The 141,025-nt window shown below is 50.9% G+C and overlaps 2 protein-coding genes across 5 annotated transcripts in view; one reads left to right on the forward strand and one right to left on the reverse strand.

Moving 5' to 3' along the window:
- The first annotated feature begins 22,153 nt into the window (after positions 1-22,153).
- On the forward strand, positions 22,154-110,115 carry PALD1 (phosphatase domain containing paladin 1). 3 transcript variants are annotated; one of them, XM_037804799.1, is made up of 20 exons: positions 22,154-22,171; positions 67,136-67,349; positions 70,034-70,136; positions 71,218-71,397; positions 73,122-73,286; positions 74,136-74,296; positions 74,506-74,581; positions 75,340-75,491; positions 75,820-75,919; positions 76,141-76,245; positions 79,723-79,818; positions 80,251-80,379; positions 80,851-80,967; positions 81,052-81,207; positions 81,493-81,675; positions 82,888-83,028; positions 83,185-83,256; positions 86,683-86,823; positions 105,586-105,741; positions 108,345-110,115. In XM_037804799.1, the coding sequence occupies exons 2-20, from the start codon at positions 67,165-67,167 to the stop codon at positions 108,492-108,494; spliced, it is 2,568 nt and encodes an 855-aa protein (XP_037660727.1). In that variant the 5' UTR covers positions 22,154-22,171; positions 67,136-67,164; the 3' UTR covers positions 108,495-110,115. The 3 variants fall into 3 exon arrangements, with proteins under 3 accessions (XP_037660727.1, XP_037660726.1, XP_037660725.1); XM_037804798.1 differs by lacking the exon at positions 22,154-22,171 and adding an exon at positions 22,303-22,532 and having other exon boundaries at positions 80,274-80,379; positions 80,876-80,967; XM_037804797.1 differs by lacking the exon at positions 22,154-22,171 and adding an exon at positions 22,304-22,532.
- A 26,712-nt stretch (positions 110,116-136,827) lies between these two features.
- Positions 136,828-141,025, reverse strand: part of PRF1 (perforin 1) — a 4,677-nt gene continuing 479 nt past the window's right edge. Inside the window, exons 2-4 of one of the 2 annotated variants that reach the window (XM_037804537.1) lie at positions 140,054-140,106; positions 139,380-139,922; positions 136,828-138,485 (exon numbers count right to left, since the gene is read on the reverse strand). In XM_037804537.1, the coding sequence (XP_037660465.1) occupies positions 137,357-138,485; positions 139,380-139,918 (1,668 nt within the window). In that variant the 5' untranslated portion in view covers positions 139,919-139,922; positions 140,054-140,106 and the 3' untranslated portion in view covers positions 136,828-137,356. The remainder of the gene's footprint in view (positions 138,486-139,379; positions 139,923-140,053; positions 140,107-141,025) is intronic. The other variant, XM_037804536.1, reaches the window with a different exon arrangement.

Consider the following 141,025-nt stretch of genomic DNA (forward strand, 5'->3'; position numbering starts at 1 on the left):
GGGGTAGCTCTGTATGTGTTTGCCCACTCGTCACACACATCTCTGGAGAATGGCGACTGGACAACCCAAGGCTGAGATAATGTTCCTGTGGTTCAAGTTGTTATAAAGCTAGAAGGTCCACCCCTCCCCCACCTCATCCCCTGGCTCCCATGTTTATCCCCTCACTCATTCTCCCACCACCAGCACCAAATACTCGCCCAAAAAAGGATGCTGTTTCAGAGCCAGGGAGGATAGGAGTTATGAGGTCTGAGGAGATGCCTCATCCTCTCAGCTCCTGGCTTCCCTCTCTGGGGAGTTCCCAGTCCAGCTGCCTTCCTAGCCTTCCTTCCACTTGCAAGACCCTTGCCCTCCCACTCCGTCCCTCTGCTCCCCCTTTCTGTCCTCCCTGCAGACTGGGCTCCTTAGAACCTTGCTTCCGCATTTAAAAGACTTAAGATCACAAGACTCTTTCTCTGCCCATACTTGCTCCAGCTCCTAAACTGCCCCCGCAGGGCTGGAGGAGCTGGAAACAGGGCTTTGGAAAGACCTGCCCTGGTGGAAAAATCCTTCTGGTTGGGGAAGTCCAGCCAAGGAATCTCCTTGAGAGCTGAGAGGTGTTTGTTTAAATTAGTACCTGTTACGCCCACGATAAGGGATGGGGGAGGAGAGGAGAAGGGCCGGGACACTAAGGTCCTCCTCCCGGCTGGACCCTGACCAGCTTATGCCCTTGACCAACCACATGGCCTCATTGAGCCTCAGCTTCCACATCTGGGATAATTGCCAGCCCTGTCCTGGCACTTTGTTATCCTGAACTTGGAGGAGATCTGAGGCCAGTGGGTGGAAGTGTTTCCTACCTATGAGGCCCTATGCATATTGCCTCTGACAGCTTCTTTCCCCTCTGTTCATCCTACCCGTTGATGACATAAATCAAAAAAGAAAACAATTTCTTTTTTCTTAGATATTGTGTACTGTGCTTTTCTGAGTACCAAATTAATGCATTTCACTCCTGTAGAAAACTTGGAGATTACATAAAGTGCATAGAAGAAAAGAAAAATCTCCTATAATCCCAAAATCCAGGTGTAACATTTTGGGGAACCCTGTTCTCGTTCCTCCTCCTTTAGGAATTTACATGCACATGCATCTTTTACTCAGAAGAATCACACTGTGTGAACTGTTCTGTAAACTGCTCCTTTCATGTAATGTGAATATCTTTCCAGGCCAATAAGCATCCTTCTTCACCACCATTTGAAAATACATGTCCTTTATTCTTAAGGCCTCCCCCTCCAGGAAGCCAGCCTTGATTTTCCCTGCCCCCTGGGAGCTCTCCCTCCTGGCATCCTCATATTGCTATCAGCCGGTTTCTTGCCCTTACACGGTGTCCCCTATTACCGACTTTTTCTTAGACTCCGAGCTTTCAGAGAGCAGAAGCATCCTCCGGACCTTGGCACTCGAAACCCTCTGCACACAGTAGGTGCACAGCTTAGTAAATCAGTCTGAAAAGAGTATTTTTCTTATCATAGAGCTTGTTTTCCTATGGAAGCTTGATTGTTATCCTGCGGTGGCCAAGGCAAAGGAAAGGAGCGCTGGACTTGGGGCCACAGTTGTCCCACCTGGCAGTGCCTGTCTGCCCCTGGCTTTGCTCTCCTCTTGGTGAAGACAGGTTTTAACGGTGTGTGTCGGGGGCAGTGCGCAGTCCCCCTGCCGCGCCTTGCCCAGCCCCTGGCATAGCCGAGGGGCTCCTCGGAGGTTTGCGGAATGGCAGGACTTAGCCCAGGGAGGTGCGCGCGCCGGGCCGCCCTGCGGGGCCGAGGGCGGAGACCCGGGCGCCAGCCCCGTGGGAAAGCGCGCAGAGGGCGCCCAGGTCGAGTCTGCCCGCGAGCAGAGCGGAGCCGAGGACGACGGGCGGGAGGCGGCGGTGAGTGTCCCCCGGACGGGCGAGGCGCGTGGATTCTGGTCCCCAGTGCGGCGGGGGCGCCCCGACGCCGCCTGGGAGCGCCCTCCCCCTACCCCAGGCCCCGGCCTGAGCCCGCGGCCGTCGCGTCGGTCACAGCTCCCGGACCCTGCGGGCAGCTCTTGGACCCTGCAGGTCCCGCCGTCGGGCCCCACGAAACAGGGTACTGTGGGGTGAGCCACCTACTGGAGCCGGAGGTCGGGGCGGGTGTGTGTGTGTGGGGGGTTTCCGAGGGTTCTGCAATCAGCTAAATAGGTCCCCTCCCATCTGCTCCATCGGGCATCCCCCTCCCCGGGGCTGGGTGGCTCCATGGTTCCAAAGGCGTAATTCTGGTGGCTTGTCTGGGAGGGAGGATGTGCCGGCTTGGTAAAATGTCCCCCACATTTTAGTTCAGGGCCATCTGCAGAGCCCCCACTTGATGCCAGGCAGGGCTGTGGGGTGGGGGTGGGTCACACCTCTCCTGCCAGTCTAAGGCTTCTAAAGAGAAGGCCGGCTGCTGCCCCTGAGCTCTCGGAGAGCCAGAGGCTTTTCTCCCTCCACCCCCATGGGCAGGGGGCAAACCCAGGTTACAGTAGCTGCTGCAGTTGTTTTTCCAGAGTTCATGATACACATTTGCACAGCTATCTCCTTTAGCGCTCAAACAAGCCCTTGGGTGGTCTCCTTAATGCCCTCGCTTTAGAAATGAGGAATCTGGTTCAGAGAAGTGATGTCACTTGCTCCAGGACACGGGCAGCCAGAGGCAGAGTTACTGTGAGGCTAATGAAGCTTAAGTTTCAGACTCTTCCAAGGCCTCTGTACCTACTTCTATATTCGTAATTTTGTATTCTTTCCTCTTAAAAAGCTTCCTCCCCCTATAGTATAAGGCTCAAGCCCCATAGGAAGTGGGTCTCCCTTGGTGGTACCCGGTCTGTCTGCTGTACCCTGCTGTAGTGCCCAGGGTTGGGGGTGGGGGGTGGCTGGGCTGGGCTGGGCAGGAGGGAGGGTGTCCTGACCCCGGCAGAGGCCCCACGTGGTGCCCTGGGCCTGCGTCTTGGCTTCCCACGACACCAAGCAGCCTGGCACACACACTCCTGCCCTTTGCCTGCTGTGGAAGGAGCCAGTGGGCAGAGCTCCGGTGTGACCTCCAGTCCCTCTCTGTGGCTCGGTTTCCCTCATCCGAGGAAGAGGTGGTCACTACAGGGGAGACTGCAGAAACTGGGGTGAAAGGGGAGGGTGCAAAAGAAGGAGGCTCTGGAAAGCTGCTGAGTCCTGTGGCCCTGCCCAAGTCCTCCCACTCTCCTGGCCCCTCACCAAACCATACTCATCGGTGGATCCCTCTGTGCCCTGGTGCCCCCATCCTTACTCTCACCCACCCCAATTCCCTTCCAGCTGCGACGTCTCATCGCAGCCAAGTTGTCGACGGCGTCTCTCCAGGTGACCCGTCTCTCAGTCATCCTTCACCGCATTCGATTCTATGTACCTCCTGCCCACACCTATCCAGGGAAGGTGCTCTGGTTTGGGTTGCAGGTAACTCCATGTTGCCAACATGGTTCTAGCCCTACTTGACCTCACAGCAGCCTTTGACACAGATAAAATGTGCTCCCCACCCCGATCATCACCATTTGGCTTTTGTGCCAACAAGCTTTCCTCCCACATCCCGGGCACTCCTACTCAGTCCTCTTTGTCTTCTTAGCCTCCTTGCTCTGCCCACCCCCATGCCCCATATATCTCCCCCTCCGCAGTCTCCTTTGGACTGCTCTCCTCCTCCCCTGCTGCACAGTCTTCCTGGAGGATGTCACCTCCCCTGAGGCTTTAAACTCCATCTGGATGCCAGCGAGGCCCTGCTTGTGTCCACCCAGACCCCTCCTCTGCCAGCTGGACTCTTGACACCCACCTGCCCAACTGCACATCTCCCTTGGGCTCCCTTGTTGGCATCTCAAGCTCTACTCTTCCAAGACCAGACAGCTCCTTCCCCCAGGTTCTCTACTGTAGTCCAGTACCTACCTCTGCCCAGTTCCCCAAGCCCCACAACATCCACCATCCAATCCAATACCAGCCCTGTGGAGTCTACTTCCAAAATAGTAGTGTAGAATCCACCCACCCCTCCCCATCGCCTCTGTCACCCCCTGGTCCAAGCCACCATCGCCTCTTGTTTGGACAACTGCAATGGCCTCTCCGCTGGCCTCCCTGCCTCCACTCTGACCCCATAGTCTAGTCTCACAGGGGCTGCTGTGGTAGCTCAGACTGCATCCCTTCCCTCATTAAAACCCTTTGATGCTAACTTGAGGATAAAATAAAATTGGACATTGGCCTGCATGCCGTGCTCCTTCTGACCCGTTGCGCTCCAGCCACGGTGGCCTTCTTTCAGGTCCTGGAATGTCACACGTTTGTTCCCACCTCGGAGCCTTTGTCCTTGCTGTCCCATCTCTCCCACTCTGCCTGGTAAATGTCTCTTCGGCTTTCAGGTCTTAGCTTGAAGAAGGCTTCCCCTACCACTCTCACAGGAAACCCCATATTTTTCCTTCAGAGCCCTTATTGTCAGCTGTAACAATGTCTTGATTTGTGTGGCAATTGGCTGGTGTCTGCCTCCCCCAACAGTCTGTAAGCTCCACGGCGTTCTGTCTGCTTTACTGTCTGGGTTGCTTCTGCAGGAGTCACGCACACGGTGGGCTCCTCTCCTGGGCCGGAACCGGTCTGCCAGGCTGTCCTGCCATCATCTGTCCAGCAGGGGGCCTCCCAGGGCTGCAGCCTCCCCCGGAGGCGGGTGCCCACGCAGTCCTCGGATTGCAGCCCAACTTCCAGGGCTCCCATCGGAGATCCAGACTGCCCTCTCCTGCCTCCTTGTCCCAGGCAGCCCTCTGCACACCTCCAGCTTCTTCAAGACTTAATACTCGGCATCGTGATGATTTACAGGCCTTTGTTGAAGGCGGCTTGTGACAACCTGAAGCCAAGGACCCCAGCTAACCCATTTCTTTTCCTCAGCGCCTGTGCAGAGCTCAGACAACTGCCCAACTGAGTGGACGACGGGGCCCTGTGGAGATGCCGTGTGCCTGGCAATTAGCATTAGGGCTGTGGGGCCCGGGCCTGCGTTCTAATCCTGACTGTTGCTTACTGGTTGTGAGATTTCTTAACCTCTCTGTGCCTTTGTTTCCTCATCTGTAAAGTAGGAATAATGCCCGCCTCATAGGGCTGATGTGAGAATAGAATGAAGAAATACATGAAAAGTATTTAGAATGGTGCCTGCCATGTAGTAAATGCTCAGTGACTGAGAGCTTTTAACAGCGAACAATCCTTTACGCTCCACTGGGGGAGGGACGGCTCACTGGTGCCCTGGGCACAAAGGTACATGCTTGTGCAGGACATACCCATGCATATGTGTGCATGCATGCGAGGAAACAGTGCAGGAACAGCCCTCCTCTCTCCCAGCTCAGCTCGGGCAGGCCGTGGTGCCTCCTTTACACAGGGGAGCCAGCAGATGCACCTCCAGCACTCAGCCATTGGCTTGGAAAGGCAGGTTGCAGCAGCAGCGGGTGGCTGGGCCTACAGGTGGGGCAGTGGCTGGCCTTGGCTGAGCTCTCTGGCTTTTCAGAGGGGGTGACTTCCTGCCAAGGCACAGGCCCCCCTACTGCCCAGATGTTCATCTGGCTTGGGCAGCCACGGCCATACCCAAGGCCCTCTGTGGGCTCTGGCCTTGGACCCTGGGAGGCTGAGCCAGCCACTCACTCAGGGCCTGGACACATGCCCCTATTGCCCATTCTTTACACTCCACTAGGGAGGTGCAGACGGGCCCTCCTGCTCCCCCACAGTGAGCTTCTCCAGAGGCCAGATTGCACCTGGCACAGAGTAGGCCGCTCATGAGTGTTCCTGGGGTGAATGAGAAGTGCCAGATGATTCCCTCTCACCACCTCAAAGAGAACGGAGCCACGAGATGTAATCTGCCCTGCTCTCGAGGTGGCCTGTTCACCCCACAAATATTTATTGAGTACCTACTATGTGCCAGACATTATTCTGTTGGAGCCAAGATTTCAACACAGAGAGTCAAGTTCCTGCTTTCAAGGAACTCCCGTCCTAGTGGAGGGAGACAGATGACAAACAAACAAGCAAACAAACAAAACAAGGACTGTATCAGAGAACAACCAGCACTGGACTGACTGAGAATTATAATAGGGTGAAGCAATAGCGAGGCACCAAGTGGCTGCTGTGTCAGCAAAGGGGAGGGGCAGTCACAGAAGACCTCTCTGAGGAGGCGGCGTTTGAGCACAGACCTCACTGGTGAGCAAGGAAGATCTGGAGGAAGAGCATTCTAGGAAGGAGGACCAGCAAGTGCAAAGGCCCCAAGGAGGGAGCAAGCTCGGCCAGTTTGAGGAAGTGAAAGAAGCGAGGCTAGGACTTAGTGGGTGTAGGGAATAATGAAAATAACGCAGGCAGCAAAGGGCACTAATCCCAAGGTCTAAGCTCCGAGAACACTTGTGTATGCATATATCCCCCATCCCGTGTCCCCCACCCAGGTCAAGATATAGAATACTCCCAGCAACCCAGGGGTTCCCTAGAAGAACCCTCACCTACTCTTCTGACCTCCATCATCATAGACTAGTTTTCCCTGTCCTAGGACTTCATATACATGATGGAAACTCATGATATGTTCTTGTTAAGTATCCAACTCTTTCACTCATTATTCTTGGTGATATTCATCCATGATATTGCATATTTCAATAGTTCATTCATTTTAATTGCTAGGAAGTATTCCATTATGAGACTATCCTACATTTTGTTTATCCATTCTTCTCTTGATGCATTTGAGTTGTTTACAATTTTTGGGGGTGTTGTGTATAAAGCTGCTATGAACATTCTCATATGTAGCATGTTCTACAAAGTATGTGTAAATATGTATGTATACCAGTGAAGGGTCAGCTAGTTCTATTCTTTCACTACACGGGTGGGGAAACTGAGGCCCCGAAAAAGGAATGGACTTATCTCAGGTTCCTCAGGCAGTTGGTGGCTGAGGGGGACACTCCTGACTCTTTGTACAGCCACTTGTGCTAGACAGAAGGCCCTGGGCCCCAGAGAAGGAAAATGAGAAAACAGATATTTATTGAGCATCTACTATGTATCAGGCCTTCCACAGGTGTTATGTCATTTTCTGTAATCCTCAAAATAACACTGCCAATTAGGTGTTATTATCCCCATTTCACAGATGAGGGGCCTGAGGCTAGGATGCATGTTTACAAGAGTGGAGTGGGGACTAGGCAGGACATCTGCCCCGGGAACCTGACCTCCCCTCCACGACATCACATTTTTACCCAAGGAGGGGGCAAAGGCCAGGTGCAGAGCCTGTGAGGCAGTGAGAAACTTGAGGGGGCTCCTCAAGTCAGGTGCCCCTCAGGGGAGATGGGGGACAGCAAGGAGAAGAGGCCCAGCTCCTCCTCTTTGAGCCCCTCCTAGACCCCCACAGTTCTGCATTTCCCCCGGGGGCATCTTAGGGTTGGGCCAGCTCTGGGCTAGGCCCCAGCTTCCTGGTTAACGTGCTGGGTGACCATGAACCAGAAACTCCCTCCTGGCGCCTCTGGTCCCTTCTAGCTCTGAGTTGGGGTTGGGGCTGGGGTCTTCTTGGCCTTCATTGGCCCGAGAGGAGGAAGCCCCTTGCTCCAGGGCTGCTGAGGCGAGGCAGGATGGAACAGTGGCTTTGGGGCATCCAGGATCACCTTATAGGGCTGTGCGGGGTCTCTGCCTCCCCTGCACTGGTCTTCCTGACCCAGAGCAAAGCTCAGCCCACATGGGGCCTCGTGGGGGTGCTTTTTAATAGTGGTTTTTGGAGGGAAGCTGGGAGGCAGCCCTCCATGGGTAACTCGGGGGAAGCTGTGAGAAGAAGTGAGAGAATGTCCAGCTATCTGGAGAGAAAGGGCAGGAGTTTGAGGAGAGACACCCAGGCCCTGGGGGTGGGAGAGTGTGTGTGTGTGGGGGGATTAGTATGCTCAGTTCCTAGACCCTGCTCTGGGGCTTTCCTGATCCCCTGCACTGGGCTCTTTACTTCTGTCCCACCCTCACTGCCCCCTCTGCTGCTGCCCCATCCTGCCTCTGCCCCCTCCCCTACAGGACAGGGCATTTTAACCCTTGCACTGCCTCCCCAGAGCAGTGACTCAGGGCTGCACCCCCTTCAGAGGCTTGACGTGGGGGGTGACAGGCCAGGAGGTGGGGTGGGGGCCCCAGAAGGGGGCTTTCTATAGGTTTCTAAATAGAAAATGTCAGCTAGGTGTGAAGTCGGAGCTGGGAGACCAGCTTCCTGGGGGCATGGGAGAAAGCTGAGTGGTGAGAGAAGAAGGCCTTCATTCTCTTTTTGGGCCCTTGGGAAAAAGCTTCCCTGCACTGCAGGGGGTTCTGGGGATAAAATAACAGTTAAGGTGTCCTCCAGGCTCCCACTGGCCTTTGAAAGCCCTCGGAATGTTTAGCTGGAGAATTCTGGGGTGGGGGGATGGGATGGCATTTCTCAAATATTTGACCTGCAGCCCCCTGGGAGGAGGTGTGTGCACTCTGGTGGTCCTGGGGGCAGGGATCAGGGCCAGCCGGGGACTGAGGGCAGTGACCGGGAGGTGGACGTCAGGTTAAGGTGAGGAGAAGGACACCGTGACACCTGGTGCTATTCCGCGGGGCAGTAGCTGCCTCCTGGGGGCCTAAGCTCCCTGTCACTGAGGATTGAAGTCAGGTAGCCATTTAGGGGCAGAACACAAGGGCTCTGGGGTCAGGGAGGGCTGTGGAACATTGGGCAAGTTCTGCAATCTCTCTGTGCCTCAGTTTCTTCCTTTGTCGAATGAGGATAGTAATGGAATATGCTGCAGGGGTTTTGAGAGGAATGAGATGATGAAAATGAGATTTATGCATAGCGCCCAGCCCTTGGGGATCACCCAGCGAAGCATAGGAGTACTGCAGGGGAATGCCTGGGTTAGGTGGGGAGTTGGGTTAACTCACTGTCGAGAGCCCATCAGCCCCGACTTTCTGTGAAAAGAGAACTGTGGGACTTATTCTGATAGTGCCCCAGAGTTGTTTGAAGTTTGTCGCCCGCCACCAAATGGGCAATTTGTCTGACTGCCTGCTGCACATGAGGTCTGAGAAGGGTGTCTTGTATTTATGTGCAAGGCAGTGATTATTTGTCCTGTTTTACAGATAAGGAGACTGAGGTCTGGAGAGGTTTCTTGCCCAGTCAGTGTAATCACGGTCAGGAAGGAACTGGATTAGGACTTGGTTCTCTGGAAGCCTGGTCTTTCCAACCGAGCTGTCTGGTCGTGACCCTTACCATGCCTGGCCCCTCAGTTTCACTCTTCATTAGGAGCTTTGCCTGGTTTTCTTACTGGGAAGAAGGCAGAGTGAGGGGCACAAGGCTAGGTATTTAAGGAAGCGTCCTTTCCCCAGAGCCCAAGCGTGGAGCCCCCTCCCCTGCCTCTGCAGGGCTGCCTGTGGATGTCGTGTAGTGGACAGAGCACAGCAGGTTTGGGCACCAGGGAGCCATCCCTGGATGAGTGACATCACCACTCTGAGCCTCAGTGGCACCTACTTCTCAGGTTGACCAGGGAGACCTAGTATGATAATTTTGAGAAAGCCCCTTGAACCCCAAAAAGCACTTCACAGACCTTGCTCAATGCTTGGATGCAGTAAGTACTTGCTTCCTGAAATTCTTTCTTGTTTCATCTGCTGGGAACACCACTTACAGAGGAAGCAGCTGTCCTGCAGGGGTCAGATGGCCTGACCAGATATACAAGCATTTATTAAGCTCCTGGCATATGCTATGCCTTGCCCTGCAGGAGGTCTTCACCCAGCGGGAGAGGGTGCAGACAAGCAAGTGGGTCATGTCGGGTGTGGCAGCCATGGAGGGGTGCTGCTCCTAGCTTCCTTCGAGACAACTTGCTGCAGACATACAGTTAGCTGACTGCCTCTGGCTGCTGCACCTTCAGGATCCCTGCTGCGTTCATGCAGAGGCCACACCCTCCTGGGGCTGCTCCTGGCTAATGACTGAGCATAGTGGGGGGTAGCAGAGCCAGACCATTCCCACCGGATGCAGGACTCCTTTAACTGGGCTCTTTGCTCCAGGACTCCCCTTCGGCCTCAGAGTGCACTGAGTCTGGGGCTCTTCCTACCCACTCCCCCCCTTCCCCCTATCCTTTCACAGGTGTCAGACCTGCAACATGATCCAAGACTCTCCCCATTTCTGTCACAGGCATTTTCCCCAGGAAATGTCTTGCACTGCTAACTCTGCCCCAGTGTCTGCTTTCCACAGATTGGAAGTGACGCCTAGTGTAGTGTAACGCGCTGACCAAGAGCGCCCAAGTTATTTTGGGCAGAGCCAGTCATGCTTTGGGGGCAGGCCAGACGGACATGGGCTGCCTTGCTCAGTTCCTGGAGCATGGGGGTAGTCAAGTGTTGTGAGTAAAGAAAGGTGGACTTTGAAGTCAGGCTGCCTGGTTTGAACCCCAGCCCTGCCCCTTGCAGCCATATGCCCCCATCTCCTTGAGCCTCAGTTTCCTCATCTACAGAAGGAGAAATATCATGGTCCTCCCTCATGGAGTTGGGGTGAGGCTTCAGTGAGTTAATGTGTGTAAACAGTGGCACAGAATAAACGCTCCATGTCTCTCCTTCCTTCTTTCTTGAAGGAGGGGGTAACATGCAGGGAAGGGGGCAAAGGGCCATCTCTAAGTCCATTGCCTCTAGCCCCAGGCAGCACCTTGGGTTTGGGGGGCTGAGTGTGCTCCTTCTGGGCCTCGCCAGCACGCCCTTGAATTAAGAGGAGTGGGTATTGCCTGGGCCCTTGCCAGCTGGAGGTGGGAGCATTGCACTCTGGGCTGGTGGAGAGGAGGTGGGGAGGAGGAGAGCCGGCCAGAATCTTGGCAAAAGGGTGTGTGGCTTAACCCACTGCAGCCAGAAGAGGGCCTTGGAACCCCTTAGTCCAGAGGTTTCCAAACACCAGACACTCGGCTGCTGCCTCAGAACCACCCAGGGAGCTTTCCCAGGCCCCAGCCCTGGAGGTTCTGGCTCCAGAGGTGCCGGGTGGAGTCTGGGAATCTGTAGTAGATCCCCTCCCCCAGGACTGGGGAACAACTTTCCAATGCTGGCCAGAAATTAACCCCTCACTGCCAGAACAGTGACTGCCTGTCTCCGATGGCCTGGTGGGGGAGGGGGTCCTGGAGGGGCCTTCCAACCCACCGGGCTAGCCGTACCCTCCAGTCTTGGTGAATTGGCGCTGTGTGCACTTATGCTTCTGAGTTTGTTGTGACGTGGACTCGCCTCTGATGAGCTGGGCTGTTTCTCGGTGGCTTTGAGCTGTCCCTGCCCTCTGCTGGTGTCCGCAAGATGGCAAAGAGGGGGTCGAGTGGGTAGGTGGTGCCTGTCCCTTCTGAGAAGCCTAGCTCTAGGCCCGAGGACAAAGCAGGGGACTGATGACGTCCTGGTCACTGCAAACAGGCAGAGGTGGGTGACCGCCTCTCCTTGAGGATGTAGCACCGGGGATTCCTCCGGGTCTGGCAGGGAGCATGGCTGGCCTGTCGGAGCCTTTTTTCTCTAAAGTGCTTTTATTATTTTGATGTAGGTAGGGATGAAGTGGGGCCATGTCTGGGGTTTGCTTTAAAATACTCCAGCAAGAAAACCAAAAGGAGAAAATGAAAAGGAATAAAGTAGATGAAGCAAGTGTGGCAAAATTTTGATAATTGTTGTATCCGGATAATTGGTATATAGAGTTGATTATAGTAAGCTATACTTTTGCGTACATATAAAAATGTTCAAAATAAAAATTACCGATGATTTAATTATTAGAATACTCCATAGATGCACAGGGTAAGACACTCTAACTGTACAAAAGGATGGTGCACGGAAGACTGTCTCTCCTCCACCAGGCCCCAGCTCCCCTCCCGAGGAGTCAACCTTTTCTCAGCGTCTTGTGCAGCCTTCCAGAGATTAACCCTATGTATAAAACTGATTTTTAAAAATTTCCATTATTTAAAAATAGATAACAAATCCACATGGGATAACATTTGAAAGCACAAGATGTACACAGTGAGAAGTTTCCTTCCTGCCTGAGGCCCCAGCCATTCTCCTCCGAAAGGCACCAGTTTCTTATGTCCTTCCAGAGACAATGTAGACACAGGAGTGTGTGTGCGCATATGTGTGAGTGGGTTTGAGTATATAATTGTCATATATCCTTTTCACATCCCTTTCAGTGCTAGAAAATGAGAAACTCTTCTGCAATTTCCTCCTCTCACTCTTGCTCTCTGCCCCTCTTCCTTCCCTTCTTCTTACTGCAGGTGCAGAGTTGAGTAAATGATTTTCCTTAATCTGTAGCATATTATATCATCATTAATATATGTGAGGACTTCCTGGTGTGTTTGTTTTATTTTCCCTTCATTGCATTCCTTTTTCTCATAGACACCCATGGTCGTGCGTTTGATAAACGTTTTCGTATAATACACATATTTGTATTTAAAAATCCTTTGGTATTGTTCTGTGGATGTGTTGTTAATTTGCAAAAATATTATTATATGGCTAGTCAGTTCTATGTATGACCCTTATCCCTGGGTACTGTCTTCTCAAGCTCTCTCCATGCTTCTGCGTGTGCAGCTGGGTTGTTGGGTTTGAGTATCGGACAGGATTCCGTGTTTAGAATCCACATGACTTATCTGATCCCCTAGAGATGGGTATCAAGGTTGCCTGTAGCTAGCATCCCACTATCATGGACAGCGCCACCCTGACCGGCCTTGTCCATGTCCACTTCTGGACCTTGCTCCCTGCCCTAGAGTTCATTTCCTATCAGCACATATATACCAGCCTCCTGTTTTGCAATAGCTGCATGGCATTTCTCTTTTTTTGGAGATTCCATAGTTTATCTAATCAATCTTCTCTCTATTGACAGATCTTTAGGTTATTTCCAATCTTTCACCATGGCACACTACAAATGACTTTGTACATTTGCCAATTTGCACATGTGCAAGCACATTTCTAGGCTGAATTCCTAGAAAGGGAATTGCTGAGGCAAAGGGTCTGTGCGCTGGTCATTGGATAGACACTGCTAAAAAGTGTGAGCAGGCCTCTTTTCCGTCCATCATCAGAGCTATTTTCTGACACTGAGGTTCTTTGAGGCTCAGAGAGGGTGGGCAACCTGACCAGAATAACACAGAAGTTATTGTTGGTGCTGAGATTAGAAGCCAGGAGGCAGAGTCCAAGCCAGTGAATTTTTCCAGGCCCAGCATCAGCTCCTGTATGTCCAAAGCTTCATAGAATCTGGGATCTTCTTCCACCTCTCCTTGAATGCTTCTGGGGGAGCAAACACTCAGCCCTGCCCACTGGTCCCCTGAGGGCTCAGACCAGGAGCCCTTTCTGGGGATCCAAACCCCACCAAGCAAAGGCTCCTGGGCAGCCTGGAGGAGGTGTCAGGCCTCCTAGCTCCTTTTCCGCCCCCACCTTCCCTGCAACATTTTCATAAATGGTTCCCTCTGAGTGAGGCATCCTTGAGAGCCCTGAGTGGTGTTGCTTGGAGACAACTGGGCAACAGATCTGGGTTATTTAAAGGAGAGAAATGGGAAGGGGGGGAAGGAGTGACAGGCTGTTTATTTAGGGATGGATGGTCGCCCTGCTGCAGGGTTTGGCAGTCTCCCCCAGCCTCCATTATCCCCAATGTGCAGGGCCTGGGGTGCTACAGTGAGACCCGTCAGCTTGGAACACTATAGCATTGGGGGTGGGGGATTCTCTGTGAGTTCCTGGGGGGGGGGGGCAAAAAAGTGCTGACCAAGGGAGGGGGCAGATGAGAACAGGACAGTGCTGCAGCCTGGGTCTTCTGAAGTGATGAAGTAACTACAGCCCCTGCTGTGCACTGAGCTTCCTTCTGGACAGCTAGTGAAGGGCTTTGCATTTTTTAGTTCATTTAATCTCAAAACCCTTTCAAGGCAGGTATGACTATCCCCATTTTATTGATGTGGAAACAGAGGCTCAGAGGGGATAAGTGACTTGCCGAGACAGAATGGGTCACTGCACCTTATTCCAGTGGTCAGGGCCCTGGGAGGGCTTCCACTTTCACCCCCACTGACCTGGAGGAGCACGTGTCCAAGCTCCCCCAGAGCCCTGATTCTGACTCCCCCCTGCACAAAGCACACTGCTCTGAAATGATCCATTTACTCGCCTGCCCCTCCCAGGGTCTGTGAGCACCGTGAAGGCACGGCGGGTCTCGGTCATCTCCGTGCCCTGAGACCTTGGTTGGGCATATAGCAGGTGCTTAAAGAACAGTGTTGCATGGAGGTGGGATGCTTGAGCAGCAAATCCTGAGACAAGGTCAGCTGCCTGGCTGTGGGTCCTCACTCTCTCCCTGACAGTCCTGTGGGCACTGGAAGATAGCAGCCTGCCCCTTGAGGCTTCTCTGCTCCAGGTGGACAACCCAGACCCTTCAGCCATTCCCTGGGAGTGGGGTTCAACTCTGTCACCCTCTTGCTGTCTTGCTGGAGGCTCAGCATCCGTGTTCCTGGGACACAGGCTCCCAGGCATAGGCTGACAACTGGGAATCCACTGAGGACCCGGGTGGGTTGGGTGGGGAAGGTCTGGGGGTATGGGGTAGCTGTCCCTACGTGGTCTGGGACACCCCACTAGAAAGAGGTTAACTCTTCAGTGCCTGTTTTAGTTTCTCAGCTGCTCAAACAAATGCCATTCAATGGGTGGGCTTAACAACAGAAATTTACTGACCCACAGTTTCAGAGGCTAGAAGGCCTGCTTCTTCCTGGGGTCAGTATCTTCTGGCTGGCGGCAATCTTTGGGGTTCCTTGGCTTTTGTCACATGGCAGTGCAAACGGAGGTATCTTCTCCTTTCTCTTCCGGGCTCTGTTGACTTCCAGCTTCTGGCTGCTCCCCGTGGTTTCCCTTTCTATGTGAAATTTCCTTTGTTTGTAAGGACTTCAGCCATGTTGGATTAAGGCCACCAGGCACCCCTTAACTAATAACATCTTCATAGGTTCTGTTTACCAATGGGTTCACACCCACAGGTCCAGGAATTGGGACCTGAGCATTCCTTTTGTGGGGGACATGATTCAATCCCCAACATTGCTCCAGCCTTTGGAAAGAGGACAGCTGGAGCAGGCTGGGCTGGGTCACGGGGAGGGCAAGTCAGCGCACGTGTGGGCCCCGGGCAAGAGCCATGGGCTGTGGTCAGCACCGTCCTCTCACCTTGAACTACCAGTGCAGTCTTATGCCCTATGGAACTTATCACAGCCTGCTTTCAATCATACTTATGATTATGATGACAAGAGCCCCTCTGTTCCAGGCACTGTGCTGCAGACTTAGAATTCAGTTCCCCGACTTAAGCCCCTCAACTGCCTGGAAGTGTAAGTGGCATCATTGCCATTTGACAGATGAGCACCTGAGGTGCAGAGACCCCCATTATTTCTAAAACATCCCTTCCAAAATACTTTCCTATACCATTCTGGTGTATTATTTTCTTCATGGCATGAATCGCTAGGAAATGATCTTGCTTCTGTTTTTGTTTACTTGTTTATAGCCCACTCCCATCCCCCTCCCCAGGCCCAAATGTCAACACCATCAGGATGGGACCTTGTCTGCCCGATTCACTGCTCAAGGCTTAGGCTATAGAAGGGGCTCCAGAAAAAGTTTGTTGAATGACTGGCTACCAAATGAATGATATACTTATTGAATGAATGGACCAGATTCTGTCCCCCTTTTCTTTCCCCCTCCTCTGACAGTGAGTTCTCCCCATAGGTTCTTCTCTTTTGTCAGACAGTTTTATTCACATCATACAGTCCATCCTCAGTGTACAGTCAATGGCTTTTGGTATAATCACATAGCTATGTATTCACCACTACACTCAATATAAGAACATTCTCATTTCTTCTGAAGGAAAAAAATACCATACCCCTTATATCCCCTTATGTTTGACATTTAGCTTTGGTATACTGCTTTTGTTACCATTAATGAAAGAGTATTACAATGTTACTGTTAACTATAGACCTTAGTTTACATTAATTAAATTTTTCCCATATAACACCCTATCATTAACATCTTGTGATAGTGGACGTGTGTTTGTTCTAGTTCATTCAAGAACTCTCATGTTTATACAGTTAACCACCATCATTGTCCACTCTGGATTTTGCTAAGTTATACAGTCTCAGTTTTTATCCTCTAGCTTTCCTTCTGGTGACATACATGACTCTAGCTTTCCACTTTCAACCATACTCACACTCTGCTTTGTTAATTACACTTACAGTACTGTGCCATTATCAGGAGTGTGCTATTGATTTCCAAACCTTTACAGTGAGCCTTATCGAACACTCTGTTCTCCTTGGATCATTGATTGTCCAATCTCTGCCCACTGTCTATCTCCTGATAACCCATGTGCTCTAATTTAATTCTCAGAGTTTTCTCTTTATAGTTAGCTTATATTAGCAAGACCTTACAATATTTGTCCCTTTGTTTCTGGCTTATTTCACTCAACATAATGTCCTCAAGGTTCATTCACCTTGTTGCATGCGTCACGACTTCATTTCTTTCTTGCAGCCGCACAACATTCCATTGTATGTATACACCACAGGTTGCCCTGCTGCTCATCAGTCGATGGACTCTTGGGTCATCTCCATACATTGGCAATTGTGAATAATGCTGCCATAAACATCAGTGTGCAAATATCTATTCATGATCTTGCTTTCAATACTTCTGAGTATATACCTAGTAACGACGGGGTTGCAGGATCTTATGGCAACCCTATACTTAGCCTCCTGTGGAACCACTGCACTGCCCTACAGAGGGGCTGCACCATTCTACTTCCCTACCAATGCTGAATAGAGTATACGTCTCTCTCCACATCTTCTCCAGCACTTGTACGTTTCTGTTTATTTTTTAAACAGTTTTATTCACACACCATACAACCCATCCTAACTGGGCTCCTGGTATAATGACATAGTTATGCATTCACCACCACAATCTATATGAGAACATTTCCATTTCTTCCACAAAGAAAGAAAAAAAGAGGAAATTAAAAAAAAAAAAATCCCATACCCTTCCCTTATATTCCCCTTTTACAGACATTTAGCTTTGAGATATTGCCTTTGTTACAATTAATGGAAGAATATTACAATGTTACTGTTAACCACAGACCCTAATTTTCATTAATTGTATTTTTTTCCAAATGCCACCCTATTTTTAACACCTTGTAATGGTGACATACATTTGTTCTCGCTCATGTAAAAACTTTCTTATAATTGTACAATTAGTTACCATCATTATCCGCTCTAGGTTTCGCTAAGTTATACAGTCTCAGTTTTTGTCCTCTGTCTTTCCTTCTGGTGCCATACATGCCCCTAGCCTTCCTCTTTCAACCACACTCACACTCAGCTTTGTTCATTACACTTACAATGCTGTGCTACCATCATGAATGTTCTGGAGGTGGAACTGCCTTCCTCCCCTATGTCCTGAGCACTCTGCAGTCAGGCCCTGAGCGGGGCTGGGGTTAGGGAGGGTAGGGGGATCCGGTCCCTGCTCTCAGGGAACAACTCCTCTCTGCAGCATTTTCAAACTTCAGGTCACGGGGAAAACCGGTTTAGTGCACGGCAATCAGCAATCACAAAAAGAAATTGGATAGGATAGAATAGAAAGTATCAGAAAGTATCACACGCAGGAAGGCCAAGTATTTTTTGTGAAACACACACTCACATATTTGTGTATCTGGTCCCAACATAAATTTATTTTCTTACTTTGGATTTTGGTCAAAATGTTTGGACCGAAACTTTGAAAAGTTTGAACCTAGTGTGTGAATCAGGGAGGTGGGAGTTGAACCTAGATCCAAAGCAGGGTATAACTGATAACATTAACAATCCTGCTGATAATTTTGATGCCAGCTATTGAACATGTGTTCTGTATATTCTGTGCCAGGCAGGGGTGCTTGGATCTCAGGGCCCTGCCTGGTGGTACAGACAGAAGGAGTCCAGAGCAGAGAAGCCAGGGAATGAGGTGCAGTGTTTCAGTTTGCTAAAATGCTGCCGTTATGTAAAACAACGGAAATGGAATGGCTTTTATAAAGGGGGTTTATTTGGTTACAAAGTTAACAGTATTAAGGCCATAAAGTGTCCAAGGTAAGGCATCAACAATAGGGTGCCCTCACTGGAGAAAGGCCATTGGCATCTGGAAAACCTCTGTTAGCTGGGAAGGCACATGGCTGGCGTCTGCTTGCTCCCAGGTTGCATTTCAAAATGGCGTTCTCCAAAATGTGTGTCTCAGCTTTCAATGACCATCTTCAAAATGTGTCTCTCAGCTGCAGCTTCTCTGAAGTCCTGTTTCTGAGCTTTGATAGGGCTCCAGTGATTAAATCAAGACCTAAGCTGAATGGGTGGGGCCACACCTCCATGGAAACAATCCCATCAATAGGCCAACCCTAATCAAAGGTGTTACTAGTCACATCTCCATGGAAACAATCAGTAGGTTCCAATCTAATCAACACTGATACGTCTGCCCCCACAAGATTGCATTAAAGAACATGGCATTTTGGAGGACATAATACATCCAAACCAGCACATGCAGATTAGGGGAGGCTGTCTGGAGGAGGCGGAACTTGGACTCAAAGGATCCCTCTGCCCTGGCATGGCTCAGGGCTAGGTCCGAGTGTGAGTTTGGGTGGCAATAATAGTAACAACAGCAAGAGCTGTCATCGGTGAGCAACTCACTGAGAACCAGGCACCCATTTAATCCTCTAGACATTTCTGGGAGGCAGGAACTGCTCTTTGCACCATTTTACAGATGAGCAAAATGAGAAACATGGTGACCTGTATGATAGGTCACAATAAGGCTGTGGAGCAAGATTCAGGCCCGTGTCTGCCCTGCTCAAAGCCCCTGGACTGCACACAGAGGGGTGGAGGCAGGGGTGGGGGCAGTGCTGAATAAACAAGGAAACAAGGGATGCTGGGTCCTGAGATGGGTCTGTGGGCCTGGGAGGGCAGACAGGGAATCCATCTGTGTTGGGACTGAGGCATCAGGGAAGTTACCTGTAGCTCAGAGACCACCTGGCTCAGGAGGAGACTTCTGGCCCCAGGATACCCAGCCAGGAGGGCCCTTGTTCTTGACAATAACGTGGCCACAAGAGCAAGGCCAGGTCAGCTCCCTGCCCTGACACTGTCCTTTCCTTGGGCCCAGCTGGACCCAGCCTGTGGCCGTCTCAGCGTTAGCAGGAAGCAGAGAGGCGCAGTAAGGCCTGTATCCCATCTTTTGTCAAGTCTCATCTTTGCTGGTCTGAACCCAGCTCCTCTGTCTTCCGGAGAGTGTTTGAGCCTGTCAGGAAATAATTCTTGGCTTGAGTGTTGCCATGGAGGAATTTGGGGTTCCCACAGCTCATGTGTCTGCACAAGGTATTCACACTTGGAAGCCTTCTCCCAAGAACACCAGCTTGCTTGGGCCGAGGGGGCTGCAGACAGCCACAGGCTCGTCTCCAGGAAGTGTGAGTGAGTATTGGGGCTGCTCATTATTCTTTGCAGCAGCAGCTCCTCTGGTTTTGGTGGTGGGTTAGTTTGTGTGTGTGAGCTACACATCCCATACATACACACATGCTCACTAGCATAGCCACACTCACTCCCACTTGCCTGCTAGACACTTGCACAACCATGTATACCCTTATTCACATCCCTGCAAATGTGAGTTCACACACAAGCACATATGTGTGCACACATGTGTCCACAACACATGCACACATTTATACAGTGATACCCATGTGGCCCTGGCATTCTTTAGATGATAAGCTTACGTCTTGGGTGCTCGCATGTGTGGGGTGTGGGATGTTTGTGGCACTGGTGGGGAATGTGGGGATGAATTGGGGGTAGGTCCTGAGTCCTCTAGTTTCTGAGTTCCAGTTATGGGACCATGGATCCTTTCTTAGAGGACTTATAGGCTTCTGCACTGAGGTTCTAGACTTGGGGAGGCTCTGCTGCAGTTTGGGCTGAGAGAGTGGCCCAAATGATTCTTTCCCTCTACTCTCGTCCGGGACTGGAAAGAGCGGGCAGAGTGCCTTCTCTTGGGTATGCCTAGAGCTGCTCTGTGCCACTTCCTTCTTCTCTTCCTCAACTCTCAGACCCCTTCCTCCCCTGGGGCTCAGGGTGGGGCAGATCTGGTCCTGAACCCCTTGTGGTTAGGGGATACCCAGCCCGATAGCCAGTGGGCAGTCAGGGATGCAAGAGTTGCTGCTCTGAGCAGGGACTGGCAAAACCTCTGGGGGCTTAGGGGTGGGCTGGTGAGGCTGGGGACAGTGGTTTGGATGCAGTCTATGGCCTACTTCTGAGACACCTCCAAGCCCTCAGCCCCCCACTTCTGAGGCCTATCAGCTGAGCCCTGAGGATGTCTGCTGGAGCCCAAGGGCCCTGACTGCTGTCTCTCCTGAGGGTATCTCTGCCCTGGGCTTTTCTACTAGGTTCAACAGCCACACTCCCGAGTGCATGGGGAATACAGAAGCCAGTTAGACACGGCTCTGGTCCTCCAGGAACTCTGTCTAGAGAGGCAGGCAGCTGAGGACCCAAGCATCTGTTGGGTGGTGGGAGAAGGGTGAGAGGATGGGGAAGCAGAGTATGAGTGTGTTAGTGTGTGTGTGCAAACACTTGTGCATGTACATCCTAACCTAGTCCTGGTCATGAGGTGGACATGATGCTGGAACACAGCTTCCTCAGGATGGTGGGACCTCAGCTGGGGAATCTGATGGGAAGGGGGTAGGAATATGGGGTCATGGCTAGAAGAGGAAGGAAGGAAACTGCAACCAAGCGTGGAGCCCTACACTCTGCCTGGGCATCACATGCCCTAGCTCACTGGCTCCTTAAGCACCTCTTTGAAGGAGGGTAGGGCCATCTTATGGATGAGGAACTTGGGGATCAGAGAAATTATACCACTTGACCCTGACCACACACCAGTAAACAGTGAGCCAATGTGAGCCTATCTATCTGGGCCACTCTCTCAGCCCAAACTGCAGCAGAGGATCCCCAAGAAGTCTGGAGTCTGGAAGACTCTAGGGTTGGGTCTGCTTCTCAAGGCCACTCCTGGACTTTCTCTGTCCCTCTCTGCTCATGCACCTTGGGTGGAGCAGGAGGAGGCCTGGAGCTTAGGGCAAGTCTTCCCTGGGCCTCAGTTTCCTTGTCCATAAAATAGGGATGATAAAAGTACTTCCCTTCCTAAAATAATCAAGGTGAAGCACTTAAAACTGTCAGAGCACCATAAATGAGAGCTAGTCCTGTTCTCCAAACTGGGAACCACTGGGGTTGGTTGCCCCACTCCCAGCCCAGCGCCCTCGGCGGGACTTCCGACAGAGATGGGGCCTGAGCTGCCTTCATCCTGGAGCATCCCAGGCTTCACCCCCTCACCCCCTCACAACCGCTCCAGCCTTGATTTCCGGGACTTAGGAGGGAGCGGGGCAGGTAGTGGGCAGGTGAGGAAGGAGGATTTCCGGAGTGCGGAGCGGAGAGGGAGGAAGTGACTCATCAAGCACGACAAAGCCGGCCTTCCCGGGAGGAAGCAGCAGCGAGAGAGTGGACGCACGTGGGTGCCCGCGGGGGCGTGTGAGCCCAGGGTGGGACCTCCGCGGCGGGAGGCCGGGGCAGTTCCCCCGAGGGGCCCCGGCCCGCAAGACCCCTGGGGTGGGGGCGGAGTCCCCTCCTCCCCTTCCGGAGCTTCTACTTTGCTGTTCACCTCCTGGGGCCGAGGGGGAGCGTCTCGCTGAGCGGCCAGGAAAAATCCCGATTCCAGGGTTTGGGAAAGTCCACAGTTGATCGGGCCATCTGCTCTTTAGGAACCTGCCCTCTAACAGCTGGGAAAGCTCAGGCCCAGAGAGGGCAACCGCCTGGTTCAGGTTGCACAGCACAGAGAGCGAGGCTGGGTCGGAGCTCCGTCCCGTCGAGGCTCGGCCTGGCTTTTTTTGGAGCAGAGAGCCGCGAGGGAAGCCCAGGCCCGCAGACCTCCGCCCGACGGCGAGCTGGAGCCCGGGAAAAGGTGTGACGCCTAGAGCGCTGTGCTGCTTTCTCCAGCGAGGGAGGCTGGATGCAGGGTTCGGGCATCTTCCGGAACGAGCCGAGCCAATGCCAAGGAAAGAGGAACTGGCTTCCCAGACAGTCTACCCCCGCCCCAAACTTTTCCTCCTCGCGGAGGTTGGGAGGGTGGGGGGATGAGGGGTGGGGGTGGCGCGGAGGGGGAAGCGGCGCCGGGGCAGGTGGGGCCGGCAGTGCTCTCCTAGCGCCTGTGCCCCGGCCCTAGGATGCAAATCGGGACCCGGCTGGGGTGAGTGTGTCTTTAAATCCGAGCCCCCCGCCCTCTCCGCGACTGGGGCCGGGGCTCCTGCGGGCCTGGCGCCGGTGATTGGCGGCCGGGCCGGGTCCGCCCCTTGGCGCGGGGGGCGCGGGGCACGCAGCTGCCACCGCCGCCGAGCGCGGGCTCTCGCTCTTGTGGCCCTCTCCTCGCCCCGCCCGGCCTGCCCGCCTCCGGAGCCGCCTTTGCCCTCGGATGGGCTGGGGAAGTTGGGAGGAGCGAGTCGGAGCCCGCGCCGGGCGAGCCCCTCCGCTCCCTGCCTCGGCGCCCGCACTCCGGGCACAGCGCGCCGGCTGCAGGAGGGCGGATGCCCTTACAAGCTGCGGGCAGACAGGTACCGACGCGTCCGGGCCCCGGGGTGGCAGGGGGAGGGTGGATCTGGGAGTCCTTCGGGCACCCACAGCCCGGGGCTGCTCCGACCACCCACTCCTCCACACCCACCCCCCGAGAACCCACACTTCCATGGGCTCCTCGTAGAGCGGAGATCCCGGAGCTCCCCTTTCCTCTTACCCATCCCAAACCCACACAGTAGTGGTTCCTGGGAGGGAAGCGAGATCTCAGATACTGAAGAGCAAGCAGTTACTGGGGGGTTTTGTATCCCGGGCTTTGGGCTGCTCCCATCTTTGGAGATTTCCTTGACTGGGATAAGCATGGGCTGGCCAGATCCTGGCTCTTCATTTCTAGCATGGGGACAGGGCCTCAAGCCCGGGTCCTGAGAAGTTTGGGGGAGGGAGGCGGTGCTACAATCCAGATCTGGGTTCCCTGGGCTGTTCTTTAGGGGGCTCGAGGCCCGGGGAGGGCCAAGAGTCTGAGGTCCCAGTGGGCTCCAGTTTGGCTTGTTGGCCTGTCAGGCCCTCCACCTCCGGCGGCCAGAACTTCAGAGACTGCTCCTGAGGGGGCAGTGACTTGTCAGAAAGCCGAGCGTGGTGAGAGGGAGACCGGCTGCACCCCACTCTTTCAAAAGGCCAGGATGGTTGGAACAGGTTTGGCTCTTGGAGAGTCAGCAATGGAGAAAAAGCTTCCTGGCCTTCCTAAGGAGGCTTCTGGGCTCATCTGTCCCCCCAACCAGAGGTCCAGACACCAAGCTCTTGGCTTCCTTACAGAGCCCCTCTTAATGCCAGGCACTGGGCTATGCCCAGGGAGGGTGTGGGTGCTGGGAGGCGTTGGAGGGTTCTGTCCTCATGTGGCTCAGCCCCATGGGAAAGAAAATATAAACACACAGAAAGGTAGCTGGTATGAGGTTTCCATACCTGTCCTGGGTGGCTGGTAGTGGAAATGCCAAGGGCTGCACTTGAAATGCTAAATGGGGGAGCTGGGGGAGCTGGGGTCCAGTCCTTAGGCCACCATGCAGATGTGTTTAAAATGTTCTAGCTCAAAACACACCCCTGCCTATTACCTGTGAGTAGTTAGGACCTCTCACCACCTCCAGGGTTGGGGAGCAGCCGGTGGGCTGAGGAGAATCTTCTCTGTTAATGTGCCCTTCCCTTTCCCAGGGTGTTTTTTTTTTTTTTTCCTGTTGGTGGGTTATTTGAGAAACCCATTTGGTTTCTCTCAGGTTGGCTGAGCACGGGACTCTCCTAGCTGCCCTGGGCTTCTGAGGTTTGGGGTCTAGGACCAGCCTTACGGGAGGTTGAGAGGCAAGCAGGAGGAAGTCCTCACTTCCTTCCTGAAGGGCCTCCCTTGCTGGGGTGGGTGGGGGTGAGGTTGAGAGGCTGGAGGCACTGGGCCAGACACTGTTTCCTCTGAGGGCAGCCCTCCCTGGGGGGCTCTTGGAGTGGGGTGGTCACCTCGGTGAGGTTCTGTGTTTGGGGCTCTGCCCGGTCCCCTGGCAGTGTGTGCTTCCCCCCGATTGTCTCTGGCAGGTTTCTGCTTTTCTGGAACACTTTGTGGAGGTGGCAATGTGCTCATGCCCACGGCCTTGGTGCTTGTCAGGGAGTGGGAGCTGCTAAGCTCTCCCCGCCGCCCTTGGCCAGCTCTGGGAGGACTTGGAGGAACACACCCACCTACCTCCAAAGATGGTACACACAGAGTCGGTTCACACAGGCATAGGTGGGGATGTGCGTGTGGGCAGAGGCGGGTGTGCACGCTCAGGTTTACAGATGCGTGGGCACAAACTGAGAGGCACAAACTCTTTCTGCTTCCACCCTACTCACAGACGTGCACTGGGACAGACACAGGAAGACTGGAGCTGGTCAAGTCACCTGGTGACACAGAAGTTTACATGGCCAGGTGTGCCCAGACAATGACGGCACACAGGGGCACTGACATGTGCAGGGTCAGACAAAGATGAGCACATAGACACAGATCACACAGGGACACAGATACGTAGCTAGACAGACACACAACACATGTCACATGGATTCACACCTACCCACGGGAGAAGCCGGGGAGTGAGCGGGCAGACATTTGGGCCAATACACTGAAGCAAACATGGATGTGTGCTGGGGACATGGGGACATACAGATGTGACTTATGTACTTGGGCAGATATGGAGTTGGCTGTGGGTCATATATATCTACAGACCTGCCAGCAGAGGCCAAGGACACAGAGAGAGGTGCATGCTGATGCTCAGCCATCCCGGTTACTCCATGGAGCCATCCTACCTGGAAGTTGTCCTGTTTGGGATGGTGCTACCAGTGTTCTGTGGTGTGGCCTTGTGTCTCGAGTCCCACTTTGGGATTTGAAGATGGGGGCTCAGTATCCTCCGTTATACTTGAGGGTCATTTGGCCTCCCCACCCCCTAAGTTTCATGCCTTAAGCACTGGCAGGGGGCTCCTTGAACCTTTGAGTCTCATCTTCCCTGGGTCACTGGAAGCTTCTTGAAGGGAGGCTGTGTGGCCCAGGTAGGGAGCACCAACTTTTTTTTTTTTTTTTTAGCCTTCCAGGTTAGGGAGGAACCTGGCTGTGGGATTCTCCTTCTGAGCCCAAGCATGAGGGTCTCTGGCATGGATGGGGGGGTCTCTGGGGTAGAACGTATAGAAATGCAGCTGGGTCTTTGATGAGAAGTGTTGCCTTCTGGTGTGGACTCCTCCCCTAAGCCCTGGGCTTGCACAGGGAAGGGTGCCCCCCACCTTCTGGCTCCAGGAATGTTTCCTCTGTTCATCTGGTGATTTATCTCAGATTCTGGGTGCAGCTTGGTCACTAGCTCATCTGCTACCTTGGGCAAGTTCCTTCATTTCTTGGTTTCCTGTCTTTAAAATGGGGCCAGTAACCACCTGCCCCTTGGGGATACTGTGAGGGTTAAATGTGAGATGGGTGGAAAGCACAGCCTGGTTCCTGGCATAGTGAGCACTCGGTCAGTGGGGGCTTGGATTCTGAGCCTTTCCTTGAGGCTGAGACTCTGCAGAGCTTCTTCAGCTGTCAGGTGCGTGGCCCTGGGCCTGGGGCCCGGCAGAGGCTCTTGTCTACCCTGGAGGCTGTCTGGGCTGGCCACTGGGGGACGCTGGGCAGGTTGGGGTGCCTCTTTTTTTTTTTTTTAATTCACTTTTATTGAGATATATTCACATACCATGCAGTCATACAAAGCATGCAATCAATTGTTCACAGTACCATTAATATAGTTGTGCGTTCATCACCAAAATTAATTTTTGAACATTTTCATTACCACGCACACAAAAATAATAAGAATAAAAATTAAAGTGAAAAAGAACAATTAAACTTAAAAAAGAACAGTGGGTGTGTTTTTTTTGTTTTTGTTTTTTTCTTTTGCCCTTAGTTTTCTACTCATCCATCTATACACTGGACAAAGGGGAGTGTGGTCCATACAGCTTTCCCAGTCACATTGTCACATCTCATAAGCTACATTTTTATACAATTGTCTTCAAGATTTATGGGTTCTGGGTTGTAGTTTGATTCAGGTATTTACTGCTAGCTATTCCAACTCATCAGAACCTATAAAGGGTTATCTATATTGTGCGTAAGAGTGTCCACCAGAGCGAACTCTCAGCTCCTTTTGGGATCTCTCTGCCACTGAAGCTTTTTTCATTTCCTTTCACATCCCCCTTTTGGTTAAGAAGATGTTCTCCATCCCACGATGTCAGGTCTAGATTCTTCCCTAGAGACTAGAGTGCCTCTTGCGAGAAAGCGGGAGGGATTTATCCTTGCCCCCTGCCCACCAGCCTCTACTTAGCCCTGTGGGACCTGACATTCAGGGTCAGGAAATGGCAGGCAGGGCATGTGGAAGCCCGGGCCTGCCTCCTGCCAGGCCTCTGGGAGGGGAGCCAGTGGTTTGCTAAGAATAGCCCCAAATCATGGCCCTCGCCTCCCAGCGGGCAGCTGCGCCCCCACCTATCCCCACCTCCCGGTGTCAGGGCCAAGGCTCTTGCAGACGGGCCTTTTCTGTTTCCTGTAACTGACATTCAGCACAGGGACGGGTCTGGGAGCAGCCCGGCTGGCTTCACGGTGGGGCCATGGCTGATCCTTGTGGGAGGAGGCCTGCTACCTTTCCTGGGCCTGGCTGGAACCTGGGGAAAGAGAAGGCCCAGGAACACTGGCCTTAAAATCTCTGATCTTCTCTTCCTCTGAGGGCTTGTCCTGACAGCTGTCCCCCTGACCGTCTTCCAACCCCCCTGGAGGACCTGTAGTGATTAAGAGCAGCGACTCCGGAACCAAGGGTCTGAATTCCGGCCTCCTCCCTCACTAGCTGTGTGCCCCTGGGCCACTCACGGAACCTCTCTATGCCACTGTTCGCAGCAGGGCTAACAATGGTAGCTCCCTTATAAAAGTGTTGGTGAGGCTGTGTGAGGAACCGACCACCAGAGACAAGACGAAGTTCAGGCTGAAGTTTATTTGCAGAGACAGGGAACCGCCTGGGCAGCGCACAAAATGGCATTGGCGCTGGCCATTGCAGGGGGAAGGGACTATATAGGCAGGTTTGCAAGCTGGGAAACATGGAAGGAGGAGGAGGAGTTTGATTTGGCTTCTTGTTATCAGTTTGGGAAGGTCTCAGTTTAGTCATTCGACATCAGTTCATGGGAGTGGTTATCTTTTTGTTTTCTTTGAGGAGGCTGGATTTATCAGGATGAAAGGAGATAAAGCATGGGGGGACCTTCGGGTAAGTGCTCAGTAACCATGAGCCACTTCTGTTATTTCTGTGATTAATATTTTCTCAGCAGATGGAGAAACGGGTGAGGCCGGGATGCTTGCTGGGAGCCACGTGGTGAGAAGGCCCCAGGGTGGCATCGCGATTTGGGTTCCTGGCCTCTCCTGGACCCTGGGTTCAGCAAGAGGTGCAGGGGAGCCAAAGGTGAATTAGATTCAACCCCTGCCAGGGTTGAGGGGGGCACACAGGTGCATTACACCTCACTCCACCAAGGTCTGTACCTTGCTCCATTGGGGTCGTGAGGGTTTGAAGCTGGAGAGAAGGAATGACTTGCCTGGGGGTGAGGGTGGGTGGCCGGGGGTAGCGCTTCTTGTGAGCCTTGAAGGATGGCCAAGAGTTTGCAGGGAGGAGGGAAAGCTTCCCAAGCAAGAAGAGCAGCCCGTGCAGAGGCAGGGGATGACTGGTATGTTTGGGGAACATGGGCAGATCCAAGGGTCTGTGGAGGGAAGCCGCCATCAGCACCCCTGGCCAGTCAGGAAGGCCCTTTCTGTCCCCCTGACTCTGGGCTCTGAGGTAGCTCTGGGTTCTAGGCTAGGATGACACAGAAGCTGGAGCCCCATCGGAGTTCCTGGCCCCTCACTTTCCCTTTCAGGAACCGCATTCGCTGTCCCCGACATTCTCGAGACCTCCCCTGCCCGCTTGCAAATGTCATCCAGCCCTGCCTGGGGACCCTCATTTTCAAGCCTGGGGCTCCAGATTGTTCCTTTCTGGTGTCAACATGCCTATTTTGAAAAAAGCTTTTTGTTGCAGTGACATATACACAACTCAGAATTTCCCGTTTCAACTCATTTGAAATGTACAGTTCAGTACATTCACAAATATTGTGCTACCGTCAACAATATCCATTACCCCGGTTTTTCATCACCTCAAACAGAACCTCTGCACCCACTGAGCAATAACATCCTCCTGACTAGTGTTACCCTTAGCTAAGATGCCCGTGAGTTCATAGATCTTTGGAAAGGCCTTTGAACACAAACAATCCTTTCCGAAGGAATGACTGTCTAATGCTGGAATTCCTGAACCTCAGGAGATGTGTTATATCTTTCCTGTAATTGGCTCATGGCTTGGCTTGGGTGCCAAGGGGTGCTCCCACCTGGACTGGAGCTGGGGCATCCTGATGAAAGACATGGGGTACCTGGGGTCGCTTTCCCCTCTGCCCCCATGGCAGGTGCTAGGGAGTATCTGGCCCCCACCAGGGCCCAGGCTCTGTGTTTTGCTGCCCATCCTGCAGGCTCTTAGGGAGCTAAGACTTTTGAAAATTCCAGGCGGAGGAGGAAGTGGTGCAGAGATGGCTGTAGGTCCATGGCTGGGCTTCTGCCCTTGCCCACGAGAAATAGCCCCCCTGCTAGGAGGAGAAGTGGGTGCCCTCAGACCACCCTGGGCCTTGCCAGCCAGTTTGTCCTGCTGAGTCCCAGGCCCTGCTTCTGCAGGCCGCGCTGGCTTCTCTCTGGCCCCTCCCCAGAGTGGACAACAGAGACGCTGGGGTGTTATTTTATTTTTTTATAATGTATAGTTTTTATTTTTCGTCTAATATTTCATGGCAAAGGCTTCTAAGTTTAAAAATTAAAAATTTTAAAATTCAAATTTTAACTGGTCTTTTGCTATATACTTTTTTTTGTTTTTAAATTCAGTTTTATTGAAATATATTCACATACCATACAATCATCCATGGTATACAATCAACTGTTCACAGTACAATCATATAGTTATGCATTCATCACCACAATCTATTTCTGAACATTTTCCTTACATCAGAAAGAATCAGAATAAGAATAAAAAATAAAAGTAAAAAAGAACACCCAAACCATCCCCCCCCTCCCACCCAATTTGTCATTTAGTTGTTGTCCCTATTTTTCTACTCATCCATATCCACACACTAGATAAAGGGGGTGTGATCCACAAGGTCTTCACAATCACACTGTCACCCCTTGTAATCTACATTATTATACAGTCATCTTCAGGAGTCTAGACTACTGGGTTGGAGTTTGGTAGTTTCAGGTATTTACTTCTAACTATTCCAATGCATTTAAACCTAAGAGGTGTTATCTATATAGTGCATAAGAATGTCCACCAGAGTGACCTTTCGACTCCATTTGAAATCTCTCAGCCACTGAAACTATTTTGTCTCATTTTGCATCCCCCTTTTGGTCAAGAAGATGTTCTCAATCCCATGATGCCGGGTCCAGAGTCATCCCCGGGAGTCATATCCTGCATTGCCAGGGAGATTTATACCCCTGGGAGTCGGGTCCCATGTAGTGGGGAGGGTAGTGAGTTCACCTGCCGAGGTCTCAGTTAGAGAGAGAGAGAGAGAGAGGCCACATCTGGGCAACAATGAGGTACTCGGGGAGACTCTTAGGCACAATTATATGCAAGTTTAGCCTCTCCTTTGCAGTAATGAGCTTCATAAGGGCAAGTCCCATGATAGAGGGCTCGACACATCAAACCACCAGTCTGCTGGGGTGTTTTTAAGATTCTGTTTAGAAAGCACAGAGGGGAACTTCTCTGCTTTTCTTTTTCTTTTTCCTGTAACCAGAGAACCCCATGAAGGAGTTACCCCCCTCCTGCTGGTTGCAGAGTGGCCAGTGGCGTGTCCCCTTTGCTGCCATGTAGTGACCGAGCCCTTCCTTCTGGGGCCAGTGAGATTGGTGCTGACCCCATAACCCCCCAGGGCCGGCCTTCCATCAAGCCCTGCTTGGCAGAGCCTTCATTTGATGGGGGTCCCCTCGCCATCATGTCCTTGTCCAGAGGTGGTTTAGCCTTAGCTGGAACACCTTCTTGATGGCGTGCTCACTCCCTGCCTGCCAGGCTTTTGTAGTCTCCTGCAGGTTCAGCTCTGGCTGGCTGGCTCCTAGGCCTGTTGGAAGCTCTGGTCTCCAAGTGCCCTGGAGAGAAGGGCACTTCCTGGTAAACTGAGCCCCAGATTTGCAGAACCCCTGGGTGGTGGGGGTGGGTGGTAGTTTGGAACTGGGCCTGAGGCATCTGGTGGATAAGCCCTGGGCTGGCAGGTGACTGTCCCCGCTGAGCCCATTTTTCTCATATGCAAAATGGGCATACTATTTTTTTTTCCTGCCTTCCTTAAGAAAGAAAAAAATTGAGGTATAGTTTACATATGTAAAATTCACCCACTTTAAAGCTGACGGTTTTTGGTAAATGTATGTGGTCAGGCAGCCACCACCACAGTCAAGTTTGAGAAGACATCTGTTACTCCAAAAAGGTCCCTTGTGTTTTGTTGCACTCAATCACCACTCCCACCCCTGCTCTAGGTCAACATATCTACTTTCTGTTACTATGGTTTTGCTTAATGGAGTCATATAATATGTAGTCTTTTGTGTCTGGCTTGTTTTACTCAATGCGGAAGTTTTGAAACCTATGCATGTTGTTCCATGTTTCAGTACTTAATTTCTTTTAGTTTTTTTGTTGCTGAGCAGTATTCCGGTTTATGGAATTTGCTTGTTGGTTTACCGGTTGATGGATGCCCAGTCTACTTTTAAAAATGTTTTAAGTTAAAAAATAATATAAAATAGTTATTGCTACAAAAGATTCAAGTAGTAGCTGCCCTGAGAGTGAACTGTAGAAACTTCCCTTTACCCATCCTTACTCCCTGTTCTTACCCCAGACAGAGGAAACACTGTCAGCAGTTTGCCTGGTCTCCTTCCCTCTTTTTTCTGAGCCTCTTTGTGAATTTGAGTAGTTTTTGATGTTTGGATAAAAGTGGGATCACACTTGGCTCTAGGCCTCCTTTTTTTCACTCAGCCATCTGCCTTGGGGAGTGACCCCAGCTCTGCCAACGGAGTCCTGAGTGCATTCCTGGGAATGCCTGGGGCTTGCGAGCCCCCCTGGCTTCCTTACCCACAGGCATCCTTCTTCCCCCTGGCCCTCAGCTGGGGCTCAGCAAGGCTTTGGGGAGACCCAGTGAAGGCTTCCTGGAGGCAGCCTTGTCCCCTGTCCTGGGGACAGACAGGTCTGTAGCTGGGGGTCTGGCTGGATGTGGTTTGCTTCCCCAGGGCCTCCCGCCTGCAGCTGGGCGGCCAACAGCAGGGGCTTCCTCTTCCTGCCTCTATGAAGTGTCGCCAGAGAGAATGGGCCCAGGGGGATGCTGAGAAGATGACCCTCCCTGCCTCCTCGTTCCAGTGCAGCTGTCCCTTGCTGAGCAGGCCCTTTTCCAGGCAGCAAGCTTTGGGTTTCACTGGTCAGAATCCTCTCTGCAGTGGGCAGTTTGCCCGGCATGTTTGGGGATGGAGGGGTCGGGGTGTCTGCAGCCTCCTGAGGAGTGGAGCTGCCTGTTTCCAGATCTTCATGCTCCTGGCTCTACCCCGGCCTGGCCAAGCAGGTGGCAGAGGCTCCACAGCCCTGTCGTCATGCTGCTTTGCTGGACACTGCCGTCCGTGCGGAAGTGAGTCGCGGTCCTCACATACTCCCGAACATTGGATGTTTCCATTGTTTAAAGTTGTTCCTAATTTAATAATTCAAAGTAATGCCCTGAGACCGTTGCATTCAGTGGTCCCTAAAAAGGAATTCTTTCTACCATGACTTTCTACCATGACATTCCGGGGTGACTTAGGGTTTCATCCTAGCCTTGGACTCTCAAACCCTTGGGGACGCTGTCAGGAGGAGGAGAGGAGGGTGGGTTTGGGAGGGAAGCTATGAGTAGGTGGCTTTGTGGATTTCTGCATGATTTCCCCAGGACCCCTCCTTTTTTGACAGCTTTATTGGAAGAATTCACATGCTATACAGTTCACCCATTTCAATCCAGTGGATTTTAGCATATTCTCAGACTCGTCCATCAGTCAGTGCAATCTAATTCCACATTTTCATCCCCTCCAAAAGAAACCCTGTACTTGTTTGCAGTCACTCCCTCTTCCCTACCATGAACCTCCTCCCCGCCCCCAGCACACTAATCTGCTTTCTGTCTCTATAGATTTGCCTTTTCTGGACATTTCATATAAAACGGAATTACACTACGGGAGATCTTTCGCGGGTTCCCTTTTTTTTTTTTTTTTTTTTTTGGGGGCCTTATCAAAGATCAGTCGGCCATAGATCTGAGGGTCTATCTCTGAATTCTCAATTCGATTCCATTGATCTATATGTCTATCTTTGTGCCAGTACCATGCTGTTTTGGCAACTGTGGCTTTATAATAAGCTTCAAAGTCAGGGAGTGTAAGTCCTCCCACTTCGTTTTTCTTTTTTAGAGTGTCTTTAGCAATTCGAGGCATCTTCCCTTTCCAAATAAATTTGATAACTAGCTTTTCCAAGTCTGCAAAGTAGGTTGTTGGAATTTTGATAGGGATTGCATTGAATCTGTAGATGAGTTTGGGTAGAATTGAAATCTTAATGACATTTAGCCTTCCTATCCATGAACATGGAATATTTTTCCATCTTTTAAGGTCCCCTTCTATTTCTTTTAGTAGAGTTATGTAGTTTTCTTTGTATAGGTCTTTTACATCTTTGGTTAAGTTTATTCCTAGGTACTTGATTTTTTTAGTTGCTATTGAAAATGGTATCTTTTTCTTGAGTGTCTCTTCAGTTTGTTCATTTCTAGCATATAGAAACATGACTGACTTACGTGCATTAATCTTGTATCCTGCTACTTTGCTAAATTTGTTTATTAGCTCTAGTAGGTGTATCGTTGATTTCTCAGGGTTTTCTAGATATAAGATCATATCATCTGCAAACAATGACAGTTTTACTTCTTCTTTTCCAATTTGGATGCCTTTTATTTCTTTGTCTTGCCGGATTGCCCTGGCTAGCACTTCCAGCACAATGTTGAATAACAGTGGTGACAGCGGGCATCCTTGTCTTGTTCCTGATCTTAGAGGGAAGGGTTTCAGTCTCTCACCATTGAGTACCATGCTGGCTGTGGGTTTTTCATATATGCTCTTTATCATGTTGAGGAAGTTTCCTTCAATTCCTACCTTTTGAAGTGTTTTTATCAAAAAGGGATGTTGGATTTTGTCAAATGCTTTTTCAGCATCTATTGAGATGATCAATTGATTTTTCCCTTTTGACTTGTTAATGGGTTGTAATACATTGATTGTTTTTCTTATGTTGAACCATCCTTGCATGCCTGGAATGAACCCCACTTGGTCATGGTGTATGATTTTTTTAATATGTCTTTGGATTCGATTTGCAAGTATTTTGTTGAGGATTTTTGCATCTATATTCATTAGGGAGATTGGCCGGTAGTTTTTCCTTTTTTGTAGCATCTTTGCCTGGTTTTGGTATTAGATTGATGTTAGCTTCATAAAATGAGTTAGGTAGTGTTCCATTTTCTTCAATGTTTTGAAACAGTTTGAGTAAGGTTGGTGTCAGTTCTTTCTGGAAAGTTTGGTAGAATTCCCCTGTGAAGCCATCTGGCCCTGGGCATTTATTTGTGGGAAGATTTTTGATGACTGATTGGATCTCTTTGCTTGTGATGGGTTGGTTGAGGTCTTCTATTTCTTCTCTGGTCAGTCTAGGTTGTTCATATGTTTCCAGGAAATTGTCCATTTCTTCTACATTATCCAGTTTGTTGCCGTACAGTTGTTCATAATATCCTCTTATAATTTTTTTAATTTCTTCAGGATCTGCGGTTTTGTCACCTTTTTCATTCATTATTTTGTTTATATGGGTCTTCTCTCTTTTTGATTTTGTCAGTCTAGCTAGGGGCTTGTCAATCTTGTTGATCTTCTCAAAGAACCAACTTTTGGTGATATTTATCCTCTCTATTGTTTTTTTGTTCTCTATGTCATTTATTTCTGGATTAATCCTTGTTGTTTCTTTTCTTCTACTTGGTTTAGGATTGGTTTGCTGTTCATTTTCTAGCTTCTTCAGTTGATCCATTAGTTCTTTGATTTTGGCTCTTTCTTCCTTTTTAATATATGCGTTTAGTGCTATAAATTTCCCCCTTAGCACTGCTTTTGCTGCATCCCATAGGTTTTGGTATGTTGTGTTCTCATTTTCATTCGTCTCTATATATTTAGCAATTTCTCTTGCTATTTCTTCTTTAACCCACTGATTGTTTAGGAGTGTGTTGTTTAACCTCCAGGTATTTGTGAATTTTCTAAGTCTCTGATGGTTATTGACTTCTAATTGTATTCCATTGTGGTCAGAGAATGTGCTTTGAATAATTTCAATCTTTTAAATTTATTGAGGCTTGTTTTATGTCCCAGCATATGATCTATTCTGCAGAAAGTTCCATGAGCACTAGAAAAGTATGTGTATCCTGGTGATTTGGGATGTAATGTCCTGTATATGTCTGTTAAATCTAATTCATTTATCAGATTGTTTAGGTTTTCAATTTCCTTATTGGTCTTCTGTCTGGTTGATCTATCTATAGGAGAGAGTGATGTGTTGAAGTCTCCCACAATTATTGTGGAAACATCAATTGCTTCCTTTAGTTTTGCCAGTGTTTCTCTCATGTATTTTGTGGCACCTTGATTGGGTGCATAGACATTTACGATTGTTATTTCTTCTTGCTGAATTGCCCCTTTTATTAGTATGTAGTGGCCTTCTTTGTCTCTCAAAACATCCCTGCATTTGAAGTCTATTTTATCTGAGATTAATATTGCTACACCTGCTTTCTTTTGGCTGTGGCTTGCATGAAATATTTTTTTCCATCCTTTCACTTTCAGTTTCTTTGTGTCCCTGTGTCTAAGATGAGTCTCTTGTATGCAGCATATTGACGGTTCATTTTTTTTGATCCATTCTGCGAATCTATATCTTTTAATTGGGGAGTTTAATCCATTTACATTCAACGTTAAAACCGTGAAGGCATTTCTTGAATCGGCCATCTTATCCTTTGGTTTATGTTTGCCATATTTTTCCCTCTCTCTATTAATATCCTTTATTGTACCCATACCGAATCTCTTTAGTACTGAACCTTTCTCCAAGTCTCTCTGTCCTGTCTTTGTTTCTCTGTCTGTAGGGCTCCCTTTAGTATCTCCAGTAGGGCAGGTCTCTTGTTAGCAAATTCTCTCAGCATTTCTTTGTCTGTGAAAAATTTAAGCTCTCCCTCAAATTTGAAGGAGAGCTTTGCTGGATAAAGTATTCTTGGCTGGAAATTTTTCTCACTCAGAATTTTAAATATATCGTGCCACTGCCTTCTCACCTCCATGGTGGCTTCTGAGTAGTCACTACTTAGTCTTATGCTGTTTCCTTTGTATGTGGTGAATTGCTTTTCTCTTGCTGCTTTCAGAACTTGCTCCTTCTCTTCTGTGTTTGACAGTGTGATCAGTATATGTCTCGGAGTGGGTTTATTTGGATTTATTCTATTTGGAGTTCGCTGAGCATTTATGATTTGTGTATTTATGTTGTTTAGAAGATTTGGGAAGTTTTCCCCAACAATTTCTTTGAATACTCTTCCTAGACCTTTACCCTTTTCTTCCCCTTCTGGGACACCAATGAGTCTTATATTTGGACGTTTCATATTATCTATCATATCCCTGAGGTCCATTTCAATTTTTTCAATTTTTTTCCCCATTCTTTCTTTTATGCTTTCATTTTCCATTCTGTCATCTTCGAGGTCACTGATTCTTTGTTCAACTTCCTCTAGTCTTGTACTATGAGTGTCCAGAATGTTTTTAATTTGGTCAACAGTTTCTTTAATTTCCCTAAGATCATCCATTTTTTTATTTAGTCTTGCAATGTCTTCTTTATGCTCTTCTAGAGTCTTCTTGATTTCCTTCATATCCCGTACTATGGTCTCATTGTTCATCTTTAGTTCTTTGAGTAGCTGCTCTAGGTGCTGTGTCTCTTCTGAGCTTTTGATTTGGGTGCTTGGGCTTGGGTTATCCATATCGTCTGGTTTTTTCATATGCTTTATAATTTTCTGTTGTTTTTGGCCTCGTGGCATTTGCTGAACTTGATAGGGTTCTTTTAGGGTTTGTAGACCAATTGAAGTTCTTATCTCTAATTTATCAGATCTACAGCTTTGTGGAGTACACTTTCTCTAACTAACCAGCAGGTGGCGTCCACGAGCCACCTGTTCTCCACAAGCCAGCTCTCCCCTGCTTAGCCTTTTTTTTGGTGAGTGGGGGAGTGAGTCTTGTGGGGCCCAATTGGTGTACCAAGCTTGCGTGTGTAGTTGGTGTTGCCTGCCCTGTATGTGGGGCGTGTTTCTGGGCAGTCGGGGAGGGGGGGTGGCCCTAACAATCAAATCTCCCTGGTGATCCTAGAGTTTTAAAGCTGCTGCAATAGTCTAATCCTTCAGTTCAGTCCTGCCACAGTTTGTCTCTGCCACTGACCCACAGGTCTTTGGTATTGGCGTATGGCTCCTGAGACTTGCAAGTGGGCCCCTCTTCCAGGCCGTGCACCCCGGGTCCTCTGTTGAGGGATGACTGTGCTATGTCACAGGTGAGTGCCGTCCCCCCAGGGCAGTTCTGGGCTGCTGGGCTGTGTAGGGAGGCTCCCAGTCTGCTCAAATGATGGCTGAATGGGGCTTTGTTAATTCACACTGCTCCACCTTCCCAGCTCTGGGACAATCAGCTGAGGTTGCAGGGAAGGCTAATGTCCATTCCCAGTTTTGTGGTGTGTGCCTGTTATTTGAAGCACTTCCATCACACTGGGTTATCTGGGGCAGCTCTGGGCTATGGGGCTGGCGATGGGCAGGAGTGTTTCTTGTCCACCAGGATGGTGGCTGTGAGCGGACACCCCCCTTTTCTTGGGAAGTTGTGGTGTTTAGTGAATTTTCTCAGCCACTGGATTATTGCCTTTTGTCTCAGAGCTCTCTTAGTTCTGCTCTTGACTTGACGTGCCCAAATTGCAATTCTTTGAAGCTTTCTGTATTGGGCTTCTTAGAGTAATTGTTTTAGAAAAAGAAGAAAGGATAAAAAAAAAAAAAAAAAGGGCCCTCCTCAGAGATCTAATGGGTTATTGAAATGCTAAGAGACAAAGCAGCCAGGGCCATTAAGGAAAGGTCCACAGGGCAGAGAGATCAGCTTTTCTTCGGGATTTGCATATGCGCCTCAAGGCCTGAGCTCCGCCCTTCCCCTTTCTGTGTTCACCAGAACTCCAAAAATCCTCTGCTTTTATTTTGGAGTTTTTCGTGTTATTTTTTTTTTCTATGCCTGTCTCCTCTCTGCTGGGCTGGCAGCTCTCAGATTCTCTGGTGTCTGGTCTCAGTCTATCTATGGTTGGAGTTTGAATCAGTAGAATGAGTTTCGGAGAAGGGCTACCACTGCAATTCTCCCTTCTCCTTCCCGGAGCTGGCAGCCCCTCCTCCCACGGGACTGAGCCTGGCAGGGAGGGGCGCGGGTCCCCTGGCCGCAAAAACTTACAGATTTCGCTGATCTCAGCAGTTCGACATTTTCATGAGTGTTGTATGAAGTATGCCCAAAGACAGATTGCTCTGTGGTGTCCAGTCCACGCAGTTCCTGGCTTTTTACCTACTTTCCTGGAGGAGTAACTAAAACTTACAGCTCACCAGTCTGCCATCTTGCCCCGCCTTGGATAGGCTTTTATAAAACGGGGGTTTATTTCACTACACAGTTACAGTCTTAAGGCCACAAAGCGTCCAAGGTAACACCTCAGCAATCGGGTACCTTCACTAGAGTATGGCCAATGGCGTGCTCTAAACCTCTGCTAGCTAGGAACGCAGCTGGCGTCTGCTCCAAAACTCTGGCCTCAAAATGGCTTTCTCCCAGGACGTTCCTCTCCAGCAAGCTTGCTTCTCTTCAAAACATCACTCCCAGCTGCACTCCCGCGGGTTCCCTTTTAAAGGAGGAAACAAAAACGTCACCAGTTTCTCTTATTGATTTAAATTATTTTTATTAGACTGTTACTTAAATGTGTACAAATATAAAACTAAGTGTAAATGCCTTATACTTGAGAGTTTTTACATAATGGGAAATGAATAAAACCAGAAAGTCAACCCATTTCAAATGAACAGTGTGAGTCTAATTGGATGGATGTTAATGTTTGGCTGCAACTAAATTGCCGGTGTTTGGTTGGAGGTGGGAGCTGTGTCCTGGGGGGTCTTCTCTGCCTTCTCTGCCTCTGTCCCTGGAGCCGGTTGTGCAGAGTGCATTAATAATGTCACAGCCGGGCGGGTGGTTTGGGGGGAACCAGACCTCACATTTAGTCCCAAACTGCCAGGAGTGTCTGTTTTAGTGGGGCATCACTGATAGCCGGAAAGTGGTCTTGTTTGCTGGAAGATCAGGATGGAGTGGTGGCAGTATCTAAATCTGCGTATAGTGGGTATTAAACCCAGTTATTGTGGGAAGCAGGGATTTGGCACTGAGATGGGCTTTGCTCAGGTCATGCAGGTACTCTCAGTTGAAACATGGTCCCAGCTGCTGAGACGCCAGCGTTTTGAATTCTGCATATCGAGGCTCCCAGGAGCTGTGGGGGGCTCAGCTCTCAGGCTCCCCCCACCCCCCGTTTTTTTTTCCTATTCAAACCACAACCTTTCATTGTGCCGCAGACAATGATGTCATTTGGTCTTCAAGAAGAAACTGGACTGAAAATGCAGGAGCCAACTTGAACCCAAAGTTGCATGGCAGTCTTTGCTTATTATGAGCTGGTCATTCAGATGAACTGGAGTCTCCTCTCATTACTTATTTTTTTTTTTTAATAGTTTGTAATAGGTATATATATTTTTTTCCTATATGCCCGGGCCTCTATTATTAACTTCTGGTTGTCATGTCATACATTTGTTCTAGTTCATGAGAGAGATTTCTAATATTTGTACAGTTAATCACAGACGTTGTCCACCACAAGATTCACTCTTTTATACATTCCCGTCTTTTAACCTCCAACTTTCCTTCTGGTGACATATGTGACTCTGGGCTTCCCCTTTCCACCACATTCACAGACCATTCAGCACTGTTAGTTATTCTCACAACGTGCTACCATCACCTCTGTCCATTTCCAAACGTTCAAGTTCACCCTAGTTGAACATTCTGCTCATAATAAGCAACCGCTCCTCATTCTTTAGCCTCATTCTATATCCTGGTAACTTATATTTCATGTCTATGAGTTAACATATTATAATTAATTTATATCAGTGAGACTCTGTAATATTTGTCCTTACGTGTCTGTCTTATTTCACTCAATATAGTGCCCTCAGGGTTTCTTCATCAACCCATTTTTTTACGGCAGTTTTGTTCACATACCCTACATTACATCCTAAGTAAATAATCATTGATTCCCTGTATAGTCACATATTTATGTGTTCAGCACCATCGCCACTATCTATATAAGGACATCTCCATTTCTTCCACAAAGAAGGAGGAAGAGTGAAAGAAGGTAGAGAGATGAAAAAGAAAAAAGAGAGGGAAAGAAAAAAAACATGACAGCTAGAAAGCAACAAAAGGGAAGATAGCATTAACCTAAAGTAGAATACAGAGTCAGATAACATCACCAATGCCAGGAGTCCCATACCCTTCCCCTATGTCCCCCCCCCACCATATGCATTTAGCTTTGGTATATTGCCTTTGTTATATTAAAGGAAGCATAATACAATGTTTCTGTTAATTATAGTCTCTAGTTAGCATTGATTGTGTTTTTCCCCCAATCCCACCCCATTTTTAAGACCTTGCAAGGTTGACATTCATTTGTTCTACCTCATGTAAAAACGTATTTGTACCTTTTATTACAGTCGTTGAGCACCCTAGGTTTCACTGCATTATGCAGTTCCAGTCTTTATCTTTCATCTTTTATTCTGCTGTCCCACATGGTCCTAACCTTCCTTTTTCAACCATACTCACAGTCATCTTTGTTCAGTGTACTTACATTGCTGTGCTACTATCTCCCGAAATTGTTTTCCAAACCTCTCACTCCTGTCTTTTCCTTTCTGTCTGCAGTACTTTCTTTAGTGTTTCGTGTAGAGCAGGTATCTTGTTCACAAACTCTGTCATTGTCTGTTTATCAGAGAATATTTTAAGCTCTTCCTCCTATTTGAAGGACAGTTTTGCTGGATATAAGATTCTTGGTGGTTTTTCTCTTTCAGTGTCTTAAATATATCACCCCACTTCCTTCTGGCTTCCATGGTTTCTTTTGAGAGATCCACACATAGTCTTATCAAGCTTCCTTTGTATGTGATGGATCACTTTTCTCTTGCTGTTTTCAGGATTCTCTCTTTATCTTTGATGTTTGATAATCTGATTATTAAGTGTCTTGGTATAGGCCTATTCAGATCTATTCTGTTTGGGGTATGCTGTGCTTCTTGGATCCATAATTTTATGTCTTTCATAAGGGATGGGAAATTTTCATTGATTATTTCCTCTATTACTGCTTCTGCCTCTTTTCCCTTCTCTTCTCCTTCTGGGACACCAATGACATGTAAATTCCTGCACTTCGTTTTGTCCTTAAGTTCCTGGAGAGGTTTCTTATATTTTTCCATTCTTTTCTCTATCTGTTCTTTTGTGTGTAGGCTTTCAGGTGCCTTGTTCTCCAGTTCCTGAGTGTTTTCTTCTGCCTCTTGAGATCTGCTGTTGTATGTTTCCATTGTGCCTTTTATTTCCATAGATTCTGCCACTTGTTTTTTCGAATTTTCAATTTCTACCTTATGTACGCCCAGTGTTTTAATTATACAATTCATCTCTTTTGCTATATCTTCCCTAAACTTTTGAATTGATTTAGTATTAATTGTTTAAGTTCCTGTATCTCAGTTGAAGTATAAGTTTGTTCCTTTGACTGGGCCATCATTTCGTTTTTCTTAGTGTAGGTTGTAGTTAGTTTTCTGTTGTCTAGGTATCTGGTTTCCTTGGTTACCCCAGTCAGGTTTTCCCTGACCAGAATGGGCTCAGGTCTTGGAAGGAGGGAATAGTATCCTGTTTCCCTGAGGGTGTCTTAGAAGAGTGGTACTCCCTGTGGGGCCTCAAGTCATAGTGCTTTCCTGCCCAGCAGGTGGTGCCTGTAAGCCTGTAACTCCAGAATGGTGTAAGGAAGTGTGGCCCGTGACTGTTTTCCCCCAGACTCTGGGATCTGGTTCTGAATGGAAGGGGGGTGGTAGAGCTAGTCCCCACCTCTTTCCTCTTAGGGAAGATAATCCCCCTAGGGAGAGGTCATTAGCATTTGAATAGACTCTGCCTGTGCTATCTCCACCCTTGTCTGGGTCAGAGCGCTGGGAACTGAAAATGGCTGTGGCTTTCTCCACTGAGCTGAAAAAGGGACAGAAAGCCCCCTTCAAGGCCAGTCTGCGGCCACCCTCTGGCTCTCCAAGGTCAGTCGTCACCAGAAGCCTCTGTCTGCTTGTTGGGGATTTGTAGCTTGTATTGAGCAGTCCACGCTTGTTAATTAAAACCTCAGTTGGAGCTCAGCTGAGCTATATTCGCTTTCTTGGAGAGTGCTGCTCTCTAGCACCACGAGGCTTTGCAGTTCGGGCCGTGGGGGGAGGGGCTCCTGACTTGGAGCCGCAGTTTTTAGTTACAGATTTTATGCTGCGATCTCAGGCATTCCTCCCAACTCAGGTTGGTGTATGATGAGTGGATAGTCACATTTGTCCCCCCACAGTTATTCCAGGTTATTTCCTGTTTGTTTATTAGTTGTTTCAGAGGGACAAACTAGCTTCCACTCCTCTCTATGCTGCCATCTTCTTCCATCCTTCTCTCATTACTTTTTAAAGGTTATAATAGTAAATAAAATCACAGAATTGCAATCTGAGTTAAAATGTGACAAGTGTTAACAGTGATGAATCTAGGCTGTGGATTTACATATGTGGGCTACTCTTTCAACTTTTCTGTAGTGTTGAAATTTTTCATAATATAAAATTGAGGGAAAAAAGTCCATATGAAGGGCTCATGGAGATAGTTTGGCAGTTCCTCAAAAAGTTAAACAGTTACCCTATGAGCCAGTTATTCCATTCCTAGGTATTTATCACAAAGAATTGAAAACAGGGCCTCAAACAAGTATTGTATATTAATATCTATTGCAGCAATATTCATAATAGCCAAAAAGTGGAAACAACCCAAAAGTCCCTCATTAGATGAATGAATAAACAAAACGTGGTTTATCCGTACAATGGAATATTATTCAGCCCTAAGGAGGAATAAAGTACTGATATCTGCTTGGACATGGATGAGCCTTGAAAACTTTCTGTCAACTGAAAGAAATCAGCCACAAAAGGCTGCATGTTGTATGATTCCATTTATATGAAACGTGAAGAACAGGAAAATCTCTAAAGACAGAAAGTAGATTTGTGGTTGCCAGGGGCTGGGAGGAGGGGGAATGAGGAGTGACTATTGATAAATATGGTGTTTATTTTTGGGGTGATGAAAATGTTCTGGAGTTAGAGAGTGGAGATGGTTGCACAATTTTGTGAATGTACTAAAAACCACTGAATTGTACACTTTAAAATGGTGAATTGTATGGTATGTGAATTGTATTTCAATTAGAGATCGAGCTCACCGAGGATCTGGAAGCAGACACTGTGGGATTTAGATTGAGTCATGTTCCCAACTCTGGAAGACCTAGAGCCTCTGTCACCTCTTGGGGTTTCTGTGGATTTCCTGGGTGGATGTGGGTGCTGGGTTTCAGCCCTATATCCCTGCTTGGTGGTTGTGGGTGGCTGCTTGGCCCTGTCTGGCTTCTAACCAAGAAGAACTTACTGTAGAATTTAGCTCCCTGCAGCTCAAGCTGGGCTGTACGCAGCGGGGCCTGTAGCGGGTCTGCATTGTGCCTTGCTGACTTCCTCTCCCGAACCACTTTTTCCTTCTCTTTGTGTTGCTTTCCAGGGTCTCAGGGCCAGTTCCACAAGGGTGTCAGGGCCAGTTCCTTTTCCTTCTGAGCTTGCAGTGTTGTGAGTGGCAGGGGTGGCTGGGGAGGTGGAGTTCCCCAGCTCCAAGCCTTATAGCTCTCCTATTAGAGCTGTTTAATCCTCTCTGCAAACTTGCTCCCCTTTGGTTAGTGGCTGAGCCACAGTCCCCGCCTCCTCCCCATCCCTGTCCCTGGGACCAGCTGAGTTAAACCTTGTGGGTTTCAGTGTTCAAAGCCTCTTAGGAAGCTTCTCTTATTAGCATGGCAATTATGAAATTACTAGCATTTGTATGGAAATGATGGCCGCATGCCCCTCCCTCCATCTGTTGAGCTCTTGCATTGTGCTGGGTTCTGGGCTCAGCAAGTCAGATGGAGTTCTCAGTTAAACCTCTCTGCCTCCTGAGTGGGAGAACTGTTATTTCCCCCATTTTACAGATAAGTAAGTGGGGAGTTTTCATATGGGCAAAAATGAAAAACATTGATAACAACTTGTACCAGTGAGGATGTGGGGAAATGGGCACTCTTAAGCAATGCTGGTTGTGGTGTGAAATGTGACGACCTTCTGGAAAAGTAACATGGCAGTATCTATTTACAAATTTTAAATGCACATACCCTTTTATGCAAGCATTCCAATTTTGGTGGCCTGACCTAAAGAAGTAAAACTCTTGGGATGTCAGGCTGTTCGCACAGGGTTTGGGGGCAGCCCTGTGGCCGGGCCCTGGAAACCACAGTCTCCTTTCAGTTCCCTGTGCTTTATCACCTCAGAGCGTTTGCATGGGTGATTTCTGCCGCCTGGCATGCTTGGCACCTGGCCGGCTCCTTCGTGTTCTTTAGATGTCAGCATAGACCTGAGAATATCATATCTAAAATAGTCCTTTTCCTACCTTCCCCAGTTTCCATCTTAGCATCTCAGCCTATGTCTGCCTAACCCACATCATAATGTATACAGTGAATCACGGTTGCATTTCTCTGTTGACTCCCTCTCTCCCTCCCCCCCTCTTCTCTCTCTCTTTCTTTCTCTTGCTAGAATGTCTGGAGGTGCCGCATACCAGTCTGGCTGACAGAGCTGATACTTAGTAGCAATTTGTTGACTAATTGGTGAGACAGTGCACTGACATGCCACCGTTTGAGTTGTATGTGCTGACTGGGACCCTGATTTGTGTTGTCTTGTTAAGGGGGAAAAAGCTTGTAGAAGAAAGCTATAAGGGGTGGGTTTTGTGGGTGGGGATGAGGAGGGATAAACTTTTTCTTTATACGTCTTTTATTTGACTTGTGACAGTAAGTAGTACATATTACTTTGGTCATAAAGATTCTGGGAAACAAAAAGAAAAAAAAAAAAAAAATCTGGTCAGAGGGAGCATCAGAATTTGAACCTTGGTCTTTCTGACTCCCAGGCCGTTTTCTTACCTGTGTCCCATCCCTTTGCATGGCCTTTCCACACACAGCCTCTCAATATCACCACGCTGCAGACCTGAGCACAGTCATTAGCCATTTCTGTTTTATTTTGTAATTGAGATATAATTTGCATACAGTAAATCAGGGTATAGCTTCACTGTTGTTACAGATGTATCACCTGTAACCCTTATCCAGATCAAGATAGAGAACATTCCAGCGCCTTGGATGTTTCTCTCATGCCCCTTCCCAGTCAAGTGACCATCCTTCTGTCTTCACTGAGGATTGGTGTTGCCTGTTCTTGAATTTTATGTAAATGAAATCAGACAGTTTGAGCTGTTTTTAATCTGGTTGTTCCTGACTTCTTTCCCTCTACATAAGCTGAGCGATTCATCCATGTGACTGCAGGTTTCAGTCATCTGTTCCTTTTTGGTCTGTGAATGTGCCACAATTTGTTTATTGTTTTCCTGTGGATGGAATTTTGCCTTGTTTCCCGTTTTGGTGATTGTGAATAAAGTTGCTGTGAACACTCTTGTATGTCTATTGATGGATAGAAACACTCATTTATCTTGGATGTAGACCTGGGGTGAATTGCTGGGTGTTGGGGTGGCATCCTTGTTTTACCAAGGTGGAAATTGAGGAGGCTTCAGGGGCTGTGAGAGGGGAAGTGACCTGTTCAAGGTCACACGGTGGCTTGGGGTATTGTTCAGCCTGTTTACCCACACACCCTGCCCCCTGCCCTGGTCCCCCATCCCCAGCTGCAGCCACATCTTCTTGCCCCAGCCTTGTGTGGAGAGTGGTCAGGCTGGCTCAGGCCGTGTCTCCGGAGGGCCTTGTTTCTGGGTCTTCGTGCACGGGGTGAGCCCAGCGAGCAGAGGTCTCCTCCTTCCTCACCCACCTCCTTTCCCATCCCTGGCCCTGATGCCAGCCTGGCAGTTTGCCTTGCTTTGTGGTGGGTGCTGGAAAGACAAAGAGACATTGTTACGTATTGGACATTGGTGCTGTGGGCTGGCTGGGCAGCAGCTGGGATTGGCACGTGGGGGCTGCCTCGATGTCTTTGGCCTGGAACAGTGTATGCATGAGTGTGCGAAGATGTGAATGGGTGCTGCATGCCTTCTACTCACCTGTGCTCCTGGTGGGTGCAGGACTGTGTGGTTGCCTTGCTCAGAACCCAGCCTCATCCTGGAGAGGAGGCTGGCAGAGCGGCTCCACTGGGGGCTGCTGTGCACCTGGCTCAGGGATGTGCCTGGCTCAGGGCTCGCCTGACTCAGGGATGGATCTGGCTCAGGGGCCATCTCCTCTCTGAAGCCCTCCCAGATCCCCAAGCAGAGTTTGCATCTCTTCCCTGAGTTTCCACCACGAGGTTCTCCTGACTGTACAGCTCCTTGTGTGGTAGTACCTGTGCTGGTTTGAATGTATTATGTCCCCCAGAAAAAGCCATTTTCTTTGATGCAAACTTGTGTGGGCAGACATATTAGTGTTGATTAGATTGTAATTCTTTGATTGAGTCTTTCCATGGATATGTGACCCACCCAACTGTAGGTGATAACTCTGATTAGATAATTTCCATGGAAGCATGGCCTTGCCCATTCAGTGTGGGCCTTGATTAGTTTACTAGAGCACTATATAAGCTCAGACAGAAGGAGTGGGCTTGCTACAGCCAAGAGGGACACTTTGAAGAATGCAGAGAAGCTGAGAGGGGAGCTGCAGATGAGAGACAGTTTGAAGACAGCCTTTGAAAGCAGACTCTTGCTCCAGAGAAGCTAAGAGAGGACAAATACCCCAAGTGCAACTAAGAGTGACATTTTTGAGGAACTGCAGCCTAGACAGGAACGTCCTGGGAGAAAGCCATTTTGAAACCAGAACTTTGGAGCAGATGCCAGCCACGTGCCTTCCCAGCTAACAGAGGTTTTCTGGACACCATTGGCCATCCTCCATGAAGGTACCCGATTGTTGATGACTTACCTTGAATACTTGATAGCCTTAAGACTGTAACTTTGTAACCAAATAAACCCCCTTTATAAAAGCTGATCCATTTCTGGTGTTTTGCATCCGGTAGCATTAGTAAACTAGAAAAGTACCTTTAGCTCTTTCCACATTTTTTCTACCTCTCACCCTGAACTCTCCAAATATGGAGGGGGAAATGTGTATGGTCACCAAACTTTTTTTAGTGAGCTCATAATTATTCTTTTAAGCCCATTTTAAAGGCACCTGAGATCTCCAGGATTGAGTGAAGGGGTCATCTTGCTGGTAGGGGTGGGAATCAATGACATTTCTTCACATTTACTGTGTCCTAGCCCCTCCCTTATGATGTCCCATTCAGTCCTCACCACATCCCTATGAAGTAGATACCAATAGTAGCCTCATTTTATCTTAAGAAAATAGAGGCTCAGAGAAGTTCAGTAACTTTGCCAAAGTCACATAGCAAGTCCTGGCCAGCCAGGATTGGACGCCAGGTCTGCCTGACCCCATGGCCTGGGCTCCGCGTTCCCCTCCCTAGCTCAGAGCTCTGGCCTGGACACGGGCCCTTTTCCCCTCTGCACCAGGCTCGGAGTCATTCCTCGAATCCTTCTCTTCACCGTCCCATAGCCAAGTGTGGAGCTGTGCAGTGCCAGCTGGCACCGGGAGGCCGTGGTGGGCCCCTCCTCCCTGGGCCAGGTCCCCCTCCTGGGCCCTGGCTTCTGCTGAAAGCCCCTTTATGCGGCAGCCTCCCTGGGCCGGGCAGGGGTCTGCAGGGAAGTGGGCCTCAGTGCCACTAGAGCAGGCTGGAAGGGGGCTGCCTGGCCCAGCATGGCCACGGGGCAGGATGTCACTCTTGGCAGGACTTTCCCTGAACAAACAAGCTACTGGGAGTTTTGGGATTGAGGGAATAGGTAAACAGGAAGAGGGAGAAGCTTAAAAATATTTTTCTTCTCCTCCTGAGCCCTGGCATTTTCTCTGCACTCCTCTTTCTGCCCCTGGAGGTTTGAGGTGGTGGCGCTCTTTTCCAGCCAGAAACCACCAGAGGCCCAGAGAGCCAAGGCTGGGCTATAGGTTTTAGTTTTTTGGTTTTGTTCTGTATGATGGGCTGGGGTGAGCCTGGGTGTTGGGACTGGACAGGCTCGGGTTTGAGTCTTTGCTCTGCTCCTTCCTTGCTGTGTGGTCTAAGCCAAGTCATTTGGCCTCTCCGTGGGTCAGAACAGCTGTGATACCAGCCCACTGGGGAGTTTGGAGAAATCATTCTAACAGTGAATAAGCCACTGGGCTGGTACAGTTAAACCCCCTCCCTGAGAGGTTATTATCTTTGACAGATGTTGAAGAACAAGTTCTCATGGATAGGTGGGGGGGTTGCTAAGCCTCGAACCCAGGCTGTCCGGCTCCAGAGTCTGTGCTCTGCGCTCCATTATATTATTGGTGTGACACCTGGTGCAGACCTTGCCCTGTGGTAGGTGCTTGGTGCTGTGGGTTCCTTTCCCTTCTCTTGTGCAGAGGCACTAAGTCCAGTTTGGGATGATGGGGTACTGGGTGAGGCCTGTTGAGCTTTGGGCCCCAGAGTCCCCTTGCTTGAGGGTAGGATGGGGGACTCCCCTCCCTACATGTTGCCTCCTCCATGCAGTCACCTTAGGTTGACACAGGGCATGATCATGACTCTACCTCTGTTGTACCAGACTGACTTCCTGGGCACCTTGCAGAGTAACATCCTAACTCCCTGGTATGGTCCCCAGGGCACTCAGGGTATGGTCCACCCCCACTCCATCCCTTCATAGCCTTCCCAGCAGGCTGCACAGTCCCAAGCATTTCTCTCTGCATGCTGTTCCCTCTGGGAAGAATGTCCTTCCCTCGCCCTTTCTGCCTGTCAAATATTGCACATCCTCCCAGGCCCATTTCAGTTGCCCCCTCTTTCAGGAAGCCTTCCCTGGGTTCCTGGCCTTGAGTTAACATCTCGCTTCTCTTTGGAGCTCGGTGTAGTGGAAAAGGTGCTGGAACTGGAATCCTTGCCCTGCTGTGTGCTAGCTTTGGGTGAGTCAGCCTCTCTGAGCCTCAGTTTCCTCATTTGGGGACTGGGGTTGGTAGCAGTGGGGGAGAAGAGAAATCCTGGACTCCCTTGCCCTGGCCCGGGTGGAGCCGGCGGGGCCTGTGACATGCAGCCCTCTCAGGGTTAACTCCCTCCCAGGCCAGGGCCGGAAGCGGGGAGGACAGAGTGTGAAATGAAGTCACTTCCCCGGCCTGGGGGTCTGCCATGTGGCCGGCCCTCTGCAGTAAATCCTGTTTCCTCCTTGTCCACTGTGGGCCCACCCGCTCCTGCTCCCATGACCCCCAGGTCACCAGCAGGTGGGGAATTCTGAAGGAATGTTGGTCACTTCCTATCTGGATAGGCACCCCCTTTCCTCCACTGCCTCCCCCCCAGGGGCTTGTGAGAATGATGGGTGGGAGGTCCGAGGGAGGGCCCCTGAGGTCATGTCCACTGCCTGTCCTGCTCCTTTCACTCCTGGGGACACCAGGCCCCGGACCCACTCCATGGAACCAGTCATGGGGACCTGGGGCCAGGTGCCCGGGGTTGTTTCTGGGGGAACTTGGGTGTACCCAGGTCTGCCGGGTGAGGGAAGAAAGTCGCTCTCTCTCCCCCAGGTGTGGTGGGACGTGGGCCTTCTGACCTCAGTCACCCTCACCGCCCCCCACTGTGGGGCTCCACAAGCCTTCATTTGCCGCTGAGGAAAGCAAGGCTCAGAGGTGGGGGAGACCATCCAGGGCCTCTCGTGAGGGACACCTGGCATCCATCCTGGGTCCTTCTGACTCCAGCATCCCAGTTTTCACCCCGGAAGGCCTTTGGTTTTGGGTCAGTAGTGGCTCCTCTGACCTTCTCCTGTAGGGTCAGGATCTCTTTGGCCTGTAAAGGTCATGTTGAACTGTAGTTGCTAGCCTCGTGGCCATATTGTGTCGTCGTTTTTTTTTTTTTTAAACTTTGTATAAATGGTATATGTTCATTATAGGAAAAGCAGAGAAAATACACAAATACAGGAAGATTAGAAAAATCACTTGTAATCCCACTTCCTAGAGATAACCACAGTTCACCATTAATGTTTTCAGATTATCGTTCCCAACATTTTTTCCTGTGTATGTGTGTATGCCTCCCCCCCTCTTTAATGAAACAACAGTCTAAAATACTGTTTGGCATCTTTAAACAAAACAAAATAAAATGAACAGTAGATCTTTTCCATTGTCAGCAAATAAGCTGCTACTTCTTGCCTGTGAAACTTGGAAATTGACCTTTAACATATGCAGAACAATACACACATCACAGGTATACAGTTGATGAATGTACAAAGTAACCCTCACTCATGTCAAGAAATAGAATTCTAGCAGCACCCTGCACCCCCATCGCCGTCCATCGCCGTCCCTTCCTTCTTGCTGCAGACGACACTTCTCACCTGACTTCCAACACCATAGCCAAGTTTTGCCTGCTTTTGAGTTTTAGACTAATGGCACCACATGGCGTTGGCTCACGTTGGCTTCATTCCCTCTGCTTTCTGTTGGCGGTGTTCATCTAATGCGCCATCCATTTTCATGATTACATAAAGAAACCTGCGATACATTCAACTGCTGTTGACTGTAAAAGAAGTTTCCAGTCTTCTACTAATATAGACAAAGTTGTACTCAACACCCTCATGACTATACCTTTGATGATTTCCTTTGAATAAGTTGGTAGAATTGTTGGGTTAAAGGATTGCACATTTTTAATGTATTTTAGAGTCATTGCCAGATGTCAGAGAGCTGAGCCAGTTTATACCTGCTTAGGAGAGCCCCAGCCCTGGTACTACGCCAAAACGGGTGTTTTCATCCTGGTTAAGCTATGATATGTTGATAGGCAGGATGTGGCACCTCACTGTTTCCATTTTATTAGTTAGGGCAAACAGTTTTTCTCATGCTTATTGGCCCATAGCATTTCTTTTCTTTCAGAGTGTTTATTTTCTTTTATTTTTGCTTGTTTTACTCTCAAGATGTACTTGCTTTCGCGTTTGTTTGGAAAACTCTATTTATTGACTATGATGAATAATCCAAATATGTTGAAATTAATTTAACTCAGTTTGTGATTTGCCTTTTAACTTTGCTAGTGGTTTTCTGTGTTGATCTAAAGCTGGCCATTTTTTTTTAATGTAGTGTGACCTCAACATTTAACTTTTGTCTTCTCCCTCTAGCATTTGCTTAGAAAAGTTCTTTTGTGCCCTGAGATTATGTACATATTTACTTATATTCTCTTCTTTCACTTTTTTGGTTTCTTTGGTAGCATGTCCATTTTTCATCGTTTGGCATTTTTCTTGGGTGTGTAGTGTCGGGTGAGGGGTGCCTTAGAGGGTAAGAGCATGCACTGCCTGGCTTTGACCCCTGCTCTGCCGCCTTCTGCATCCTTGGGCAACTTACCCAGGCTCTGTGCCTCAGTGACTGTGCCTGCAAAATGGGCACGAGGCTAGCACGTACCTCAAGGGTTATTGTAAGGGTTAGATTACATGATTATTAGCAAATGCTTTGGTTGCAGGGGCCCTTTACACTCTTAAAAAATCTTCAGGGAGCTTTTATTTAATATTATAAATAATATTAGAAATGGAACTGTGTTTAAAAACTTACTTATAAATTCATTTAAAGTAATAAAACCATCGTATGTTATCATAAGTGAAATACTTCTTTTCTGAAAAATGACTGTGTTTTCCAAAACAACAAAAAAAATTAGTTTTAAGGAGAGTAGCACTGTTTTATAGTTTTGCAAATCTCTGTTATGTCTAGCTTAATAGAAGATAGCTGGCTTCTCATCTGCTTCTGCCTTCAGTCCTTGGGATATGCTGTTTAATTGAAGTATATGAAGACAATTGGCTTCAAACAGATACATAGTTGGAAAAAGGAGGAGTATTTTAGTAGTCTATGGATATTTTTCTTTGATACCACATAGAAAATTTGACCAGTGGTAATAGTTTCTTAAAGGTTCATTGACATGTGGAGTCTGAAACCCCCATCAAGGAACTTTTTGTATTCTGCTACATTAAAATCCACTGGACTCTTTTATCCTTTGAGTGGCTCTTTTACCCAGGAAGGATTTTGTAACATCATGCATTGGTAATTTGGAAAGTATTGGTTCACTGAGTTATGCAGGACTTCCAAATGGGGCCACATTTCATTTCATTACACTAAAAAAATGGCATATGTTAATAGCATCCCTGGTATCATGAGAAAATTCCTTAAGTTTTTGGGAAGCTGTCAAACTCACAGTGGCTGATGCACGTTTTCTAAAATTCTGTTTTGCTCTTGAAAGCTCCAAAGTTATCATTGGTAACAAGTGCTGTCCGTTACTTTCCTTGAAGTGACAGGCTCGCTTTGTTCATTTTTGAGAAACTGTCTTGCCAAACACCCAGGTCTGAGTAACCATGGCTTGACTGTCAGTTGTTCTTTGAAGTAAAATTGGTTTTCCATGAAAACAGAGGCTGGTTCAGCTCCACTTCAACCAACCTCACAAGCACCCTTCCTCGGGACAGCCAAAGTGCCCGGTATGTGCGCCGCATTTCACCACAGAGAATATTAAAAAGACGTGTCCCCGAGGGCTGAGATTTAATGACAAGTATCCTTTTTCTGCCTGATCAAGGATGTTCTGAAGGGCACCTGGCGTCTTTGTCCTGCGAGAGCAGGTCGGTGAGGTGCGCAGGGCTGGCCAGTCCCGTTTGGGACCCTGTCCCGCTCGGTGCAGAGGCTCCGCAACCCCACCTGCCAGGGCCTTGGCCTCCTCCCCGCCAAGGTCAACACTGCCACAAAGGCGACCGTGTCTGAGCACTGTTAGGAGAGCTTTGACCTTGTGGACCCCTGGGCGGGCCTCAGGGACCCCCAGATGGGCCTCAGGGACCCCAGAGTTCTGCAGAGCACGCTTTCAGAACTGGGCAGTTAGATGCCAGCCTTAGAGCACTTAGCCCAGTGCCAGACACTCTCTTGGGGTACACTTTACCTGCTGCCATTATTACCCTTACCCCCTCACAAACCAAAGAACCCACCATGGGAGTTTGGAGATACAAGCCGTTTGGGGTTAAAAATTTATCATTTGCAATTTTAAATTCTGCTTAAGCTTGGTTCTCAGAATTCCCCGGGGGACTTAACAGATGCCCTGTTTTTCTTGCCCCTCTGAGAGGCAGGGAAGGCATGAGTGGGGTCTCCTCCCTCGGGGACCCCCTCGGAGTCCCCCTCACCCCTCCCTGGCCTGAAGGAGCTCCCACGGCCTCTGGCCTCTGTGTTGCTTCCTTGCTCAACTTCTCAGCTTCGTGGGACCGAGGGGCCAGCATCCCGCACCCCCATCATTTTCTGAAAGGCCCTCAGAACATAGCTGCCCTTGAACACCCGCTTGATCCAGGCCCTCGGCTGAAACCCCTCCCACACTGTTTCATTTATTCTCACAACGTGGGCAGCCTCTATGGTGATTTTTTTTTCCCTTTAAAAATCTTTGCAGATCCAGATGTTTCAGAGTTTATTCATTGGAGTGGCCCTTGTGCCAACCATAGGCCCTGGGAAGGGCAGACCCAGCTCCTGCCCACCCAGTGGGCCTCGTCGGGGAGACGGACAAGGGAAGGACACCCACGGTGGGGTGAGGGGACCTCGCTCAGGTGTGGCAGTGAGGAGGGGAGGTTGATGAATGCTTCCTGGTGCAAGGATAGCAGTGAGCTGGGCAGGTGGGGTGAGCCAGGCAAGATGCCGAGGAATGAATGCGTGTGAGGCTGGTGTGTGGCCCTCAACTCCATCCCTTGCTCCGTGGAAGAAATGGCTACGTTGGCGCAATTGAGAGATGGCCCAGCCTTGGCCCATATGGGCTGTTTAAAGGACTTTCAAAGGTAATTGGACTTGACACAATTTCTGCCTTATACAGGCTGTATGTCCCCTCTCACCATCCCCAACCTGGAGGATGCACCTCTGCTTATTATCATTATTTTTGTTGTTGCCATTGTCAGTGATTTGCAAATACTCATTACTATTATTTGCAAAGGCCTGTTAAAATGTTGCCTGTTCCAGGGACTATAAGAAGTTCAGTTGGTCTGGAGTTTAGAGGACAAGGGTGGGAGTCACAGAGGGAGGCTGGGCCTATTTATGGGAAGTCATGGATTGCCACATGGCTCCTCCTTGAGTCTAACTGACGTCTTTTCTGCTGAAGGCTGTCTCCTCTGCCTGGTGTGCTCTGCTCTCTGGAATAGGTGAGCTCTTCCTGTGGAGCAGATGAGCAGGGAGGTATTGGTGGTGGGGAGGAAGAGGCAGGAGACCCCTGGTCGTGGTCCTGCTGCCCACTGGCTCTGTGACAGTGGGCAGGTGTCTGGTCTACTCTGACCTTCAGTTTCCTCTTCTATAAAGTGAGAGGAACAGACAAGGGTCTCAAAGGCACCTTCTGGCTCTGACTGTAAGATTCACAGTGGTGTCCAAGGTGTATTTAGACTCTCTATCCTGTTTATGTGTGTGTGTGTTGGGTGTGGGAGGACAAGGCCCACCAGGACCCCCTGTCCTTCCTCCCCTGACCCCACAGTAGGGGAATCCTGGAGCAAGGTGATTTCCTTTGTGTTTGTTCCGCAGCTGAGGCAGATGTTTCCTGCAGCTGGCCACTCAGTCCCCTGCCTTATTTTTAGCTCCATTGTCATCTGGCCCTGGGCACTGGCTGCCAGGGTTGTGTGAGGGGCCGTGACCCTGGAAGAGGCGTTCTTCCCCTGGGGCCCGAAAGGAGGAGAGGAACAATTTCTCCGCCTTCTGCCATGTCTCTGGTTTAAGCTTCCAGATATCTATCCAGAAAGCTGAGGTGTCTGCAGAGGAGAAATGGGGAGTGTGATGGGGGGTGTGGCAGTGGAAAGAGCCCAGCTCTGTCACTGTGCCACATAGCGAGTGTTCTGGGCCTCAGTGTTTTCATCTGCGAAATGGGACAATAGCCTTTGTCCCTGCCTTCTTCAAAGGGTTGTTCTGCAGGCCAAATGGGGTGGTGAATGTGATATCTTAGCAAAATGACACTTGGAACCTGTGACTACTGCTGGAAGACCTGGGAGACCATGGGACCCAAAGTGGCTGTGGGGAAAGGGGAGCTGCGGCTGTACTTATTAAAACACAGGCTGATAGGGTCAAGGTCAAGTTCAGGGTGGATTATAGGCTGTATACTGGGAGCACGGAGAGGCTTGGAGGGGAGGGGAAGGCAGAGGGGTATTTCAAGTAGACTTGGAAGGATGGGGAGAAAGGGGCAAGGTTGGAGATGATGTTTCTGGTTGTGAGTCAGGGAAGGGCGGGACATGTCCTGGGAGGTCCAAGCAGGAAAGGTCCTTGAGCACCTCTGGCCAGCAGCTCCCAAGCTGCCACCCCCCTCTGGGAGAGGCCCGGGGGGCAAGTCTGGGGGAAGGAGGCTCTGGAACCCCTTCCCTGAGCCTGCAGCCAGCACAGCAGCTGTACTTCTGCTTTATAGACTGGAATTTCATGAAAGATTGATTTGGCAGAAAGGGTTCTGCTGCTAAAATGTTTGAAAACACCCATCTTGTCCAGCCCCCTCCTTTGATGGATAGAAATAAACTGAGATCCAAAGAGGCTGGGCTGACCTGGGGGCCTCTGAGCAAGTCGGCTGTGAAAGCCAGCTCTTCTGCTGGGGCTTTTCCTGCTGAGCACTGAAAGGCAGCTGGGAGTTGGATTGTCAGGGGTCACGAGGGCAAATGCAGACTGATGAGGATGGAAAGGTGATCTTGAATGCCAGGCAAGGGAGTTTAGAATGGAGGCCACAGGACATGGGAGAGATGGAGACAGACTCCAGAATTGGTCTCAGGTTCTTCCCAGCTCCTTGAAGTGATACTTAGGTCCCTGCAGTGCTGGTGGAGGTTGCAAGTGGGATCCACATGGAAGTTCCCACTTGCCCTCTGGGGCCCAGTCCCTGGCAGCAGCCAGGAGAGTGTTGGCAGGGGTGGGCCATGGGTGGGGTCTCGAGACGCGAGGTTCCTGCTGAACTTGAAATGCCCAAATGCTCAACTTTTTGGAAGGGTGAGTGTGTCCAGGTACCCCCCCCCCCCCACCTTTTGAAAAGAGTTCTTTTATTTAAAAAGTATGATGTGCTCATGGTAAACAAATTCAAACAATATTAGTCTATAAATAAAGTAATATATTTTTACTTAAAATTTGAAATAATTGTATTTTTTGTTACCCAACAGATTGTCATGGACATTGTACTTGCAGATCTCCTTTATGACTTGTTTGTTTTTATTTTTTGATTCCTTCATTCTTTTTAACAAGTGTATACTAAGTCATTTTGTAGCTGTGCAACAATTTGTTTAAACTTTTACTTATTGAGGGACAACCGAGGTTTCACTATCCTTGTAAACGTACATTCTTAAGCTCACGTGTGATTCTGTGCCTCTTTTCCACCAGAACTGGAGGTGGATTTACTAAAATAAAGGGCTTATGCATTTAGAATTTTGAAGGCACCTCTACACAGATTTCCCTAAAGATTATATAAATTCATACTCCCACATAATGGCATATGGGGGCACCAGAGAACCTGTAGAGTAACCATTGGGTGTGAGCATCCAAGGCTCTAAATAGTGCTCCAGCTGGTGCTGTTCAGGATTTCCAAATATTGTTCTGAGTTCCTTGGCCACTCTCCAGGAATCCTAATAGTCACCTGGAACCCCTGGTACCCAGAATAGTATTGCTGCTTTCTTTCGTCCAGGTACTCTTAGCCCTGATCTCCCCAGGCTTCTCCTCCCCTGTCTGGGGCTCCCCTCCACCCCAGTCCCAGGCCACACGGAACCTGGAGATGGACAGAAGCTTCAGGCCCTTTCAGGAAACGAATGACTGTCCTTCCCAGAGTGGTCTGGCTCCTTCCTTGGAGATTGTTAAACTCCCCTCCTGCTCCTCCCTGAAAGAACCAACAGGGCAGGGGCCCTGCCATCCAGATAATACTGTCTTGCTTTCCAGGTGGTTCCTCTGCTCAGAGAGGCCCCTAGAGGGACAAGGAGACACCTGCAGATGGGCAGGCTGAGGCTCTTATGGTCTCTCTCTTTTTAGAACAGTTGAGGCCAAATCTCTATAGCATGCAACAAACATTTTGCTGCTTGGCAGTTTCTAGAACTCTGCATATAACTCAGAGAAAGTTGCTGCCCCACACTGTTTAGCAGTTGGCAGTGCTCTAATGGGTTCATGTGTGCATCTTAGCTACCCTGTGTGCCCTAGTGGGTGGGGATCATGTTCTCTGTGTTCTGTGAACCCTCTCGGCCCCAGCATGGCATGGGATCATGACTCTGCCTGTCTAGTACAGCTTGGCTTTCGCCAGCAGAGAAACTTTGACATTCTTCTGCAAGAGGAGAAAGAAGTAAGTTCTGTCCTGTCGCTATGTGGTGTCTGGTCCTCGAGGGTCAAACCTAAAAATAACATAGTGAATTAGTCAGGATTAGATTTGGCTGCGAGTAATAGAAAAAGCCATACAGCAGTGGTTTATACAAGATGGAAATTTATTTCTCCCTTCTGTCCAAGGCCAGAGTTTTGTAGTCCTGGTCTGGTGTGGTGGCTCTGTGCCACGATTCCTTAAGTAATTTGATTTCCAACATTCCTGGGATTTGGCTCACATGCTCATGGCTCAAGATGGCTGCGAAACTTCAGTCATCACATCTGTGTTCCAGGCAGCAGGATGGAGGAAGGAAGGAAAAGGGTTTCCTAAGGAAGGACTCCGGACGTGACACTGCTCCTTATGTCCCATTAGCTAGAACTTATTCATATAGTGCTGTGTAGCTGCAAGGGAGATAAGGAATGTCATTTTGGTACTGGGCGGCCATGTGCTTGGTTAGCTGTCTCTGTACTTCTTAGTGTATGTAGTCTCTGCATCTGGTTTACTATAAACTGCAGGGATGGGGGATGAAGGCATTGCAGGCCTTTTAATCAAACCTGAGGATGTTCCAGGCTAGGAAGCAGGACCAGAACTTCAGGGACTGCAGAATCTCACAGGGAGATTTCCCAGGGATGAGGTCAATCCTGCCTTGGAGCCAGAAAGCCACATGCCCCAGGCCAGGATCCGACAGTAGGGACTGAGCCCAGGGAGAAGGACGTTGGAAGTGCTGGGAAGACAGCTCAGTGCAAGCTTTGAGGATAAGGGAGGTGGTGACCCTCTTCTCAGCACTGTCAAATGTGCCAGGAGAGTGTGGTCTGCATCTTGGGTGCTGTGCCCTGAGGGAGAGGGACACACTCGCCCACAGGGGAGTGGCCAGGAAGCCTGGGGACTCGAAGGCTTGAGAAAAACGAGGGAGTGCCGCAGGGGCTGTGGCTCAGAGGACCGGATGCAACGATTGAAGGGCTGCCCCAGGAGAAGGTTTAACCAGAAGCCGGTAGCTAGCTGCACGGACACCCCCACCCAGGGGCCGCCGTGTTGGTGCACGTCCTTGGATTCTTCAAGAGAAGCCAGAGATCTGGGTTTTTATTTGAAATCTCGATTTTTAAGTGCTGGCAGCTAATTAAAGTGGAAGATACGAACTCTGCTGTGGAAGCAGATGGCACGTGAGACTGCCTTTGGCCTGAGTCTTCACGGGGGAGAACCAGGAGGGATATGTGGAAAATTAGCTTCTCAGAAGACAGAGGTTTGCTTTCTTCTTAAATTTAAAAATTTATTTTAAAAATGTTTTTATCTAACTCTTTTATTTTGAAAAACTTGAAACCTATAGAAAAGTTGAAAGAAAAGCACAGCGAACACCTACCTGTATACCCTCACCCACTGAGAATGTTTTGCTCCATTTGCTTCCTCTCTGACCTCCAAATGGAGTGAAAGTCACAGACATCAAGATGTTTCACCTCTAAACGCTTCAACCCATCTCCTAAGAATGAAGACATTCTCCACATATCCACAATCGCTCACAACCGAGGATATAATTTAATTATCCAGCACACCTATTGTCCCCCTATAAAGCTTTTTCTCCCCTCCCCAAGGCAAGATCCCATATAAAGCAGAACTTTCTGCCAGCGTAAATTCATTTACGGCTTCTGCAAGTCCCCAGTGTTCGTGTCTGGTAAATGTTGGGGAGCTCCAGAAGTAGGGGGCTCCTCAGATCTGGAGGCATGCCGGAAGGAGGGCTGGAAGGGGCCCTTTACCTTCCTGAAGGCTCCGAGTTCCAGGAACCTGCAGGCCTGTGCCAGACGGCCAGCTCCTGGTGACCAGTGCCAAGGTCTTTGCAAGCAAGGTCTGGCAGGTGAGCCTTCAGGAAGGCTTGGTGGGCCCCCCAGGGGCAGGGCTTCGCCCCTCCACCCACAGCTTCTCCCAGCTCAGCGGGTGATCTGCACCCTCTTCCGAGATTCCCCTCAGCTGCTGCCCTGTGCTGGCCCCTCACCTGCTACCTGCTGCTCTGTTTCTCCACCTGTCCCTGTCCACTGCCTGTTCCACGTCCACCCCAGAGTTGTCATCCTAATGTGTGACAGCGCTGGTGGCACCTCCCTGTCAGAACTCAGAACCTTCAGAGGCTCTCCGTTGTTTGCAGGCTAAAGTCCTGAGCCCGGGATTCAAATCCCACCCCACAATGACAGCTCATCTGTTAAACACACGGCAGTATTTCCAAACGTCTCTCCGTCTTTATCTTTTTAACTTTTAATTCAGCTTAGGAAAATCTTTTTTTGAAATATGTCATATATATGTGTATATATATATACATATTATATACATACATATACATGTGCACTGACATAGATATGTATATGTAATTTAGCAGGTGACAATCTCCTATGATCACACCCTTTAGAGAGAGACATTCTTAGTTTCCCCCCAGCTGTGCTAGTGACGGGTTTATTTGACTTTGTTTTTAAGTTGGTCTCATCCTAATTTTAAAGATGGGGAAGCTGAGGGGCAGGGGTTGTGAAGGGCCAGGCATGGTGGCCTCCTAGAGGTGATGGTGAGTGGGTCCCCACAGCGGAGACCAGTGGCCCTGCCCCGACCCCACCGTGTGGACTGGGGAGGTGGTGGCCGTGGCCCTGCCAGCCCATTCCCTCTGCTCTAAAGGGGGGGTCTGTGTCTTGTCTACCTCCAGGGTCATTGTTAGTAGCAAAGAAACCCCAGGCACAGCAGTGCTCTGTAAACCACCACACGGGCCTCGGGGGCCTCGTTGAGCCGAGACTTATATGATAGGAAGAGGGCAGAGGGGCTCCAGGCAGAGGGAAAGGCAGGGCCCAGCCTGTCTGAGGCTGGGGTTGGGGCTGTAAACCAGGGGGAGTGTTCGGATGCTGTGATGGTGTGCAGGAAGCCATTGGGGTTTAAGGAGGGACGTCGTGTGATTTGGGTTTTTGGAAGATCCTTCCAGCTCTTGCATGGAGAGAGTGGATTTTGGAGGACAGGCGAGGAGGAGTGAGACTGGCTGGAGGCTCAGTCCTGTGGGATGGCAGCCTGGCCTGGGTGGTGGCAGAGGAGTTGGAGGGAACTGGACAGACTAAGCGGAGTCTGTGCGAACCTGTCCTTCTCGTGGTTGGAAAACTGAGCTTCAGGGAGGGGAGAGGCCTTGCCCTGGCCCCAGAGCAGAGCTGGGGCTGGAACTGGGGTTTCCTGGTTCTTGATTAAGGCCAAGAGCAGACAAAAGCCTCACTGAGTGCCTTATTGGACAAAGGGGAATAAAGAGAGTTAAAATTGTGTGTTATAAAAGAGGGGGCTGCCGTGGCCCAGCCCAGCCCTGTCTGGTGTTTGCAGATGACGGCCGAGCCCACCGTCCCCCCATGTGTTTCATGGATGGTGCCGGAGCAAGGCCCCCGGGCCTGTCAGGGAGGTTCTGATCTGGTGCCAGGAAACGGGCTGCTGGGGGGCTGTGGGGAAGGGCAGGGAGAGAAGGGCAGGGTCCGCCTGGGCTGATGGGATGATGGGGACGGTGTTGAGGGCAGGTGGCGAGTTTGGGTAATGTGCTGGCACCCAGTGTTGCTTTATTCATCCTTATACAGGTTCGCTTCCTCACTTATTTTATCCTTACACAGTCTAACAAGGGAAGCCCTATTATGGCCGCCACTTTACAATTGGGGAAACTGAGACTTGGAGAGGTTAAGTCATGTGCCCAAGGTCACATAACTGAGAAGTGGCAGAGATGGGATTCAGCCCTGCTCTTGGCCCCGGACCCCATGCAGCTGGGACACCGTGTCTCCTCACTAGGCTTGAGGACGTTGGAAAGTCACTTCACAGCTTCTGCAAGTCTCAACTTTCATATCTGCTAAATGAGAACGATAGCACAGACGTCCTGAGGTTTCTTCCTGCCTCTAACAGATATTTATTAAGTTCTTACCTGCAGAAAGTGTTGGGCTCAACTCTGAGACCCCTGAGATGACCTTGGGGTGTCCTCAAGTTGCCCTTGAGGACTCTGGAGGACTTGAGGGTCTGGGCAGTGTTTTTCAGTGGAAATAAAATGCGAGCCGCTTGTGCAGCTTTAAATAGCCACATCAAAAAAGTAAGAAGAAATAGTTGAACTTAATAACATATTTTATTTAACCCCTGGTATTATCCTTTGAACATGGAATAATAGGATAAATTGTGAATGATGTTCTACTTTGTATTCTTGTACTAAGTCTTAGAAACTGGGTGTGTGTTTTACACTGGCAGCCCTCCCCAGTGTGGATCAGCCACATTTCAGCTGCTAATCTCTGCCTGTGGCTGGCAGTTCCTGAATCACACAGCGGAGCTTCAGTGTCTAATTGATTAGTGCCTCTGCCTCTGCAACATCTGGTAACAGCTGACCTCTACAGAGCACTCCAGGGCCCTGTTCTGAGGGCTTTGCATGCATGGTCTGACTTAACCTTCCCATAAAGTCCATGAGGGAGGAGGTTCCTTTATTGTTCCCATTTCACAGAAGCGGCAAACTGAGGACCATTGAGGTAGCTTGGCCAAGATCCCAGGGCAGGGAGATGTGGAGCTGGGTACAGAGGGGTGACCAGGGGTGTGACCACTCTGCAGGACAGAGGAAAGGGGAGCTCCTCTTCCTGTAACAGATCTATTGAGGTCAATTTCATACAAACGCACTCATTTTAAGTGTCCAGTTCAATGAGTGTTGCAAATGTATACAGTTGTGTAACTACCACACTCAAGATGTAGTGTAGCTCCATCACCACAAAAGGTGCCCTTGAGACCCTGTGCAGTCTATTCTCTCACCATCCCAGCCCCTGGCAGCCAGCCATCGGCTTTCTGTTCCAATGGTGTTGCCTTTTCTAGACTGTCATATAATGGGAGTTACACAGTTTAAAGTCTTTGGGGCCTGGCTTGTTCATTTAGCATGATGTTTTGGGGGCTTGTCCATGTTGTTGCATGTATCGGTGGTTTGCTTCTTTTTAATACTGTCGTATCTCATTGTACGCATCTGTCACACTTTGCTCATCTGTCACCAGTCAGTGGACATTTGAATTGGCTTTTAGGAATACCGGTGCTCTGTACAAGTTTTCTGTGGACGTGTTTTCATTTCTCTCGGATAGATCCCTAGGAGTGGAATTTCTGGGTCATACAGTAAGAGTATGTTGAAATGTATAAGACACTATAGAAGGTTTTTCCAAAGGGCTGCCCTGGCTCCCACTTCACCAGCAGTATGTGGGAATTCCAGGTCCCCAAATTCGTCAGTCCAGTGTGTTTCCCTGATGTTATTGATGTTGAACATTTTTTCATGTGCTTATTTGCCATCCATATGCATCTTTGAATCTTTTGCCCAGTTTTTTTTTATTGGGTCACTTGTCAACTTGATATTGGGTTGTAAGAGTTGACACCTCTCATCTTTTCCAAGTCCACAGGGTTTGGCAAGTGGGGAGACCTTGGCTACGGCACCCGGACAAGGAGAGAGAAGGGGAGATTTGTGAGCTTTTGATTAGACATGGGGAAACTGCAGCTAGAATGGTGATGATTCATTTCCACCTAGAACCAAATGAGGGAAATGGGCTTGGACTCCTGAAATATGTAGAGCTGGGGCCTTAGGAATCAGCTCTTGAACCACTTGCCTGTCCTTCCTGACCGCAGGGCCCGGAATGGCCATCTCCAGCACCCCCTTGGCTTGATCATTGTCATTGACGAGAGGCTCACCGTTCTGACAAGGCAGTACCAGGTGGATTCATGCTGCAATTAGCTGATGAATAGGAACGAATATTCCAGCTCCTAAAGTCTAATTCTTCTTGGGGAAATGAGGTCACTCTTCTGCCAAGAATTCCACAGCACAGATTCTTTTTCTCTGGAAACTGCCTGCAGTGCCTTTGCCTGGAGGCCTGGGGACGGCGTGCTGTGCAGGACTTTCTCAAACACCTTTATAGCTGCAGCCTCGATGATTCGGTGTCTTTGTGGGTGGCCGCTGAGGGCTGCCGTGGGTGAAATGGGGCATGATGTCCCTGATCTTGCTGCTGAAATGAAAGTCAGGGGAAACCGTTCATAGCGCTGCCATCCAGGACCTGGAATGCAGAACTCGATGGGGATGTTTGGGAAATATGACATAAAGCATCAGTGCCTGGCAGATACCTTGAAAAGTTAATAAACAGAAGCTGAGAAGGTGGAAGAGGGCCCATGTTTGGTGGCAAATATTCTCTTAAGCAAGGATTCTCCTTCTTTTTTGGGGGGGTGCCAAGGAGCCCTCTAGCAAGCTGATGGAAGCCCAGGGACCCCTTCTCAAAATAATGTTTTAAAATGCATAAAATAAAATATGTGGGATTACAAAGGAAATAAAATTTAGTGAGAGAGCTATCAAAATACCAAAAAAAAAAAAATTTGCAGTATTGTAATAAATGTCTATCTATTGCATTGTCATTAGGCCAACTAAAGTTAGGTTTTAGTTTCAGAGACAACATCAGTAATGAGGCCGTTGTTGCTTAGCTTTAATAAGAACACGAAACTGGGGCATATCTCTGACAAGGCACATGCAAGTCAGGCAGGACATCCAGGCATTTTGATTTTGGGGGAACCCTTTGGAAGGTCCCGGTGTGCACATGCAGTTGCAGCTTCTTCGTAGCTCACTTTAGAAGGTGAGGGTAGGCTTCTCTTTAGGATCATCAGAATTCTCCAGGCCAGATGAGTTAAACTCAGTTGTGAGAATCCAGGATTCTACCATCTGGGGCCAAAGGACCACCCGACACAGGGTTGCCTGAAAGATGGCTAGTTATGCCACACCAGCGCCTGTGGGCAGAGGGGTGCGAGCAAGTGTGGTCCAGGGGTGGCCTCAGAACTGCTACTGTTTTTAAGGGGCAATGAGTGTAGGTGACGTTTTGAGATACCTGCAGCCACCATCATGGTATGTGAAATCGCCTGGACATCTCTGGATGTCCAGGTCCCAGGCTCTGCAGATGCTATGGGGTGGCCTTCACTCATGGTCAAAGGAAATGCTAAATTTTAGTTACGTGTTGGAAGATAATGGCATGATTATTTATTCATCCAGGTTCATGGACCCCTGGTCTCATCCCAGTCCCACCCCCCACTGAGGCTCAGAGAGGGGAAGGAAGTTGCCCAAGGCCTCACAGCATGTGGCCAGCAGGGCGAAGGCTCTTGAACTGGTGCAGCCCCCTTTGGGCGGGGTCGAGAGAGGTTTTAGGGTGAGAGCTGCAGACTGAGAGGCCTCGGGGATCCCTGGTGTCATGCCCTTCCTTAGACATTCTGGGGGCGGGCTCAACTTTCAAAGGAGAAGTTGTTTCAGGATTTTTGTTTTTCCCAGGGCTTTGCTTTGTTTTGTTTGGAATATTTTTTTATTTGATAAATAAAGTAATTAAAAAAATTTTTTTTTAAAAATGGAGACTGCCCTTCCCCACCTCCCAGCTGCTCTGTCTGCCCTACAGCCTACAGCTGTGCACATCTGCATTGTCTCCCAGGACACCGGCTGGGGCCTGTCATCTGCAGGGCTCTGAGAGGGTAGTGTGGCCAGAGCTGGAGCTGGAGGAGATGAGGGGGGGACAGATGGAGGTGCCAGCCCAGCCCTTCGGGAGTGAGCCCTGGGGCCCGGCCTCACCCTGGGCAGCTGTGGCCAGCTGTGGCATCCTGCAAGCTCTCACATCCTGGCCATCATGCCCTCGCCCTGGGGAGCCACACTGCCTGCACCCCTCTCCTAGGAGGCTGTTCCCACACAGGCCTCCTGGGCTCAGGCTGCCGGGAGGGGTCTGGGAAACTTTGGTGAGTGGGTGTCGGGGACCTCTGGGGCAGGCAAAGTGAAGAGGAAGTTTCGGTTCTGCTATTGGCCAGCTGGGGTCCATCGTGGAGCCCCTTTTCCTCTGAGCTGCCTGTGTTTCTGTTTGAGCACATAGAGGCTCATTCCCTCCACCTTCAACTGAAAAAAAAAAGAGAGAGAGAGAAATTGTACAGTGTGTGGAGAGCCGTGGAGATGGGCCTTATAAACACAAGGTCTGTGTGTTAATAAAGCCGTCACGCCAGCTGCTGAGAGTTTTCAAGGATGACAAGGCTGGGTGGGAGAGAGGAAGCCCACTCCAGTTGAGAGGGTGGTGGTGGTTTGGGAAGGGGTAAATGAGTCTGGTGGCCCTCATTTTGGGGGAGGTGAGTCTGGGAACCAGCTGTGAGGGAGGCCTGGGGAGCGCGCGCCTCGGGACTGAGAACTGTGATTCAGGGTCTCGGGCAGGGGGAGGGCACAGTCTCAGCCGCAGGCTGACCTTCTGAACCTAGCTTTGTGTTGACCCCCAGACCCCATCGCCCCCTTCGTGAGGTGCTGCTGAGAGGAGTGTGGATGGTGCGGGGCAGATAGTCCCCACTACCGTGGAGCAGCAGCTCATGCCTGGCCGGTGGCAGCCAGGGCTGCAGCCTTCTAAGGACAGCCTACTGTCTCCGTGATTCTGTGGAGGGGGTGGAGCAGAGGGCCCTCTCCTCCTCCTGCTCCTGGGCCATCAGTGCCAAGTGGGGTCAGCAGCTACTGAGCTCCAGAAAGTTCCTCTGTCTTCCGTGAGCATCGCCCTCTGCTTGGGTCTGTGTGGAATTTCCTTCCCCTTCCCTTCCCAGCAGCCCTGGCTGTCGGACCCCTGAGCCACTCCTCCCCACACCATCTGCCAGCTCTTAGCAGGGGACCCAGCCCTCTTTCTCAACTGTTCTTTCATTTGTTTTAACTTCATTACACAACGTTCTGAGGAGAAAAATCAGAAAATTCAGAAAAGGTAAACGGAGAAAATGAAAATTGTCTGTAACAACAGCACTTGGAGATAACTCACATTAGCATCTTGGTGTATATCCTCCCAGACTTTTCTCCTGATGCAGTTTAAATAATTAAATTGGAATTGTGACATGTACTTGTTTTGTGTCCTGCTCTTTTGCATTTCCTATTTCGTATATTATTTTCCACATTAGTCAAGATGATACTTTTAACAGCTGTTTAATATTCCACTTTCTAGATAGCTGTTCTAGTTTGCTAATGCTGCCAGAATGCAAAACACCAGAGATGGATTGGCTTTTGTAAAAGGGGGTTTATTTGGTTACACAGTTACAGTCTTAAGGCCATAAAGTGTCCAAGGTAACACAACAGCACTCGGGTGCCTTCACTGGAGGATGGGCAATGGTGTCCAGGAAACCTCTGTTAGCTGGGAAGGCACGTGGCTGGTGTCTGCTCCAAGTTCTGGTTTCAAAATGGCTTTCTCCCAGGACGTTCCTCTCTAGGCTGCAGTTCCTCAAAAATGTTACTCTCAGTTGCTCTTCGGTGTTTGTCCTCTCTGAGCTTCTCTGGAGCAAAGGTCTGCTTTCAAAGGCCATCTCCAAAATGTCTCTGTAAGCTGAAGCTCCTCTCTCAGTCCCAGTGAGTTCTTCAGAGTGTCCCTCTTGGCTGTAGCAAGCTTGCTCCTTCTGTCTGAGCTTATATAGTGCTCTGGCAATTTAACTCAGACCCACCCTGAACGGGTGGGGCAACACCTCCATAGAAATTATCCAACCAAAGGTTTTGTCAACAGTTGATTGAATCACATCTCCATGCCAACACCCAAAGGATTCCAAAATCTAATCAACACTAATATGTCTGCCCACACAAGATTGCATCAAAGAACATGGCTTTTTCTGGGGAACACAATACATACAAACCGGCACAATAGCCTATGATTTATTCAAATCTCCTGGAGGTTGTTTCCAATGTTCTGTTTTTATGAACAACCCCACACTCAACAAAATACCTTGTAGCCCAGTTTGTACATGTCGTTAAGTTGTTCCTTAGGAGAACCTTCTGCAGGAGGAATTGCTCGGTCCACAAGGAAGCCTGGCATTCTTAGGAGGGATGGAAGCTTCCAGCCGTTCATGACAAATTCTGAGGCTGGGTGTTTTGTGTGGACCCCTGATCAGCTGTGAGAACCCACTGTAACTCGCTCACCTGGTCCGGACTTCCCTGGTCTCGTCTTGTGAAGTTCTCGTTGAGGATGTCCCCTTGCCTCCTCTTCCCACCCAAATCCCTCAGACCCAATCCATCCCCCTCCTGGCCTCTGACCCTGGTTCTCCCCCTTTTGGTGACATCTCCCACCCGCAAGGCCTGGCCTCCCTATGCCCTGAACCAGCCGCTTAGAGCCCTATGTGCCCACTGGTGTGGATGCTTGACCCACACTCACTATCTTAACTCTGCAAGAGGATGGGAAACTCCAAGGGGCCAGGGCCTGAGCCGTGAGGCTCTTTATGTCCATAATTCCCCCAAATCATCAGCAAAGGGCTAGGCACAGAAATCACGCGATTTACTGAGCCCCTGGGGGTGGGGAGGTGGGCAGCAAACCTGATCGGTTCCGGTGCAGTGTGAAATGTCTCCCTGCGACTGTATGGTGGAGGTGAGTGGGTGAGTGGTCCTGTGCCCCCGGGGGAGTCGCCATCCCCTCCTTCATGGCACGCCCTCTCACCCCTGCAGGTCTTGGGCCCCGAGGCTGCCGGCAGACTATGGGTACAACGGCTAGCACAGCCCAGCAGGCGATCTCGGCGGCTGCCCCCTTCGAGGGCCTCCAGGACAGTGGCACGATGGATGGTCGGCACTCAGTCAGCGTCCACTCCTTCCAGACCACAGGCTTGCCCAACAGCAAGGCCAAGTCCATCATCCCCAACAAGGTGGCCCCTGTCGTGATCACGTGAGTGGCAGGGTGGAATTTGACCAGGCTTTCTGTAAAAGATGGCGAAGAGGGGAGGTGGGGATGGAGAGCTGCCTGGAGGTGGGGTGACACATAGCACTTAGCATTTACAAACTGCTTTCAGTTTTGTAGGGGAAGAAACCGTGGCCCAGAGAGGTTAAGCAGTTTGTCTGGAGTCACACAGCAAGCAGCTGGCAGAGCCGAGTCTCTGTTGTGGGTTCCTGAACCCATGTTACTTACCATGTCCCCAGTCCAAGGAGTGAGGAAAAGAGAGAGTGGGATGGAGGAGACCTTTTAGAAAATAATTTTTGACTGAACATTTTTAAAGGAACTTTATATACTTAAAGAGGAATAAAATTTAGATTTTTTTTCACAGCTCGTAATTACAGCTTAACACTGAGGTTAACAACAGGCAGTTTAAGGGATCTGGGCTGAAAAAGCTGGCAGCTGTTGGGTCAGTTCTCCAAATTAAGTCCTTCCCAGACATTTCCTGGGAAACTAAGGGTTTGTCCTGGCCCCACATTTTGAGAGATACCTGGATATGCTGTGAGTGTTTGGAGGAAGAGGGTCAGGGAGGGGGCCTGAAACCCTGTCCAGGGGTTTCCGGCTGAAGGAGCAGGTGCTGGTGAGTCTGAGAACAGGAAGACGGAAGGGACGCTGGATCTGTCTCCTGGTGAGTTGGGAAGCCTTGTGTTTTCCACCACATCTGCCGACCACACTCCCCTGCTTCTGGGCCTTCCCAGGACAGCAGGAAGCAGGACACGATGAGCTAAGAATTAAGCATGTTGCTCACATAGAAGTTTGGCCAAGATCTAGCAGATAGGGCCTTCTGTGTAAGGAAACCTGAGGGGTAGGAAAGAGAAATCCAGCTTGCTAGCTTTGGGGCAGGACAGGAAAACTGTAACCATAATAAATTACTGCGGAAAAGAGATGTTACATAAGAGAGACCTGATGCTGAGTCTCTGTAATGGCAGACAACAAAGCTAGGTTTGGGCCCAAGGGCAGCATGGGGAGAGAGGGAGCCCAGGCTTGACTGTGTCTCTCATGTGCTCCATGACTTTGGACAAGTCCCCTTCCCTGCCTGGGCTTCAGCTGCTTTATCAACATAGGCAGGGATGCCTTTCAAGATACTTAAGCATGTGGTATGGCTCAGAACAGCTGCCGGCTGTCTGCAAGAATCTGGTACTACAGTACCCTGTGTCCGTGGAATCCACCATGAGCATGGCACTCTGCTGGTCGTAGAGCGTTTCCACTGGATCATCCTACACAAGGATCAGCAAACTCTGGCTTGCAGGCCAATCCACATCCCGTTTTTCCAAATAAAGTTTTATTGGAACACTGCTACTCCCATTCATTTACATGTTGCCTGTGGCCTCTCCATGCTTCAGCGGCAGGGTTGAGTAGTTGTGACAGAGTGCACATGGCCACGACGCCTAGGATATTTACTCTCAGCAGACCCTTGATCTAATGCAGCTTCCTAATTTTACACCTGAGGAAACTGAGCATTGGGGAAATAGACATACTTGTCCCCCATGGCTCATGTGGAGAGATGGTGGCAGAGCTGGCAGTGGGAACCCAGGGCTCTTGAGTCCTTGCCCAGTGCTCCCCTGCCTCACCCATCCCTCCACCCTGCCTTTCCTAAAGGCAGCGCTTCTGTAAAGAGGACCAAACACCAGCTCTGGGAGCCTGTGTGATTCCTTGTTGTGATCAGCACAGTAGTGTTTGTGTCTTGAGTGCACAGTAACGCTCGTGTGTTTGAACCTTCCCCTGGTTTAGCATCTACACTCTGGATTTTCACTTGTGGGTGTTTGAAAGGGCCCTGGGTGGAAGTTTAATAGTAATAAGTACATTGATAAATGCTTACCGGGTCCCAGGCACCAGGCCAAGTGCTTACTTACATCCATTATCACATTTAATTGTCACAAAACCCTAGAAAGTAGGTGTTCCTGGAAACCCAGTTACAGAGAGGTTAAGTAACTTGTCCAGAGCCATTGAATCACTGAGCAGTGGGGTTGGGAATTAGACCCAGGCCACCCGGCTCCGAAGCCTGTGTTCTGCAGCTCCCCGCTGTGCTGTGGAATTGACACGGTCTGACACAGGGGCCATCTGACGGCGGTGTGTGAGGGTGTGGGTTGAGCCACTGGAATAAAGTAACCCCCAGGTAGGGTGCCTTAAATAGGACACTGCTTATCTCTTTCTCACGGTCCAGGCTGGTGTGGCTGTTCCGGGACCCTCAGACACACAGGTTCCTCCTCTGTTGCCCTGTTGTCATCAACATGTGGCTTCTATCTTGTGGTCCAAGATGGCTGTTCCATGGCCCGCCCTCACTTCTAGATTTTAGTTAGAGACGGGAGAATATAATGGGGAGGGCATGCACTTTCCCTTTAAGGGGATGGCCCAGGAGTTGCACACGACACTTCTCACATCCTATTGGCCAGACCTCATCATATGACCATGGGTAGCTGCAAGGGAGGTTGGGAAATGCAGTCTTCAACTGGGTGGCCCAGTGCCCAGTCACAATTTGGGGGCTCTGTTGCTGAGGAAGAAGGGGAGAGAGAATATGGGGGTTCAGTGGTCAGACTTTCATAAATGGCCAACCGCATGGGTGGGGGTGAGGTCTGTGAGGGTGGAGACGGCCTTGGCCCTGGGGCTGCCTGACTTCGCCTCCCATCTACCCTGGACAGGTACAACTGTAAGGAGGAGTTCCAGATCCATGATGAACTGCTCAAATCCCATTACAGGCTGGGCCGGCTCTCGGATGCCACCCCCGAGCACTACCTGGTGCAGGTGAGGCCAGGCCCCGCCCCTCTAGGTCCCCTCTACTCCTTTGGTCCTCTCCTGCCTCTTCCATTCCTCTTTCCTCATGGGTTCCCTCCTCACCTTCCTCCTCCTCCCCTCTGCTCTCCCTCACGCTGCGTCACTGTCTCACCCTCTCCTAAGGGCCAGGGCAGCATCATTTCCCCTGCACCCTCTGGGGTCCTGATCCCACTTCTTAGACCCTGTGTTCCTAGGGCCCTTTCCTCTGGCCCTATGTAGCCCCTGTCTTTCTGTCCCCGTCTTTCCCCTGACTGGCCCCAACCTGCCCCCAACTCCTCCCTCAGAGCACCACGGGGGACAGAAATTGGTGTTCCCAGGGGACCCAGCCTCGGCAGCCCCTAGCTGGAAATCTCCAGCCTATTCTCTTTCAAGGGAGGCAGGGGGATGGACCAGATGACCTCAGGTTCATTTTTTGCCTAGGATTTAACTCTTCTGGTTCCCGCTGCTTTCACCTGGCCACTTGAACAATGTTTTCTTTTTTTCTCTGCTTTTTTCTCATTGCTTTTTTCGCCTTAGTCAAAGGAGGAGAGAGACCCTGCCTACCCTTGGAACTGGTGGGGCCCTAGAGGAGGGCTAGCACAGTTTTCCTTTGGCTTCTTCCTGGTGCTCCAGCTCTGACTCCCTACTCGGGCCCCTTCCCCACGAGCTTCCTCTGGGGATGAGAGACATTGGCTTCCTCCTGGGGAGCTGGGGGCCTCCTGCCCCCCAGCCACAGGGCCAGCTTTGGGGTTCTCCCCCCGGAGTGCTTCTCCATGCTCTCTTCCTTCAAGGCTTGTTCAGATACCACCTTCTACTTGAAGCCTTCTCTGATTCCCCCTCAGGAGGACTCTTCTTTCCCTTTTCCTTTCCTATGACACCCTTCCACAGATTACAGCTAGTTGCATACTTTGTTTTTGTTTTCCATGAGCCCGTGAGCAACTTGAGTGCAGGACCACATCCCCTGCCCTGTCTCCCCCCTCCCCATCCCCTGGGGCCCGGGACAGAGCCCTGCCTGTGGAAGATGCCCCTTGAGCCATCTGAATGGCCCCCTGTGGCTCTTCTCTTCTGCCAGGGCCGCTACTTCATGGTACGGGATGTTTCAGAGAAGATGGATGTGCTGGGCACTGTGGGGAGCTGTGGGGCCCCCAACTTCCGGCAGGTGCGAGGCGGGCTTGCTGTATTCGGCATGGGACAGCCCAGCCTCTTGGGGTTCAGGCGGGTTCTCCAGAAACTCCGGAAGGATGGACATAGGGTAAGCGCATCTGGGGAAAGGGGCTTCCAGGAAGGGCAACTTTATTTTTTTATTTATTTATTTTTTTAATCATCATTTTATTGAGATATATTCACATACCACGCAGTCATACAAAACAAATTGTACTTTCGATTGTTTACAGTACCATTACATAGTTGTACATTCATCACCTAAATCAATCCCTGACACCTTCATTAGCACACACACAAAAATAACAAGAATAATAATTAGAGTGAAAAAGAGCAATTGAAGTAAAAAAGAACACTGGGTACCTTTGTCTGTTTGTTTGCTTCCCCTACTTTTCTACACATCCATCCATAAACTAGACAAAGTGGAGTTTGGTCCTTATGGCATTCCCAATCCCACTGTCACCCCTCATAAGCTCCATTTTTATACAACTGTCTTCGAGATTCATGGGTTCTGGGTTGTAGTTTAATAGTTTCAGGTATCCACCACCAGCTACCCCAATTCTTTAGAACCTAAAAAAGGTTGTCTAAAGTGTGCGTAAGAGTGCCCACCAGAGTGATCTCTCGGCTCGTTTTGGAATCTCTCTGCCACTGAAGCTTATTTCATTTCCTTTCACATCCCCCTTTTGGTCAAGAAGATGTTCTCCATCCCACGATGCCGGGTCTACATTCCTCCCCGGGAGTCATATTCCACGTTGCCAGGGAGATTCACTTCCCTGGGTGTCTGATCCCACGTAGGGGGGAGGGCAGTGATTTCACCTTTCAAGTTGGCTTAGCCAGAGAGAGAGGGCCACATCTGAGCAACAAAGAGGCATTCAGGAGGAGACTCTTAGGCACAAATACAGGGAGGCCTAGCCTCTCCTTTGCAGCAACCGTCTTCCCAAGGGTAAAACTTATGGTAGAGGGCTCAACCCATCAAACCACCAGTCCCCTATGTCTGTGGTCATGTTAGCAACCATGGAGGTGGGGTAGGCGAATACCCCTGCATTCTCCACAGGCTCCTCAAGGGGGCACTACATCTTTTTTTTTTTTTTTTACTTGTTTGTCTTTTTTCTTTTTTTTTTTTTTTAAATTTACGGAAGGGCAACTTTTAACTCCTCTGTGCTGCCTGACATCGTAGTGGCATTTTGAATGTCTCCAGGGCAGGGCTGAGGGTCTGCTGTAACTGAAGGTACGGCCCTATCTAAATTAACCCAGGGGTTAAGGTGGAGCGACCTTGTGTGAACCAGAACGGGGTGGGGGCGTAGCCTGTGTGCAGGTCCCATCTTCCCAGCTCTCCTGGAAGTTCCTTGAGGGTGGGGTCTGTCCGTATAGCTCCTTCTGCCTGTCTGGTGCTCAGCGAATGAATGAGTGCATTTTGGCAGTGGAGGCATTCATTTCTTCACCTGATGTTTATCAGGCACCCGGTTTAAGCCAGGGTTCCGTGCTAGGATTGTGGTGGAATGGGAAAATGGAATAATGACCAGGACATGATTCTACCTGCAAGGAACTTGTAGTCCATGCATTCATGAATAATGTTAACACAAGGTAGTAGTTAACACTATGAGATTTGGATCAGGGACTGTTGGCACTGAGAGGAAGGAGGGATTACTGCTGACCGGGAGGGTTAGGAGAAGGTGGCATTTGGACTGAGCTTTGCTTCTTGGGTAGGATTCAGGTTGCTGAGATGGGGTGGGTGATGGGCCTCAGGGAGGGAGGGTCAGCATGGGCTGGAGCTTGGAGGCCGGATGCTGGTGATGGCTCCTGGACTCTGGGCAGGAGTGTGTCATCTTCTGTCTGCGGGAGGAGCCTGTCCTTTTTCTGCGTGCCGATGAGGACTTCATGCCTTACACACCCCGAGACAAGCAGAACCTTCAGGAAAACCTCCAGGGCCTCGGGCCCGGGGTCCAGGCGGAGAGCATGGAGCTGGCCATCCGCAAAGAGGTGAGGGTGTGGGCCAATGGGGGGGGTGGGGGCTTCTCCTGCTTGGTGGGCCTCAGGCAGCTGAGCTGAGACCCCAGCTCAGCCTGGTAGACACGTTTTCTGGGGCCAATCCGTGTGGCTCTGCTTTTCAGCCCTGCTTGGACGAGTGATGGGCTGCAAGGCAGCCAGAGGAAGGACAACCAGAAGAAGGACTTCTTTTTCCCAGCTCTCTTTTCCTCTGCCCCTTTCTCACTCTATTTTTTCCTTGACACTCAACATCCTTATTTAGAAAGGGGTCTGGTGAAGCAAAAAGAGCTAGACCAGGAGTCCCAGGCTGAAGTTCAGTCTTTTCATGAGCTGGGAGGCCTTGGGTGACTTGCTTCTCTCTTGGGCCTTTGTCTGTTGGATTTTGAGTTTCCTCTGTCTTCCACAAGATGGAGGCTTGTCAAGGTCACTGGGCCCGTTGACACACAGGCATGGGGCCACAGTGCCCTGAGACACCAAGGGGCGGGACTAAGGCCAGTTGGCATCTGGTTGTCTCTCTGCCTCCCTTTGGCCTTGGCTGCCGTGCTCTGCTCTCTTCTAGCTACAGCTGACTGAGCCCCCAGCCCCTGCAGTTGAGGGCCTAGCTGCTTCCTCCTGTCCCCGGTAGAGCCCCCTGCCTGGCCCTGCAGCCACACTCAGCCCTCAGATCAGCCCTTGGGCCACTGGCCATCCCTGACAGGACCCCGGGGCACAGAGAGCTGTCTGCTGCTTCTCTGGGAGGTAAAGCCTGCCCACAGCCTCAGTGGCTCAGCCAGGGAGGTTGGAGGAAGCAGGGCAGGGTGCAGGTGGGTGTGCCATGGGCCTTGGTTCCTCACCCCCGTCCAGATCCACGACTTTGCCCGGCTCAGTGGGAACACCTACCACGTCTACCATAGCACGGAGGATCTCCAGGGCGAGCCCCATGCTGTGGCCATCCGGGGCGAGGACGATGTGCATGTGACAGAGGAGGTGTACAGGCGGCCCCTCTTCCTGCAGCCCATGTACAGGTACCCTTGGCCTGGGACCCCAGCGTGCTGGGCACGGGTGCTCGCTGGGACTGCCCTCTAGCTGCAGCCTCAGTTTCACCATTTGCAGCATGGGTTGGCTAACCCCACTGGGTTAGGGGGATTTACAAACGTACTCTGCAATGCAGGGGGCGGTGGGGAGGCCCAGTGTGTGTGGCCTGCCTGACGGGCTGCTCCCACTCGCCTGGCAGGTACCATCGGCTGCCTCTGCCAGAGCAAGGGGCCCCCCAGGAAGCCCAGTTTGATGCCTTTGTCAGTGTCATCCGGGTAAGTGGGGCTGGGAAGGGTGGTGGGAACTGAGTGGGGCAGGTGTCTCTGAGTCACCTGTGATGAGGCCCTGCCTCCGTGTAGACGCTCAGGGTGGGTGCTGCTAGGGCTGGCATCAGGAAGGCCACGCTCTGTTTTACCGGGGTGTGTGTGTGTGTGTGTGTGTGTGTGTGTGTATGTGTGTAGGTGGTATTTGTACATCCTCTAATGAGAGTCCAGTGCTGACCCTCTGAGAATTGGACTCTGGCCATGGCTTGGCTGCTTACTTGCTGTGTGATCATGGACAAATTGCCTAACTTTTCTAGATCTTGATTTCCTCATTTATTTAGTGGAGCTAAACTTCCTTACCCTGAGGACTCTTACGCTAGTATTTCCTGAGTGCCAGCTTCAGTCCCAGCCCCTTCAGGACATTCGTCACCTGACTCAGTTTGCGTCTCATGGGGTGTCACATACAGGCCTTGTCCCCTCTGGGCCGTGCGCAGCTCACTCGTTTGAGCTCCACCGTAGTCTGGGAGGGAGGCCAGGCCTGAGCTCCTGGGGGCACCCTTGAGGGTGGAGCAGATTGGGCTGTGGGGCCTGACCGCTTGCCCGTATCTGATTGGCCTGGTGAAAGGGACTGAACCACATGTCTGACCCCACCTTGCCCCAGACCCTGGGATGGGGACCGGTTGAGGTCATGAACCCCTTCCCTGATTTGGCACCAGCCTGGGGGTTTCTGGGCCCATGGGTTTGGCTGATTTTCATGGTCTTTTCCCCAGGAGACCCCCAGCCTGCTGCTGCTCCGTGACACCCAAGGGCCTCCCCCCGCCCTCCTCTTCAGCTGCCAGACGGGCATGGGCAGGACCAACCTGGGCATGGTCCTGGGCACCCTCCTCCTCCTTCACCACGGTGGGACCACCTCCCAGTTAGAGTGAGTGACCCCATGTCTCAAGGGCTGGAGACGAGGCAAGGAGGGTGGGGCTGTCCCGGGGAGGATGGGAGCATGTCCAGGAGCCTGGAACCAGAGCTGGGAAGTGGGGCTCTTGGGGTTCACAGCCTGGTTTGCTGCAGATTTGCGGAGGAACCTGGAGAAAGTCACTTGACCTTTCCGGGCCTCAGTTTCCCTGATGTGGGAAATGCCCCTTGCCTCCCTGGCTTGACCCAGAGGGAAGAGTTGGAGCCTGTGCTGGGTCCCTCAGTGGCCATCCTATGGGAGAGAGGGTGGCCGTGGGGGCCCTGCTGACTGCGTTCCTTGCCAGGGCTGCCGCCACAGCGCCCAGGCCGCTGCCCATGGAGCAGTTCCAGCTGATCCAGAGCTTTATCCACACGGTGCCGCAGGGAAGGAAGATTGTGGAGGAGGTGAGTGAGGGGTCTGGGCCAGGAGCTGGGGGCAGGGGCAGCGGAGGGGGTGCTCACTCCTCTCACTGGGAGGGGTCTCTTCCCCCCCCCGACACCCTCCCTCCTCTCCACCTGTCATTCTCTTTCCGCTTCTCTCTTGACTTTTGTCTCCTGCCATCTGTCCTTGGTCCTCTGCCCTCCCACCTCCTGCCCCTCTTCCTGACCCTGGTCCCTGGTTCCAGGTGGACCGAGCAGTCACCGCCTGTGCAGAGCTGCATGACCTGAAAGAAGTAGTCTTGGAAAACCAGAAGAAGCTGGAAGGCGTCCGGCCAGAGAGCCCAGCCCAGGTGAGGGCACAGAGGCGTGAGGGCCTCTGCCTTTTTTTTTTTTTTTTTTTTTTTCCGTGTTAGAGAAATTGTGGGTTTACAGAACAATCATGCATAAAATACAGGATTCCCATTGGTGTGGAACATTTGTTACAATTGATGATAGCATATTTTTATGGTTGTACTATTAATTGTAGTCCATGGTCTAACTTAGGGTTCACCATGTAGTATAATTACATGGATTTTTTAAAAACTATTTTTATTCTGTTGCTATATAAACAACCTAACATTTCTCTTTAATCACATTCAGGTACATGTTTCAGTGCTGTTTGTTACGTGCAGTATGTTGTGCTACCGTCACCCCCATCCGTTACCAAACATTTCTTTCATTCCGAATAGGAACCTGTACATTTTAAGCCTTAGCTTCCCATTCCTGTCCCCTGGTAATCTGTATTCTAGATTCTGACTCTAAGAGTTTGCTTATTCTAATTATTTCAAATCAGTGAGATCGTGTAATATTTGTCCTTTTGTGTCTCGCTTATTTCACTCAACATGATGTCTTCAAGGTTCATGCATGTTGCTACATGTATCAGGACTTCATTCCTTCTTTACGGTTGAATAATATTTCATTCTATGTATATACCACATTTTATTCATTGGCTGATGGACACCTGGGGTGCTTCCACCTTTTGGCAATTGTGTGAACATGTGTGTGCCAGTATCTGTTCGAGCCCCTGCTTTCAGTTCTTTGGGGTGTATACCTTGTAGTGGTATTGCCGGGTCATACGGTAGTTCCACACTTAGCTTCCGGAGGCACCGTCAGACTGTCTCCTGCAGCGAGCCGCTCCTTTTGCTTCAGTCCCGGAGCCTAATTTTGTTAGGCTGGTTTTTTTCAGACTGACTTTTCCTGGCTGCTTCCTCACCCATGGGAAGAGCAGTTTTCAAAGGATGGAGAGGTGAGGAGAGCCTGAGCTGGGGACAGACAGACAAGGGAAGTTTACTTTCCCTGACCAGGTCTCCTCGGCTACAGAATAAACAGGATGGAGGAGGGGGCGATAGCTGGGGGCGCTGCGGGCCTCGGGATCCGGACACTTCCCAGACTGTCCGTGGCTCCTCCCCAAATAAAACCCCTAAGGTTTCTTTGGGAAGGCTGGGGTTTAGTCCAGCTGCTGCTTCCTGAGGATGGATGGGCCGTTGGCTCTCAGCAGGCCCCGTCCCACGCTCTGGGGAAAGGAGGGTGGCTTGACAGGTGTTTGTACACAGAGCATGGAAGGAATCCTAAGCCTGCAGAGCCTTTTTCTTCTTTAACACTTGTTATTATATTTTATATGCAATGTTCTATTACGGAAAATTGGGAAATGGCAAAGAAAGGGATAAAAAAATCACCCATAACCCCAGCACAGCTATTGTGAGCATTTTTGGCTCATTTCCTTCATTTGTTTACATTTTTAATTTTTTTGTGTAAGTTGCCCTGGCACACACTTGAATTTTGCTTATTTCCTTTAATTTTCAAGCATGAGCCTTTTCTGTGTTGATACCTGGATTTTGTCACTGAGATTTTCACTGTGTAGCTTAAACCCTTTATGTGGTTCAGCCATCATTGGCCTACAAGTTAAATGTGGGCTCCAGCCCTGCCTGTCGGGGCCTGTGGCCTGGCTGTGCCACTTACAGATTGTGTGCATTGAGCAATCTGCTTAACCACTCAGTGCCTCAGTTTCCCCATTTGTAAAATGGGGTAGTTGTGAGGATTAGGGGAGATGAATTACCTAGAGCATTTGGAACAGTACCTGACAGGGCACATGTCCCTGCTGTGATTTACTAAGCAATCCCGTTGTGAGTTTGCTTCCAGTTCGTCTCCAGTATAGATTCTTTTGCAATGAGCAGCTTCATGAAAATGAGGTTTTTCTATATTTAGGATTTTTTTTCTTTAGTCTAGGTTAGGGATCCACAAACTACACCCCACAGACCAAATCTGCTTGCCACTGTTTTTTTAAATATAGTTTTATTGAGATATATTCACATACGCTACAATCATCTATAGTTTATAATCAACTAAATCAACTATTCACAGTACCATCATATAGCTGTGCATTCATCACCAGAATCAATTTCTGAACATTTTCCCTACTCCCAAAAAAATAAAAATAAAAGTAAAAAGGAACAACTAAAACATTCCATCCTCCCATTCCCACCCTATTTTTCATTTAGTTTTTGTCCCCATTTTCCTATGCATCTGTCCATACACTGGACAAAGGGAGTGTGAGCCATGAGGTTTTCACAATCACACAGTCACACCATGTAAGCTACATAGTTATGCTGGTGTCTTCAAGAATTTAGGCTACTGAGTTGCAGTTCAACAGCTTCAGGTCCTTTAGCTATTCCAATACACTATAAACTAAAAAGGGATGCATATATAACACGTAAGAATACCTCCAGAATGACCTCTCGACTCCGTTTGAGATCTCTCAGCCACTGAAACTTTATTTTGTTTCATTTCATTTCCCCCTTTTGGTCAAGAAGATTTTCTCAATCCCACGATGCTGGGTCCAGATTCATCCCCAGGAGTCATGTCCCACGTAAGGGGTGGAAGGGCAGTGAGCTCACCTGCTGCATTTGCCACTGGTTTTTGTAAATAAGCTTTTATAAGAACAATCCTTTGCCTTTTATTTACAAATTGTCTATGGCTGCTTTTAGGCTGCAATGGCAGAGCTGAGTTGTTGCAACAGAGACATGTTCCCCATAAACCTAGAACATTTGCTCTTGGACCTTTTGTAGAAAAACTTTGCTGACCCCTGGTCTGGATTCTAGCAGAGGAATAAAACCTCAGCAAAGGGCATGGCCTTTCTTTAGGGCCTTCTGTCACCATCCCTTGCCCTCCTAGGGTGGTGCTGACCCAGCAGAGGGACCCTGAGGCCCTCAGCTTGGGAGAGGGGCTTTTGGGATTCTCTCTGACAGCCCCCTCCCAGGGGATGCCAGCCGGGGGTTAGGAGACTTGCTTGGGGACCCAGCTCTGTTTGTCATCGGCTGTGTGACTTTGAGCAAGTCCCTTCGTTTCTCTGAACCTCAGCTTCCCCTCTGTGAATTAGGGAGAGTTACAGCAGTCCCCTGGGTGGGCTATGGTGAGGGTCTTTTGGTTTTCTGGGGTGGGAGGTTCACAGTTCTCACACCGGCTCAGAGAAAGGGCATTCTTGCGTTTGCTCTTTTCCACAGAGGTGCCCCGCCCTGAGAAGGTCGGTGGCACTGGAGCAGCACTGCGGGAGCCCCTGCTGGCCCCGGCCATCCCTGCCCCAGGGTTCACCATAGGAAATCGGGTAGGGTTAGATGCGGGGAAGAGCTTCCTGCCTGGCAGATCTGTTAGAAGGTGGGGTAGACTGCCTTCTGGGGATCTGTGGGCCTTAGCTCCGGCCGAGGCTTAACTCCAGCCTTTCCAGGGACGGTCGGGGTGGTCTGAGGTGCCCCGAGGTGCCCCATCCTTAACACCCCGCCCCCCACCCCCAGGGAAGTGGCAGCCAGCAGAGTCCCCGGCAGAGGGTGCTGCGGAGCCTGGAGCGGTACTTCTACCTGATCCTGTTTAACTACTATCTCCATGAGCAGGTGGGGCCGGGAGGAGCGACCAAGCCCCCTTCTCCTGGGGTCCCTCCGCCCTCCCACCCCCACAGCTGGGGAGGAGACTGGGGACAAATGTGTGCTGGTCCCAGAGGAAGGCAGGTGGGGGAAGATGGGGGAGAGGGAGTAGGCAAGGAGAGGCCCAGATAGAGGGCTGTTTCTTGAGCAGGCCAGGTGAAAGGACACCCCACTTCTCCTCCCGGGACTCTGGTCTCTGTTCCCTTGGCCAGGGTTTCAGGGCCTGGAAGGATCGAGCTTTAGCAGGCCTGGTCCTTTCTCACCCACTCTTTCCTCCCTGCCCTGGGGCCACAGTGGGGATGTGGGGATGGTTGGGGGGCCCCCTGTCCCATGCGGTGGTCAGGGAGAGCTCAGGATGTCCCCGTGCCCCTGAACTCCGTCTCTCTCTGCCTTGGGCTGCAGCACCCGCTGGCCTTTGCCCTTAGTTTCAGCCGCTGGCTGTGTACCCACCCGGAGCTGTACCGCCTGCCCGTGACCCTGAGCTCAGCGGCGCCCCTGGTCCCCGGGGACCTTATTGCCAAGGGCTCTCTGGTGAGTGTGGCTGGATGTAGGAGCAGGGAGGGCCTGGCCCCGGGGCCACTGGGTCTTGATTCCCGTGGGATCGGATTAAGCATCGCCCTTGTGAAGCAAAGGGATGATGGCCTGTGGCCTGGTGAGATCTCCCTGGGGGCAAAACGGGTTGTTCTCAGGCCCCACGAAGTATTTGCAGCTTTGGCCACTGTTCCATTCCAGCACATTCTCAGACTCAAACCCAGGAGCTTGAGGTGGGATAAGTCAGGAGACTGGGGTTCTAGTATCTTTGCCACCAGTTTCTCATCTCCAAGCCTTGACTCCCTCATCTGGAGAGTGGATGCCATCGCTCTTACCCTCCCCAGGCAGGGGTGCGGCTCCGAGCCTGTGAGAGGGCTCTGCACCCCCTTTCAGCTGGGTGGCCTCGGGCTCTGCACCTCTCTGAGGCCCAGTCGGCTGCTGTGGGTCCCAGGCTTGGTGCTCTCCCCACAGGGGCCAGACGACCTTGTCTCCCCAGACGCGCTCAGCACTGTCAGAGAGATGGACGTGGCCAACTTTCGGCGGGTGCCCCGGGTGCCCATCTATGGCACGGCCCAGCCCAGTGCCAAGGTGACCACTCGGGGGACAGGGTTCATTCGGGGGGCGGGGGTGGGGACGGACAGCCCCCTCATTCGCCGCCCTCCTGGCCCCCAGGCCCTGGGGAGCATTCTGGCCTACCTGACTGATGCCAAGAGGAAGCTGCGGCACGTCGTGTGGGTCAACCTGAGGGAGGAGGCCGTGCTGGAGTGCAACGGGCACACCCACAGCCTGCGGTGGCCTGGGCTCCCCACGGCCCCTGACCAGCTGGAGGTGAGGCCCTCCTGCCTTCTAAATCCCCCCTGCCTTGGAGGCTTCCTGGGGAATTGGTCTGGGACAGTCTTTAGAAGGTCCCATGTTCTTATTGTACAGATGGGGAAACAGGCCCGAGGGGGGTGGTCTCGGGGAGTGGCTGATGTGGGACTTGTGCTCCAGTGCTCTTGCCTCCCCCCTGGCCCCAGGTGGAGTTATGGCCCCTGAGGCTCAAGGAGGGGCTGGGCCTGCCATAGTGGCAGTGGCTGCCTCAGTGGCCCGTGCCCTCTGTCCCACCTCCCCCAGAACCTGGAGACTCAGCTGAAGGCCCACCTGAGTGCACCTCCCCCGGGTGCAGAGGGCCTGCGGACCCCCAGGTTCCAGACATGCCTCACCATGCAGGAGGTTTTCAGCCAGCACCGAGGGGCCTGCCCTGGCCTCACCTACCACCGTATCCCTGTCCCAGACTTCTGTGCCCCCCGCGAGCAGGTAAGGGCTGCCAGAGGTGTGGGGGAGGTGGGGGAGGAGGAGGGGGCTCCCCTTCACACTAGCTGGCTTGGGCGTTGGCTATGGGCATGGCTTAGGGTGGAGAAAATCACCTCAAACTCTCCTGCAGGGCCTGGGAAATTGTCTCACGAGTTCTCAGATTTGACCCAAGTGGTTTATTCCCATCCTGTAAGCTCTGTGTTTCCGTGTGTGTGTGTGTCTGTGTGTGTTCTATGCTGTAGGTGTGGGGGGGAGGGGTTGGGCAGGTCTTGGCGTTTGTGATGTGTGTCTCTGTTGGGGGATGTGTATGGAGTGTGTTGTGGAGTGTGTCTATATGTGTGGTGGGTGCATTTCTATGGGGTTTGTGCTGTGTTTGGTGTCTCTATTGGGGGATATATGTGGAGAGCATATATTTTGTGGGGAGTTGTGTGTGTGTGTGCCTGTGTGTGTTGCATGTGTGTCTGGGGTCTGTGGAAGAAGGTGTATGTGGGATGAAGGTGTCTGTATGTGTGTTGGTATCTGTTGGCTTGTGACATAAGTTTTTTCTGGGCATCTGAATAGTGTGTGGCTTCAAGGGCCCTGCATGCATCTGTGTGGTGTGTGTGCCTGCTCGGATTCTGTGTGCATTGATGTGTGCTCGCTTGTGTGTGTCTGGGTGGGGGTTTCTGTTGGGGGAGTGTCTGTGTTGGGGGTGGGTTTGCATGTGGGGGGGTGTGTCTGGCTGCGGTCTTAGGGTCCATGATGTGCTCCATGTGCCTGGGGCTTATAGTTCCAGCCACACTTTGCTCTGGGGGACTCATTTCTCGGAGTTTGTTGCCCCCTGGGGGCCATGTGCCACGGCAATTGTCTGCAGTTACAAATGGGGGCCAGGCCAGGGGCAAATGAGGGGTGGGGGAGGGGCTGGGTCTGTGTGCAGCCCGTGGAGGGGAGTGTGTGTGCGGGTCCTGCCTGGCGGGGGTGGGCGACATGTGCCCAGGTGTGCACCTGAGTCTGCTCATGTGCTGGGTCCCGGGTGCTGGGGAACACGGGGTGCAGGTTTCCACACATGCGGGGGTTCCTGGTGTACCCTGTGAGCCATGTGTGTGCAAACAAGCCTGGGGTGGGGAGGGCGCTCGGAAGATAGCTGCAGGGTCTCTCGTGTGGGTGGGCGGGTCCCCCGGGACTGTGTTTGCAGCCAGGAGGCACCCGCTGACCGGACCTTGGTCTCCCCCACAGGATTTTGACCGGCTGCTTGAGGCCCTGCGGGCCGCCCTTGCCAAGGACCCAGGCACCGGCTTCGTGTTCAGCTGCCTCAGTGGCCAGGGCCGCACCACGACCGCCATGGTGGTGGCTGTGCTCACCTTCTGGCACATTCACGTATGTGCGGTGTCTCACGAGGGCAGGGGTCTCCAGGCAGGGAGGGCCCTGGTTGTGGCAGGGGGCAGAGCCTGTGCCGGGTGCAGGCCCTTGGCCCTGGGGGAGGGTGTGGTGTGGGGTAGGGGTTCCCTGTCCCAGCAGCTGTCCTCCCCTCAGGGCTTCCCCGAGGTGGGTGAGGAGGAGCTCGTCAGTGTGCCTGATGCCAAGTTCACCAAGGGCGAGTTTGAGGTGAGCACGCCCCATGGGGGAAGGTCGGAGTGGGGGGTGGGTTCTTCAGAGCTCCTCCTACAGCCGTGGCCGCCTTCTCTCTCACCATATCAGTGCTTCCTTGTTCCCATTTCACAGATGAGCAAACCAAGGGAGGGGCAGTTTGGCTCTGAGGCCCTGGCAGACGGCCAGCTGGGGATGGGTGGGGCTGGCCCCTGCCCCCTCCTCTCCTGCTGCTGGGCTGCTGTGTGCCCCCAGGGAGGCCATTTGCCACCTTCGTGTCTGGGCGATGTTGACACTGCTGCCCAGGCCCCAGCCTGCCCTGCCCTGTTTCGGTTCAGGGCCCTGGATGGACAGCTGCCAACATTTCAGACCCAGTCACCCATGTATCATACACCTGCTGTGTGCCAGGTGTCATCTTCCCAGACACCCTGTGGGTGGGTGTTGAGGCCCCCACCTGTGGAGCTCTGAGCTGGCATGTGGCTGCCCGGAGGTGGGCACTGCAGCCAGCCCCTGTCTGCCTCGCCTGCCTCATGAGGCGCCCCTCCTCTGCCTCGCTGCCGTCCTGCCACCCTGGCCTCCTTGCGGTTCCCCAAACTCGTGAGCTTAATCCAGCCTCTGGGCCTTTGCATATGCTGTTCCCACTCCCTGGACCGCTCCTCTCCTTTCTCCCGGCCAGATCTCTGGGAGGTATTTGCAGAGTCCCCAGGCTTGCTCGAGCCTCATGCTAGTTACCTCATGGGGTATCCGCTGATCACAGCTGTAAAGACATGGTTATTTGTGCCATCTCAGGACCATCTTTTCTGCAAACTGTGGCTCTATGTTGGTGGGACGGTGTTCACCACAGGGGCTCCGTGTCCACAGGGCTTGCCCCAAGTAGGAGCTCAGTAAAACCATGGCATGATGATGATGGGAAAGCTAAGCTGGATGTTGCAACTTGAAGCCACACACACAAGCACAAGCAGGGAGTGGCTAGACCCTGCCTTGCCTCCTGGAGGAGGGCCTCTCCACCTGGCATGTTTCTAGTGCCTGCTTTGGTCCCACATTCATTGCCACAAAAATGTCTCTTCCTTCCTCGGGACCCTGAGCGTTAAACGTCCTCAGGGATTTTCTTTGCTGCCCCTGCCCTGCCCTCTCTGTTCTGCCCTCTGGTGAACCAATCTCCCCATTGGACCCGCAGACGTGTTGGTTAGAACTCCCGGGCCAGGCCTCAAGTTGAGAACTGTTCATTCCCTTTCTCAGCCTTCACAGTTCGAGAGGTGCGTGGCCTTATTGTCCTCAGTTTACCAGATGAGAAAACTGAGGCACCGAGGACTGAGTTCACTGCCCGAGATTCACAGCGAGAGGTGCTGGGGCTGGGACATAGGCCAGGCAGTGGGGCCCAGAGACTGTGCCCCAAATGTACATCATGTGACCTGAGGACATCACTGTACCCCCATCCTCACCCTCCCCAAGATAGTCTCTTGTCTAGGCTAGCTTCCTTTGCAATTAGTTCAGCGTTTATTGAGCCCTCAGTCCAGTGGGGAGGCACTCAGCAGAGTATTCTGAGGGCCGAGGGTGCGGCTGGGGGATGCTCAGGAGGGCTTCATGGAGGAGGCAACATTGTAGAGCGTTTGGAAAGATAAGTGATTTGCTTGTTGTGGGGGGAAGGCCCTCCTGGCAGAGCAGGTCAAGTGTGCAGAGGACAGGATGTGCCTGGGGAACTAGAGCAGGCTACCTGTCCCGCCTGGGTGCGCGTGACTAGACAGAAGGAGGCCCAGTGGGGGCGGGTGAGGGGGTGCATTGTGAATCCCCTGAGGGCCACATTCTGTGACCTTGACCTTGACCTTGGGGCCAGCAGGAAGGCAGAGAAGTCAGGATTAGACTCTCAATCTGGGGGGCTCTGCGGGGTGGGTATTGTGTGGAGGAGGGACTGGAGGGCAGAGGCAGGGCCTGGGTGAGCAGGGGGCCGCGGGATGAGCAGGAGAAGCCCAGTCCCAACTGGTGGGTCTTGGGGCCACAGATGTGGAGTGAGACACCCCCTCCTCGGGTTTCTGGCTTCTTGGTGGGGACAGTGACAGAGATGGGGAAGTCAAGGGGTGGAGCAGTCCCTTTGAACTCCTAGAGGCTGGAAGTTGGGTCTCACACATTGAGTTTGCAGAAGCCACAGCCACAGCCCTCTGACCCTGTGGGCCAGGGCTCCTGACCCAGCGCCCTCCTGGGGACCTGCCCATGGCCCCGGAAGCGGCTATGGGCTTCCGAAGCCAGGTGTGGCCGGGGTGTGGGCTGGGCAGTCTCTTCTCTTCTCTCAGCGCAGCCCGAGCCACGTTAGCTGCGGGCTCCTCCCTCTGGCTGCTAAGGCCACACCTGCTGTGCCCAGCCCGCGGCCAGGGCTTTCTGAGTGTCGGCACAGGGGCCAGGGGCCTGGGGCTCCCTCAAGGTGGTGGAGCTGGGGCAGTGTGTGAGTGCGGAGGTTAGAGAGAGAGGATGTGAGTCAGATTAGCCATTCGTCAAATCAACCATTTAGCAGTTGTAGGTTGGGTACCACAGCAGGTGGGGTGAAGCCCCTGCTCCCAGGAAGCTTCTCTAATGGGGAGGGGGATGGGTGTGGAAGTGAAACAGGTAAGCTCACCCAGAAGTGGGCTGTTGGGGATCGTAGGCTCAGCAGGGCATCGGGGTGGGCACCAGGGGCTCAGGGAAGGCATTCAAGCTGTGGGGGAAGGGAGGGGTCTGAGCGAGGTGGGAGATGCAGACAGGGAAGGGGCCAGGAAGTCGGGGCCTGGGGACCTGGTGGGGTTCTGGTTTATATGAAGCTGGGAGTGACCTATTGGCATGCTCACCTGTATACTTTAACGAGATCACTGTGGCTCGGGGGGTGGGGTGGGGGTATGGGCACCAGAGGAGGCCAGGATACCAGTTAGGGGGCCATGACAGTCGGGGGCTGGGATTAGGTCGAGGCCTTGCAGGGAATTGGATGTGGGATCAAGTGGGGAGGGGTTGGGAGGGAAGAGGGGGTAAGATCCCTGACCTGCAGTGACCCTCACAGGCCCCAGGCCCCCACAGGTGATGAGTGTCTACAGAGCAGTGGCCTCCAGGTGTCTGGTGCTGCTGTGGGGTAGGAGGAGGCCCTGGGGGTCTGAACTTGGCCTTGTCATACAGCTTCTCCTCTCCCTGTTGCTCACAGTTATGTGGCTCCTATCTGTTTCACTGATCAGACTTAGGGATAAGATTTTGTTTGAAGCACGGTATCTAATGCTTAAAAAAACATGCACCTTGGGAGTCCAGGACCCCATCCCTGGCCCCATTCCAGCTGGCCGAGGAGCAAGCGGGCTCTCTGTGGTTGGGGCCGAGGCCTGCTGTGGCCTCTTGGTGTGGGCCGTGAGCCCGGCCTTGGGGCGGAGGCCCCTGCCCCTTGCCCCCACCCACCCTGTTGGTTTCCTATCTGCTCATCACCCCTTCTGGCCCCAGGTGGTGCTGAAGGTGGTGCAGCTGCTGCCCAACGGGCACCGAGTGAAGAAGGAGGTGGACGCTGCGCTGGACACAGTCAGCGAGACCATGACGCCCATGCACTACCACCTGCGGGAAATCATCATCTGCACCTACCGCCAGGTGAGCCCCGCCCCCAGCCCAGGTACCCTGGGTTGGAGGCAGCTCCGTGAACCAGGGGACCATCGTCGGCTCTTGGTCACTCGTCCACCTTCTGGAAGTGGAGGTGATCCCTGAAATTTCCCAGCCCCATGTGACCCGGCTTGATTCTGGAGTGCTTGGTGGGAGGCAGGGGTGGGGTTCAAAGTATGTAACAGACGCTGTGGTCCTAGGACCAATCAGGGGTGTGGTCAATGGGAATGAATCCAGTCCTGGCACCTTCTGGTTCCTGGAGCATGGGAGTTCCAGGGGTCCGGGCAGGGGTCAGGCTGTGGGTGAGGCCACTCAGGGAGCCCACGCGGTCCACAGAGTCCTGGCTGTCAACTCGGGAACGATATACGTCTGTGCAGCCCCTGATGGACTTTTGTTTGACTTTCTCAGTTAAAACTCGGTTTTGAATAACTCATTAAATTATCAGAAAATCAGAAGATTTCCATAAAAGTCAAGATTTCATACGAAAATCTGCATTTTCAGCCTTTGTTAGAAAAAATTGGAAGGTAGCATGGGTGGCCCACTTCCCTGACAGGAGCAGGTGCCCCTCTGGGGGGTGCTCGGGCCCCCCAGCCTGACTGTCCTCACGTGCTCTGCCCTGTCACACGTCCCTCCTGGCCCCGTTACCAGGCTGTTGGCATTGGAGTTGGCAGCCTCTGGTCTGTTTGTGGAGCAGGCTGACCTGCCTAGTTCTATTCTTTTTTGGCCCAGTGACCTTGGTCAGCTGCAGGGACAGAGAGGAGTGCTGGAATGGGAAATGGGGGCAGTTGTTGGGGTGGGTGGGGGAGGATTCATGTAGACTGGACCTGGAGTGAGTGAGCCGTCCCCATGGGCGTGCCCAAGAGGGGTGTGTGCACCATCCTTGGGTTCTGTGCTGCTGACCAGCCATTCCCCGGGACAGCTCCTGCCAGTGGCCCCTGCAGGGAGAGGGGTGGCCCTGAGCCGGCTCCACGCTCATCCTGCCTCCCCCCGGCTGGGCACATGGCAGTGAAATGACTGCTCAGGGCCAGCCTTTGCTCAGGTCATGGGTCAGACTGTGATTGGGTTGAAGGGTTGGTGCCTGGCTGGAGACTGGGGCCTGGCTGTGCCCAAAGTCAGGTCAGTTGGGAGGAGTTTGCAGAGGTGAGGAGGCTGCCAATTGTGGGGTGGGGAAGATAGTTAAGGAGTTTCAGAGGATGGAGTTGTTTTTCCAAGGGCCAGCAGCTGGACTGTGAACCAAGGCGCGTTTCTCTGCCTGAGTTCCCTTCGGGTCCCGCGCACAGTGGCCTCGCACGCTGCCACCAGGTGGCAGCAATGAGCTGAGAGGCCGAGCTTCTCCCACTCCCAGAGGACACTGCCCAGGCAGAGTCCTGCGGCTGGAAGCCAAGGAGTTGAAAAGGGGTGCTGTCCGCCCCTATTCTACGCTAGCCCCTGTCTGTCAGAGACCCCCTCTCCCCCTCCACTCCTCTTGCTTCCAGCTGTGTTTGCTTTTCTCTGCCTCCAGGCACCCCCACACTGGTGGGCCCTGCCCTCCCCGGAGCTCTGTAGCCCTGGATGTCCCTTGGGGGGCATGGAGGGTGGAATAGGCAGCACCCAGTGGCCTGAGCCGTGAGGAGAGGGGAGAGGTCCACAGAGCTGGTCTTGAGCAGTCCTGATAGAGTGAGAGCAAGGGGGAGGCACTCTAGGCAGGTGGGATGGCATGAGCAAGAGCCAGGAGGCAGTGAGCAGGGAGGAGTGGTCTGGTGGTTATTTTGCAGTGGTAGATGCCTTTGGGGTGTGGGGTCATTTAATGAGGGAGGAGGCAGAGCCAGCTGAGTCTCTCCCCTTTCCACCAGGCCCATACATCCCCATTCCAAAGGGTGTTGCTAATCTATGCAGCGGGAGATGGAGATCTTGAGCCCCCAGCCCAGGAACCCTGGGGGGCCAGAGGCAAGACCTGGGGTCACTCCCCAGTGTGGCCACCAGGTGGCCTCAGTGAGCTGAGCTTGGCCAAACTGTTAAAAGGGCCGAACAGCAGAGGGGCCTGAGACACCCTCCAGCTCCGGGGCTCTCACCCTGGTCTGCTGTGGAGCATGGATTAAAAAAAAATTCCCCAGATGCTTCCAGTGTGTGCAGCTGGGGTTGAGAACCACGTACTCTAAGCAGAAGAACCCAACTTGAGTGAGCTTCAGAATCACCTGGTGGGCTTGTTAAAATGCAGATTCCTGGGCCCTACCCCCAGAGTTTCTGATTCCGTAAATCAGGGTGTCTGACAAGCTTCTAGATGGTAAGGATGCTGCTGGGGACCACACTTGGGGATCTGCTGCTCTGGTGTCTTGCCCTATCACTTTTTTTTATAACAATTTTATTAATTCACAACCATGCAATTCACTCATTTAAAGGGTACAATTCAGTGGTTTTTAGTATATTCATAGAGTTGTGCAGCCAGCATCACAGTCAATTTTAGGACATTTTCATCATCCCCAAAAGAAACACCAGACCCTTTAGCAGTCACACCCCGTTTCCTCCCAACCCCCTAGCCCCAGGCAACCACTCAATTATTTCCTGTTTCTATGGATTTGCCTATTCTGGACATTTCATGTGAATGGAATCATACAACAGGTGGCTTCTTTCACTGAGCTTGATGTATCGGCCCTCCCTTTCTTTTTGCAGCTGAATAGTATTCCACTGTAAGGATACATCACATTTTATTTATCCATTCTCAATTGATGGACATTTGGACTGTTTTCCCTTTTCGGCTATTAAGAATAATGCGGCTATGAACATTCGGGTACAGATTTTTATGTGGACATATGTTTTCATTTCTTTTGGGATGAGAACTGCTGGATCATATGGTAACTCTACGTTTAACCTTTTGAGCATCTGCCGGACTGTTTTCCAAAGTAGCTGCACTATTTACATTCCCACCAGCAGTGGCTGTGTATGAGGGTGCCGATTTCTCCACATTCTTGCCAACAGTCGTTATTTTCCATTTTTAAAAAACAATCACCATCCTAATGGGTATGATGTGGTACTTCATGCTTTTGATTTGTGTTTCCCCCATGGTTAATGATGCTGAACATTTTTTTCATGTGCTTATTGGCCATTTGTGTATCTTTTTTGGGGAAATGTCTGTTAAAGTCTCTGCCCATTTATTAATTGGGCCATTTGTGTTTTTGTTGTTGAGTTGTATAAGTTCTTTATATATTCTGGATACTAGACCCTCATCAGATGTATGATTTACAAAATTTTTCTTCTCTTCCGTGGGTTGTCTTTTCGCTTTCTTGATGGTGCCCTTTGGGGCATGGAAGTTGTAAATTTTGATTAAGTCTGGTTTATCTGTTTTCTTTTGTTGCTTGTGCTTTGGGTGTCATGCCTGATCCAAGGCCATGAAAATTTACATCTATACTTTCTTCTCAAAGTTTTATAGTTTTAACTCTTACTTTTAGGTTCTTTGATTCATTTTGAGTTAATTTTTGTATATGACGTGAGGAAGGAGTCCACCTCCGTTCTCTTGCATGTGGATATCCAGTTGTCTGAGTACCATTTATTGAAAAGACCACTCTTTCCCTTGTCTCGGCACCCTTGAAGACACCCTTGTCAGAAGTTGGAAATGTGAGAGTTCAGTTCTATCCATTGATCTAGGTGTCTGTCCATATGCTGATACAACACTGTCTTGATTATTGTTACCTTGTAGTAAGTTTTGAAATCAGGAAGTGTGAGTCCTCCAGTTTTGTTCTTCTCTTATAGAATCTTTTTGGCTATTCTAGGTCCCTTGCATTTGTGTGTGAATTTTAGGATCATCTCGTCAATCTGCAAAGAGGCTAGCTGGGATTTTGATAGGGATTGCTTTGAATCTGTAGGTCAATTTGGGGAGTATTGACATCTTAACAATATTATCTTTGGCTCCATGAACAGAGGATGGTGTGTCTTTCCATGTATTGTCTGTCATCCACAGCCCCTGCCCCGCTGTGGCCCTGAACTGACCCAGGATCCGAGCCAGACCGCAGAGCCCCAGGCCCTCAGCCCTGAGAGAGACGCTCAGATCCCCTCTGGCAGGGACCTCAGGGCGAGCCCACCCTTTCTAGCCCATTCCTCCCCAGGCCTCCCCTTGGTGTCTTCCTAGGGAAGTGGGGCTGCTCTGTCTAGAGTCCCACATGTGCTGGGTGCAGGTGGGGACCTCCCATCTGTCTCTGGCCTCGGTGTCTCACCTATATCTGAGGGGTAGGGATGAAGGTCTCTGAGGCTCCTCCCAGTTCCCAGCGTCAGGAATCTGCTCGTGGACTGTGCGTTTAGCTCCCAGTGGAGCCTCCCCTGGGTGCCGATGCCCTTGGCCTACTTATTTATTTACTGCACATCAACAATGCAAAACAAAGCCCGTCGTGGATGGTCACTATATATTTAATTTGAGGGGACCTAGCCACTCCAGGTCTTGTGCTTAGACAGGGGTTTCTTTGAGGTGGGAGGTGGGTAGGGGGTGAAGGCTGGGCCTGGCTTTTCTGGAACATGAGAGCTGGAAGCTGTTTCAGATGTCACCCAGGGCCATTGCTTCACTTTCAGATGAAGCCCTGAGCAATTCTTGGATGGGCCACAGGTTGCTTGGCGGGTCAGTAGCAGAGGTGGGGCCAGAGGCCAAGCCACCTACCTGACCCCGGCACTGGTTCTGGGTGTCATCCCTCATCTCCTGGGCTCCCGGACCCCACCAGGAAGAGGGAAGGCATGGCCTGGGAAAGGCTTTTGAGAAGAAAGCTTGTAAGCTGTTCCCTGTAGACATTCTCTTGTGAATCTCAAGTTATCTCAGCAAGGCTTTGAGCTCCTTTATTGCTGCCAAGAGTAAGTGTTTTGCACCTCTGTGGGTTCCTTTATTTCTAAGAACAGAGCGTGTTTCTATTAATGAGTTGTGACAATTGTGATAGTGCATTAGTGCGTATTTTCTTAAATGACAATTCCATATGTGGAGACAGGAGTGGTGCCTTATGAGATGTCCCCACACAGTGCTGCCTCTCTTGTCCTCCTGGAGGGCATCACCATCCCCAGGCGGTGCATAAGTGAGCTGCCATCAGGGCTCCTGGCTGACTCCTAGTCAAAGGTGGAGCCCGCCTTTGAACCCAGGCCTTCTGACTCCCAATCCGGCCTCATTCCCCGCCCACAGGTGGTTCTCCTTTCAGAAGAGGCCTGCAGTGGCTCAGCCTCCTACAGGCTGGCTGCGGTTCTGAGCGGTGGAGCCCCTGGGCTCTGGTGAGACAGGTGCTCTGGTTTGCACCTAGTCCTGCAATGGTTGTTAGCCACCTGCCCATTTCCTCTCCGAGGAGTTCTCGAAGGGTGTAAATCCTGTTGTCACCCTCGGTGTCAGGGGTTCCAAGACCACCTTCAGGTTCGATGACTCATTTGGAGGACACCCAGGACTCAGCGTGTAGCCATACTCACGGCCAAGATTTATTACAGTGGACAGATACGAAGCAAATTCACCAAAGGGCTAAGGCACCTGGGGCGAAGTCGGGAGGAAACCCCAGCTCCCCAGGCCCTCGCAGTCGCGTTTCCTCCCCCGCCTGCCCTCAGCTTTATGTCCCCTCAGGTGTGCGGAGGGGTGCGGGGGCCTGGGCTCAGGGCGGGGAAATCGGAGGCCCCCTCAGACGTGCCACACTTGAAAGGAGGGACGGGATTTCCATTTGAAGGTCCTGGTCATTGGATTCTTAAGCATCAGGAGAGCTTACGGGTCATCCAGTTGTAGACCCTGGAAGTGCTACAGAACAAAGAACTAAAGGGGCCTCATCACAGACTGGTTTCAAAGAAAGGGAAGGACCCTTCTAAGGTTGCCAACGTGTCATTCTGTCAAATATGCCCATTTTAAAGCAGGGAAGGAAGGAAAGAAATTTAAAAAACCCAACTACCATCTAATATAGATGGCACTGCATAAAAGGAAGGGTATTTTAGTACCAGAAAGGTAGGATGCCATCGTCTCAGAATAGGACGGTCCTTTAAGAGATTTATTTGTCTAAGTTCTCTGTGGACCCGTGAAACTGGTCATGACCCGGGTTTCGGAACTGCAGCTTTTTGGTGACTAAGCTGGTATCTCCATTAGCCAGAAAGGCAGAATACGCCTCTTCCACGGTCCCTTGTGCGTCACAGCCGGGCCTGGAACCTGTGTCCTGCCTCTGAGGTCGGGGTGATCTGAGCTGTCCCAGCTGCCTCCAGGAATGTGAAATAAAAGGAGCTTCTGGCCAGCTCTGCATTGTGTGCGTGGGGGAGACTTTCTATTTAATGTCTCTGAATTGTGAAAACGCATATGATTGGAATGGACATCAGAATGGACTTCTCTGTGGCCGGTGTGGCCCAGTGGCCAGCCCTGGGTCAGATTGGCAGGAAGGAGGTTAAGTGTTATGTGGACGTAGCGGGGAAGTGAGGGGGAAGGATGCAGACATAGGAGTTGGAGGGACCTGGGCTTGGACAGGGCACTGCCTTTCTCCAGGGCCACCTTCTGCTTGTGGCCAAACTGGTGATACTAACCTGGCAGGGTCATGCATGGGACGAGGGAATGCAAATAAAAGGCCTGGCTGACACACAGTGAGTGCTCCACAAATATTAGGGCAAGAGCATCCTGTGATGTTCCTTGTAGCTTCAAACCGCCCTCTAATAGACCCTCAGTTTTAGTGACTTAGAGAGATCTAACCTCTCTATTTATAGATGAACAAATGGGACCTGGAGAGGAGAGTGGGTTGCCTAAGGTCCCACGTGGGCTGGCAGCAGAGTGGGAATGAGGCGAGGTCCTGACTCAGCCCTGTGCCCCTCCCCCACCACGTTGCCCTTAACCAGGGCTCTTGGCCCATGTTGCCCTTGTGGGCTGCAGGGTACTTGCTGAGGCTATGGAAAGGCAGCCGCTCTCCCACCCCTTTCCGCCAGCAGGCTCCCGGGAACTGGCAGCCATCTGGCTGTTTAAACCCCTGCCCTCTGGTTTCAAACCAGAAGCCTCCAGGTGCTCTTTAGTGGAGTCTGTGGTTCCCTGCTCACAGCAGGTTGGGGTACTGTGTGTACAGGTGTCTCTTGTCAGCTGGGTGGAGCCCCCAGAACCCTGGGGTAGAAATGGAGCTGAGCCTGGGCTCGGTGGGGATTTATCACCCACCTCGGCTCTGTTTGCCTGGGAACATGCCAAATCTGGTCCCTAATCCATATTTTCCTCTGAGAGTCTGCAGACTTGAGATTCTGAAACCCCTGGCAGCACGTGGCTGCTGGGCTCCCTGCCCCTCAGCCCCCAGAATGCCCAAATGGTAAATTTCACTTTCCTGTCCCCTGCTGGGTTCAGCAGTTAACTTACGCTTTAATAATAAGCAACCAGGAAGAAGTGCTCCTGGAATGTGAAGTTTGTGCTCCTTCCAGCAATAAAAATACTCCAGGGCCCTTGGCAGGTGTTCCAGTTTGCTAATGCTGCCGTCATGCAAAATACCAGAAATGGACTGGCTTTTACAAAGGGGGTTTATTTGGTGACAAAGTTACCATCTTAAGGCCATAAAGTGTCCAAGGTAAGGCATCAACAATAGGGTACTGTGCTAGTTTGATGTATTATGTCCCCCAAAACACCATTTTCTTTGATGCAGTCTTATGTGGGCAGACATATTAGTGTTGATTAGATTTTGGAATCCTTTGAGTGTTTCTGTGGTGATGTGCCCCACCCAACTGTGGGTGATGACTCTGATTGGATAATTTCCGTGGAGGTGTTACCCTACCCATTCAGTGTGGGTCTAAATTAAATCACTGGAGCCGTATAAATGAGCTGACAAACAGAAGGAACTCAGTGCAGTTGTGAGTGACATTTTGAAGAGCAACTGAGAGTGACGTTTTGAAGAGGAGCCACAGCCAAGAGGGACACTTTGAAGAATGCACAGGAACTGAAAGAGGAGCTGCAGATGAGAGACATTTTGGAGATGGCCTTTGAAAGTAGACTTTTGCTCTGTAGAAGCTAAGAGAGGACAAATGCCCCAAGAGCAACTGAGAGTGACATTTTGGAGAGAAGCTGAAGCTTAGAGAGGAGCACCCCAGGAGAAAGCCATTTTGAAACCAGAGCTCTGGAGCCGACACCAGCCACGTGCCTTCCCAGCTAACAGAGGTTTTCCAGAAGCCACTGGCCATCCTCCAGTGAAGGTACCTGATTGTTGATGCATTACCTTGGACACTTTATGGCCTTAAGACTGTAACTGTGTAACCAAATAAACCCATTTTATAAAAGCCAATCCATTTCTGGTGTTTTGCATTACAGGAGCTTTAGCAAACTAGAACAGTTACCTTCACTGGAGAAAGGCCAATGGCATCCGGAAAACCTCTGTTATCTGGGAAGGCACGTGGCTGGCATCTGCTTGCTCCCAGGTTGTTTTCAAAATGGCATTCTCCAAAGCATCAGCTTTCAACAGCTGTCTTCAAAATGTCTGTCTCAGCTGCAGCATACTCCTGTCTGAGCTCTTATATAGAGCTCTAGTAAACTAATCAAGGCCCATGCTGAGTGGCAGGGCCACAACTCCATGGAAATTATCCAATCAGAATTATCACCTATAGTTGGGTGGGTCACATCTCCATGGAAATATCCAATCAAGAGGTCACACCCTAATCAAAAAGATTAATCAATCTGTCCCTGCAAGACTGCATCAAAGAACATGGCTTTTTCTGGGGGACATAATATATACAAACCAGCACAGCAGGGAACTGTGGAAGATTCTGGAGATCACTTCTCTGTTGTGGATCAGAAAGGAGATTTCAGGATGTGCTGTGAATCTCCATTTGTGTGCTGAGGTCACACAACAGGGGCGAGGCTGCTTGTGGTTGGTTTGTTGTTTTAAAGACAATATGAGACCATTACCAAAAGCTTAGAAATCCCCAAGAATCCCACGAACCCCACGATGTTTCATTTTTGCCTTTTTCTTTCTGATCTCTGTCTGCTTGCATGAGCCCTTTTACACAGGTTGATTGTGGTGTGTGCACAGGCTGTGTCCTGCTTGCTCACCAGACTCACGTGCTCACAATCTGCTCATCCAGCAAATGCTTACTGAGTGCCTGTCCTCTGCTGGACCTTGTCTGGGGCTAGACCAGCGAAGAATGCTTCACTGAGCTTATTTTCTAAGAAGTCAAGGCAGGAAACAGCCAATTAAATAGTTCCAGCTGTTAGCAGAAGAGCCTTTATAGCCTCATATTTAATGCTCGGGTCATATGCAAGCGAGTGGAAATGCCCCAGTTTCGCATCCTGTCCCTGTATTTGGACCTTTAGATTGTTTCCTGTATGCTGAGTTGGGTGGTGATAAGGTGAGGATTCAGGGCATGTCGCTCTTTCATCGTGTGGATTGTTTTTGTGGGCTGATTCTTAGAGAGAGAATTATTGGCTGAGCTGAAAGGTAAAGATTTTTTTTTTTAAAATTAGTTTGGAAAATTTCAAGTTTATACTAAAGCAGAGAGAATAATTTCATGGACCCTTGTCTGCTCACTTCCCTCTTCCACAATTCTCAATCGTGGTCACTCTTCTTTCATCTAAAGCCCTCCTCAAATCCCTCCCCACCCAGGTCCCAGACCTCATATGCTTTAATTTTTACATATTTTGGTCCATCCTTTAAAAGAAGGGGAGATCGTCTTTTAAAAGATAATCATAATGCTGTTATCATACCTGAAACAATTAACAGTAATTTATCGTCAGTTTCTAGTCAGTGTTTTGATATTCCCACCAGCCTCACAGAAGACTTTTTACTGTTGGATCAGATCCAAGCATGATCCACACAGTACGATTGGTTGATATGTCTCTTAAGTCTCTTACCTCTAATAATTTCCCCTTCCTCATCCTCCACTCCCCAAAACGTATTTGTTGCATTAACTGGGTTATTCATCTTTCAGGGGTTACGGCCTGGAGTTTACTGATAGCATCTCCCAGGTTAGATCATGTGCTGTCCCTGTGCTCTCCGTAAACCGGTAGTGAGAGCCGGGGGCTTCCTCAGACTCGGGTTTCATTTTGGCAGGAATACTTGCAGGTGGTGCTGTGTGCTGTCATCGGGGGTCCGGAAGGCCCCCTTGCCCCTCCCGCTGTGACGTTGGCAGCCGCCAGCCCACCTCGCTGGATTCCTTATGTCATGAGGGGCTTGCACAATGGTGATCCGCTAATTCCGTCCTTCTTCCTGCATTCATCACCTGTCGTGCTTCCAGAGATGGACGCGTCCCCTGAGGTCTGGTTGGTACAGGGCAAGCAGGCTCAGTGTGTGCTTTCTCCCTTTACTCGCCCATCTTCAGAGGATGACTCGGTTTGGAAGGTGCTTCTGGAAAGCTGAGAGGAAACTTGGATTCAGTTGGCCCTAAATTTCCTCCGGACTTTGATGGGGTTGGAGTCTGTGAGGAGGTTGTGGCCAGTGGAGGGTCTGGGAGAAGAAAGGGGGAGGGCACGTGAGGGGAGGCTGGGGATCCCTGGAGACCAGTGCTGGAGGCCCAGCGGGTCCCAACTCAGAACCAGCCCAGGGGCTGCCCCCACCCTGCTGGCCGTGCATTTTCACCTCTGCAGTCCCACTTAATCCTCACACCATGCCTGTGTGTGAGGGATGGTGGAGTTTAACGTCCTCTCCATTTGTGCCTGAGGAAGGGGCACTCAGAGAGGCACAGGCCTTGCCCAAGAACACACAGCTGGTGGGTGGTGGGACCCTGGCCCTCAGATTCGGGCCTCTCCATCATGCCACCTGGCCTCCCAAGGAGGAGCAGGCACAGTTCACCTCCTCCTGCCCACCTCACACCTGCTGTGCGGGAAAATAAGAGCTAGAGTCCTTAGGTATTTCTAGACTGATTAGCGTGGAGAAGACCAGAGGACAAGGACACATAACAGACATGGATCACAGGCATGTTGTTTTCTGTGTGTGGGTGACGGGACCACACTTGCACACGGTTTCCACTGGGACAGATGCTCCTTGGTGTAACAGTCTCGCCCCCCCTCTACCCAGGCCCGTCTCAAGCTGCCCAGCCTCTGGGGGCTGCAGTCCCCCATGGCGCCTCCTCTTGTCTCTAGTGCTTCAGTGAGGTCGGGCCAGGGCCTGTTACCTCGTGCATGGGAGGGGGCCAGCATGCTCAGGGCATTTAAAATAAATTCCTCAAGAGGAAAAAGAAAGGAAAAGCCCCTTTGAACTAAGCCACTCCAAGAGGTAGGGATAGAAGGGGGAGGCTGAGCCTCAGGCCCAGGGGAGTCCACGATGGCCCGGCCCTTGGTCGCGACACGTCTGGTGAATTAGTTGTTTCCTGGAAAGAGAAAATATTTGGACAGACATCAAGGTCAGGGTTTCTGAAGGAAGCCTTGCTAGACTCATTAATGCCGGGGACCCTTTCCAGAGGCCTTGGCCGGTGACGTTAATTCTTATTGCTCCGTATTCATGAACAGCCTGATGTGTCTCCCCTCTGTCCCTTCAGAAGAAGTTTGCAGAAAAGCTGAGGTAAAGGTAGCCAAGCAGAGAGAGGTGAAACTTCATTTGATCAAAAATTGAGATTTTTTTAAGATAAAGGCTGAGATGCTTTAACTTGAGAAGTGCTTTTTGGATTTTCTGACAACATTCTTGACCTTTGTCTCCTCCAGTCCTCACAGCAGCTGGTGAGGAGTTCAGGGCGGTATTTATTAGACCCATTTGTCTGAGGAAGGAAGTGAGGCCTGGTGAGTCCTGTGAGCAGAGCCTGCCTCCCTGCTCCCCAGCCTGCGTTCCTCTCTCTCCACCACAGTGGCCACGACCCCGGGGAGCAGGTGTGTGGTGGGAAAGGGAAGGGTTGGCAAAGAAGCCTCCAGCATCGGTTGAGCCCCTGTTGTGAGTGTCCTTGAGGGCAGGGCCTGTGCGTAACCGTCTCTGCATTCCCAGTGCTCGGATTCCTAGAGGGAACCTGAGTTGGGACAGAGCTGATTCCACAAAAAGGAAGTGCCGAGAGGTCCGTGCGGTCGGCACAGTGCACGAGGGCAGAGGTTCTTTATTAAGAAAACTGTCAAGGGAGACAGCTCTGGCCCTCGGCCCAGACGGAGCTGCCCAGTTTCTCCAAGAGCCTGGCTTGGCAAAGTCGTTCCCTGGAGACCTCATTCCAATAGGTAGTGTATTTCCAGGCATGGATCGGGCAGTTAGACAAGCCCTGGGATGCTGTTGGCTGTCACATAAAATGTGACGGAAGGGAAGGATGGTTTCCCAAGGCCTTTCACACCCAGCCCAGAATAGAGCAGGGGTCGGCTGGAGGCTGCCTGAACGGAGTGAATGTCTGTGTGTGTGTGTGCGTGTGTGTGCGCGTGCGCGTGTGCTGGAGGGCACGTGTTCTCTATAGCTAGAAACCTCTCTTGCTTCCCCTCCTTTCCCACTGTAGGGCTGAGCTGGGACCACTTTCCCCTTTCCAGGGAGACATTCCTGGTTTATTCAACAAATGTCCATTGAGCACCTGTAGTGTGCCAGGTGTGGTTTCTGAGTGTGCACCAGCTGGCGTGGAAGTTTCCGTGCTTTAGGAGGGGTTTAAACTCAACACCTGCATCCCCTCCTGCACACTCCCCGTCTGTTGAGAGCCCTGCCTCGTGCTCCCTGCTGCCATTGTCCTGGTTGTGGACGTTGCCGCGGGTTCCTTCTGCTCGTCTCTGCAGCCCTGATTCCCGGGACCCTACCTGGCCCAAGGAGGGTCTTGTCAGATGTCTGTCCAGTGAGGGTCTGCTTGGATAGAAGGTCAAGTCTCCTTGTATAATTAAACAGGAACACCGGACCCCTGTGTCCACATATGGCTGTTGGGTTCTGTGTCTCCTTTGTTGGCCTTCTGGGAGAGGACACTCTTCTCTAGTCACCGAGAGTCCTGGCTGGTAGTTGGATACCCTGGGCTCTAGCTCTGGCTCCTCCAGGAACCCCCTGTGCATTCTTGAGCACATTGCTGTGGCCTGCCTGGGCCTCTACTTTCCCACCTGTCCCCTGGGTCCTTATCCCCATGCTGCCTGCCCTGAAGGGTGCTCGTGAGGCCCAGCCTGGGCTCCGCGAGGCTGCGGGTGGGTGGAGAGCATGGTGGGCAAGTGGCCGGGACACGTGGTAGACTTGTTTGGTTTTATGCTGGGACATTGAGCTCCTGGAGGGCTGGGACCATGTCCCGTGGGGGCTGAACACCCAGGGACTGGCCCAGAGATGCCACTGAATAGCCTTTGCTATGTGAACGATGTGCAAAGAAGCCCATGGCACCAGGGTTAGGTCCTTTGTGCTTTGAATTTCAGGCTGAGCAAAATATGACATCATTGGAAAACCAATTACCTGCTGGACTGAGGGCCATTTTCTCCCTCATGGGATTAGGTACAGAAAGCTGCTTTGCGCTTGAGGTCCCCCCACCAGGCAGGACTGAGGACGATTTATATGGACTCAGTGGAAAGCCACTGGAAGATGCTGGCACTGACTGATTGGGGGCCACTGTCTGTCAAAGAGAGGGGTGGTGGTGGCCTTCTGGAGAAGCTCTGGGAGCCCACCCCTGGGCCATGCTTCTTCCTGGTGAGGGGGTGGGGAGAGGACAGCAGGGAGGGTCCATGCAGGGAGAGTGGGGCTGTCCGTCATGGGTAGGCGCAGGCCCTGAGCCCGAGCTGCATCTGGGTCTTCATGTGGGCAGCCTCTTCTGGGGGCAGTTCCCATTGAGGGGGCCCTAGAGGCCTGGGTTCCTGCTCCAGCTCTGCCACCGACTGTCCGTGCATCCCTGGCAAGGTTGGGTTGCCTCTTTGACCCCAGCCTTCCTTTCTGGAAAGCAAAGGGGTTGATCTAGATGACCTCAGGCCTTCTGTGATGCTGGATTAATAACACGAGATGCAAGCATTTAGTCCTTCACTGATTCAACAGACGTTTACTGTACACCTCCTGGGCACCAGGCACCGTTCTAGGTCCTGGAGATGCCTCATGGACAAAACACACCAGGCCCTGTGCTCCTGGAGGCTGCGTCCCAGTGAGGGAGGCACTCAGCAAACACACACACAGGTAATGATAGGGGAGGTTGGGTGGCGATTAGCCTGTGGAGGAAGGTACAGCAGGTAAGGGGGACAGTGGGAAGGGTTGCAGATTCAAACAGGGAGGTAGGAAGGGGCTCAGTAAGAAAGTGGCATTTGAACACAGACCTGAGGGAGGTGGGAGAGCGAGTGGCCCGACACCGGGGGGAAGAGCATTCCAAGCAGAGGACCCGGCAAGTGCAAAGGCCCTGAGGTGGGGGCTGCCTGCTGGGCCTGAGGAGTAGCACAAGTGAGGGGAGAGGGGTGGGGGAGGAGGGCAGAGAGGTTCTGCGGTGGGGGGCAGAGCATGTGGGGCCGTGCCAGGACTGCATGGAACTCGGCTTCTCGTGCAGGGTTATGGGCAGAGTTGCTGACTTAAGGTTTATTGGGGCCGTGTGTTAGAACAGACAGTAGGGTGGGGGTGGGAGGCCCGTCACTGAGATGGCAATGGCTTGGGCCAGGGTGTGTAAAGTGGTGAGGAGTGGGCAGATTCTGGGAGTGTGCCGCAGTGCAGCCAGCAGAATTTCCTGAAGGATGGGTTATAAGGTGAGAGAGAAGAAGAGGGAGGGTAGAGTCTCAGATTTAGGCCTGATGGAGTTACCCCTGAGATGGGGGAGACTGTGGGCAAGGCAGGTTTGGGGAATGATCTGGAGGTGAGTTTGGGACAGGTTTTGTAAGTTCGAGAAGCCTGATAAGATATCGAGCTAGAAAGCGTGAGTGGGCAGTTATGGGGATGAGTCTGGAGTCCAGCCTGGAGGTGGTGTTTAGCAGTTCCCGGCCTCTGCCCAGCATCTAGAGTCTAGATGATATTCAAAGTCACAGGACAGGAGGAGGGGACCTGGGGGGGTGAGTGCTCATTGACCGGGTGCCAGCTGCATACCAAGTTCTAATCCAGACTCTTGGGGGTAGGGGGTGACATAAAATCTGGTTATAATATGGGGCCTGCCCCTGAGCTGATCATTTCCTTGGGGAGGCAGATCATGCCTTGGCAAAGCCATCAGAAACTCTCAATATGGAATGTAATGCAATGTTTAATTAAATGGTTCAGACTGAGAGCAGAGGAGGCCGAGAGGGTGCGTTTGTGGGGGCTAGAGGGCCCTGAGCAGGCTTCGGGGTGGTGGTGGTGGTGGGCAGCGTTCTCCTAGTTGCAGGGATGGGCTGAACATGCTGGGCGGCCCAGGGGAAGGGCACTGCAGGCAGGAGGAACAGAGTGGGTAAAGTACAGAGGCAAGAGTGAGCCAGGGAGAACTCGAGCTTGCCTGCAGTGAAAAGGGCTGGGGATGTAGGAAGAGCTTGGGTTTTGGGGCTCACACCCCAGCTCGGGGCTCCTTGCTGAGCATCATCTGCAAAAGGGGACGTGGCCCCTCCTCCATGGGGTTGCCAGAAGAGTTTACTGGAATCTCACCATCAGAGCAGGGGTGTAGCGTGCTCAGCTGGGCACAAGGCACACAGTAGACACTGCATGACAGTCAGCCTTGGGGGCTGCCAGCCCTGCCTTGGTGGGCCTCTTCCTGGTGGCCCAGCAAAGAGCAGAGCTCCGGGAGCCACTGCTGCAACACTGGGCCTGCGCTGATGTCAGGCAGAGGGGAGGTTTGGCCACCTTTCCTGGGCCCCCTTCTATTTTAGGGCTCAGTTCCAGCGGACGAGGAGGCCTTGTCCACCTCCACCACAGCTAATGACATCCTGGCCTGCCAGGCCATTTATAAACGGCACCACTATTTTTATCGGCAGGAGGCTGCCAGCTGTTCCTCCTCGCTGGGCAGTGCCAACACGGGATGATTTTAACGAAACCAAGACCTTAATAGGAAGACGGGTCATTGTTTCAAATCACAGACCTGCAAATTGGGCAGGATGTGCCCATGGCGCCTTCTTGGGGAGTGTCGAGAGTCACCTTTTCTCAGCAGACTGAATTTAGAGATAATTCTACCCTTGCTAGCAGGGCTTGGAAGGACTCACCCACCTTTCCACCCCGAATGTGCCCCAGACCTAATCCTTGTCAGTGTCAGAGAACAGGGAGGTCTCTGTCCCCAGGAGAGGGGCACAGGGACGACAGGGCTGGTGTGGCTGCCCACTGGCCAAGGTCGGAGCTGAAGGCTTTCCCCACCCACGAGGACATTTCTTCTGAGCTCTTTAAGTGGAAGTAGTTTAAAATGGCTCTTGCCTGGTGGGACCATGGGTGATTTTCTTTCCTTCCTTCTAAGAAAACGTTACTAAATAGGCCCCAGGCCTGAGGATCAGATGGACAGGATCACATTGGCCGTGGTTTCTATTTAGGTAAAGAAAATTTTTGGTATATCGGTTGGGCCTTAAAACAACAGTCATCCTGCCCCTACCCCAGCCCCAATTATTCCCCCTGCAGCATCCTGAGAGGCTATCATCAACCTCAGATCCACCCAGAAATCTTCACTGGCCCCTTTGTCTGCAGGAGCAGGCTTGCCGTCTGTCTGTCTACGCCCCTCTGTCCCCACCTGTGCCTCCCGCCATCACTCCTTCCTGCTCTGTCTGCCCCAGACACTCTGCATCCTTCGACTCCCCTCCCTGTCTCCTGGAGCACCGTGCTGCCCCCTCCGCTCCCTGACCCACCCCCCAGGTCCGGTTCCTTGTCCTTCCCCTCCATCCCTGACGGCCGCTTAGTGCTTTGCCCTGTGCGCCTCCCTGAGGGCAGGGCCTGGGCCTCCCCTTGCGGGTGGGTGTGTCGAGTCCGCCCCCTCCCTGCCTGATGCGTGAGCGGATTGAAGTAGCTCTTCATGGTTTACCAGGTGCTTCCTCAGGCCTTACCTGCTGAGCTCCTGGGGGTAGGGCAGGGACCTTTACCTTCACAGGGTTTAAACGGCAGAGCCAGGCCCCGAACCCAGTGCGTGGCGCTCCATGTCTGCAGTCAGAGCACCCGCCCTGGCCCCGCACCCCTCCTGGCCCCGTCCGCCCTCCATCTTCCACCCCTGCCTCTCTCCCGAGGCCCCAGAGCTCCCCGGGATGGCGTGGGGGTGGGGCTGGCTTGGCAAGTGACTGTCCACTCATGCAAACCTGGAAACCAAGAAGGCTGAGTCACCCAAGAAAGAAGAGGGTGATGGGGGGTGCAGGCCCCACAAGCAGGCCCATCCCGGGTCCCGATCCTTGGGGTGATGGGCCCCGCTGGGAACCTCCTTCCACAGCGGAGGGGGAGACACAGAACCTGGGCAGACATTGTGAGCTGTGGGGAAAGGCCCTGGCTGTGGGCCAGCTGGGGGGAGACCAGCCCCTCCTGGCTCCCCCAGGCCCAGGGCCGGCTGTGCCCACCCATGGATGTTCCTGGAGCCCGAGGGAACCTCTTCCTGGAAGAGAGGAGAACTGCTATGGAGTCTGGGTAGGGGCTGGGGTGGGGAGCAGCAGGGAGTGGGTGCAAGGTGAAGTGAAGGTGTTCCCGTGTATAGCTTTTATTCTCCAGGCCTCTCTGTCCATGGGGTACAGGGGGGTGGGCGGTTGGACGGCACATCTGTGTGGGCAAGAGGGGAGGGTCAGGCGAGGTGGCAGGGGAGTCCTGCAGGAGAGCCTGGGCTGTGTGTTCTGGGCCCCATTCCCCAGGCCTGCCTCCCAACCCGCCATCCCCTCCCAGTTAAAACCCCTTCCTCCTGAGCATGAATTGTCCATGAGTCTTCTGTTGCCAGCTCACTCCAAGCCCCCAGACCTCCCTTGGCTCTCCTGGCTCCAGAGACGCACCCTGGGAGCTGGCGCAGTCCGGCTGCCCAGGCCCCACCTCTTCGAGGTTCTGATTTCACTGATCTGGGGCTGGCCTAGGCTTCTGCATCTTAAACTCCCAATGGTTCTCATGGGCAGCCAGGGTTGCAAACCATCTGCCTAGAGGATAAACTTCCTAGGCATCACTGTGGCCTTTGTAATTGGGTCCTGGCCTATAGCAGTTTGCTTTCTCATCCCTCAGCCTCCTTGTCCCAGCCAGGCCAGCCCCTTTCCAGCCCTCCTCCTCCTGGGCTCCATCCTCCCCTCCTCCCCTCTTCCTGCTGGGCCTGTCCTCCCCTCCTCCTGCTCTCTCCATCTAGATCCTTCAGGGCCCCACTGCACTCCCATGTGCTCCAATAAACTTATCTTTAGTTGGCTTTGCAGTCCTTGCTCTCTCTGCCACATGGCCTGGTGCCATTTTCCATAGCATTTGCTGGAGATTGCTTGTTAAAAAGATTGATGTCCCCATCACTGCCCCCCACCCCCACCCCCACCCCTGAGATCTCTCACACCTCCCAGCTGCTTCATCTCTTGCTGATTCTTGGCTGTGGTGGCCTTTCTTGCTGTTACCCTCCTCCATTCTAGGAGAGGGTGAGGGCTGGGCTCACACCCCTTGTGCCTTTTGAGCCCCAAACAGGCACAGAAGTCAGGGACTGGGTAGGCTCAGAGGCCAAGATGGAGTTCTTCCCCTTACCAGTCTGAGATGAACTTTTCCATCTGGGCATGGACAGTGCACTTGGCAACAAGGGGGTCAGATCTGGTCCCAGGGTCTGGGGGGCCTGCAACCCAGGGGGCTCCACACCTGGGTGCAGTGGAGGGTGGCTGCGCGGAGCTTCCCTGGTGAACGGTTCTCACCTGGCGACGGTGGTTAGGATTCCGTGGGGAGGAAATGGAGCTTCTGGGAGGCTGGATGACTTCCCGTGCCCCACAGCAGGGTGGGGGGATGCCTGACCCCCAGGCACCGATTGTGCCCCTTTGGCTTCTCCCGTCCCTGCCCCTGGTGCTCGGGGTAGTAGGGTGAGTGTGTGTGTGTGGGGGGGCTGTTGCTCCGTGTGCCTTCTCTGAATCCCCCATGCTGACTCCCGCCTGCCCCCTTCTTCCAGGCAAAGGCAGCCAAGGAGGAGCAGGAGGCGCGGGGGCTGCAGCTGAGGAGCCTGCAGTACCTGGAGCGCTACATCTACCTGATCCTCTTCAACGCCTACCTCCACCTGGAGAAGGCCAGCTCCTGGCAGAGGCCCTTCAGCACCTGGATGCGGGAGGTGAGCGGCAGAGCTGAGGCTGAGAGGCAGGGCCGGGCCAGGCTGTCCCCCTGATCCTGTGCAATGCCCCCGTTCCATCTCTCATTCTACTGGAAGCTTCCATTTGGTCGAGGATTTATCTCATTTGACTTTGAGTCCCAGCACAATGTCTGCACTTGGCAGGCAGATGGTAAAGTTTGACGAGTAAATGAATGAATGAATGGGGAGGAGGGGGAGACAGGGTGTCAAGATATGCTGGGTCCCTGCGTGTCCCATGGTGCCACTGGCCCTTAGCACTCCCAGCACAGAGAAGGAAGAGGGAACCAGCGTGGACAGGCTGCTGGCTCCGAGCCTGCCTTGCATTTTTTTTCTCTCACTCATTTTTTTTTTAAACTTTTTATTTTGAAATGATTTCAAACTTATAGGACAGTTGCAAAAATAATACAAAACCCACACAGAGAGCTCCAACATACCCTCCCCACTCCGATACCCAGATCCACCAACTGTTAACATTTTGCCCCATTTGCTGTATCATTCTATCAATGCATTTGAGAGTAAGTTGTCTACATCATGTTCCTTGAACACTTAATACCTCTGTGTACATTTTCTAAGAACAAGGATATTCACTTATGTAACCACCTTAAGTGCAGTTATCAAGGTCAAGGAATTTAACATTGATATAAAGTTTACAGTCTATATTCCAATTTTTTCACATGTCCCAATAATGTCCTTTAGGGCCTTTTCTCCTCTGATATTAGCTTCTGTCCAGGATCATGTGTTGATCTATTGTCTCCAGTCACCCTTTTTTTTTTTAATTGTAGGAGCATGTATACAACACAAACTCTCCCCTCTCCAATGCTCCCAGTGTATAATTCAGTGGGTGAATCCCATGCTACCTTTACCACCATCCACTACTAGAAATTCTCCCATCACCCCAGACAGAAAACCTGCACCCGTTATTCACACCCCTTCCTCACCCCCATGCCAGCTGTGACTTCAGGAGGGTGAACCCTCTAAACCCACCGTCCTCAGCTTACAGTGGAATAATGTTGCTACTTAGTCCCACCTCAGAGGGCTGCAGGGGTTCCATGAGAGACCCACGGTGCCAGACCCTGTGCTGACCGGCTGTGCCTTCAGTGTTGTTCCTGTTGTGCTCCCGTTTTACAGAGGAGGAAACTGGGTGCAGGGAGTAGTAACTTGTTCAAGTCGGCGTTAGAGCTGATGGGTTGGCTCCAAAGCCCACTGTGTGCTGTTCGCCTTCTCCACTCCTCTCAGCCTGGCCTCCCCAGCTCTTCCCCGCAGCGTGCTGTTTTTAGGGGCAGAGCTGCTGCCCCAGCACCTCTAGGTCAGGAGAGAGGCCTTTCCCTCATTGGCAAAGCCACCTGTAATTACCCTCTACCAGGAAGCCGGCCCCTCCTGACCTCCCCTGCCTGGTGCTGGTGGTTGTAATCCAGGTTCCAGCCTGGAATTAGCTCCACAGGATGGGTGGGCAGACCTCAGGTGACGGGAGAGTGGGGGGCCACTGGCCCCAGGCAGATGGGTGTAGGAAGGGCACAGGTGTGGGCCGGATTCATGGAGGCAGGGAGCCCACTGCAATGCCCAGGACCCTGCTGGGGGGCTGTGCTGAGGACAAGCCTTGAGGGTGGGCTTCAGGGCAAAGGGGTGGGGAGTACTTGAAATGCCCCCTCATGCACGGGGATGAGAGTGTTGAGTCAAGAAACCTGATGGGGTCATGCCAAGGCCACAGTGGGGTCACCCTCTTGAGCAAGAGGCCTGGGCTCAGCTCCCTCTCTGAGCCCCTGGGGGTCCTGGAGGAGATGGGGAAACTAGGGCATCCTTTCTGCTTGGATTCTGCTTGACGAGCAGGAACCGAGGGAGCCAGGGGCTAAAGAGGATGCTCGATCCCTTTCCCGGCTGCATCTGGGGGTTGGGCATTGGGGGGCTGTCAAAGAAGGAGAGAGCTACAGGTCCAGGCAGGACTGTGGGTTCCAGCCTCAGGGCCCCCCTCTCCTGGGGTTGAGTGGAGGCATGTGGGGGCAACAGCTCCCCAGGAGCCAGCAGAGGACAAATGGACCCCTTTGTTCAAAAAGGAGCTGATATCCTCCCCATCCCCCAGGATACTAGGGGAGAGAAGGGGGCTGTTTTTTTCAGGGTTTGAGTCTGGTGCCAGGGCCTGGGCCACTGGGAAACAGCTGTGTGGGGCGATCCAGGGAGGCCCCAGCCGCTGCCTGGACTGAGCTCACGGTGGGTCTCCCACAGCCAGGGGCTCTTGTTTGCCCCTGCACCCATGCTGCCTTTTCCAGCCCTGCCTGCAGGCCCAGCTGGAATGCCAGACCCATGTTCCTGAGTGCCCACGGGAGGAGGGCGTTGGGGGGTGTGTGAGAGCTGCGTGGTGCACTTGGCTTCCTGCTCTGCACACTGGGCAGTAATCATCATCGTTACGTTTATCGAGCGCTTACCATCTGCTAAGTGCCCTCCAGGCTTATTTAGCCCTTCTTGTCACAATCCTATGAGGCAGAGGCTGTTGTCCCCCTTGTAAGCAAACGTGTTTGGGGGGCTGGGCTGGTGGGAGGCAGCTGGGACGGAGGGGGGCAGCGCTGCCCCATCTCTGCTGTCCTCCCCAGGTGGCGACGTCAGCCGGAGTCTACACGATCCTCAACCAGCTGGGCTTCCCGGAGCTCGAGGGCACGGAGGAGCAGCCCTTCTCGCGGCTGTGCTACCGGTGGCAGGAGCAGAGCCACGGCCCCCAGGCCTGCGCTGGGGACCTCCCGTAGGAGGGGTTCCCTCCTGCCCCAGCCCTACCCTCAGGTCCCGCATGCTGGGGGTGCCCCAGGTGCTCCTCACGGGGTCTGGCTCAGAGGGGTGCAGGCCTCGAGAAAAGGAGTTCCCACCTTCTCAGAGACACTGCGGTGGGGTCGGGACCCCTTTTAGAAAGAGATCTTTATAAGGGCGTTTAGATACCGCACAGTCACACCTTATAAAGGACGGAGGCATGTGGTCAGCCCCGCCCCCTGGCGTGTGCGCCTTGCAGACAGGCCAGCGTTTGGCCTCCGAGGAATGTACCCCCAAATTGCCAAGCAAAGCTAATCACTACTTCTGCCCTTTCCTCTCCCCTCCTAGAAAGTTCTAACAGTCCCTGGCACAGAGCAGACACCTGGCCAATGTTTGTCTCCTTCCCTTTCTTCCTTGTGCTGCTCTTCCCTGTTTCCTCTCCCCTTTTTGCTGCCTGAGCACTGCTCTCGGGCTGCCTGGCTGCCTGGGAGGGGTGTCTGGGTGGATTTATTATTTTAAAGGCAGCTTCACCCAGTTTTCTTGCTTGTAATGCCCCAACCTGGGAGACTTCAAGAGGGACAACCCCTGTGGCCTGATGGGTCCCCTTTTTCCCCTCCCTACTTCCCCTGGGCCTGGCAGGAGTGGGGAGTTTCCCTGAAAGAGCTAGAAACATGCAGGGAGTCTCTCTCAGGGCAGAAAAAGTTTCCAGAAGGTGGGATGGAGCCCTGTGTAGGTGGCCTGCTCGATTTGCCGGGGAGCCTGGGCAGGAGATGCCGAGGAAGCCAAAGCTCCTCCCTGCCCCAACAGTCCAGGAGGGGCCGTGCCCCCACCTTCCTGTGGCAGGAGCCCCGAGGGCTGCTGGGCTCAGGGCTCCGGCATTGCTGCCTGAGTGAACTGTGGAGTGTGGCTGTGGCCTGAGGATGGTGTGAGGAGGTCCAGGGCCCCTGGAATCCAGGCCATCCTTGCTGGGAACTGCTGAGCCACCTCCCACTGGAAACAGAAAGGGCCAGGCCCTGCTGAGTTAGAGACCACTGGCTTCCACTCTGTCCAGACAGTGGGAAGACTGCATGGAGGAGGCGGCGGAGGCGGAGTTTGAGTTGAGCTGGGGCTAAGTGTGTACAGAGCTTGACTAGGGGGAGGCTGTCCACCTAGCCTGGTGGGCTGGAGCCAGGGAAGCCTTGCTTTGGTTGGGCCCATGAAATTCTGCAGAAAAACTGATGTGTGATTTGTCATGACATTTGAAAAGAGGAAAAAAAGCTGCAGTTGTTCATATTGACCCGGCATTAGGAAATATTTGACCACGTTGCCTGATTTATTTTGCAGAACTACTGTATGTCTGTTCATTACCTTTTCAGATTTGTTGGTATTGTTATTTTTATTTTTGCATGTATTAAAAAGTTTAATTTCTTCACAGACAAGGTCTAGTTGAGGGTCAGAGATCAGGGCTGAACTGGGAGGGATCCTTAGCGATCTCATGGCTGGCCCTGACTTTCAGCTGTGCTGTGGCCACTGGACGGTCACTCCACCTCTCTGCCTCAGTTTCCCCATCTGTAAAATGGGAAAATAATACTTGCCTACCTCACAGGGGTGTTGTGAGGATGCCTTTGTGTTTTTGTTTTTTTTTTTTTGTACAGAGCTTTTGAACATTAAAAATGGCTAAATGTGACATGTGCCTGCTTGCTGATTTGTGCGTGTCAGCATGAGGCAGATGTGATATAACTGACTCCAGGTGGGGGCCCTGCTGCTCTGGAGTTAGGAGGGGTGGGCAAGATGAGTAGAGATCACCTGCCCTTGGTGCTCCTGATGAAGGGAGGCCTGTCCTAGTTTGGACAGGATCTCTGTTTTCAGAGAAAGTGGGTTTTTCCAGGCACCCATCTCACCCCCTGACATCCCCAATCACGTGCCAGACCGTCTCATTCTGGATGCCCAGGAGTGTCACACTGAGCCCCTCCTTGAAGAAAACAGCATAAGCTAAGTCCCACTAAGGTGTGAGGGACCACGGTAGCATCGATATAGGGAAATGGAGCAAAGAGGGATTTCAGGGCTTTAAAGAGGGGTGGGCCTCAGCCTTCACTTCCTCCTTGCCCCTTCCCCACCTGGCCACTTCAGGCTCCCTGACAGTTGGTGTGTAAAGAGACAATGGGGAGAGTGAGGCAGACAGAGCCCTGACCCCGGGCTTCTCCCCAAGCTTCCCTAGGATGAGGGGGACAAGGCCCTCCTGGTTATAGTTCTGAGGCCAGCTTGGGGTGGTCATAATGGAATCCATAGGGCTGGGCCAGAAGGCCTCTTGGGGTTATTTCCCAGCCCAGCAGCATGCGGGGGGTTGTCCTTCCTGTGGCTTCCGAGTGTTTGCACCGAGGTGTGGCTGCTGTACACGGTGTGGGTGTCTGGGGTGGTGGTGGGGCCATGCTGCAGTTCTGCCTAGAGAGGGCTAGGTAGGCACACACAGGGGTGAGTGGGTGTGTTCAAATGTGTGTCCCCCACGTCTTCCCAGACCTAGTCTAGTCTGGGAGGGCATCTAACAATTCCCTGAGCAGAACTGGCTCACATTTCAGCAGCATCTCAACCCTCTATTAAGCGTGTCAATGCATGTGAAGACTTCAGAACAGCACTGACACACAGTAAGCACACAGTCGATATTAACCAACTTTGCGAAGTCTCCAAGCATCCCAAGGGTTCAGGAGGGGGTCCCACTCATGTCAGGTCACCTTCTCTTCAGGTCACAATCACTGGGGCATCCCTGTGGTTTCCACACTTCGCATATCACTGGTTCTGCCTTCCTCCTTGCATCAAGCCTGGGAGGTGTCAAAGCTGGGAGAAGGCCTTGGGTCTGTGTTTGCTGGTGGCTGTGGTGGCTTGGAGTTTTGTATCCGAGAAACACGTTCCTAATCATGATCCATTCCTGTGGGCGTGAACCCATTTGTAAAAAGGACCTTTGAAAGTGTTCTTAGTTAATTTAATTTAAGATGTGCCCCAACCAACCGAGGGTGGGCCTTATTCCGATATGGCTGAAGTCCCTATAAGCCAAGGAAATTGGACAAGGAAAGAGAAGCCATGGAGAGAAACAAGAAGCTGGAAGTCAACGGAACCTGGAAAAGAAAGGAGAAGATGCTTCCATGTGCAGTGCCACGTGATGAAAAAGCCAAGGAACCCAAAAGATCGCCAGCCAGCCAGAAGACACCAGCCCCAGGAGGAAGCAACCTTCTGGCCTCCAAAACTGTGAGCCTGTAAATTCCTATTGATAAGTCAACCCATTGTATAGTATTTGTTTTAGCAGCTGGGAAACTAACACAAGAATCCTGACTAGGTCCCTTGGTTGAGCTGCCCCCTGTCCCCTTTGTCCCCACGAAGACCTTGAACCCCAGCTGAGCCTGCTGGGGGTGCCTGGCTCCCGCGCGCTCACGATGCCTTCTCTCCCAGAGGCTCCTGGAGCTCCTGGGGGTCCCGTCACACCTATTGGCCACGATGTCCAGACAGGCCTCGGCTGGGGCCCTGCTGGTAGGGAGCACATGCCATGTTCTGTGGCTAAGGCTATGTGTGCAGGTGGAGAGGCGTGCCTGTGGGCTGCGAGCGGTGCTTCAGCAGATAAAAACTGGGCATAAGCACCAGGGAGCTGTGTACAGGGATAGCCCTGTCTTCCGGGAGCCTGAGGCATTTCAGGGATGAGAGACAGTGGGCAAGTTGTTCCTGCTAGGTGTGGTGTGTGTCAGGAGGGTGCAGGAGTCCCAGAGGACAGGGCAGTGAGGTAGGGTTAACAATGAAGAATTCAGCCAGGGGCCCCAGCTTCTATTGCTCTTACAGAGCTCCCTTGAACAAGGATGTCATGGTCTCAGAGGGAAGCAGTGTGTGTGTGTGTGTGTGTGTGTGTGTGTGTGTGTGTGTGTGTGTGTGTGTGTGTGAGGTCGTGCCTGGGTTAGGGCCACTGCACCCCAAGAAATGGTGCCACACCCAGGAAGGCTTGTTTCTTGGTCTGAGCTCTTCTCAACTCTACTTGCCCTCCCATCCCTTGACCGGACTCGGGGAATTGACCACACCCTGTGGAAGGGGGAGCCCCAGAGAGTCTTCAGTTCTCAACATCCTAAGAGCATGTTTAGGATGAACTGGAAGAATTAAGCAGCCCACCCAGAGGTGGTCTACCTGATCCTTTTCTGCGGGGTCGAGTACAGAGACCCCCAACGTCACCTGCAGAATCGGCACGAGGTATTGTTTGATCTTACTAAAAGCTGGTCATCCTCTGTTCACACAAGTAAGGCGTGATCATATGCTAGTGGTGAAAATCCAAAGGAAATCTGTATCCCTTCTGTCCCCATTCCCATTCCCCTTCCCCTTCCCCTGGCTATAAAAGGTACCGTTGTAACCAGATTGTGTAATTATGTAGTTTGTTGCTTACATAAATGGAAATGTCATGCATATATAGTCTGTGACTTTTTTTCACTTGACTGATGTATTGGAGAACTTTCTTTGTGCCTACACTTAGATCTTCTGCACTATTTTTGACTTCTGAATCACTTGAGTTTGTAAAAAATGCAGATTCCTGAGCAGCATTTTGTTTTTGATGATAGTGACAAGCTGGAAACAAATTAAATACCCAGCCATCAGAGGGGAGATGCTATTTCAGTTGTGCAGCACCCTGGTGCCCGCCTCCAGTTTGCCAGCTCAGTGTGCTTTCCTCCCGGCCCCACCGGGCCCCTGCACAGTGGAGGTACTGGGATGTGGAGCTGCCTTCCCTAGGCACCTGGGCTCCTCCAAGCACAAGCAGTTCCATGAGACCTGTGGCTCCAGGTGGGGGGCCTGCATCCTCCAGCACGCACAGCGGCAGAGGCAGGCATTTTCTGGAGCAGCTGTGGTGGCTTCTAGAGTGTCAGGCAGGGCTGCTGTGTGTTTCTGTTGAAGCAGCAACATGGGGTGGCCAGGCTCTCCTTCCTGGCTGGCCCTGGCTGTGTGGCACCCTGGCCTACTCCTCTAGCAATCTAACGCTCTGTGACAGCCCCCTGCAACCCCTAACCCCATGATTCCCAGTGAGATTGGCTTCTGCAGCTGTACCTGGCACATTTGTAGCAGTTAGATCTTGGGTACATCACACTGCCTCTCTGAGTCTCAGTTTTCTCAACTATAAATGGGACTAAAATACATATTTTGTAGGTAAGTGTCAGAGTCAGGGTTAATGTATGCAAAGCACCTAGTGCCCTCTCTTGCACACAGCAGGGATCCACTGCAGGTGTCATTCTGTAGGGTGTAACATGAGGCCTGGAGCAAACGAGTCCAACTGTGGAGTCACTGAATTAGTGACATGGAGACGGGAAATCCTTAACTGTCAGTAGATGAGCCATGCCATAAGACGGTGAACCTTGAAGACAATATGTTCAGTGAAAGAAGCCAGACACATATTGTATAAGTCCACTAATATGAATTTCCTAGAATAGGCAATTCCACAAGAGACAGGAAGTAGATCAGAGGTTGCCAGGGGTCAAGGGGAGGGGCAGTGGGGTGTTATTGCTTAATGGGTACAGAGCTTCTTTTTGGGTGATGAAAAAATTTTAGAAATTAATAGTGGTAATGGTTGCACAATCTTGTGAGTGTAATTAATGCCCCTGAATTCTACACTTAAAAAATGGTTAAAATGTTAAATTTTATGTTATCTGTATTCACACAATAAAAAAAAAAATGTTCTATAAAAAAAATGCCAGTGGAGCTTGAGTGATCAACGGCAGGGAGCCTGGGGGCTGGTAGGGGCCTCTGGCCATACAGGGTGGGTGCTTCCCCCTCTGGAGATGCAGTGAGCTCAGCCCAGGTCCCCTCTGACCCTTAGAGGAGCCAGTAAGGGGACAAGGGCACTCCATAGTGCCTTGTGCCAGCTGTCTCTTGGTGCAGCCATGTTGACTTGTGTAACAATGAGGGCAGATGCAAGGAAGCCGGCAGAGGGAGGGTTCAGTTGGATTAGGACAGACAGCTGGCTTCCAGAAAACCTTCCTGCCTTTCTTTGCCTTGCCCAGGCTGGAGGACGTTGGCTTAGGAAGCTCAGGGATGCCTTGAGTTCTAGACCCCACCGGCTTGCCCCTTCCCCACCCACGGCGTCCTGAGAGAACATGAGAAAAGCCCGTTCTCCCCCTCCACGCTGGCCCAAAGGAGGACAGAGGAGGGCGGACGGACACCAAGCTCCTTTGGGTCCCGAGCTAAGTTCTTACCTAAGCTATCTTATTCACAAGTAGGCGCGGGCCAGGGAATGTGACATTTACAGTTGAGGAAACGATGGCTCAAAGACTGGTTTTACCCATGGTCATAAATAGGAGATTCATTCAAACCAGAGCAAACCAGGAAAACAAAGTAAAGAAGAAAATAAAAATCACGTACAACCTCACAAGCCAGGCGGAACCATGCCCAACATCTCAGTCTACTTCTAATTTTAGTTTATGAATATACATAATATACACCATGTATTGGATATGAATACACAGTACATTCATGTATGCTTTATAAAATTACGACCAGAAAGTTTCATTATCCTGCCTTTTCATTTACCATATTAACAAAAGCATTCCCCTGTGCCTTTAGCCTTTGAAACATTTTAATGACTGTGTAACATTCCATTGGGTGGATGCGTAATAATTTCTTTAACCAATTCCTTTATTCTAAGGCATTTACATTACTTCCTTGTTGTTGTTTACAATTTTTTTTTCTTTTGAGGCAAAATTTACCTACCAAAAAAAAAAAATGCACAAATCTTGATGAGTTTTGACAAAGGTATAACCCAAACCCCTTTCAAGATATACAACCTTATATATGGGTGATTTTTTAATGTTAAAATGTATAAGCAATACTTCAAAGAACCTCTTCAAACACAAATCTTTGTGCAGGTTATAGTCAGAACACTGTGGGTGGCAAATTACAGAAACCAGCCCCAGCCAGCGTAAGCAAAAAGGGGGCTTGTATGGGAATGTAAATGGTGCAGCCGCTGGGGAAAACAGCTTGGCGGTTCTTCAGAAAGTTAAATGTCGAATTATCATATGACCCTGCAATCTCACTACTAGGTCTGTACCCAAAGAAACTGAAAACAAGCACTCCAACAGGATCTACACACCGATGTTCATGGTCAAAAGGGGGAAACAACCCAGTGTCAGATGAGTGGATAAACAAAATGTGGTACCTACACAGAATGGAGTATTATTTGGCTGTAAGAAGGAAGGAAGTTCTGAGGCATGGATAAACCTTGAAAACATTATGCTGAGGGAAATAAGCAAGGCCAAATACCATGTGATTTCACTTATATGAAATAATGCATCTAGAAATAGCAATTTTATAGAAATAGTGAGTAGGTTAGAGGTTACCAGGGGATGGAGGAGTTGTTGGTTGGTGGGAATAAAATGCTTGCAAATGTTGGGAATTTTTAAACAAAATTTTTTAAAAAGGTGATGGTGAGGGGTTGTTTAAAATACAGCTGGCAGAGGGATCTCCTGGGACCCCGGTAGAAATGCAGCGGGGCCTTGGGAAGAGAAGGATTGGGAACCAGAAACCTCTCCGGAGAGCCCGGAAGCTGTGATATCCCGGGGTTATGTCCCTTGGGAGAACCTGCTACAGAGAGCACAGTCTACGTCCTCCAGCACCTTGGGATCCAGCCTAGGGTTTGCTCCGAGACCACGCTCCTCCTGCCCACACCCTCCCCCACGGAGGGCATGAGAGCCTGGCTGTTTCTGCTCGTTGCAGGGCTCCTCCAACAGGCACCCTTGCCTGGGGCCTCCCCATTGGTCTGGCTGGGTATTCCCCAAATAAGTCTCCTGCCCCGCTAATTGCATCTTGGTGTCCTGCTTCTCGGAGGACTTGAATCAATGCACCCCCACTGATGCCCTGCCCCTCTCTGGGCACCTGCTTCCTTCTTTTCTGCAGAAGGGCTGCAGCCTCTGTCACTGGCTGGTGGATTAGGACCACCCTGGTGTCCAGATCCGCAATTCTAGCACCATCCGTTTGTCCTTCTCTTGCACTGCCCTGCCCTCCCCTCCCCTGTCAAGTGGGGGCGCACAAGTCCTGTAGGCTGTGGACAGGGGGCAGGAAGTTGTTGCTCGACCTTCCCTGTGGACCGAGGGGTGGAGGGAGAAGGACTGGGAGGGTTGTAATGGCGCAGGTACATACCCCCTAATTTGAGTATGGCAGTGCAAACCTCTGATTCTTTCCTAAATAAGGAGAATGCCGGTTTTAAAGGTTTTTGATATGCACCTTCAATTTGTCCTCCAGAAATGTCCTGTTTACCACTCTCAAATAGCAGTTAATGAGCCCTATTTCCCAATCCTTGCCAGCACCGGCTATTGCATTTTTTAAACAATTCTTCTCTGTTTGGGGGCTAAAAATGGAATCTCACACTTTTATAATTTTATATTTATTTATTTTTCTTTAATAATGAGGTTGAACTTTTTTCATGTTTATTGGTCATTTATATTTTCTCTTATGAATTGTCTGTATTCTTTGCTAACTTTTACTTTCGAGTGTTTCTTTTTCTTATTGATTGTGAGGATATTAACACTTTATCATATATATTGCATTATTTTTAATTTAAAAATATCATCAGACACACACATGCTCTCTTAGAGCCTGCCCCACCATTCCTCTGTGTCTTAGTCTACACTAGCTCTGATCCATTCTCAGATCAATAATCTTTAATGACTTTATGATATTCTTTATGGGAGTACTTACTTTTTTAGGCACTGAATTTGGCTTCCTCTCATTTAACACTCCAACGATACCATGAGGTAAGTATTATGATCCCCATTTTACAGATAGGGATACTGAGGGCTGGAGAGTGTCTGATTCAAGCCCTCGCCCATTTCAGAAGTAGATGTTGGAGTCACCTCTGGGTATTGCAATCTTCTTTCCCATTTTTCATGATGGGAGAGATTGACGCCAATCTTTCTGGAATAATGCTCTGCCTGGGGATGGATAGAGAGGGGAAAGCATGATTACTTGAAAACCCTCCTCCAAGGTCTTGTGGTTCTCTGACTCAATGCTACTCAAACACGGGTACTTTCAAGAGGTTCGCCTCAACACCCACAAGAAATTCTTGTTTCCTATGAGTCACATTGATTGGTTATCTATGACATGGGCCTTTTATGTTTCACTTTGTGTCTCCTCTTAGCTTATTTTTTCCTTCTCCTGACCGTCCACTCACCTCACCCATCGACAAACCCCATGGGAAGCACGGCCATGCTTTCTAAAAATAATTTGGATTCTTTCTTTGAACTAAATGACACTGTCTTCTGGGCTAAATTAAACACCAACAGGTTATGATAGTACTCATTTCTCCATTCCCACCCCAACATTTGAAGTCACCTATCTTTTTCATTTTTGCCCATCAGATTAAAAAAAATAGTCTTTTATTTTTATTTTAATGTTTTTATCTTAATTTTTATTTTATCTTAATACGATTTTCCCATGTTACTCATGAGGTTTAAACATCTTTTTGTGTTTTTTTGGTCGTTTTTTTATTTGCCTGTTTTTCTACTGGGTCATTTTTTTTAAAGTCAATATGCATACATTTAAAATATAATCTGGGTATTAATACTTCATGTGTTATATATACACATATACGTATTTATCAATTCTTTTCCCCATTTGGTTTCTTGTCTTTTGACTTTTTTTAGAGTGTATGGTGTCATAGAGAAATTGTAAGTTTTGATGTAGTCAAATTTATACATTTTGTATTTTGTGTCTTGTGTAAGCAGTCCCTCCCTATCCAAGGTTATGTATCTCCTTCCTATATTTTCTTTGAATACTGATACAGTCTTATCTTTTATGGTTTGTTCTTTAATTCCTCTGGAATAAGTTTTTGTGAGTAATATGAGGTAGAGAATATAACTGAATTTTTTTCCAAATGGAAAGCCAGCGGGCCCACATTGTTTACTGAGTCGCCAAGCTTCCCCACTGCTTGAACTGTATGATTCGTCATGTGGTTGTCACTGCCCCAAGCATCCATTCATCCTTCTGAGCCTGTCTCTGTCTTTCTCCATCGTCAGGAGCAGGGACCACGGCTGGAGCCAACCTGCCCACCTCATTGCCCTGGACGCAGTGACTGGGCATGTGACTCATGTGGCCAGTTAGGCCCAATCAACTGGACTGTTGTCCGAGTGACCAGAAGCATCGGAACTATTCTTGTTGAACTTCAAAGGGGGGCTGGGAGTGGCTGCGACCATCACACAGTCATGAGGTGAAAACCAATCTGAGCATGAAACCAACACACAGAGGCCAGTGGAGTCTGGCTAAAAAATAGAGACAAGACCTATTGACTTCTAGCCTCTGTACCAGGTGTGCCTAGAGCCAGGTGTCCTCACCACCACCCCACCACCTGCCACCTAGAACTTTAAAGCAGCAAGTCAATTCCCCTGGCGCTTAAGTGAGTTGGGTTGTGTTTTCTGTCACTTGCTAGGGAGTCTTGTTCTATAACTGTACTCTTCATTCTCTTCCATTGATCTTTTTGTCTTTAACTAACACCGGTTAGAGTGGCTGCCATTAACCAAACAGGAAACTACAAATGCTGGAGAGGATGTGGAGAAATTGGAACTCTTATTCATTGTTGGTGGGACTGTATAATGGTTCAGCCACTCTGGAAGTCAGTCTGGCAGTTCCTTAGAAAACTAGATATAGAGTTACCATTCGATCCAGCGATTGCACTTCTCGGTGTATACCCGGAAGATCAGAAAGCAGTGACACGAACAGATATCTGCACGCCAATGTTCATAGCAGCATTATTCACAATTGCCAAGAGATGGAAACAACCCAAATGTCCTTCAACAGATGAGTGGATAAATCAAATGTGGTATATACACACGATGGAATACTACGCGGCAGTAAGAAGGAACGATCTTGTGAAACATATGACAACATGGATGAACCTTGAAGACATAATGCTGAGCGAAATAAGCCAGGCACAAAAAGAGAAATATTATATGCTACCACTAATGTGAACTTTGAAAAATGTAAAACAAATGGTTTATAATGTAGAATGTAGGGGAACTAGCAGTAGAGAGCAATTAAGGAAGGGGGAACAATAATCCAAGAAGAACAGATAAGCTATTTAACGTTCTGGGGATGCCCAGGAATGACTATGGTCTGTTAATTTCTGATGGATATAGTAGGAACAAGTTCACAGAAATGTTGTTATATTAGGTAACTTTCTTGGGGTAAAGTAGGAACAGGTTGTAAGTAAAGCAGTTATCTTAGGTTAGTTGTCTTTTTCTTACTCCCTTGTTATGGTCTCTTTGAAATGTTCTTTTATTGTTGTTGTTGTTGTTGTTGTTTTTTCCATACAGTTGATTTAAAAAAGAAAAAAAAAAAGGGAAAAAAAATATGTAGAGCCCCCTTGAGGAGCCTGTGGAGAATGCAGGGGTATTCGCCTACCCCACCTTGATGGTTGCTAACATGACCACAGACATAGGGGACTGGTGGTTTGATGGACTGAGCCCTCTACCACAGGATTTACCCTTGGGAAGACAGTTGCTGCAAAGGAGAGGCTAGGCCTCCCTATGGTTGTGCCTAAGAACCTCCTCCCGAATGCCTCTTTGTTGCTCAGATGTGGCCCTCTCTCTCTGGCTAAGCCAACTTGAAAGGTGAAATCACTGCCCTCCCCCCTACGTGGGATCAGACCCCCAGGGGAGTGAATCTCCCCGGCAACGTGGAATATGACTCCCGGGGAGGAATGTAGACCTGGCATCGTGGGACGGAGAACATCTTCTTGACCAAAAGGGGGATGTGAAAGGAAATGAAATAAGCTTCAGTGGCAGAGAGATTCCAAAAGGAGCCGAGAGGTCACTCTGGTGGGCACTCTTATGCACAATTTAGACAACCCTTTTTAGGTTCTAAAGAATTGGGGTAGCTGGTGGTGGATACCTGAAACTATCAAACTACAACCCAGAACCCATGAATCTCGAAGACAATTGTATAAAAATGTAGCTTATGAGGGGTGACAATGGGATCGGGAAAGCCATAAGGACCACACTCCACTTTGTCTAGTTTATGGATGGATGAGTAGAAAAATAGGGGAAGGAAACAAACAGACAAAGGTACCCAGTGTTCTTTTTTACTTTTATTGCTCTTTTTCACTCTAATTATTATTCTTGTTATTTGTGTGTGTGTGCTAATGAAGGTGTCAGGGATTGATTTGGGTGATGAATGTACCACTATGTAATGGAACTGTAAACAATCGAAAGTACGATTTGTTTTGTATGACTGCGTGGTGTGTGAATATATCTCAATAAAATGAAGATAAAAAAAATAAAAGTTCCCTCTCATTCTTTTTCTTATTTTCTTTTTTGCATTTCTTGATTGTTTTTGTGCACTTTCATCTCCAAATAAATTTTAGATCCAAGGTATCAAGATTTATTTTAAAATTCCATTGGTATTCTGATTGAGATTACATTTAATTTATTGATTAACTCAGGGAGAAATGACAGTTCTCATTCATTAATATTTTTTCCTATGTTTCTTAAAGTTTCTTTTGTGTCTCAATAGGTTATTCATACCCTTCTAAGTCACGCATAATTATCATGGAGTTTATTAACTTGTTTCACAATTATGATTTTTTTTTGACAGAGTTTCTAACTGGTTATTTGCTGATATAGAAGAAAATAATTTATCTTAATATTTGTCTTGAATTAGGCTACATTCCTGGACTCACTTAATAACTCCAATAGTTTTCTTTGGATTCTCCTGGGTTTGGAGATAGATGATGAGATCATCCAAAAATAATGATTGTTTAATTTCTTTCTTGATTTTTATAATTAGTATTTTTCACAGTCTTATTACATAGGCCAGACACCCCTGTACAATGTTTGGAGTAGTGATTGTCCTTATTGTTTTCTCAGTCTAATTGGAATTTTTCTAATAGTTCACCATTAAATAGAATTTTTGACTTAGGTTTAAATAGGTGCCTTTTATCATGATGATGAAACGTCCTTTTATTCTTGGTTTGCTAATTTTTTAAAATCTCGGATGAATTTTTTAAAAATTTTGGATGAATTTTTAATTTTCAAAATGTTTCCTTGGCATCTATTAAGATGAACATATATTTCTCCTTTGATATGTTAATTTTGAAAAATACATTAACATATTTTTCAATGTTTAATAGTTCTTGTATTCCTAGATAAATGTTACTTGGTTATGATATTCTGAAAATATATTGCTGCTTTTGAATCCCTAATATTTTATTTAGGAGTTTTGCTTCTGTGTTTGTGAGACATTTTTCTTGTTTTTAATTTTGTTGTCAGGGATAGCTTTATAAAGTGTGTTAGGTAATGTTCAGTTCAGTCTTTTTTAATGTTTTGAAATAGTTCATATAACTCAGGAATTTTCTGTTCCTTGAACATTTTATAGAATTCTTAAAATTGGGCCAGTGTTTTTTTTTTGAAATGAATCTTTCATGAACTTGTCAGTATTTTCCTATGTTTATTAATCTTTTCAGGCCTTTTACTTTTCCTTGGGTCAGTTTTGATGAAATATCAACATTTTCCTGTAATAACACACATTCTGTCAAGATTTTTAAAATTATTATGGTAATATCTTATGTAATATTCCCTTAAATATTTAAAAGTTACCTTATGCCCTTTCTCATAAACTTTAATGTTTATGAATATCTTAAATATTTTTATCATATTTACAATTTTTCCTATTCTATTATTTTCAAATAATCCATTTTCATTCTTATAAATGTGAGCACTGAGAAAATGTGATCATGTAGACTAGTAGATGGAAATGGAGTTTTGCTATAGTAATGTCATTCAATTCTACAAACGCCTTTTGAGTAATATGCCAAAAACCACATCATGATCTCTTGTCAAAACATTTAAAAAAAATCCCATCAGCTGTCAACTGAATTACATACTCCTGCCATTTCATTAAAAACCTTTAAAAGCAGAGAATTGGAAAATACCTGAATTGCAAACAGATTTAATACCTGGTGTCCTGGTTTCCTGGGGTTGCTGTAACCAAGTACCACAAACTGCATGGCTGAAAGACAACAGAAATTCATTGTCTCACAGTTCCGGAAACTAGAAGTCCAAAATCAAGGTGTCAGTGGGGCCATGCTCCATCTGAAATCTGTAGGGTTAATCAATTATAAGAATTTTTAAATAAAAATATCTCACGCTATGTGCCTGGCTCTGTATCAATTAGGGTCCCAGCAAAGAATGGATGGCCACCTTGGCTAGGTTTGTGATGTGATATGGTGTGACAGAAGGACCGTTTACAGGGGTTTGAGCAGGGTTATGGGGAACAGCGGGGAATGGGGCCACTCAGCAGCTAGAAACAGGGGTGCAGCCTCCGGGAGTGCAGGGGGCGATGGTCCTGCCTTCTCTCTTCTCCTGATCTCCTGCCAATGCCTTTGACTGACCCCAACCATCAAGCAGAGCGCAGGGAGCCCCAGTGAAGCAGCCCCTGGGCTCAGCCTCGGCGCAGTGCCCCAGGTGAGGGCAGCGAGAGCCACCAAGCGCAGCCAGCCCTGCCCTCCTCCAGGTGCTCTGTGCAGAGCCCCACGAGATAGGGCTGTTTCCAGCCTCACTTTATACTGAGGAGCCTGTCATGGGTAGAACTGTGACCCCGAGAGTCACGGTGAAGTCCTAAGCCCCAGTACTTGGGAATGGGACCTTTTTTGGAAATTGGATCATTGCAAATGGAATTAGTTACATTACAACAAGATCTTCCTGGTGTAAATTGGGCCCTTAATCTAAGATGCCTGGATTAAAAGAAGAGGAAATGTGGACCCAAACAGAGACAGAAAATGGCCCTGTGACTTCGGAGTCAGGAATGAGTTACGCCGCAAGCCAAGGACCGCCGCAGATGGCCGGCCATCGCCAGGAGCCAGGACAGAGGCTCGGAGCAGATTCTTCCTGACCGACGTCCGGAGCTCGGCCCTGCCCGCACTTGACCTCAGACTTCGGCCTCCAGAACCGTGAGAATACGTTTCTGTCGCTTTAAGCCACCCAGCATGTGGGGGTTTGTCCCGGCAGCCCTAGAAACGAGGACAGAACCCTCTGACCCCGAGATCCCTCACGTCCTTTCCTGCCTGCCCGTCTTCCCCGTGCTCAGGGGTTTGTGCCTCCTCTCCTTTCTCCACCCCTCCTGTCCCTCCTTCAAAGTCCAGCCGGTTCCGGGCACCCCAACACTGTGGATTAAATGCCCTAAAGATACTCAGGGAAAGTGTTCTCACTTTCAAGCCTGCATGGTCCTCAGTGTTTCATTACGAAAAATTTCAAAACTACAGGACAGTTGAGAGAATTGTACAGCAAACACCCATTTACCCCATGCCCATTTCTAAAAGCACTTTTCACACTGTATTTTTATTGTCTGTTTACTTGTCAATTTCCGTCATTATTTGTAAGTCCCTCAAAGGGAAGGGCTGCGTTTGACCTGACTTTGCATCTCCAGTGCCTGCAAGGGCCTGGTACACGGAAGGTGGTCAGTAAACGTTTCCTAGCGAGTGGGGGGAGGCTTTTAGTTCGTGCATGCCCACAGGTGCTCTGCATAGCAGACATCATTTCATTGAAGCCTCTCAAATCAGGCAAGGCAGGTAGTATTGTCTCAATTTTACAGCCTCAGGCAGGTGTCTCCATCAAGGTTCTCCTTGAGAAACAAACTAATAGGGCACACACACACACACTCACACACACACACACACTCACACACACTCACACAGATTTATTTTAAGGAATTGGCTCGTGTGATTGTGGGGGCTGGCAAGTGTGAAATTTGTAAGGCAGGCCAGCAGGCTGGAAAATCTGATGCTATAGGCTTGAGCCACAATGCTCCCTCTTTGAGAAACCTCACTACTTTGTTCTTAAAGCCTTCAACATGATTAACACCCATATTGTTGAGGGTAATCTTTGCTTAAAGCCAACAGACCGTAGATGTTAACCACATTTACGAAATACCCTCACAACTACATCTGGATCATCTAGCGCTTGACTAAATAACTGGGTAGTATAGCCTATCCAAGTTGACACAAAATTAACCTGCGTGAGCAGCTTAGTAATTTGATCACAGCTCACACTGTGTCCCTAAGGAAACTGGGGTTCAGACCCCGATCACAAGGCTACCTGCAAAGCCCGTGCTGCTGGCATCACAGAGGCCACTTCACCATAGATGGGAGGCCACTTGAGGCTGAAACTGTGTTTTAGGCATTTCTGTATGTTCCTGAGCCTGGCAATTAGCAGCTAAAATAAAATATTTTAGTATTTTTTGAACCAATGAAAGAATGTATCTTAGGTGAGCATTTTCATAGACTTCTAGAATATGAAACCTGAACTTAGCAGAGGAGGGGCTCTGAGCTTGGAGAGCGGCAGGGACTCAGCCAAGGGCAGAGCCAGAACTTGACCAGGTAGGTGCTCCTGACTCTCTGCCTGGGCTCCTCCTTTCCCCATCCCATCCAGGCCCACCTGAGCATTTGGATTTATGCCTTTACTAACCTGAAGCCTGGAGACCCAGGGTAATCTCGTTTCCCAAGTACCTCTCTGGGCCCCGTGCCCACCTGAGCACCCACCGAACCAATGCAGCCTTTCTTTCCTTCTTTCTTCTTCCCCAGGGGTTAGGGTGAGCTTCAGAGGCCTGAAGATGTATGTGAAAGAGTGTTTATTTATTTCACTCAGGAAAGGTCCAGAGCTTACATGAAACTCTCAAAACAAAACCAAAATCAAACACGGTGATCCCAAAGGTGGTGGAAGAGCCTTACTTTCATGTTCTCCCCAGCAGTTCCCTGACTCGTTGATTGCATAGACAAATACAATTTAAAAAGAACTTTGGTATCTGAAAGTGGATAAAATGAGAAATTTTAGGTTGTATATAGTTACCAGAATAACAAACAAACAAGCCATAAAATCATGCAATGCAGAGTGAATCTGAATGTAAACTATGGACTATAGCTAGGAAAATAATTATAATTTTTTTTCATCAATTGTAACAAAGGTACCACAATAATGCAAAATGTTAATAGGGAAAACTGTGTGTGTGAGGGTACATATATGGGAACTCTGTACTTTCTGCATGATTTTTCTGTAAACATACAACAGCTGTAATTAAAAAAAATCCTTAAAGAAAGAAAGAAGAAAATTTTGATTTGCAAACTTTTGCAATGTAAGCCTGTCACAAAGAAATTGGTCCCATCATTATGCTCTCGTATCATGAAAGGATGTTTTGAACCCCTCCGAATCAAGAAGGACAAAATCTCAGGGGGAAAAAACAAATGACAGGCTTTGAAATGAGATGGATATGGCTTTAACATGCCATGCTGTCCTTGTTGTTCTCACTTTGTCCTGTGCTGGTGTGGACCAGCCTTTGGAAACCACCACTTTACACCAAGTAGCCTCTGAGAGCTTGGGTTATCGGGGCTGCTGCTGAGCATTCTTCCCGAAAGGCACCTCCTGGAAGTGGCTTGGGATCCAGTGTTCCACTGGAGTCGCCTGTTCCCTGTTTCCTGGGCTGTGAGCTGGGCATGAGCTCCAGTTGTGTTTTGTGCCTGGGGAGGCTGTGGCATTGTTCTTTAGGCCAGATTTCCTCACGAGGATTTTGGGAGATAGAACTCAGGCTCTGAGTGGCCAAATCAACCTGTTGCCCCATCTGCCAACCCCTGTGAAGAGGGGCCCTGGATGGTGGAGGGGCTGGGGCCGCATGAGATGACAGCCGCTCCCTTGGGGTTGCCTGTATCCCTCCATGTCCCCTCTGCACAAGGCTGTGGCATTCGAGGGGCCCTTGTCCCTCCCTGCCCTGCATTCCGCCATCAGCCCCTGGCTGACATCCTCTCCACCTGGGCCCACTGTCTCTTGGGAGAAGACAGGCAGGATCTCAGCTTCATTGGGAAATTTCCCAAGGAAGGTCACCGAGGAGGAAATGTCAGCCCCAGCAGGAGCCAGTCTCCTAGTGGGGAGAGGAGAACAGCAGCAAGCAAAGCAGCAGGCTGCAGGCACGGCAGGGCACGGCCTTGGGTCCTGCGGCTCCTCCGGCACAGAGCACCAGGAGGGGCTCAGTGAGTGTTTCCTGAGTGAATAGACTCTTACTGAGCATCTCCTATGTGCCTGGCACACGGCTTCAACTATCTCAGCCTCCGTTTCTTCATCCCTTTGGGCACCAGCAGGATTCCCCAGCCATCATGGGAGCGGGGTCAGCACTGGCATCAACCATAAGCAGAGCACCCTTCCAGTGTTGCTCTAGACCTGATGTGTTTGTAGCCTCTTCCAAATTAGGTCCTTTCCCACATGTGAGTGCGTATGTAACCTTGAACCCTGCTTCAGCTGGTAGCATGTTCCCAGGCTACCCATGAGGAACTGAGGCCTCAGAATGGGGAAGGGACTTGCTCAAAGCCACAGTAAGACAGAGGCACTGCCCACCACACATCTGGTTTTGGAAAGCTTTGGGTGGAATGCCTTTCACTCCAGATGGTTCCAGTAAGGACCCTTTTGCCCGGTTTTGTTGATATAACCAAGGCAAAAAAAAAAAAAAACACAAGTGCTTTTAGGAATTAGTTGGGGGACACGAATAGGGGGAAAATGAACAGAAAGTCTACATCACTGAACCTTTCCAGCAAAGCTCTAGTACTATTTTCAGACACACTACAAATGATAACTAAAAATACGCCCCCTACCACTATCATATTACCGGGTCCCTGCAGAACCTGCTTAAAGAAACAGATAAGCATCAGGAGGGATTAGTCATGGTTTATAAGCTAATGTGCATGGTTTGCTTTATAAGCAAACTGCATGGTTTAAATGGTTCCCAAAGGAAAGTTATATAATTGCCTCCCAGCTCATTTGCCCTTTCAATTGGTTTAGCAAACCATATTTTTGTTTTGTTTTTTAGATCATAAACAGATTTTTATGTTTAGACCGCTGGTTCAAGCTTAAACAGAGGCTTTTCTAGTGCTCCTCTGCTCTTTAAGTGGTGGGAAAGTAGGTTCCAGCCAGGCTGGATCCCATCTCAGCGGCCCCTCTTCCGGGCTGCCTCCAGAAACTGGGGGAGGGGTCCCTTGGGAATGGAAGGGAGCAACTGCTATGGAGTGGGGCCTTCTGGGCCAATCTGCACGGCCTCAAGCAAGCCCCACTCCTGTCCTGCCAGTGGGGTCCTCCCCTGCCAGCTGAGGGGTTCATGCGACAGAGAGAAGGGGGTCGGCATGCCCAGTGTGGTACCTCCACCAGGGGGAGGCTCAGTGAATGCTCCTGGCTTTTCCATCGTGCTCCCTGGAATCCTCAAATCCAGCCTCACTATCCTCTTTGGGTCCAGAGGGTGGGTGTGGGAGCTGAGGATCATGAGCAATATTTGGGTGTCATGTGCAAGCTATGGGGTCATGTGCAACCTGTGGGGTCATATGCAACATGACTCAGGAGAATAGAGGGCACTGGCCGTGGTCAGCTAAGCACCTTTTGGGGTAAGATGCACCAGAATGGCCGGAGCGAGGGGTCAGGGAGAAGGGAGGGCCCTGATGAGACCCCTTTGCCCTGGCTGAGGAGGAGAGGGGTGACTTAGGGCATCTGCACAGCCTCTGGCCCTGCAGTAGCTGAGAGCGAATGCCAAAGGCAGGTAGGTGTGGGTGTAGCCTGCCCCGCGCCCTAGGTGGCAGACACCTCTGGTTCGAATCCCACCTTTCCCAGCAACTAAGTAACTGGAAGACTTTGGGCAGGTGATCAAGCCTCCCTGGGCCTCAGTTTCCTCATCTGTAAAATGGAATTCTTGGGGAAATTAAATGAGCTAATGTATGTTTACAGAGGGCCTGTCCCACAACAGACACTTAAAAAATGGTAGCTAAAGGTGAAAAAACAAGACAACAAAACAACCCCTGATGTCCCTTCCTCATTTGGCATTTATTGCAAGCTTATGCCTGTTACACATCTGTGCCTGAGGGCAGGTCTGGTCCCTTCCCCAGAACTATTGGCTCCTGTTGCTGTGGGTCTTAAATTATTCATGGATCATAAGGGGAGGAGTTGGTCTTTGGCGGGGAGCAGCAAGGGAGGGGGCTGCTCCTCTCTGGGATGGAGACGGAGGAAGGTGAGGAGGCAGGAGGCCCAGCCCCAGCTCTTCTTATCCCCTGTCTCTGGAAGTCCTCATGACTTCCCTCCCCCTTCTCTCCCTTCCTTTCCTCCCCTTCCCTGTCTCCTTTCCCATAGGAGACCCCTGTCCAATCCTCTGGGGAACTGACAAACTCCTTGCCCCCCTCGTGGTGCCACTGTCACGGGGCCCCTCACAATCCATGTCAGTCACTTTAATTCACTTTGGTCCAACAGACGTTTCTTGTTTGGGGGCTCCCCTTGCAGGCCGGGCTTTGTGCTGGGTTGTGGAAGTACAGAGATGAGCAGGCCACAGCCCCTACCTGCAAGGAGCTCAGGGCCCTGTCACGGTTCATTCATTCATTTATTCACTCAACAATGTTTTTTGAGCACCTACCGTGTGCCAGGCCAGAGCTGGGGTCTAAGGAGACAGAGATGAATAGGACGAGGGAGTGAGGCAGTGTTCCAGTGACAGATGCCCACCCACTCAGCTCTCTGTGCCCCCAGCCCTGCCACCCAGGGCCCATTGCTCTAGGAGGGAGCACTCTTCTAACTTGGGGAGAGTAGAATGGGAAGAGAAGGCATGCAGGGCCGGGACCCTGGCGCCTGGGAAGGTTGCTGTGAGGGTGGGGTGCCCTCCAATATGATGGAGCTGAGCTGGATCTGTTTTCAAGTCCTGACTTTACAGGTGGGAAGGTGGGGCCTGGGACGGTCAAGGCTGGTGATGGCTAAGAAGCAAGTGGCAGGTGGCGAGGGGGGCCTGTCCTTCAAGAGTGTCCTCCTCAGGGGGCTTCTTCAGCGACTTCAAGCCATCGCGATGATGATGGTTGTGAAGCCTGAAGGAGAGACATGAGAGGTAGGAGGGCAAAGTGCACTCCTGACACTTCGGGGTCATATGGTAGGAGAGAAGTTTTGGAGACAATGTGAGGGGAAGGCCCCAGCTTTCAGGGATGCTTCTGTGCATCCACTTTGTAGGGGAGCCGGGGAGATTAAATGAGCTAATACATGTACAGTCATTCAAACAGTGCCTACTGTGAATGAGGACTCAATATTTGTTATTTATTAATATTTTACTTCTGGTGTTTGTAAGCAAAAAATGATGGAAGTGAAGGGGCAGGCAAAGAGAGCGAGGTCTCACTCTGTTATTCCAACTTGGAAAAATGCTGTTCAAAATGAAATCACATGAAGTCCTAGAACCCACATGTTCTGGTTTGCTAATGCTGCCGGAATGCAAAACACCAGAAATGGACTGGCTTTTATAAAGGGGGTTTATTTGGTTACACAGTTACAGTCTTAAGGCCATAAAATGTCCAAGTAATGCCTCAACAATCAGGTACCTTCACTGGAGGATGGACAATGGCATCCGGAAAACCTCTGTTAGCTGGGAAGGCACGTGGCTGGTGTCTTCTCCAAGTTCTGGTTTCAAAACGGCTTTCTCTCAGGATGTTCCTCTCTAGGCCGCAGCTCCTTTTCAAAATGTCGCTCTTGGTTGCTCTTGGGACGTTTGTCCTCTCTTAGCTTCTCCAGAGCAAGAGTCTGCTTTCAAAGGCTATCTTCAAACTGTCTCTCATCTGCAGCTACTCTCTCAGCTTTCTGTGCATTCTTCAAAGTGTCCCTCTTGGCTGTAGCAAGCTCGCTCCTTCTGTCTGAGCTTATATAGTGCTCCAGTAAACTAATCAAGGCCCACGCTGAATGGTTGGGGCCACGCCTCCATGGAAATGATCTAATTAGAGTTCTCACCTACAGTTGGGTGGGTCACATCTCCATTGAAACACTCAATCAAATTACAGTCTAATCAACACTAACACATCTGCCCACACAAGATTGCATCAAAGATAATGGCATTTTGGGAGACATAATACATTCAAACTAGCACACCACATTACCAGGAGGAGGGAGAGGGGTAGGGGAATGAGAGCTTTGCTTTAATTGCTGCCTCCTGCTGGTAGCGGGACACTGGACAAAGATCTCCAGTGCCTAATGGAAATGCTGCCTGTGAATAAGGAGAAAAGGGAGACAAGGACGTTTTCCTGGAATCAGCCTCATTTTATGAGGGATGAGTCTCACAGGGAGGGTGGGTTTCCCAGGGGAAAAATCCAGTGTCCTGCCAGCAAGCTGACGTCACTGCCCTTTTAAGAAGAAACTGGGAACCAGCTGTTGTAGAGTTTAATTGTGAGGGCAGATGTGCAGTTGGGGCTCTGCAGTAAACAAATCCCAGTATAGCCCGCAAAACAACGGCAGCTGTTGTGGTTCTGGTTGGCCTGGGTTGAGTATCTGAGCCTTTGGGAAGAGAAAGGCCAAAGGGTGAGGACTTCTTGGAAGCATTGTGGTGGTGCAACATGGAATGTACCCACCATGCGAATTGGGTCAGGATGGGGCTCTTTGGCCTATTTGGCCATGCCCAGTGAAAATGTCAGGGGACTAGCTGGCTTGTGGAATCAGGACTTAGAAATCCTAGAAACCCTCTGAGCTGGAAAGCTTTGTAGAAACCATTGCTCCAACCCCCTCATCTTGCAGCTGGGGATCTGGAGTCTGGTAGGAGGTGGGGCATGTAACTGCAGTGTAATGAAGAGAATGTGACATGGGATGATTGGGGCTGGGTCAGTCTTGGACCAAAGTCAGTCTCTACGGCTGGGTCAGGGGTGAACTTGTGGCCGGAGTTGTTCATTTGTGATCTGGGTTGGATGACAGTCTTGGGCTGCTCTTGGTGGCCCCTCTGTGTCTGTGACTGAGGAGTATATCTCTTTCTGTGCAGTGCTAACCAACCCAGGAGAATTTCACCTGCGACCTTAGTCTCAGCCACACCCAACCTACCTGAACAGTGAAAACCCAGGTAGATGCTCAATCTACCCCCTGACCCTATGAGTGTCAGCTGGTCTGTGGAAGTCTTGACTGGAAAGGAACTTGTCAGGCAGTGGGGCTGGGTGGGGGGACCTTCCCATGAGCTGGCTGAGGGTGATGGGCCTGTCCACGAGGGTACCAGCTGTGCCCAGAGAAAGAGCTGCCCCCTCTGCATCTGACTCTAGTTGGTGACTCTGCCCCCATCCCAAGGTTGACCAAGAAACAAGAGGTCTGTGTACGTAACAACCAAGAGAGTTTCTTACTTCTATTGTCAATAATGATAAAGATGTCCAGTAAGGATAATGACAGGGAGATCTTTATAATAGATATATATAAATACCAGTACTATTGTATTTTTGGTTTGGTTTGTAACTCCACTTTTTGCTACCTATGGCATCTAAAAGGCAAACGCACAAAACATAATGAGAAAACAGTGGATTTAGACCCATAATGTTTAAACATGTAATTTATGACAAGAACTACGGAAGGGTATAGCAACATAGTTTGTCTATATTATTGAAGTTAAGTTGGGATCAATGCAAACAAGATTGTTAAAGATTTAGGATGTTAAATTTAAGTCCTATGGCAAATACAAAGAAAATAATGGAAAATATGCAAGCTCATAGAGACAGAAATTAGAGTGCAGACTCTGTGTATACGGGGTAGGGGGTAGGAGCAGAAGAAATGGGGAGTGAATACAAAATGGGTGTAGGGTTTCTGTTTGGGGGGGTAGGAAAGTTTTAGTAAAAGAAGGAGGTGAGAGTATGGCAACATGGAGAATGTGATTAATCCCATTGAATGTTATGCTTGGGAGGGGTTGAGATGGGAAAGTTTATTTTATATATACGTTTCTCCAATTAAAGAAATAAAGAACAATGACTAAAGAGACGATGACAGTTAAAGGAAATACATGGTCCTGGATGGGACCTCACAAGGGAGGAGAAAAGACTCAAAGGGACATTATTGAGACATATGAAAAAAATTGAAATATAGACTGAAGACTTTATGTCAATGTTAAATTTCTGGAACTTGATAACTGCACTTAAGGGTGTTACATAAGTGAATATCCTTGTTCTTAAGAAATGTACATGGCAGTGTTAAGTGTTCAAGAAGCATGATGTATACAACCTATACTCAAGTGTTCAGAAAATGAATTGATAAATAGACAGATGGATAGATAGATAGATAGACTGATAGACCGATGGATAGATAGAATGATATGGCAAATGTGGCAGAATGTTAAATTGGTGGACCTAGGTATCTGGGGGGATAGGAGTATACTGGAGTTCTCTGTATAGGGTTTGTATTATTTTTCTAACTATCCTGTAAGTTTGGAATTATTTCAAAATGAAAAATTTTAAATTACAAAAAGAAAAAAGGATGAGTATGTGGTCAAGCAGGTCGGCCCTGTGGGCAGCCGAAGCCTAATCTTGCTGGAGAACTCTGGGAGCTGCCCCTCAGGGCTATTCCCCCAAAGGAAGAGGGAGCCGGGCTATTTACACACCACCTCCCAGCAGCCTCCAGCTGGGGGCTGATCTGACTGGGCAGGGGATGGACGCTCCATAGTGCCCGGTCTTCCAACAAGGCAAGCGTGTGGGCTCCAGCGCAAGCCCTCAGGCAACGGGGTACAGGGGCTGCTGCTGGCAGTTGGGCTGGGAGTGTGGGCAGGATGCTGTGCTGTGTGGGGAGAGTGGGGGCAGACAGGAGCCTGGAGGTCACTGATGACGTCAAAGAGAGATTAGGCCCAGCAAGATTAGGCCCATGCTGGAGGGACTGTGGTGATGGGGAGAGGGGGACAAGTTTCAGGATATAGAAAGGACTGGCCTTGGTGACAGATGTGGGAGCAAAGGACTCTTTAGAGAGCACTAGAGTGACTGCTGGACGTGAGGAATCACAGCCTGTCAGGGCTCCCCCAGGCCTCCCTCCATCCCAGGCCACCTCTCCTCTAGCAGGCCCTGCCTCTGCCCAAATGTGTCAGGGACGCCGGGCTCACTGTCCAGCTGAGCACCTTGTCGGGCACACGGACACAGCCCTCGGAGCAGCTGGGAGCCACACCCCAGAGACCACCAGGGCCTGTTTGAAGGAAGATGGAGGTGCTGGGGCAGCTGCTTAAAAAACAAAAACCAGCCTCTCGTCAGAGCCAGCCCCAAGTCTTAAAAGCAACTGCTTGGACCTAGAGGCTGTGTGTGTGTGTGTGTGAGTGAGAAAATGAGGGAAAAGCAGTTCAGCGAGCCCCCTGCCCTAAACGCTATCTTGCCTCCCTGTACTGTTCCCCCATGCACATGTCTGTCTCCCCATCAGATGGAGCCCCAAGAGGACAGCTCCTCTGTGTGCTCTGAGTCCTGGCTCACAGAAGGTTCCCAACAAATATCTGTTGAACGATGGAGAGCGTGAACGGCCAGCCTGGGGTTCCCCACCTTCTGTACTTCATGCTCTTTGCAGGGAGAAGGAGGGAGGTGCTGGGGGACAATTAAGTGGTGGTTTTAAAAATGTGGGGGTGGGCAGGGTGATGCTTGGAAAGGAGATGGTGGTGTTGGGGCAATGAGGGAGAAGATGGGGGTGCTATCATCAACCAGAAATTGTAGTTGTCCACACCAGAAGCCAGATCTGGATGGAATAAGTAGAAAAGGGTGGGGTAACTGGGAGGCATGCGTTCATCATTGGCCCCAGAGTTCCCCAGGACTCAGCTCCAGGTGCCCCGTCCCTGTCTCCCCTCCCTCTTGCCCCCTGGTGTCTGCTGGGATCGCCTCCCACACAAACTGCTTGCCTTTGGGTCTGCTCTGGAAGGGACCCCCAGCTGGGGCAGGCACATCTGACGGGCTGGCCCGGGCCACGTGTCCTTTCCCAGTTACTCGGGAGGGCAGGGATGCCAGGCTCGGGCAGTTTCAGCTTCCGGAGGAGATGATCCTCTTCCCACAGGACTTGCAAGCAGGTGCTGCTCGGGGGTCCCAGCAGCAAGGGGCTCCATATTCAGATGATAACGATGGGAGGGGGGCTCACTTAGAGGCTGTGACCATCCTTGGGTCTGAAGGGATGCTGGGGGGTGGGCACCGGAAGGAGAGAGCCAGGAGAGGCCCCCGGAGAGGGAGGGACGCGGCCCAGGGCCAGCTACTGGGAGCACTGAGGGAGGCCACCCCTCCTCTCCGGTTCTCTCCTCCCCCCCGCCCTCCCGTCCCCTGCCTGGATTCTCCACCTGCTGACCCCGGGGACGTGAGTCAGAGGGCAGAGCCCACCAGTGCGGCTTCCCTAGGGTGGAACAGGGCCTGGACGGCCAATGGAAGGCATCAGGCCCAATGGGGGAACAAAGGGGGCTCGGGTGTGGCAAAGCGTCCCAGGGTCGACGTGGTGAAAATGGAAACATCACGTAGGGTCTTGAGTCAGGGTGGAGGGCTCACCAGTAGCTGTCTCTGAGCACTGGGTCATACCTTCCACTCAGTCACACCACACCTTTCCCCCAAGAGCCTCCTTTCCCCTGAGTCCTGCTGCCCCTCTAAAGCAGAGTGCAGAGTCCAGGACTTCTGTAACTGCAGTTGAATCCCTTCCTCTTTCTGAGCCTCAGTCTCCCTGCATGTAAACAGAAGGGTCAACCAGACAACCTCTTGGAGCTCCGTCAGTAGCACGGGCTTTCCAGGAAGTCTCATGGCCCCCTTCAAAATAGTCCTGAAAAGGGAGTGAAATGAAGATTGTCCTTTTGGGGAAACTGGAGCCCAGGGAGCAGAAGGAACTTGTTGGGGTCACTGACCAAATGGTGCCCTGAGCCAGGCCTGCCCTGCCCTGGGGGCTCGGCTTTCCCCCAAGGGTGTGTCCCACCCCCAGGTTTATTTTCAATTGGCTCAACAGCCAGGGTGAAGTTTCAAGATTTCTCTTGTGCCCTTGTTTGTGTGTGTGGCTGTGAACGGAAGCATGTGACAACAGTGGTTTCCAGGCAGGCTTTTAGATCCTGCTGCTCCCTCCCCCTGACTTTGGGGTTTAGGTTCAGTGTTATATCGCTGCATGGCTGTTGGTGTCTAGGGGTCCAGCATAACCTCAATGTGTTTTATTTGTGATCTGAAGGCTGTTTCAAAGGGAGTCAGGAGAGGCTATGCTGGTTCCTTGGAGCCCATCCGACAACGGCCCTGCACAGCCGCATCTCACCACGTCTGGCAGGCTGCCCTGAATCTTGCCACCCAACCATGAGCCTGTGCTCTGGGGCTGTGTCCCAGGCACATGACACAGACCATTTCATTTTGTATCAGCACCCGAGGCTCTGGGGTTTACTGTATGCCAAGGCCTGGAGGCCCTCCGCGACCACCTTGCTGGAGCCACTGCCCCTCTCCCACAAATTATGAGACCGGGTCGAGATTTTCTGCATGTGCCAGTGGGTTCTGGTGAGATGAGAGCTTTCAAATGGATAGCCCCAGATCGATTATGGTCCACATACATGTTCTCTTTGGCTTGTACCATCTTTGCCTGCATAAGTTTGTTTGTTTGTTTATTTATTTATTTATTTATTTATTTATTTATTTTTGGCATTAAAGTGTTTGCCTTTATTTCTGGCGTACTTCACTCAAATACTGTGTACAGGATCCATTCACCTCGTTGTGTGTCTCACAGCTTCACTCCTTGTAGTTGCTCAGTGTTCCACTGTATGCGTACACCACAGTATACCATTCCATTATTCAGTCAATGTACCCTTAGGTCATCTGCACCCTTTGCAAATCATGATTGCTGCCTCCATGAACACCAGTTAGCAAATATTCATTCATGTCTCTGCTCTCAGATCTTCAAATGACATACCCCATAATGAGGTTGCAGGACCTTTTGGTCCCCACATACTTAACTTTTTGTGGAACCACCACACTGACCTTCAGAAAGGCTACACCATTCTACCTGCTCATCAACAGGTAGATAGGTACATCCCTCTCACCATGTTTTCTCCAACACTTTTACTCCTATATATATATTTTCCTACAATTTTATAGAGTTATATTCACATACCATACATTTATCCACAGTGTACAATCAGTTGTTCATGGTATCATCATAAAGTTGTACACACAAGTTTATTTTTACAAAGCAACCAGGAGACATCCCATAAAAACTGGAGATTTCTGGTTCTTTTAAAAAGCCTGAAGCTCTGGCAGCACTGGGCTCATGTTCCTGCCAGGGAATGCTTGGTGGGAACGGAGCTGCAGCTACCCCCTCTAGATTAGAAGTGTGCTCTGCAGAGCGTCACTGTCCTCACCACTCCCTATAATCTCCCAGGTGGAGCTGAATGAATGTCCGTTACCATTTATCACCAAGGTTGTGTTACTATTTCTAAGAAAGTTATAAGGAAAGTAAAATACTTGGGTCCCCAATTTTCCATCAAAAGTGGGAAAATTATTTATATTCTCTTCCTGTCCATGGGGTAAACCACCTGACCCCCTTGAGCATGGGTTGCCAGTGTAGAAGTCTGCATCCAGGGCTGTGTTTGGTCCCATCCTCTCCTCTGCCACAATCACCACCATCACAGTCACCATCGTGTCATATTTATTGACCCTCTGTGGGGCTGTGGACATAGTGAGACAAGTCAAGACAGCCCTTGATTTGTCTGTGAGGGAAAGTGGAGTCGGCACAGAAGACAGAGGTCAGAGCAGCTGGGGCAGAAGGGTTTGGTCTAAATATGATGAAGAATTTACCAGGCCAGAAAGGGCTGCAATAGACAGATCTTAAAAGACAAATGCCAAGCAGGCTGGTGGGACTGCATCCTGGCCTTCTGCCTGGCTCCTGGCCGAAGCTGAGGGCCCGTATAGCAGTGACCACAGGACATGGTCCAGCCCCAGCTCATTTCCAGAGCTCAGCAATATTGGAGACCTAAGACAGTTTGGATAGGAAGACTCAGGGCTGGATTGTAAATTCAGCCATCCCAACTAAAAAAAACAAAAAAAACCTCTGAGCCTCAGTTATCCATGTCAAATGGGGATACAAATATATGAATACAGGCCCTGCTCCATGTGTGACAATCCCTTCAAGCTCAGTGCACAGGATCCCCAAGACTGTCCTCACCACACTGCCCCACTCCTGTTCCCTGGAGGTGCCCCCAGAAGCGCTCGGGGGGCGTACTCCAGGCAGGTCTCCCCATCCAGGTGGGGCAGGCACCTGGCATGGTAGCGGAATCTCAGGTGGCCGTGGTTCAGGTTGCAGTTCACCTCATGGGTGCCGGACCTTGGGGCCTGGTCACAGGTGCCGAGCAGGTCATCGTCCCAGCCAGAGTCCGCGTCCCAGACCTGCACCCTCAGGGGCCCCTGCGTGGCCAGGAGCACGTTCCCAAAATCCAGCCGCGTCATCCACCTGGGGTTGTCGTCATTCCACACGATGCCCGTCCGCAGCTCCTGGCTGCCAAAGAAGACCTTCACGTAGGCGTCTGTGGCAGTGATCCCGTCTCCCCACAGATTCCAAGCTTGCATGATGGTCACCTCCAGCTGGGCCAGGCCCTTCCTCCGTGGACAGCAGTCCTGGTTGGTGACCGCTGAGCCGTGGCACACGCACTGGCAGGGGTCCTTGGGGCTCTTCTGCTGGCCCGGGGGGCAGGGCCGGCTGCAGTCTCTCCAGCGGGCCCTGTCGGTCACGTAGCTGCTGACGGCCCGCCTCAGCGCCTCCCGCCGCGGGTCCTGGCCCTCCAGGAGCACGTGCAGGGGCTCCAGGCTGTAGCCCACCAGGCCGGGGCTGTCCTGCAGCGAGGTCATCCAGGCCAAGAACTGCTGGGGCCCGGCCTGGCCCCCAAACAGCAGGTCGTGCATGGCGGTGTGGTGGCCGCCCACCACTTCAGAATGGCGTTCCCGGTAGGCCTGGTGGAAGGAGGCCGCCATCTTGTGCTTCTGCTTCTTTTCCTCACATTCCTTGAATTTTGCAGAGGAGCTGGCGTGACCACCTATGTTGACCGCGGCCTCAACGGCCAGGCAGTCGCCCACTTCGTCGGCCGTGAGCCCTTCCAGGGCCAGCTGGCAGGTGCGCAGGGCGGTGATGGTCCACGCCCGGCCCCCCAGCTTCACAGCCCGGATGAAGTGGGTGCCGAAGTTGGAGATGAGCCTGAGGTAGTCAGGCTTGGTGGAGGTGTTGAAGTGGGGGGGCAGGGCCCTGAGGGCTTTCCTGAAATCAGGGTGCAGCGGGGGACTGTGCACCAGGCGAAAACTGCGAGGGGAGAAAGAAAAACATCAGCCAGGACCAGCAGTGGGTAGTATTGATCCTGTTCAACAACTCCCTCAAGAATGCCCGACATCACACGTGAGAAGCAGAAGTAGGAAATGAACCCAGGAGGTCTAGCTCCAAAGCCCAAGCTCTGAAACACTGAGGGTTCAGGGAAACCCCATTCTGTCGCAACTTGGTGACTCGAGTGCTTTGTATCGGTTTCTTCTCTTTTCCTTTTATTTTCTTATAAAAGCAACAATACCGTGCTGTCGTGATCTAACTTTGGGAGTTCCTCCTGTTGGCCTCTGTCAGTGGCCCTCGATGGCCCCTTGCATGTTTGGATCACGCAGGCAGAGGTGCCTCTTGCCTGGGAGGAAGCGTGGGTGACGGGACGGCCCATGGGGATCGTGCACTTCTCGGGTGTGTCCCTAGATGCCACGTCCGTGAGAGGGGTGGGGTTGTGGCTGCTGCTGCCCCCCGCGGTTGCCCCCACTCCCAGAGCAGACCTTTACATGTGTTGAATGGATGAATGAGGCCCAGAAAAGGGACCTGAGATGCCTGAGGTCCGTCACTGGGGGTGCCCAGCCGGATCTCCGCTCCACCCATGCCGAGAAGGAACAGGGTGTGGGTGCTCTACTTGGCACCGTGTGGGGGCTCTCGGGCACAGTCTTGCTTGCTCCCTGCTCCCACCTGGTCTCTCCCTGGGCACATCCAGATTCGGGCCTTCATGGATGGGAGAGGCCATGGGCTCTGTTTCTGGGAACTGGAGTTTTGGTTTCCTCCGGGGGAAGCTGGCAGACTCTGGAGTCCCCACCCTGCCATCCCAGGACTCCCAGATCACCCTCTTTCCCTTTTCCTATACCTTTTCCAAGCCCCACCCCCACCGCAGCAGCTCACCTGTAAAAGTGACATTCCACCGAGTCGGAGCTGAAGCTGTACTGGTCCTGGTGCGTCTTCTGGGCCGCAAAGTCGGCCGCCTGGGAGTGTGAGCCAGCCACGGACACCTGTACATTGCTGCCCGGCTTGGGGGTCACGTCCAGCCCGATACTCCAGTCGTTGCTGATGCTGTTGGCCGCGGCTTGGGCCATGCCCTCAGTGGAACTGACCTTGGCCTTGGCCACGTGGCGCTGGCAGCTGGAGCCCTGGGCGCGCCAGTCGGTGAGTGCCAGGGGCAGGCGCTGGAGGGCGCCCTCCTGAAGGGTGTTTTCACAGAGGGTGCAGGAGCCGTCAGGCCGCCGGAAGCTCTGGGTGTTCACCGGGAAGGAGCCCGAGCGGCGGAGGCTGGTCACATCCATGCCCTCCCCGGCCAACCCTGCGCCGGGCACGGACTGCTGGATGCGCCGGCACTCAGAGCGTGTGGCCGTGTAGCAGGGGGCCGGGGCGGGTAGGGGCAGCAGCAGGAGGAGAGTGCCCAGGAGGAGGAGGCAGGCAGCCATGGAGCTGTGGGGACAGGGGACATTAGGGTTCTGGGTGAGGGGAGGCTGTGGGCAGAGGGATGGAGGATGGATGACCATCCCCTCTCCAAACTGTGGGTTATCGGGGCACATGGAACAGGGCAGGGGCTGACATACCTTATATCATCAAACGTCAGATCTGGAGTGGCCCTTGCAGACCTGGTCCACCCCTTCATTGTATAAATGGGCCAGAGAGGGAAAGTGACTTGCCCAATGGCACACAGCCAGGAGGAGCCCCTTGCTAGGGTTCCACTATCTAAGGCCTGACAGGATCCAGATTGAGGACTTTGTCCTAAGGGCCACAGCTGCTGATGGTGGGGAGGGGGCTCCGGGCACAGAGGAGGGGACAGAGTAGCCATAGCAGGTTTGGGGAGGAGCCTAGGACTCTGGGAAAGCCTGGGTTGTAGGCAATTGTCATCTTTAACCCAGATCAGGCCACCATTTCCCCTCCCCACCCTGTCCCTTGCCTTGTGTGCTCTTTGTCTCTCTCTCCCCCTCCTTCCCTCCCTCTCTCTCCCTGACAGAGTTGGAAAAGAAATTAGGCTGTGAATTTTGCATCTCCCTTTTTGTGCTCCCTTTCCCTTTGGGGCCCTCTCTCAAGCCTCATGGAAATATGCCTGCAGCCTGGATCAAAAGCTGCCAAGATGCCTGAGCCCTCAGATCCCGTGTAGGGAGGGCCTCTGGGTTGACGACCCAGATCCTCCCGATACCAGGCCTCCTTCCCGGCATTCCCTTCCAACCCCTGGAATTCTGGCAGTGATAGGGAGTTATCCCCAGCCAACTATTGGACAATGTGATTGGCTAGAAGGTTCTTCCTCATTTTGGGGTGGCTCTGGGCCTCACCTGGACCTGCTTATGACCTGGCACAATCTCTTCCCCTGGGCCCCATCCAAGCCGACCTCTTCTAAGGCCCCCCACCCCACGCCAGCACCTGCCAAAGACAGCAGCTTCCCTGAGTCGGGGATTATGGAGGGCAAGAACTTCCCCTGAGTTCTAGCTGGAGCCTTCTGTGCCTTTACCCAAAGGAGAGACTTGAATGGTGAAATTCCAGGCAACATGGCAAGCCCAAAGGAGTCTTTCGAAGCGCCC

Source organism: Choloepus didactylus, chromosome 15, assembly GCF_015220235.1.
Source record: "Choloepus didactylus isolate mChoDid1 chromosome 15, mChoDid1.pri, whole genome shotgun sequence".
NCBI classification, from domain to species: Eukaryota; Metazoa; Chordata; class Mammalia; order Pilosa; family Megalonychidae; genus Choloepus; species Choloepus didactylus.

Bases quoted from the DNA above. Each gene is read 5' to 3' on its own strand.
- PALD1 (XM_037804797.1), top strand. From the start codon at position 22,394: ATGGGCTGGGGAAGTTGGGAGGAGCGAGTCGGAGCCCGCGCCGGGCGA. The intron at 74,582-75,339 runs GTAAGTGGGGCT...TCTTTTCCCCAG, and splicing joins CCTTTGTCAGTGTCATCCGG to GAGACCCCCAGCCTGCTGCT. The intron at 80,968-81,051 runs GTGACCACTCGG...CCTGGCCCCCAG, and splicing joins CGGCCCAGCCCAGTGCCAAG to GCCCTGGGGAGCATTCTGGC.